At 40.2% G+C, this 144,179-nt stretch overlaps 2 protein-coding genes across 7 annotated transcripts in view; one reads left to right on the plus strand and one right to left on the minus strand.

The window, feature by feature from the left end:
* The first annotated feature begins 1,492 nt into the window (after positions 1-1,492).
* On the plus strand, positions 1,493-116,795 carry ocrl (OCRL inositol polyphosphate-5-phosphatase). Of its 5 annotated transcripts, none has more exons than XM_072595077.1 (24): positions 1,493-1,636; positions 9,015-9,095; positions 29,184-29,275; positions 33,858-33,896; positions 38,471-38,578; positions 40,786-40,905; positions 47,610-47,718; positions 51,836-51,997; positions 56,055-56,156; positions 57,184-57,298; positions 58,040-58,156; positions 58,680-58,867; positions 65,087-65,198; positions 66,206-66,315; positions 69,284-69,419; positions 79,288-79,398; positions 82,490-82,655; positions 86,481-86,716; positions 88,712-88,735; positions 91,775-91,894; positions 93,114-93,198; positions 98,604-98,731; positions 102,918-103,029; positions 112,598-116,795. In XM_072595077.1, exons 1-24 carry the CDS (start codon positions 1,596-1,598, stop codon positions 112,720-112,722), a joined length of 2,739 nt encoding a protein of 912 aa, XP_072451178.1. In that variant the 5' UTR covers positions 1,493-1,595; the 3' UTR covers positions 112,723-116,795. The 5 variants fall into 5 exon arrangements, with proteins under 5 accessions (XP_072451178.1, XP_072451179.1, XP_072451181.1 ...); XM_072595080.1 differs by lacking the exons at positions 1,493-1,636; positions 9,015-9,095 and adding exons at positions 2,113-2,375; positions 3,300-3,459; XM_072595078.1 differs by lacking the exon at positions 88,712-88,735.
* Positions 116,796-141,648: 24,853 nt separating this feature from the next.
* The window catches only part of LOC140495873 (protein eva-1 homolog C), a 16,999-nt gene continuing 14,468 nt past the window's right edge, over positions 141,649-144,179 (minus strand). Inside the window, exons 7-8 of one of the 2 annotated variants that reach the window (XM_072595083.1) lie at positions 143,425-143,517; positions 141,649-142,101 (exon numbers count right to left, since the gene is read on the minus strand). In XM_072595083.1, the coding sequence (XP_072451184.1) occupies positions 141,728-142,101; positions 143,425-143,517 (467 nt within the window). In that variant the 3' untranslated portion in view covers positions 141,649-141,727. The remainder of the gene's footprint in view (positions 142,102-143,424; positions 143,518-144,179) is intronic. The other variant, XM_072595084.1, reaches the window with a different exon arrangement.

The following is a 144,179-nucleotide window of genomic DNA, read 5'->3' on the forward strand; positions in this document are numbered from 1 at the left end:
CTTTTAAGTCATATTGTCAAGATAACTTATACTCTAACCTCACAACTTTAATGCATTGCCTGAGCTGAAATGTCACTTTTTCTTATAAAACCTTAAGTCATCTCAAGAACGTGACGTAAAAGAAGTTCTGGGATTTACATATTAATAAATCGAAACCTGCAACCCATTCTAAAAGATGAAAGACTTAACAGCAATCTAAGTTTGTTCAATATATTATTTCAGTTGCATGACACTGTTGTAATCTTTTGCAATAAATTCAGATAGCTGGAGTTGTGGACAGTGAGGAGGGCTGTTGTCGGCTGCAGAGGGACTTAGATATGATGCAGAGCTGGGCTGAGGAGTGGCAGATGGAGTTCAACCCTGCCAAGTGTGAAGTTGTCCATTTTGGAAGAACAAATAAGAATGCGGAATACAGGGTTAATGGTAGGGTTCTTGGTCAGGTGGAGGAACAGAGGGATCTTGGGGTCTATGTACATAGATCTTTGAAGGTTGCCACTCAGGTGGATAGAGTTTGTAAGAAGGCCTATGGAGTATTATCGTTCATTAGCAGAGGGATTGAATTCAAGAGTCGTGAGGTGATGTTGCAGCTGTACAGGACTTTGGTTAGGCCACATTTGGAGTACTGTGTGCAGTTCTGGTCGCCTCACTTTAGGAAAGATGTGGAAGCTTTGGAGAGGGTGCAGAGAAGATTTACCAGGATGTTGCCTGGAATGGAGAGTAGGTCGTACGAGGATAGGTTGAGAGTTCTCGGCCTTTTCTCGTTGGAACGGCGAAGGATGAGGGGTGACTTGATAGAGGTTTATAAGATGATCAGAGGAATAGATAGAGTAGACAGTCAGAAACTTTTTCCCCGGGTACAACAGAGTGTTACAAGGGGACATAAATTTAAGGTGAAGGGTGGAAGGTATAGGGGAGATGTCAGGGGTGGGTTCTTCACCCAGAGAGTGGTGGGGGCATGGAATACGCTGCCCGTGGGAGTGGTAGAGTCAGATTCATTGGCGACCTTTAAGCGGCATTTAGATAGGTACATGGATGGGTGCTTAATCTAGGATAGAAGTTCGCCACAACATCGTGGGCCGAAGGGCCTGTTCTGTGCTGTATTGTTCTATGTTCTATGTTCTATTATGGTCCTACAATACAGCTACCTGATGAAGAACACGGCTCTGAAAATAAACCTGTTGGACAATAACCTTGTGTCGTGTGATTTTTAATGTTCTCCACCCCAATCCAACACCGGCACCTTCACATCAATGTTCGAGATGCCCTCATTAGAAAAAAATGCTATGAGAATTAGAAAAGCATTATATTTTGCAGCGTTCTTAAATACACTTTGTCGCTTATTTTGAGAGTTAGTAAAATATGCCACAATTAGACTGAGGTGTGCAAGCTCTGGTGTACTCCAGGAGTGCATCAGCACGTGAAGGAAGGCAGCGCCGCACGCTCGAGGACGGAAGGTGGCGCCGCTCTTGGCCTGCCCAGTGGGAGGATCGAACTCGTTGGCGTTGGCTGACTGAAGCGATGTCGCTGAGGTGAAGGCAACCGAGCTCTCGTCGGGAGTGCGCGGCGGCTCGGTGAGCTCCGCTTCGGGAGGCTTTATGGAGAAACCGGCACCGAGAGGACGGGGCAAGCCCGTGATAATATCCTTTCGAGATGGGGCGGGTGTGGGGATGGAGATTTAGGGGCGGGTTGTAACACAGGGCCGGGATCCTGGCAACCGAGAAACATGACAGAAACAAGCTGCGGCCCGGGCCCGGGCTCGGGCCGGATCAAAGAGCTGGGGCAGTCCTGGGCCCGGCCAGAATCCTCCCAGGAGCGGCCACACTCCGGTCCAATACACTCCTTCCATCGCTGCACCCTACCCCGTGATATGTTAGCCCTGTGGTTGTTGATCAGTGAAGCTTTGGTGTGTTTTTCTTTAATTTGTTTTGGAGAATTTATCCTGAACGTTTTGTTAGTTGCTAGAAAAGCTTTACTCGCAGAGTTTGCGGGAAAGGTTTGTTTTGTTGCTGAGTTGGTGCTCTGCAATCCGCCCTTTATATGGCTTTTGCCCCGCAGTACTGATGCGTGAGATCATTAGTTTGGGATAAAGATACTTCGTTGTCGTTTGTAAACTTGTATATTAAACAGAATTGGCTAATTCAAAGTTCTCCAGTTTTGTATTGATGTAATATTGACAATATGCATAGATCAGTTAAGAATCGATGTATGGTGTTAGCCCCCCGCAAAGTTTTGGACGATTCCGATGGCAAGCCCCTAAGAGGATCAAGCTGAATGGTGATGGATCATTGTACATTGAGGCGCATCGCAACTGAACCTCATCCCACCTCCAACTGGTGCCAGCGTATTTGGTTGGAATCGTAACATACCAAACGAGAGTAGGATTCCTGTTGTTTCCCTTCTCAGTTGTTTTACGTGTTGTGAACGTTACTGCAGCAATAATTGCCCAGAGGGCAATTAAAATTCCCTCCTGTAGCTGTGGCTCTGGAGGCACATGTAGGCCAGACTATGTAAACATAGTTTCCTTCCCTTGTGGACATTAATGAAGCACATAGGTTTTTCCAGCAATCAGCAATGGTTTTGTGGTCATCATTAGACTCTTAATTCCAGGTTTTTATTGAATTCCAGGTCCCCAGAACATTACTTGTGTCTCTAGATTAATGCCCTGGCAATAATACCACAAGGCATTCACCTCCCTTAAGTAGAATTGTTTAAAATGTTCGTCAGTTTCAGGGTGTTGAAGTCAGTTATACTTTTAATTACTACTCAGGTTAGATCATCTAACTAAGCATGCACAGACCTCCTTTATAGCGTAACATAATCTCCCATTGTGCGTTTGATCGCTTATTACAAAAATAGGTGGTGATAATGTTCTGATGCAAATACCAAATTGGACTATGAATTTATGCATTTGTTTGCATAAGTTCAGAGTATTCAAGACTAAAGTTTCCAACATCGTTATTCCAATATTATGATTGCTATATTTACCATATTCAAAGCAGGCCATTTGAAAGAAAGAACTTTGTTTATGGTTTTCCATATCTCAGGTAAGGCAAGGAATTATGGAAAGCCCTTCATAGTAACCTCAGTTGGTGCAAGAATTGAACCCATGTTTTTAGTGTTCTGTTTTGCAAATCAGTTGTTCAGCCAACTGGGCTAACTAAGTTGAGTAGTTTTTTTAAAAAGACCCCAGTGGTTCAGTTTCTCATCAGGCATAAGTCATCTTTATGCAACATGATTGAGTTAGAAAACCACATCAATAAACCTTCTGTTTGTACATCATTGATTCTGAAATTTTTCAGGTGTTCTCTATTTTGACATGGTGGAAGTATAGTAAAGGCTATCGAAACTGATCTCTTGGATCAGAAGTGTAAACTGCAACAATAGAGCAAGGAAATTGAAGGAAAGAATTTTTGGAATATGTTCCTGAGTTATTCAGATTGCTAAAGGATACATGGCCAGGTAAGGTGGATTGTTAATGATTTTGAAGTCATAAATTTGACTGTTTGGTTCAGTTTTCACTTTGGAAGAGAATTTAGAACAGTTTATATTTAGGTGTGTAATGTATGATTTGATGAATATCTAGAATGTGTCACCTGTGGAAAGTGCAAAGGAACAAGAAATTTAGGATAGTAGATGTGGAGAAAGAGGGTTAGGAACATCTATGTGGTCTTTTGAGCCTTGGTTTACTCAGATGGTCTCCAATTCTTTTTCCCAGATCTCGTTTGTAACAGTTTTATTTTTCTATACAATTCCATATGTCCTTCATAACATGTTGTAATCACTGTCAGGCATCTATTCAATTTTTTTGTAATTTCCGTAATGTTTATTCATATTTCTACATAAGTCAAACCATTTTTGATTAAAATTCACTGCACTTAATACTTGGTAAATCTTCTGCTTCTAACAGTAGCGTTAATATTTTGCAAGTAGAGTGGGTGTTAGAGTTGAGGTATCTTCTTTGTAATGTACATAAACATAGAACTTTACAGCGAAATACAGGCCCTTTGGCCCTCGATGGTTTCACAAGGCAGCGCAACAATCTCAAGCCCATCTAAACTACACTATTCCATTCTCATCCATATTCCTATCCAACAACCATTTAAATGCCCTTAATGTCAGTGAGTCTACTACAGTTGCAGGCAGTGCGTTCCACGCCCCTACTGCTCTGAGTAAAGAAACCACCTCTGACATCTGTCCTATATCTATCACCCCTCCATGTCCCCTCGTGCTAGCCATCACCATTCAAGGAAAAAGGCTCTCGCTGTTCACCTAATCTAACTTTCTGATTATCTTATATTTCTCAATTAAGTCACCTCTCAACCTTCTCTCATGTAATGAAAACAGCTTCAAGTTCCTCAATCTTTCCTTGCAAGACCTTCCCTCCATACCAGGCAACCTTCTAGTCTGAACCCTTTCCAATGCTTCCACATCCTTCTTATAATGCAGTGACCAGAACTGAATGCAATACTCAAGTGCAGCCACACAAGCGTTTTGTACAGCTGCAGCATGACCTCATGGTTCTGAAACTTGATCCCTCTACTAATAAAAGCTAGCACACCGTATGCCTTCTTATCAGCCTTATCAACCTGGAGAAAGTGAGGACTGCAGATACTGGAGATCAGAGTCGAGAGTGTGGTGCTGGAAAAGCACAGCCGGTCAGGCAGCATCTGAGGAGCAGGAGAATCGACATTTCTGGCATAAGCCCTTCATCAGGAATGAGGCTTGTTAGTTGGGGCAGGGTCCCAATATATCACCACCAGAGATTTATTTCCCTCTCCACCCCTTTCAGCATTCTGAAAAGATCATTCCCTCCATGACTCCCTCGTCAGGTCCACACACCCCACCGACCCACACCTCACTCGTGGCACCTTTCCCTGCCACTGCAGAAAGTACAAAACCTGTGCCCAGACCACTCCCCTCAGCTCCCTCCAAGGCCCCAAGGGATCCTTGCACCTCTCCCAATGTCATCTACTGCATCCGTTACACCAGGTGTGGTCTCCTCTACATCGGGGAGACAGGACGCCTTCTTGCGGATCGTTTCAGAGAACATCTCTGGGACACCCACACCCACCAACCACACCACCCTGTGGCTGAACACTTCAACGCCCCTTCCCCCTCCCACTCCATCATGGGCATGCAGATCCTGGGCCTCCTTCACCGTCAAACCATTACCACCCGACGCCTGGAGGAACGCCTCATATTCCGCCTTGGGACCCTGCAACCACACGGGATAAATGTGGGTTTCAACAGCTTCCCCCCCGCCATACATTATCCCAGTCCCGAGCCTCCAACTTGGCACCGCCCTCCGGACCCATCCATCACTGCCCCCTCTGACCTATCACCCTCTCCCTCACCTCCATACCTATCACTTTCCAGCTACCTCCCCCACACCCCAACCCCCTCACCCTCCCATTTATCTCTCAGCTCCGACCCACAAGCCTCATTTGTGATGAAAGGCTTATGCCGAAAATATCAATTCTCCTGCTTCACCGATGCTGCCTGACCGACTGTGCTTTTCCAGCACCACACTCTCGAGCCTTATCAACCTGGTGACAGCTTGAGTGATCTATGTACGTGGACACTGAGATCTGTCTATCATCTACACTACCAAGAATCTTGCCATTCGCCCAGTACTTTGCATTCCTGTTACTCCTTCCAAAGTGAATCACCTCACACTTTTCTGCATTAAATTCTATTTGCCACCTCTCAGCCCAGCTCTGCAGCTTATCTATGTCCCTCTGTATCGTACAACATTCTTCGTAACTATCCACAACTCTACTGACCTTAGAGTCATCCACAAGTTTACTAACCCATCCTTCTATGCCCTCATCAAGGTCGTTTATAAAAATGACAAATAGCAGTGGACCCAAAACAGATCTTTGCAGTACACCACTAGTAACTGAACTCCAGGATGAACATTTCCCATCAACCACCACCCTCTGTTGTCTTTTCAGTTAACCAATTTCTGATCCAAACTACTAAATAGCCCTCAATCCCATGCCTATGTATTTTGTGCAGTAGCCTCCCATGGGGAGCCTTGTCAAACGCCTTACTGAAATCTATATACACCACGCCAACTGCTTTACCCTCATCACCTGATTGGTCACCTTCTCAAAGAACTCAATAAAGTTTGAGAGACACGACCCACCCTTCACAAAACCATGTTGACTATCCCTAATCACCTTGTCCCTATCAAGATAATTATAAATCCTATATCTTATAATCTTTTCCAACACTTTACCCACAACTAAAGTAAGGCTGACTGGTCTATAATTACCAGGGTTGTCTCTACTCCCCTTCTTGAACAAGGGAACAACATTTGTTATCCTCCAGTCTTCTGGTACTATTCCTGTAGACAATGACAACATAAAGATCAAAGCCAAATGCTCAGCAATCTCCTCCCTTGCTTCCCAGAAAATCCTAGGATAAATCCCATCCAACCCAAGGGATTTATCTATTTTCACACTTCTCATAATTTCTAACACCTCCTCCTTGTGAACCTCAAGTCCACCTAGTCTACTAACCTTTTTCTCCGTATTCTCCTCAACAGCATTGTCTTTTTCCAGTGTGAATACTGACGCAAAATATTCATTTAGTGCTTCCCCTATCTCCTCTGATTCCACACACAACTTTCCACTAATGTCCTTGATTGGTCCTAATCTTACTTTGGTCATTCTTTTATCCCCACTATATCTATAGAAATCTTTAGGGTTTTCCTTGATCCTATCTGGGGAATGTCCCTTCCTGGCTTGTCTTAGCTCTCTCTTTAGGTCTTTTCTGGTTACCTTGTAACTCTCAATCGCCCCAACTGAGCCTTCACATCTCATCCTAACGTAAGCCGCCACCTTTCTCTTGCAGAGCGATTCAACTTCCTTAGTAAACCACAGCTACTGCACTCAACAACTTCTACCCTGTCTGACAAGTCCATATTTATCAAGGATGCACAGTAGCTGTTCCTTGCATAAATTCCAAATTTCAATTGCACCCATGCTCTGCAGTTTCCTTCCCCATTCTATGCATCCTAAACCTTGTCTAATCACGTTGTAATTATCTTTCCCCCAGTTGTAGCTCTTGCCCTCCAGTGTATACCTATCCCTTTCTATCATGAAAGTAACCATAACGGAATTATGATCACTATCACTAAAGTGCTCACCTACCTCCAAATCTAACACCTGGCTGGGTTCATTACCCAGTACCAAATTTAATGTGGCCTTGCCCCTTGTTGACCTGTCTACATACTGTGTCAGAAAATCCTCCTGCACACAGTGGACAAAAACTGATTCACTTAAAGTACTTGAACTATAGTTTTCCCCGTCAATATTTGCGAAGTTGAAGTCCCCCATAACTATCCTGTCACCCTCGCTCCAATCAAGAATCATCTTTGCTATCCATTCCTCTACATCTCTGGAACTATTTGGTACGTTTGAACACATACATCATGTTCTATAATATACTGAGTTAAAATCAGGGAACTCCTTTCTGATCAGCACTGTAGATGTTTCTTTGAGTGGTCCAAGAAGGCAGCTCAGTACCACATCAAGGGCAATAAGGGATAAGCAATAAATGTGAGCCTAGTCAGTGATGTCTGTATCCGACAAATGTACTATAAAAGGCCATTGTGCAATGATGTAAATTGTGACCCTGTTTACTGGCCTGTGCAGATGTGGTTCAGTGATTATGCTTTCCCATCTTAAGTGAGAATGACCCACGTTGAAACCTCAATGCTGGGCAGAGTGCATACTCTTAAGTTGGCAATATTGTATAATACTCAATGATTACTGTATTCTTAAGTTTTTGTCTTTCTGGTGCAAAATTAAACTGAAGCTCGTTTTGCCTCAGTTGAGCAAAAAACAATCTCTTGGCATAATTCAGAAGAAATTGCTGATGTTGATCTGAGCATTATTCATCCCCACACTAGTTTCACCAAAAATTGAGTAGTTGATCATTTATTCAATTACTGTTCGTGCAATTGAGAGAGAGGAACAGATTTAAAAGTACAAAAATATCTCATTGGTTGAACTTTTATTCCCTTCAAAATATTCAGTGAAGAAAGATATGACATGCCTTTCATTTGTTTGTTGCAATATTGTAATTTTGTAAAATTTAGATTTTGGAATTTTACAGGCAATTTTATGATATTCCATATTCATCATTATGCTTGTGGACAACCTAACTAAATGATACTTCGCATCCCTTGCCACCTGTAACATTCTCAGCTGATAGTTAGGGAATTGTTGTGCTGTCATTATTATATTTACCAGTGGGAGGAAGCAACTGGCACAAACTGAAGAAAGCTTGGTGAAAAATATTTAAATATGTATTTTGAGAAACTAAATTGACAAATAGAAATGCGTACATTTTATTCAGTATGAATTGTAATCAGATTGCTTTAAAAATCTTGAATTTGTATTAAAAGCAAATGGTATCTTTGGTTAATAATCTTTTCATTGAAAACAAAATTCACGGCATTACGGTTTGTAAGTTTAATATTGTGTTCTTCAGTACAGTGAAGGACTTGTTAATACTTAATTGTGCATCTTTTCTGAGACATAGTTTTGAGCTTTGCAATCATTACAGAATGAAGGGAAACATCAAGTTATTTCAACATCAAGATAGGTAATAATGCATTTTGCAAATGTTCTGTAAACTGTTTGCATCTAGCTTACACATATCCAGTTGGCGCAACCAGTGATAGTTTTCTGGAAAAAAATAGGTAAAATCCTGGGTTTTAATTCAGGTTGAGGTGGTGAAAATGTTTTAGTCAAGATAATAAAAGACTAATTAATTAAGATCGATAAAATTGAGTGACTTTTCTCAGTTATTCAGTGGAATAATGCATGATGCATTTGATACTATGCATCCAACTTCAAATCTAATTTTTGTACATCTGTATTTGCTGAAAGGTGAAATTTGAATGTAGATATTCCTAAAGAATGATGATAATTACTACTTTGATTACATGTTTACTTATGTCCTCGTTGAACTGAGATATATGGTTCCTTAATAATTTGAAAAGCTGTCAATGGTTCTGAGCTGAAAGATGGGCTGAAAGTACCCAGAGTTTTATATCTCATTGAAAACAAAGGTGAATATGAGTAAGTATGTACATGCTTTGTATTTGTTGTGATTTATTCAAGTTGATCTGCTATTCGATAGAATATGTCAGAAGTTTACCTCTTGTTTAGATATGACTGTCTAAATGCACATATATGAGTCTTTTTGATATGCTTGTGTGATCTATTGATTAGAAGCCTGGATTTGAATCTCTTTACCACCAAACAGTCCTATGTGTAAGAAACATCTGACAGCAAGAGACTCTGTATAAGTGAACACCAATTCCATGCTCCTTTTCAGATAAATCAGAGTCTACTTGTTTTGACATTGCCAAGATGTTTGTAAGGTACTGTGCAAGTGAATGTCCTTGCTTTGCAGTCAATGCACACCAACTTAAAGAAAAGATGTTGAAGTTATGGAATTGTCTACCCCCAGAGTACCAGGCATGTTTGATCAATGGATAAATTGCTGAATTGTTAGACAGCAAGGGAATTGAGTTACATGGGTATAGGGTGCAGTAGTGCACATCATGAGCTTAAATAAATATAGCATTGGTTTAAAAATATAAATGGAAATTATTGAATGATAGATCAGACAGAGACAATTATGACCTTCTCCTGCTCTAATTTGTGTTATGTTATCAAATTCATGTTTTCTGAGATGTGTATCTCTAGAAATTCCATGTTGTTTTGTGTTGCTGCCTCTAAACAACTTTATTCCGGATACTGAACCCTGCTATATGCTGTCTGCAAGCTTATTGTTCCCCTGCACAGTCTATAACTCTTCTATCACCTAGCCCCCACCCCAGCACCCCTCCCCAACCTATTGCCACATTCAGAATGCATTTTGGCAGGTTTTTGTTTTCCTCCAGACTGAGTCTCTGCCAATTATGTTGTAATTGGAAACTGAAGGCAGCTTCTGCTTTTTTTTTAAAATGCAAAATGATGCAAATATTAGGCAAAATACATGAGAGCCACTTCTGACTGTTAGAAATAGTAAAATCCTCTACTGCCAGTCTTTCTTTTATCTCGCCATAATAGAGCATAATAGTTTTTGGATTATTGCAACTTAATTCTCTAATGTTTGTTATAGGTTTGGTAAAGAGAAAGATGATCAGCCAGAGTTGTTAGTTGTGAGATTTGTTATTTTGAGGATCATAGTTTGAAATCTATTTCCATTTATACATTTAGACCAGTGCTTTTTTAAAAACTCTAAATGAGCTTTGTGGTTCCAGGGTATATTTCCCCTTTGATTTTGTGCAATGTTCAACTCTATTAATGTTATTTTTATCCAGAAGCAAAAATCTGTCCCTGCCCATCTAACCTGTATGTAATTCTAGTTCCACCCCAGAATAGGTAGTGTTTAAATCTCAAGTCCACAGTGGTCTAGCCGCTCAGTTGTATAAGTCAAATACCAGTCTAAGATGACAAATCACCACCTCTTTTGTAACCATGGGCGAGAACTAAGGGTCAGATCTGAAAGTGGCACTCAAATCCAAGAAGGAATTAAATGTAATCTTGTGTTAAACTGGTCCTGACTACATCCTTTCTTGATAGTAAAACAATCCATTCCACGAAATCTACCAACTTGCATGACTAGCATTGCACATTGCACATTGCATACTGTCTTTTTACTGGCTGTAATGAAATTGTTACTGTTTATCTTTTAAATGATGAAAAGGCAATTGTAGTCAGTTGCAATATTATGTGCATCATTTTTAGATTGCAAACTATTGGAATGATTTTTGTTAATATTGTCAGAGTATTTAGATTACAATTATTCTGTGGACTGAGAATGCCACTCTTCCTGCTGACTGCATCAGACTCTTGTGATATGTGCTGAAATGCGGATAAGGAAGAAGACAAGATTGCTTGCTATATAATAGTGAAAATATGTTTCATTTATTGAATTCCATTAACAGTAATTTATATAGAAACCTTCATGAAACAATATGTTCCAAACCTTGGATAAAGGAGTTCTTGGAAATGTTGAGACAGTGGTAGAGAAGTTAAGGGAGGTGACCGAAGTAAACTTGAATTACATTTTGAAGAATTTGGAAGAAGAGGAGAGAGATACGGTGATGAGATCCAAAAAGAGTTCTGGAATATAAAGATTTTGCATCTGAAGAATCTTAGACATTGGCCAAAAAAAACACAACAAATGAGACACGAAAGGATGCATACATGGGGTTGGGAAGCCCATTCCTGACTTTCATCTTTTAAAGGCATGTGATTGTATTTGAGTGATCGGGCTTTAGGTTAGAAATCCATGGGGTCTCACAACAAAGGTTCAAATCCTGCTGACTACACTTCTCACCCACTGCGAAGAGGAAGCGGTGGTGTAGTGATAATGTCACTGGGCTAGTCATCCAGAGCCCCAGATCAATGGGTTCACATCCCATCACTTTACCCAACTTGAATGTTACATAGTATTGAGAAAGTTGATGAAGTGATCTCTTCATTTTAGATATGAATTGTGTACAGTTAATATTTTAAGTTAGTTGATAAGTTCTAATGTGAACACAGTGGTCAGGAGAACATAGGAACAGTAGGCTATTTGGAACTTTGGGCCTGCTCTGCCATTCAGTTAAATCGTATCTTATTTGTACCCATGCTGTTTAGCGTGCTTTTGTTCTCTGTCCCTTGATTCCCTTGCCCAACAAAAGTCTGTTAATAATCTTAAATCTCAATTGCCCTACATTCATAGTTTTTTTGAAAGAGCAAGTTCAAACTTCCATTGTGCTCTCTATCCCAGTTCCTCCTACCAGAGGGAATAGCTTATCCCAACCATATTGAGTCAAATCATCATTTTAAACACCTCAACATTTCTATCATCTAAACCCCAAGAAATACAAAACATGTTTATGAAACCTGTTCTTTAAATTCTTTACTCTGATTTCTATCTACATTAGAAGTTATTATGCCAAAAACTGAACATATAAACCAGGTGGGTTCTCCTGAAGACTAAACACAACTGAAACATCATTTCTGTACTTCTGAATTAGTGTTTCCCATCCTGAATATGAGTATGATTGGCATACCATGTCTCTGAACTAGAAGCTTAGCAGCCTCAACTAATGATCCAAATATGTGATCCTGTCACAGTAGCTGGGGGATTCAGTCAATTAAGTAAAATTTAAAATAGGAGATTAGATTCAGTAATGTTCACCATGGTTGCTGGGTTATCTTAGAAATCTATCTGTTCACTAATGTTCGTTAAGAAAGGAACTCTGTCATCTTTGTTAGGTAGGAAAACCAGATGTCCCATTCAGCAACCACCTAGGTTTGGAATACAGGTTGTCCTAGTATATCACGCGTTTCATTAACGCACATTCGCTATGATGCGATTGACAAGTTGGCGACACTGCTTCTAAAGTGCAAATTTTTAAAATGTATATTTGCTGTAATGCGGTTACATTGTCAATACTTAAAATACCGTATTTAAAGCGCAATTTTTCTATGATGCGGGGTTGCAAAGAACACAACCGTCACATTATAGAAGAACTACTTGTATTAAAAAACCATTTCCAGGTCATTTGTTCCTTTATAATTCCAAGAACTTCGAGAGACTTGTACGAAAATTGGAATTGGAGAAAAAGCCTGATACTATCATATCTGTTCCACTGCCCTCACCAGATGGCCTGGCCTGAAGGTGGTAACGCACTCATATTTATAGTCAGTCATGTAGTGGTCCTGGTATTTAACTTGCAAGTAGTGACTCCAGAAACCAATTGGTTTCATGGCGTCAGGTCAAACATAGGTAAAGAAGCTGCCTCCTCATTACAACCTGGTATGCTTCCTTTGCTGGTGAATTAATACTTCTCTGTATTTAATACCTTTGAAGCAACATATAACAAGGGCTCAGAATGAATTCTGGATAAGGACTTCAAGCTTATCACCAAGAGTAGCTGAATAGCATTACTGATTTAAATATATAAAAGTATATAAATGTTCTGCCATATTCTGTCATGAATGGTGGTGAGCAGTTAAACAACTAATGGAAAGCAGCAATGTAACTAAATAAAAAAATACTTGATACCACCTATAAGGAAGCGAGTGCAAAAGATTGAAACATTTGCAACTAGTTTCTACTAAAAATGTGGAGGTTATGTGTTACTGCCTCCTCCTGAGCTCCCACAACCTCAGAATCTAGTAGTCAAAGTATTTTGATTCTCTCCATGCAATATCAGAAACAGCTGGATACATGAAAGGCAAATGGGGTCTTGACAATAGTCTGGCTACAGTGCTGAACACCTGTGCTACAGAGCCAGCTGCACCTGTAACCAAGCTATTCCAGTACAATTACCAAAGCACCAACCAAAGAAGTGGAAGGTTTTTTCCAGGTATTCCCTGTCTTTTTAAGGCAAGGCAAATAAAATCCAGTCAATTTGCACACCGTCAGTCCATTTCAATTGGTAACAGTACCAAGTATTTGCTCATTAATCTGATAATCAGTGCTTAGTTTGTTCTTACAGCCTTTAAACAAATATAGATTAAAGAGCTGATTTGTGGAAGTAACTGCCCTTGACATCAAGACAGCATGTGACTGACTGTGCCATCAAAGGGCACGTGTAAAATTTAGTTCATTAAGAAAACTATTCCTTAGTTGCCATCATACTTGACTCAAAGAAGGATGGCAATGGTTTATGGAGGACAATTATTTGCACACCAAGACATCACTGAAGGAATTCCCGCAGGGACTTTCCTCAGTCCAACCATTCTCATCTGCCTTGAGGTTTGAAGTGAGAATGTTCACCATTGAATATAATGTTTTCCTACTTCCCTTTGTGATGAGAATATTGTTGGCTAGGCCAGTATTATTGCCCATCCTTAAATGCACTTGAGCAGATGTCAGTGAGTTGCTTTCTGTATAGTCTAGAAAAAGAGGCTAGATTCAGTCATGTTGACCACAGTCGCTGGGTTGTCTTAGAAATCCCCGCGCTGGCCTATTACCTGCCCTCAACCTCTTCATTTCCAAACTACCGCCGGGACGTTAACCGCCTCAACCTGTCGACCCCCTTCCCCCACTCCAATCTCTCACCCTCACAATGCGCAGCCCTCCAATCCCTCTGCTCTAATCCCAACCTCACCATTAAGCCAGCCGATAAAGGGGGCACAGTGGTAGTCTGGCGCACTGACCTCTACACCGCTGAAGCCAAACGCCAACTCAAGGACACCTCTTCCTACTGCTCCCTCGACCGTGACCCCACCTCCCATCACCAAACCATCATCTCCCAGACCATACAGAACCTCATCACCTCAGGAGATCTCCCACCCACAGCTTCCAACCTCATAGTCCGGGAACCCCACACTGCCCGGTTCTACCTCCTTCCCAAGATCCACAAGCCTGACCACCCTGGCCGACCCATTGTCTCAGCATGCTCCTGCCCCACTGAACTCATCTCTACCTACCTTGACACTGTCCTACCCCCCTAGTCCAGGAACTCCCCACATACGTTCGAGACACCATCCACACCCTCCACCTCCTCCAAGACTTCCGTTTCCCCGGCCCCCAACGCCTCATCTTCACCGTGGATATCCAATCCCTCTACACCTCCATCCGCCATGACCAGGGCCTCCAAGCCCTCCGTTTTTACCTCTCCAGACGTCCCCAACAGTACCCTTCCACTGACACTCTCATTCGTTTGGCCGAACTGGTCCTCACCCTAAACAATTTCTCCTTTGAATCCTCCCACTTCCTCCAGACCAAAGGCGTAGCCATGGGCACACGTATGGGCCCCAGCTATGCCTGTCTCTTTGTTGGCTATGTAGAACAGTTGATCTTCCGTAATTACACCGGCACCACTCCCCACCTCTTCCTCCGCTACATTGATGACTGCATTGGCGCCACCTCGTGCTCCCGCGAGGAGGTTGAGCAATTCATCAACTTCACCAACACATTCCACCCTGACCTTAAATTTACCTGGACCATCTCTGACACCTCGCTCCCCTTCCTGGACCTCTCCATCTCCATTAGTGACGACCGACTTGACACTGACATTTTTTACAAACCCACCGACTCCCATAGCTACCTGGATTACACCTCTTCCCACCCTATCTCTTGCAAAAATGCCATCCCGTATTCCCAATTTCTCCACCTTTGTCGTATCTGCTCTCAGGAGGACCAGTTCCACCATAGAACACACCAGATGGCCTCCTTCTTTAGAGACCGCAATTTCCCTTCCCACGTGGTTAAAGATGCCTTCCAACGCATCTCGTCCACATCCCGCACCTCCGCCCTCAGACCCCACCCCTCCAACCGTAACAAGGTCAGAACGCCCCTGGTGCTCACCTTCCACCCTACAAACCTTCGCATAAACCAAATCATCTGCCGACATTTCCTCCACCTCCAAAAAGATCCCACCACCAGGGATATATTTCCCTCCCCACCCCTTTCCGCCTTCCGCAAAGACCGTTCCCTCCGTGACTACCTGGTCAGGTCCACACACCCCTACAACCCACCCTCCCATTCTGGCACTTTCCCCTGCCACCGCAGGAACTGTAAAACCTGTGCCCACACCTCCTCCCTCACCTCTATGCAAGGCCCTAAAGGAGCCTTCCACATCCATCAAAGTTTCACCTGCACATCCACTAATATCATTTATTGTATCCGTTGCTCCCGATGTGGTCTCCTCTACATTGGGGAGACTGGGCGCCTCCTAGCAGAGCGCTTTAGGGAACATCTCCGAGACACCCGCACCAATCAACCAAACCACCCCGTGGCCCAACATTTCAACTCCCCCTCCCACTCTGCCGAGGACATGGAGGTCCTGAGCCTCCTTCACCGCCGCTCCCTCACCACCAGACGCCTGGAGGAAGAACGCCTCATCTTCCGCCTCGGAACACTTCAACCTCAGGGTATCAATGTGGACTTCAACAGCTTCCTCATTTCCCCTTCCCCCACTTCATCCTAGTTTCAAACTTCCAGCTCAGCACTGTCTCCTTGACTTGTCCGACCTGCCTATCTTCTTTTCCACCTATCCACTCCACCCTCTCCTCCTTGACCTTCATCTCCTCCCCCACTCACCCATTGTACTGTATGCTACTCTCTCCCCACCCCCACCCTCCTCTAGCTTATCTCTCCACGCTTGAGGCTCACTGCCTTTATTCCTGATGAAGGGCTTTTGCCCGAAATGTCGATTTCGCTGCTCGTTGGATGTTGCCTGAAGTGTTGTGCTCTTCCAGCACCACTAATCCAGTATTTGGTTTTCAGCATCTGCAGTCATTGTTTTTACCTTGTCTTAGAAATCTGCCTATTCACTCATTTTCTATATGCTAGCTATAAGGTTATAGCACGTTCAGCTGACTTTCGTGTAGTTACTTGATTTTCTTGACACACTGCAACGTACATCAAAAATATCTGCTTTAAGTGTTGCAAAAAAGATCAAAAAGCTGTGTGAGATTTGGAATTGGTTGAGTGTTTGTTGACTTATTGAGTTACGAAGTACCACATTGTGCATTTGTTGAGGTGGAGAACAGTTTAGGTAAACTGTATAGTCTACATAAATTAGCATATTATTTACTTAAAGTTCCAGCTAAGCTGCGACAAATTGAAATACACCACACATTACGAACAATGTTCAGAACTTCGAGTCTCTGGACTCTATTAATGCTGTTTTCTCTTCACAGATGATTGTCAGACCTATTGAGCTTCTCCAGCAAATTCTGCTTTTTTTGTTATCTATTTTTGCTTAATCTGTTTCCTGTTAGCAAGATAATATCCATTCATACCAACAGGTTACTTTCTGTAGCATGAGCTTTTATTTTACACAGTAATGTTTGTTGTGGCACCTTTATCAAATGCCTTCTGGAAATCTAAGCATAGTACGTCCACTGGTTCCCTTTCTCTTTCACAAAAGCATGTTCAGTTTGTCTGCCATTTTCTTATTTTTTCCTTAGAATGAGTTTCTGGGAAGTAATATAGGACAGGCAGTCATTTTCAAAACTTTTGGATTTTAATATGAACAGGTGACAAGATTTTCTGTGTTTCTAGCATAATAGGAGTGTAGTTTTTCCACATTTTTATTTTTCTCAATTCTGTTTTTTGTTGTTTATGTTCTGTCCAATCTTTTGACCTGCAGTCTGTGTTTTCACAATTATTTGCAATTTAATTATCAATGGATATTGGGTCTGCTGCTTAAACTTTTTCTTTCTCTTTGAAATGTAATTGTTCTGTGTATTCTGAAATATCTGCCACTGCATCTCTATTATCTTATTCCTTAACTACATACAATTATATATGAAATAGGAGTAGAAACACATCTTTTAATCCTTCAAGCCTTTTCTATCATTCAATAAGATCATGGTTGATCTGTTTGTGTTTTCACTTCCACCTTCCTCTCTTCAACCTCCATTTATTTCTCTAAATGTTATATAAACGCAATCAGGTGAAAGTGGAAAAAGTGTCAAAAACACACAGTTAATGGTGTTTTATTTCAATATGTGCTGCATTCAGAACAACAATGAAGTCATGGCACAAATAGAGATCTGATCTTGTGTCCAGTGTGGAGACACAGTTACAAGGAGATCAAAGCTTGTATGTGACTATTGGAAAGTACAGGAAGGATGGTGAGGAGCTGGACATTAATCTGAGTAATAGAGGATGTGTTGGTTGTCATCTTGCAAAGTTCTGTAGCTTCTTAAACAGTTCTGGCAGATTGGGGGGGTAATAAACGTATCCTCATTGTTTCAAATGAGGAGGAAGAAAACCAGGAATTACAGTCTGGTTAGCTAACAGAGCCTAGAGATGTACTCCACTCCTAGCTGGGAGTCTAGATATTTTCTAATCAAACTATTCAGATATTATTACACACCTCTGCAGCAAGTGGAACTTGAACCCAGGCCTCCTGGTTCAGAAGTACAGTCATGGAATGTTTAATAAAGAATGTGACATCAGCACACATTGAAACTGCCAATGGCATTGCACACAGCATGGATTAGGTAAAAAAGGAAATTATTTGACAAACCAGTTGGAGTTTTTTTGAGGAAATAACTAGTAGAATGGACGAAGAAATACCAGTGGATGTGGTGTATTTTGACTTGTGATAAAGTCCCACATTAGACGTTATTGTGTAAAATCAAAGCTTATGAGATTGGTGGTAATAAACAAATGGATTAAGAATTTGTTAGCAGACATGAAACCCATTATTCTTACTGTTATCTTTGAAGATGGAGCTTAAAAATGTGTTGCTGGAAAAGCGCAGCAGATCAGGCAGCATCAAAGAAGGAGAATCGACGTTTCGGGCCTTAGCCCTTCTGCAGGAATGATTCCTGAAGAAGGACTTAAGCCAAAACGTCGATTCTCCTTCTCCTTTGATGCTGCCTGATCTGCTGCGCTTTTCCAACAACACATTTTTAAGCTCTGATCTCCAGCATCTGCAGTTCTCACTTTCTCCTACTATCTTTTGAAGTTGAAAGTGTTGACAATTGGAGTACTGCAGGGATCAGCATTTGTGCCCAGCTATTCAGAATACCTATCAATGAGTTGGATGGTGGAATTGAGTAATATTTCAAAGTTTGCTGACAACACCAAACCTAAGTAGCAATGACAATAGTGAGGAGGACATAACAACTTCAGGATAATTTTAGACAAGTCAAATGAGTGGGCAAAAAAATTGTAGATGCAATAACGAAATGGACAAATGTGCATTCTCTACATTGGAGGAAAAAACCAGAATGGCAAAATATTATTTAGATAGTGGGAAATTGGAAAATGTTGATCTACAAAGGAATTTTGGTGTCCCTGTGCATCAGTTGTCAGAAGCAAGCATGCAGGGACAGCAACCACGGTATGTTGGCCTTCAGAATTTGTACAGTGCTTTGGTCAGATCACACCTGAAGCAATTACTTGCAGTTTTGGTCGCTTTGCCTTGTTAACAATATATTTGCTAATGAATGTTCACAAAATTAATTCCTCCAATTATGGGTTGGTTGTACAATGAGAAAGTGGGTAGGCTAGTCCTGTATTTATTGAAGTTTAGAAGCATGAGAGAATCTCTCAAAATTCTGACAGGCTGGTCAGACTGGATGGACGGAAGATGTTTCTCTCTGGCTAGGGGATCTAGAACAAGGGATCGTGGTCTCAGGATTGGATTGAGATAAGGCACTTCTTTACTTGGGATGGTGAACCCATGGGGTTTTCTTCCAATAAACTTTGGAAGCAAAATCACTGACTATTTTAGATTAGATTCCCTACAGCGTGGAAACAGGCCCTTTGGCCCAACAAGTCCACACTGGCCCTCCAAAGAGTAACCCACCCAGACTCATTTCCCTACATTTACCCCTGACTAATGCACCTAACACTGTGGGCAGTTTAGCATGGCCAGTTCTCCTGACTTGCACATCTTTTGGAATGTGGGAGGAAACTGGAGCATGTGGAGGTAACCCACGCAGTCACAGGGAGAATGTGCAAACTCCACACACTTACCCAAGGCCGGAATCAAACCTGGATCCCTGGCTCTGTAAAGCAGCAGTGCTAACCACTGAGCCACTGTGTCGCCCGAAAGAAATGGATATCCAGAAGTTAAATGCCTCACTGATAATGAGGAGGGTGCAGGACTATGATGGTAAGTTTGAGAATCAGCCATGGCATTGTTGAATGGCAGAGTGGAATCGATGGTCTGAATTGGCGATTCCTGATCCTATTTTCTATGTACAATACAAAGGATAGCAACTCATTAGCCACTTTTTGTGCTGTAACTGCGTACTAATGTTTTGGGATTCCCGTACTAGCATACCTAGATCTCTGTGCATGTTCAGATTTCTGCAGTCATTTTAGAGACATGGAGATGTACAGCATGGAAACAGACCCTTTGGGCCAACCTGCCCATACCGACCAGATATCCCAACCCAATCTACTCCCAGCTGCCAGCACCCGGTCCACATCCCTCCATTTATGACTGAGATTGAAAAGAGTATCTTGTTTCTCAAGATAAATTATTTGCGTTCCTTCCCTGAAACTGATTTATTTGCGTTTTAGAAGTTATTTTGATGTATTACAGCAGATTTTTTGATATTTTGTTGCAAATAGCCTTGTTCTTCCTTGTATAAAGCCTTTCTTCTGTCTTAAGTTTAGATATTAAAGGAATTTTCTAACCTTTCCCACAAAAAAAATCCTGAAGAGAATGATTTTAAATGTAGCACTGGCACCACCCCCCACCTTTTCCTCTGCTACATCGATGACTGTATCAGCGCTGCCTTGTGCTCCCATGAGGAGGTTGAACAGTTCATCCACTTTACCAACACCTTCCACCCCGACCTCAAATTTACCTGGACCTTCTCAGACTCCTCCCTCCCCTTCCTAGACCTTTCCATTTCTATCTCAGGCGACCGAATCAACACGGACATTTGCTATAAAGTGACCGACTCCCACAGCTACCTAGACTATACCTCCTCCCACCCTGCCCCCTGTAAAAACGCCATCCCATATTCCCAATTCCTTCGTCTCCGCCGCATCTGCTCCCAGGAGGACCAGTTCCAATACCATACAACCCAGATGGCCTCCTTCAAAGACCGTAATTTCCCCCCAGACGTGATTGATCGATGCCCTCCACCACATCTCCTCCATTTGCCGCTCCTCTGCCCTTGAGCCCCGCTCCTCTAATCGCCACCAGGACAGAACCCCACTGGTCCTCACGTACCACCCCACCAACCTCCATATACATCATATCATCTGTCGTCATTTCTGCCACCTCCAAACGGATCCCAGGGACATATTTCCCTCCCCTCCCCTCCCCATATCAGCCTTCCGAAAAGACCACTCCCTCCGTGACTCCCTCATCAGGTCCACACACCCCACCAACCCAACCTCCACTCCCGGCACCTACCCCTGCAACCGCAAGAAATGCAAAACGTGCGCCCACACCTCCCCCCTTACTTCCCTCCAAGACCCCAAGGGATCCTTCCATATCCACCACAAATTCACCTGCACCTCCACACATCATTTATTGCATCCGCTGCACCCGATATGGCCTCCTCTATATTGGGGAGACAGGCCGCCTACTTGCGGAACGTTTCAGAGAACACCTCTGGGACACCCGGACCAACCAACCCAACCACCCCTTGGCTCAACACTTCAACTCCCCCTCCCACTCCACCAAGGACATGCAGGTCCTTGGACTCCTCCATCGTCAGACCATGGCAACACGACGATTGGAGGAAGAGCGCCTCATCTTCTGCCTGGGAATCCTCCAACCACAAGGGATGAACTCAGATTTCTCCAGTTTCCTCATTTCCCCTCCCCCCACCTTGTTTCAGTCAAATCCCTCGAACTCAGCACCGCCTTCCTAACCTGCAATCTTCTTCCTGACCTCTCCACCCCCACCCCACTCCGGCCTATCACCCTCACCTTGACCTCCCTCCACTTATCGCATTCCCAACGCCCCTCCCCCAAGTCCCTCCTCCCTATCTTTTATCTTAACCTGCTGGACACACTTTCCTCATTCCTGAAGAAGGGCTTATGCCTGAAACGTCGATTCTCCTGTTCCTTGGATGCTGCCTGACCTGCTGTGCTTTTCCAGCAACACATTTTCAACAATATCCATGACTGGACAAGGAGAAATTTCCTCCAATTAAATGTTGGCAATAAAAAAGTGATTGGTTTTTTTTAGCCCATCGCAACTTCTGCTGCACACTCCCAACTCGAATCCTCTCGGCAGCAATTGTCTGAATCTAAACTGGACTCTCCGCAAGCATTTTTAAATATTTGACCCTGAGTTGAATTTCCTACCACATAGTTGCGCTAGTACTTTCTATTACATCATGCTTCAAATTCAAACTAATTGCTTCTTTAAATTGTTCCTCACCACCTTCCTCATTCCTGAAGAAGGGCTCATGCCCGAAACGTTAATTCTCCTGCTCCTTGGATGCTGCTGACCTGCAGCGCTTTTCCAGCAACACATTTTCAGCTAGCAATATCTTAGGTCAATATAAGCTCTAAAGTCCTCAGTATCCAGAGCACAAAATGACCTCCTTCAGTATGAAAAAATAAAATTCATCCCAAGTAACATTATTCATTCAATTGTTACTTATTCTATTTTACGTTGACAATAATAATTTTCTAACAATTTTTAATGGCTGATATTTTGTAAACTTTTTTTTGTAAACTCTACAATGCTTCTCATTTATGCTTGAATATTGTAGTTCGGTAGCAGCACCGGGTAAATGACAAATCGTTTCTTTTTTTCTCTCTCTGTCTCTGTCTGTCTCTCTCTCTCTCCCTCTCTCTCCCCCCCTCTGTCCCCCCCCCCACCCCGTCCCACCCCCACCCCCCCTGTCCCTCCCGTCTTTTCCTCTCTCTTTTGTATGTTTCTTTCTCCACGGGACCTTGAACTTTAAGGTCCCATAATCTAATGTCATTTGATATGCGTTTCCTGCTGTGCTTGGCACACTATAGTTCCAGAGTAGGCGGGGACAAAACAATTCTCTTGTTATAGCACACTTCAGTGTATTCCCAGATGAAATTTGCATTTCGGGCTCCAGACTCAAAATTTTTAAGTCTGCCTTTTGAGGGAGACCTGCTGCAAACATTCCCAACAGTAATCAACTAATGTCCTAGGTAAGGTTAGTGGTTTTTTTTCTAGTCACAGATTTTACTTTTGAGTTCTGTATTACAAGTTTAGCAAAGGACAAAAATTGAGGAATTTCTTAGTTCTGTCATTTTTGTCCTTTTTAATGTTCATATTGAAAATGTGTACACATCTATTTCTGCTTAATTGTTCATTATTAGACATTACCAGTTGAAAGAATTCTCTTTAGATTTATTCCAACTTAACCAATTTGTCACTCTGTCAAAGGGCAGACTTAGTTGAAAGTTACTGATACTGTACACAATTGATCCCTTGAAATATTAATTTTTTTTGGATGCAATGTACCTCGCAAAAATTAGTTGCAGGCTTTTCGTTATGTGGTCAGATTGAAAATGGTGAACAGTTGTTAAAATTCTTAATTATTCAAATATATTTGTGCAGTATGAAAAGAGGGGTGCACATTGAATGTGCAGGGGTGCAGCATGAATTCCTAACTGTCCGCCTCAGCTTATTAAACTTCAGCCGTACCATGCTGTTTAAATTTGTTTTCTTTTTTTTGAGTTTGAGTTTGGTTTCTTGCATCCCTTTCCAGATAAATAAAGACATAAACTTTGACTTCAGAGTTCAGGAAGTCAGTGTTATATATAGTCAAAGGAATCTTATTTTAGATGGGTGGCAGATTCCAACATTAACTGAGATCTGACGTGAGATAAATGCAAGGTGCTGCATTTTGGAAAAGCAAATCTTAGCAGGACTTATTCACTTAATGGTAAAGTCCTAGGGAGTGTTGCTGAACAAAGAGACCTTGGAGTGCAGGTTCATAGCTCCTTGAAAGTGGAGTCGCAGGTAGATAGGATAGTGAAGAAGGTGTTTGGTATGCTTTCCTTTATTGGTCAGAGTATTGAGTACAGGAGTTGGGAGGTCACGTTGGGGCTGTACAGGACATTGGTTGGCCACTGTTGAAATATTGCGTGCAATTCTGGTCTCCTTCCTATCAGAGAGATTTGTGAAAATTGAAAGGGTTCAGAAAAGATTTACAAGGATGTTGCCAGGGTTGGGGGATTTGAGCTATCGGGAGAGGTTGAATAGACTGGGGCTGTTTTCCCAGGAGCATCGGAGGCAGAGGGGTGACCTTCGAGGTTTACAAAATTTATGAAGGGCATGGATAGGATAAATAGACAAAATCTTTTCCCTGGAGTGGGGGAGCCCAGAACTAGAAGGCATAGGTTTAGGGTCAGAGGGGAAAGATATAAAAGAGACCCAAGAGGCAACTTTTTCATGCAGAGGGTGGTATGTATATGGAATGAGCTGCCAGAGGATGTGGTGGAGGCTGGAACAATTGCAACATTTAAGAGGCATTTGGATGGGTATATGAATAGGAAGGGTTTGGAGGGAAATGGGCCGGGTGCTGGCAGGTGGGACTAGATTAGGTTAGGATATCTGGTTGGCATGGACGAGTTGGACTGAAGGGTCTGTTTCCGTGCTGTACATCTCTATGACTCTAAGTGGTCTAATGCTCTTTGTAACTTGCGTGAAATTAGTCAAAAAAAAATTTTAATGTCCTATTTTGGCCATACATTTTTGTCTTGACTCCTTACATTAAAGAGATTGAAAAGAATGTGGATGGTATACAAAAGTTATTTCAAAGCCATTTTTCTTTAAATACATTGTAATTTGTTTTTGTTATGATTTGGAGATGCCGGTGTTGGACTGGGGTGTACAAAGTTAAAAATCACTGATGAAGGAGCAGTGCTCTGAAAGCTAGTGCTTCCAATTAAACCTGTTGGACTATAACCTGGTGTTGTGTGATTTTTAACTTTATTTTGTGTTGATATTCAATTTGGTTGGCTTGGTATGTTTCAAGTACAGACAGCTGACTTTGTGGAAGCAGATTTGATTTTGAATTCAATTGTCCTAAGAATTTGAGGAAGACATAAGTCAGGCCTGTAGCAAAGATGGGTCTGTGAGTCATTATTGATTTGACAGACAGCTCTGTGACTTTGTTATGGGTTAACCTATGGCCTGCATTTAACAACTTTTAAGATAAATGTGTGGTTTTAAGATTGCTTTATTTCTTATGAATCTATTCAATAATACTGGAGAAACTCAGCAGGTTTGATACTATCATCAGAGAAAGGAGTCATATTGGACAAACAGTAACTGTTTCTTACTCTCCACAGATGTTGGCAGACTTGTTGAGTTTCTCTAGCCCTTCATTTTCAAATCTCCAGCATCCATGATATTTTGGTTTTATTATGAAGAAGTAAAGGAGCCAGGTTATAAGGAATTGTTTTATGTTTGGTGGTGAGGAATACTATTTTTTAGGTTGGCATGATGACTCAGTGGTGAACACTGCATTTCTCTCAGTAACAGGGACCCAGGTTTGATTCTAGCGTTGGGCGACTGTCAGTGTGGAGTTGGCACTTTCTCTCCGTGTCCACGTTTACTGCGGGTGCTCTGATTTCCTCCCACAGTCCAAAGATGTGTAGGTTAGGTGAGTTGGCCATGCTAAATTGTGCTGTAGTGTCCAGGGATGTGCAGGCTAGATGGATTAGCCATGGAGAATGCAGGATTAACAGGATAGGGTAGGAGGATGGGTTTTGAGGGTTGATGTAGAAACTGGGCTCCCACATTGTGGGGATTCTGTGAAATCTGTGGAGAGCCTTGCAATAACTAATCTAGTTGCATGCTTGTCGCCTGTTGTGATGTATCACATTAGTTTTGTATCCCTTTGTGCCTCTGCCTGTTCAATAATGCTCCACGCACCTCTATTCCACTGCTTCCAGCATTGTCTAATTATCTGTAAATAATAGGTGTCACACTAGAGTCAGTGGTAGCACTTTAACCTCTTATTTCCAGCCATGAACGAGAAACTTGATTGCGTAATCTAGATTGGCTCTGCATTTTATTAATGAGAATTGCCTTATTAGAGGTGCTTTCTTTTGAATAATATCTTAAACTGAAAGCCAATGTGCTGTTTCTGGGTAAGTAAAATATTCATTTATTAGTAATGCCAAAGGATTGAACAAAACTTCCAGATCATTTGAATTGATATTCATTTACAAAACCACCACTCCATGGTCAGAAAACCTGTCCATGGCTGGGCCATTACTAAAGTTCATTTGAATTCCTTAATTGTACTGAAATTAATTTCATCATTTAAGCTTTTTGTTTGTAAAGTTAGCAATGTGGAGTCCACTGTATAAAGTACCATATGACTGATTCTATGATACCAATTTGTTTTTTGATAACCGGATATAGGAAGTAAATACTCATTTAAAACTATATGGTTATTGAAAAGCATAAAATTGAAAAGAAACCGCTGGTAATGATAGTTGGCCACTAATGGTAGTTGACTATGGAATAGGTCACCTAAAGCAAATTGTTGAAGGCCTGGAAGGTAAATAATTTCAAATTATACATGTAATGGGTAGAGTCAAAAGATGCCTATGAATGTTTTACAGAAGTTACATCAACGAGTGTGTTTCTTGAGTTCCTTCTCATTCATTGTGAGCATTTCAAACTGCTCCATGTGGAATTAATTACTTCACTTTGTAGTCATCAGACCTTTGTAACAAGAATACATATGCCAGGTTTCATGATTTTTGCCTCTTCATGTGACTCAGTTTGCTAATCCTGGATCTGCATACCTTTGGCACAGAGGGCAGGAATTGCCCTGAAGAATAAAGAAAATTTTCAGCCTAGGAACAGGCCCTTCTGCCCTCCAAGCCTGAGCTGATCCAAATCTACTGTCTAAACCTGTCGCCCAATTCCTAATCATTTGTATCCCTCTGCTCCCCACCTACTCATGCATCTGTCCAGCTTTCTGCTACTCCACCAATCTTCATGTCATCTGAAAACTTACTGATCAAACCAACAATGCCCTCTTCTAGATGATTTATGTATATGACAAACAACAGTGGCCCCAGTACAGATCCATGTAGAACACCACTGGCCACTTTTCTCCATTTCGAGAAACTCCCGTCAACTAATACTCTCTGTCTCCTGTTGCTCAACCAGTTCTTTATCCACCGAGCTAGAACACCCTGCACACCATGTGACTTCATTTTCTCTATTAATTTACCATGGGGAACCTTATCAAATGCCTTACTATATGGCATCTGCAGTCCTTCCTTCATCTATCAACTTGGTCACTTCCTCGAAGAACTCTTAAGTTGGTAAGGCACGATCTACCCCGCACAAAACCATGTTTCCTATCACTGATCAGCCCATTCTTTTCCAAATATAAAGAGATTTTATCCCTCAGTACCTTCTCTAGCAATTTTCCCACCACTGATGTTAGGCTCACTAGTCTGTAGTTACCTGGAATATCCCTACTACCATTCTTGTGGAGGGGAACAATATGAGCAACCCTCCAGTCCTTCGGCACCTCACCTGTGTTTAAGGATGCTACAAAGATATCTGTCAGGGCCCCAGCTCTTTCCTCTCTTGCCTCCCTCAGCAACCTGGGATAGATCTCATCCGGTCCTGGGGATTTGTCCACCTTAATAACCTCTAGCCTTCTTGTTGACTTAACTAGAGAATGTGGTATGATATTTCAAGCTTATCTGTGCTGCCATTCCTTTTGTTTTTATTGTTTCACTACTGCATTTTTTAAAAATGCGGTAACTTTCTGCCCGCTTTGCAGCTTTTGAGTCTCCAGATTATCCTTAAAGTATTTTCTCTGTCCTTGTTGAGATTGAGCTCCACCCTTAAATTGTGAAAACTTGATCTGCTTTGGATTTGCTTTGAGTATTTTAACATGCAAAGTACAATGTCAGTACAACGAGATAAGCTGTCCACTATTTCAGATAACAAATTAATGATTACTTAATCAGATTCTTGTGTTCAGCTTGAGCCCACAGATTAAGGGAAATACTAATTGTATAATAGCAAATACATGGTTGACTAGTGGAAGCTAAAGTTTACACACTTTTCAAGAAGTTTCACTACTTGCATGTTTTATTGAAGTCTCTAGTTCCGCAAAGCTGTGCCGTGGTTTCATACCTCACTTCTACCAAAGAAAGCCCAAGGTGCGTTTTGTTGGGGGGACATCTTCCCCTTATATCCCTACAAAAGCAGTCTTCTATGGATTTTGGAGATCAGAAGTAATAACCAATAAAATGTTGGAAATAAACAGCAGGTCTGACAGTATCCCTGCAGAGAGAAACAGAGGATGGAATTTAATGGTCTTGGAACATGTTGCAGGTATTTTAATCCAACTAGCTACATGAAGTTCTGGTCAGTATTTAAAGCAGCTTTGGTTATACCAATGGGGAGACTGACTCAACTGAAAATCCTGAAGACATTTCTGACAAAACAAAGTACTTATGTACATTTTAGTCAACTTGAGCCCATTCTGTTGTATGCTAACTACATCACATCACACCGGATATTTATTCATTTGCCAATTTAAAATGCGTAGCCACGTTCTTGACCAATCTCAACTTGTGCATGTATACATGTCAGTGGTATGCAGGTAGCATCTGTTATCTCGAGGTTACAGCATGTGTTCTTGAGCTTTGACCCTCCCCAACACCCTTATCTTATGCCAAAGTCCTTTTCAGTCATAATATTCTCCTTTTGTCCTTTGTCCTTGTTTAACTGTCTGGTACTTTTCCACTATTTCATTGTTAATCCTTTAACACTACCTATACACTGGTCTTATTCCCTCTTCAGAACTGGGCTGATCCACTGACTGCAAAGATGGTGGCAACTCTATTACAACCATCCCAGGATTCCCCCAGATCTGATTTTAATGTAATCACACACCTATCTGGTTGGCAATCGGATCTGTGATGTCTTCTGAGCAGATCTAGTCTTTGAGAGCTACAATCTAAATCAGAGTTGGCAGCTCTCCAGTAAAGGCAGCTAAGTGGAGTCCTGTAGGAAAATTAGGTGAGGTAGGATCACTGGGGTCAAGAAAGGAGTTTAAAATGTGTGCAGATGCTCTTCCCATGTGAGGAAACCCACATTACTGGTGGGGTCTTGATGCTTTTTGGAGTTTAACAGCCAGCATTCCCCCTTGACATGAACCATCCCCTACTTCTACTCAAGTACATCAATGATGGGGTGAGGTTCTTTTTTCAGAGTCACTTAAAAGCCTCAATTGGCCTTCAGGCAGGAAGTCCATTCTCAACCCTGTTAATTGGGCTAGACGGGAAGGCAACAAGTCCTCCTTGTGATTCCTGATCCATTATGATGTCCCCACCCTCTACCTATCCTTCTCAAACCACCTTGCAGGAATTTTGCATTATATTTTGTTAAGTGAAGCAAATGTCACAGGCCTGAAACATTAGCTTTCTTTGACTCTCCACGTGTTGCTAGATCTACTGAGTTTCTCTATTATAGAATCCCTACAGTGAGAAAGCAGGCCATTCGGCCCATCAAATCCACACCGACTCTCCAAAGAGCATCTCACCCAGACCTGCCCATCCCTGTAACCCTGCATTTCCCATTGCTAACCCATCTAGCTTGGACACTGTATCCTTTGTTGATATTTATAACAGTTTCCTGTTTTGCACTTTAGTATTGAAGCTTTGACAAACTTGTTGCAGTTATTCAGCAATAAAGTTGATAGAGGTGGTTTGTTTTCTTATTTCAGATTGTTCATCTCTGCAACTTCAGAAGCTAATGTTGGAACTATCGCATGTCAAACAGTGATCCCCATTAATAACCAGTTTCACATTATACAAGGTACAAGGAGCAGCAGCTCCAACAATTTTGAATCTGGGATAATGCCCGACTTTAATAGTTATAATGGGAAATGGATGTGCATTTTTAATCACTTTAATCTTACTCTTCTTTCTGTAACTATTTTCTTATCCAGTAATACAATTGTTTTCTCATAAAACCAGTTTGAATGTGAGTTAATTAGATAGTTTAATGATTTGATGTTAGTATTGTGATGAGGTGTACTGCAGTATGATGTATTTTAGGATCTGCAGTTCTTGTATGGTTTGAGCTATAGATTGGAACAAATGCTGAGCATAAGTTAATTCTTCAATACAAGAAAAAGGGAGGAAAATACAAAGATAAAACTCTCAGGCTCAATTGCATTTTGAGCATCAATGGCATGATTCTGGCAGTAGCCCAAGTGAAGTTTACTTTTGTGTATGCGGCAGAATTGTGCATGTGTTGATGGAATCCTTACCCAATCTTGGCTAATCATCGAAGGGTTAGTGGCAAGGTACTGGCATGCATAGAGGATTGGCTGACTGGTAGAAGGCAAAGTGTAGGGATAAAGGAGTCTTTTTCAAGATGGTTGCCAATGGCTACTGAAGTCCTGTTGAGACCAAAACTATTTATGTTATACTTTAATGATCTGGACGAAGTAACTGAGCACCCTCGTTGCTAAGGGTGCAGATGACATAGTGTTGAGGGAGCATAGAGGCTGCAGAATGACCTAAGCTAGGAGAGTGGGCAAAGTGATGATAGACAGAATACAATATGGGAAAGAGTGTGAGGTTATGCAATTTGGGAGGAAAATTAGAAGTGTAGAATGTTTTCTAAACTGGGTGAGGCTTCAGAAATCTCAAGCACAAAAAGGATTTGGAGTCCTAGTTCAGGTTCCTCTTAAGGTTAGCATGAGGTTTAGTTGGTTATGAAGGTAAATGCAATGTTAGTATTCGTTTCAAAATGGCTAGAAGGCATGAGCAAAGATTTACTGCTGAGGCTGTATGAGGCACTGGTTAGACTATGTTTAGAATATTTTGGGTCCACTGTCTAAGGATTGCTGGCATTGGAGGAGATTCTGTTTTGGGCCCCGTATCTGAGGAAAGATGTGTTGGTCCAGGCGAGATTTACAAGAATGATCCTGGGGGTGAAGGGGCTGATAGATAAATGGGAGGGGGTGGGCTTGGGGGAAAGGTAGCTGAGAATGTGATAGGTAGATGGAGGTGAGGGAGGAGGATAGAGCGTAAAAATGGGAGAGCTGATGGACAGATCAGGAGGGTGGTGCTGAGTTGGAGGCGTGGGACTGGGATAATGTGGGGAGAGGGGAAAATGAGGAAACTGTTGAAATCCACTTTTATCCCGTGGAGTCCCAAGATGGAATATGAGGCGTACTTCCTCCAGGTGTTGGGTGGTAAGGGTTTGACGATGGAGCCTCACGAGGGAGTCTAGGAGGGAATAGTCTCTCTCTGGAATGCTGATAGGGATGGGGACAAAAATATATCTCGGTGGGATCCATTTGTAGATGGCGGAGGATGATGCGATGTATGTGGAAAGTGAGGACTGGGGTGGGGGGGGGGTGGGGTGGATTCTGTCCTTGTTGCTTTGGGTGGGGGCAGGATCAAGGACTGTGGTGCGGCAAGTGGAGGAGATGTACTGGAGGGCATCGCCAACCACGTGCGAAGGAAAATTGCGATCTTGGAAGCAGGACGCCATCTGGGATTTTCTAAGGAGGAATTGGTCATCCTAAGGTGGAACAGATGCGGTGGAGGCGGAAGAATTGAGAATATGGGATGGCGGTTTTACAGGAGGTAGAGTCAGAGGAGGTGTAGTCTAGCTAGCTGTGGGAGTCTGTGGCTGACTGGGGAGTTATGGAGGAAAGCAGGTCGGGATGGGGTGCCTGACGAGAGAGTCGTGTCAAGGGAGACGAAGGAGTTCAGACTCCCACCGCTACGTAGACTACATCTCCTTGCACGCTAACTCCTGTAAAAACGCCATCCTTTATTCCCAATTCCTCCACCTCCACCACATCTATTCCCAGGATGACCAATTCCACATTAGAAAATCCCAGATGGCCTCCAAGATCGTAATTTCCCTTCCCACGTTGTCGACGATGCCCTCAAGCGCATCTCTTCTACTTTGCGCGCTACCGTCTTGAACCCCACCCCTCCCAATGCAACAAGGACAGAAGCCCCCAGTCCTCAACTTCCACCCCACCAATCTTCGCACACATTGCATCATCCTCCGCCACATACATGCAGACCCCACCACTGGAGATATATTTCCCTCCCCACCCCTGTGAGCATTCCGGAGAGGCCATTCCCTCTGCCAATCCCTTGTCAGGTCCACGCCTTTCCCCCACCAGCCCACACTTCTCTCCCAGCCATCGCAAACCGTGCGTCCACACCACTCCCCTCAACTCTGTCCAATGCTCTAAAGGATCCTTCCACGTCCGACTGAACTTTTCCTTTACCTCCAATGTCATCTACTTTATCCGTTGCACCCGATGTGGTCCTCTCTACATCGGGGAGACAGGACGCCACCTTGCAGACTGCTACACCTGCACCAACCAACCCCACCACCCTGTGGCTGAACACTTCAACTCCCCTTCCCGCTCTGTCAAGGACATGCAGATTCTGGGCCGCCTCCATCGCCAAAACCTTACCACCCGACACCTTTTCCAGCACCACACTCTCAACCCTGAATTTTGTTTTCAGGTTGGACTTTACTGAAGGAGATTTTGGATAACTGGCTCATTTCCACTCAACTTGGAGGGGGTGGGGTTGTTTCTAAGGACTGTGGATTTAAGAACTTTACTGGTTAACTTTTTTTTCCATGTGAGAGGATGCTGCAGATTCTATCTGCTGCATGGACTAGTAATTTTTGTTGTTATAATCATTGTTTGTCATGTGTCAATAACTTGCTTAAGTACTGGCTGTATGATTCTTATGAATGAATTGGTAGTGCCTTCCTCATCCCCCATCTAGATCATTATCATGGAATGATAAAAGGAGGGAATGTGATATTAAAGAATTAATTTGCTCCACTGACCTGCAAGAAGTTGAATGCCCTGGGGTTAGGGCGGTGTGTCTTTGTCTTTATAGGTGGAATGTGGGCGATTTATGTGGCCGTTCAGGGATGATTGGCAAGAAGTCAATAAGAATGTTACAGTTGGAATTTGACGACTCCCCTATAGTTAGAAAAAACGATTTTCAAAGATTTGACCATTAAGGGATGATTTGCATTGCATTGTCTCTGGAGGTGCGGTGGTCAATGCATTGTATCTTGAGTGGCATGTGACTGGGGGGGGGGGGTTGTGGGTGGAATGGCTGGGGGTTGTCTTATAGACATTACTAATTGTGATGTAAAGATTTTATATAAAGGAAGGACTGTTTCCTTTGTTCAGGGAGATTTTTTGCCATTACCCTGTAAACTCTGTGATGTGTTTGTTATAGGTTGCTCCAAAGAGAAACCCCTGGACACGACTCACAAGCTTGGTGAAGAGTGTTCAGGGTTTCTCCAACGCTTGTATTGTACTGTGATTAATAAAATTTGATGGTTGTTCACAGAAGTTGGCATTTGCAGTTGCATCAAGTGGTGTGAGGAACTCGAGGAAAAAAATAATTCAACAGAGGAGGGTCTCATTGAAACTTACAGAATACTGAAAGGCCTAGTTGGAGTGGATGTAGATAAGATGTTTTTATTAGTAAGAGCGATGGAGATCGGAAGGCACCACCTTGGATTGAAGAGATAACTTTTTTAGAACTGAGGTGTGGAAGAATTTCTTCAGCCACAGGGTGTTTAGTCTGTGGAACTCATTGCCACTGAGACTGTGAAGGCCAAGTCATTGAGTGTATTTAAGGCATGTTCCAGTTAAAGCCAAGTTTGCTTTAATTGCAAACCTGGAATTCAAAGCAAAGTTTTTGGTACCCAATAGAAAAGTTGAAGCCAGTCATCCATCCAAGCATACAAAGTCATGGCATCCTCTTCATCCCAAAGTTCAAATCTAATGCTATTTACTTTCAGCGCCACTGACTTTCACCTGTATTGCTGCTACCTCCCCTTTTTTGTTATTATTGGCATCCTTCGCATCGGTTTCTCCAAACAGCATATGAGTAGACTAATATCTTCTGAATAGAAATCCCTGTCCCACCTTGGCCATGCACACCAATGTACGCAGTCACCTTCAGCATTTTGAAAGTTTGTTTAACTTTCTCTTAACAATCGACCTGTCAACAACAATAGTTATTAACATCTATTAATTTCTAATTCTCCCTCCAACACAATGAAAGCAAGACCTGATTTTAAACTCAACACTCTCTCCATGTGAATCCCTCCTGTACTAATCTTGCCACCTTCTCCAATCTTTCTTTCTTTTCCACACTTCAATCCTGCAATTCTGATCTTTAATGTATCACCCTCACTACACCATGCCATGGTAGTGAAAGCGTGATCGGCCTTGGTCCCACTCTCTGGAAGTCTCTTCTGAAACACATAACGATATTAACATTCTATATTTGAATGATGAGTGAACCTTCAGCCATGTCTTATTCAATTTACTGTCAGATACTTTACAATAATGTAGGAATTTTTTGTTTGCTTTCAGAGGCTGAGGAAGCTCTTTTAATTGATGACCCATTTACACGTGAGTACTTCCATTATTTTAATGTAAAGGTGGAGCAATGAAGTTCTGTTTGTCTGCAGTGGCCAATCAGTTTTTTTCTAACAAATATGCTTTCTAAATAGAACTGTTCATCCTCGTGTACACCAGTTGTTTGTTCAATCTTGATTCTGGCAAATACCATTTTTTTTTTGCAGTCTATCTCTAATCAGGTCAGTTAAACCTTCCCATCCCCAAGAAAGACATTGCATGTGATTTCCTGTTTCTCTTGGGGGGAGAACTACTAAGGACAGCAGAATGCAGAATAGCTTGGTTATTTTGTTTCCACTCCAGGTTTTGTTTTAGGTTTTTAGCATCCTATTTGTTTAAATCTAATCCATCACATTAGAATATTCTCTCCTATTGTTGGACTTTGAAGTATTGATTTTAAATATGAGAATTAGTGCAAGGAAGATGATCTATCATATGTTTCCAGCTCGCACTTTAAATGCTAAATTCTTGTCCAAGTCAAACTTGGCAACCTTGAATTATTAGTGAAAACAAAGTGAAATAAACCACACTGCTGAAATAAATTTAAATTAGTCAGAACAAGCCTACCATCCTTCTATCTTTCTTGAAACTCTAGTGTTGATTGTTCCTCTTTAACTTTTGGAGAAGGAGTAGAACTTCAGTTTAGGAAAAATTGCTTATTCGCACTCTGTTTCGCTTCTGCTTTAGTCAAGCTTATCTCTTCAGTCAGCTTTGCTCCATTGGAAACGATGAATATAGCATTATTTTCGATTTCAGCTTCTGGTGTGATGCTACTCAACTGCACAGGTGAATTTATCTGCAGTCTTAATAACTTCCTTTTAGACCAGCCAAAGGATGTTCTTATGAGTTCTTTCTATCCATCTAGGTAGCAATTCTCAAAAAAAAAAGCTCCTCCAAGTAAGCAGATGTCCTAATGATTAATTTAGCTTCCTTGTATTTTAAACTTTTAAGGGACAATACACCACCTACTGCAGTCCTTTCTCTACAAGTGCTGATGGTATCTAATGATACTTATCCCCTGGATGTTTTTAATGATAAGCTGTGCTCAACTAAATAATGGAATTTTCTCCATTAGTCAGTCAGCATCTATCCAATTTAGTTGATATGGTTGTATCCACTAATCCACTGTTGGGATATTTTTACTGCCGCCTTGTCTTTGAAAACAATTTTCTGCCCAGCTGGTTGATATATTGCTAGTGTCAGCTTGGCTCACTTTCAAATTTTGAATGTTACGAGAAGCTGAGCACCAATCTAAAATGACAGTCCAAGTGCTGTGTTGTTAGAAGTGCTATTATTTCAGATGAGCCTTTTCAACCAAGATCTTCATCTACCTATTCAGCTAATTCATAGGACAAGTTGTAAAGGGAAATTCCTCTGCACCCCCCCCCCCCCCCCCACCCTCCTGAATAACATCTTTCCCTCATTAACATTTGAAGAGAAAAGATTTACTGATCATTTGCCTTATTACTGCCTGCAAAGTAGGTTGTGTGTTTGTCTACAGCAAAATGTCTGCACTTGGTATTGAGCAATTTAAGAAGCTTTGAGAGGGGCAATGTTGGAAAGGTGGTAGGGAGAGAGATTAAAAACTGACTCTTTCATCCTGCTTCTAGCTGTCGAAGCCATATTGTGATGTCTTCTCAAAACAGATAATTATCTCTCTGCCCTTTTTGATTGGCCAATTGAGTTAAAGCAGGAGATGTTATTACAGCTAAAGAGTACACTAAGGAAATGAACTTTTTATTAATTTAGATAGTAAATATTTTTAATACAATGGGAAAAGCTGGCCAGATCGCTACTAACATGTGGGAGTCGGTGGATGCAGTTGCAAGCTACAGTGAACAACAATGGTGACTGCTGAAGCAAATTCAGCTCAGAGTTGATGAGCGGGAGTCCAAACTGTGGGCATTGCCACACCTCATGGAGACAGTGGGAGAAACTAACTGAATATCCTGTTTCAGGATACAGTCACTTGCCTTGAATTAATTTGGCGTATAGTTAGGATCAGGAGAGTGTGTGACTAATTGTGGCAAGCATTGGAATCCTGAATTTAGTTTTGGAAGTGCCTCAGCCAGTGCCCTTGTCCAATAGGTACAAGGTTCTTTCACCTGGTGTGGCGCATGGTAGAATTTCAAATTCGGTTTGAGGGAGAGCAGCTTGGGTTTCAAATGAGTGTCCTCAACTTAAATAAGAGCAGTTCCAGAGGTATGAAAACAAAGTTGCCTAAAGAGGCTAAGGAAATAGACTAAGGGGAAGCTCCGTAGATGGTTAGTGGCTGACATTTAAGTAATATTTCATAACATTCAGTAAAAATGTATTCCAATCAAAAGGAAAGACTCATTGAGCAAGATGAGTTACAAAGATGGTGAAGCAGAATGGTAAAAGCTAGTGGTAGGCCAGGAAATTGGGACTTATTTCACAAACCAGTGGCAGAAACTGCTTGAAAATTAAGGGAAAAAATTGATTATGATTGATTGTAAACAAACTGAGGCAAGTGTGAGGCCATTTGAGGATTTGACTTGGAATTGAAAGTGGGAGAAATGACATCTTATCAACCAATATTTTGCATCAGCCTTCGTGGTGTAGGAGACTGTAAACCTCCAAAAGATATCAGATAAACAATTTGCAAATTGGAGGTCTTGAAACGCTCTTGGCATGAGGAACAAAGTATTTGACAAATTATCAGACTGAAAGCAGATAATTTGGCAAGACCCGATGGCCTGCATCCAGACACTTTGACGAAGGTGGCTGCATGATAGTGAAACAACTGTTGTTGAGGGCAAAAGTGATAGTCCCATTTAATAAAGAAGAAATGCCAGGGCACATAGGAAATCTAAACACAAAAGGGGAATCATGTTCGACACATTTGCTGGAGTTCTTTTGAGGATATAAGGAGTAAAGTTGATAAAAAGAAACAAGTTGGTATTACTTACTTTGATTTCCAAATGGCAGTGAATAGGGGGGCACATAAAAGGGTATTGCGCAAGATCTGAGTTTGCATTAGGGTTAATGTATTAGCATTGAATGGGGATTGGTTAACATCCAGAATCTGGTATAATGGGTCTTTTTCAGGTTGGAAAGATCTAGCAAATGGAGTGCCGTAAGAATCAAGCCTAGAGCTTTAATTATTTAACATCTATATTAATGACTTAGCTGAGGAGGCAGAGTGTAATGTATTCACATTTACTAATGATACAAAAATAGATGGGAGAGCATATTGTGTGGCAGCACATCTACAAGAAGATTTAGTTGGTTGAGTGCATGAATAAATAAAAACATGATGGATGGAATTTAATGGAGGGAAGAGTGTGGTCATGAGTGTTGGTAGGAAAAATCAAAAGGTAACAGTTATTTAAATGGTGAGACTACAAAAAAAAGTGCATTGCAGCAGAAATGAATGTTCCTGTGCAGATTGCAGCATGTAATTAAAAAGGCAAATGGAATTTTGGCTTTTATTGCTAGGGGGTTGGGGTTCAAAAGCAAGGTGGTCTTACAACTGTTTAGGGTATTGGTGAGGCCCACACCTGTGGGCCCGTGTTTCAGAAAGAATGTCAGGGCATTGGAGGCAGTTCAAAAGAGATTTATTAAGCTGATTCCTAGGATGAAGGGGTTGTCTTATCGAAAATGGCTAAACAGGCTAGATCTATATTCATTCGAGCTCAGAAGAATGAGGAGTGATTATATTTAAACATACACGATATTTAGAGGGTTTGATAGGGATTGAAATTATTCCTACTAGTGGGAGAATCTTGAACTGGGGATGCAGTTCAAAATAAGGGGGCATTCATTTAAAACCATGATGCAATGGAATTTTTTTTCTCTCTGAGGGCAGTTGAAGCCTGGAATTTTCTACCCTAGAGTGTTGTGGAGGGTGGATCATTGAAAGTATTTAAAGAGCAGGCAATATCAGAAGTCACGTGACACCAGCCTATAGTCCAACAAATTTATTTGAAATTGCAAACTTTAGGAGCTTTGCTCCTTCGTGTGGAAGTGGTGAAGGGGCAATGTTCAAAAAGCTTGTGATTTCAAATAAACCTGTTGGACTATAACCTGGTGTCATCTAACTTCTGATCTTGCCTGCCAGAGTCCAGCACAGGCACCTCCATGTCATGGCTACTAAAGAGAAGGTAGGTAGATTTGAAATATCTGTCAGTTGAGGGCTATAAGGAGACAGCATGAAAGGAGTTCAGGCCTGGGGCAGATCATCCATGATCTTAAAGAATGGTGGGGTAGGCTTAAAGGGAAAATGCCCAACTCCTCCTGTTTCTTATTTTCTAAGGATTTGGAAGATGTTAAATAAATGTAAATGCATCTTTTTGGTCTCACTACTGGGGAAAGCGAATTCAACTGCTTTTTTTTCAAGCTACATCAGGCGGGATTAAAGTAACCAGCTATATTGTGCTTTGCTATGCCCAAAACCTCTGCTGCTGTTTTACTGCCAGTGCTGTCAAAATATAGTTTGTTACCTTTTGAGCTCAGTTTCTCAGATACTGTCCTTACTGGCCTTTCAAAATGTTCTCCTTACTAAAGTGACAGCACTTCCTGTGATTCATTGTTTGTGTCTTTTTTAGGCTTATGTCGGATCCGTATACAAGGGGGCCAAACAAACTACCTCTTTGAGCTGCCAGATGATGAATACTGTCTCACTTTCCTCACTGAAGTGAAAAGGATCCAACAAGGTAAACAAGCTGCTTGAAATGTAAAATTGAACAGGGCAAACATGAAACCTAACTTGTTTTCTCCAATCAATGAATGACTTGAAAAATGACGTTAGTTGAAGAGATTATTCAAAAATTTGTCATAGATTCAATTTCACAATCATTTGAGCACCTTCATGATACTTACAACTGATTTTTGTTAAGTTTTAAGACGGTCACAAAATATATGATGATATCTTTCTGTAATAGTTACATCACAGGATATCGCCAAAGTCATGGTACAATGTACTTAGTTGAGACACTGAATGGGTTTAAATTGATAAAGAGAAAATATGAGGGGGTGGCTTAGGCATACGTCAAGTTGATAAGTCACCAAAACCCCAGATGAAATGTATTTCAGGTGATTGTGGGGAAGTAAGCAACAAAATTGTTTTGGCTTTGGCCACACTCTTTCAGTTGTCCTCAGATGCATCATGTTACCATAGGACTGGAGAATTGTAAGTGTTACACCCTTGCTCAAAAAAAAATGCAAAAAACAGCCCTGTAACCACAGGTCATTTATTTTATCTATAGTAATGGGAAAGCTTTCAGAAATGATAATTCAAGACAAAGGTGTCAGTCACTTAGACAAATATGAATTAACTAAGGGAAGACTGCACAAATTTGTTGAAAACAAATTGTGCTTACTCAAGTCAGTTGAATTATTTTGTTGATGCAGCAGCAGAATGATTTGATGAGGGTAATGTGGTTGATGTGGTGTACCCAGACCTCTGAAAGGCTGTTGATAAAGAGGTCCATAATAGGCTTGCCAGTGAAGTTTATGCTCATGGAATAAAGGGAAATTTGGCAGCATGGGTTAAAAATTGGCTGAGTGATAAGAAACTAAAAAAAAAGAATGGTTATTTTTCACTCGAGTGGAAGGTACGTAGTGGGATTCCTCAGGAATCCATATTTAGGATTAGTGCTTTTCGTTTTGTATATTAATATCCTGGACTTGAGTCTCCAAAGCACAATTTCAAATTTGCAGATGAGGCAAAGCATGGTAGTATTGTGAACTGTGAGGATAGTGATAGACATCAAAGGACAGGAAAATTTGTTTGAATATGTAGACGTATGGCAGAGGAAAGTTAATGCAGAGAAATGTGGAGTGACTCATTTTGGTACAAAGGTTGAAGAAAGACCAGAGAAAAGGTAAAATCCTAAGGTAGGAACAGAGAGATGTAGAAGTATATATGCACAAATTTAAGAGAGCAGGGCAGATTGAGAAAGTTCTTATCAAGGTATGCAGCCACTTTGACTTTATTAATGGAGAAACACAACACAAAAAACAAGAAAATTACTGGTTTTTTTTAACCAAACATAAGTTTGGCTTCAACTGGAATATTGTGTACAGTTCTTGGCACATGCTTTAGGAAGGTTGTGAAGGCTTCAGAGAGCATGCATGAAGTATTTACAACAATGATTTCAGTGCTGAAAGACTTCAGCCACGTGACTGGATTGAAGAAGCTGGGTGTAATCTTCTTTAGAGAAGATTTAATCAAAGTGTTCAAAACCAAGGTGGGTGCAGTCAGAGTTGGTAGAAAGTATTCACTTTGGCAGAAGAATCAAGAACCAGAGAACTCCAATGTTGGTTGAGGAGAAACTTTTATACAGCAAATGGTTAGGATTTGGAATGTGCTGTCTGAGTGTGTGTTGGAGGAAGATTCAATCATGGAGTTCACAAGGAAATTGAACAAGCATTCAAAAGTGTTGTGGTTTGCAAGGCTACGCAGAAGGGCAAGAAAGTGGTCCTAGCTTAATTGTTCTTGCCAAGAGTTAGCCTTACAGTGATAGGTTGGACGACTGCCTTCTTTGCTGCAACTATTCTGATTTTGAGTTGGTAATTTTCAGGTTTGTAAAACTGTTGCGACTCCTTTAAAATACATTTCTTTTCTCGTGACTGAATCTTGATCTCAAAACTCAAATTGTGAAAAATTGTTTGCTGCAGAAAAGTATTATTTAAGCCATACTGTAAATATTTAGAGTTTCTGTGATCTTTGTAAAATCAAATAGCTCACAATTTGGCTATTAAGGTAAAGAATTTTATTTTTAAGTAATATATAGTCTTCATCTCAAGAAATCACGCTAGGACGTTTCCTCATGTTTTTCACAGGATATCCGCAGCAGTTGGTCATGTTATTTCTAATTGTAGAAATTGCATAACTTTTTTTTTCTTCCTTTTCAACAAGCTTTAACTAAAAGCATTGGAGCTGAAAAGGTAATAAAGGATCCATTTGGATTGGAATCAGCAAGTTGGCCCCAAATGTTGGATCCATTGCATGGCAAACCAAGTGGAGCGGTTAACTCAGGTAATTGGTCTAAGTTATCATTCAGCAAACATTTTGAGAATTAATTGGCAGAAGTTGGATTTGCTTCTGGTTGGAGCCTGAATTTATTTGCTCAAATAAATAAGAATAATTTTAAAAGTTGTAATATTTCTGAATAGTTGTATGATTTCAGTTGACCTTGATTTGCTGTAGCTGTGCTACAAAGACGAGAATTAACAGAAAACAGAATTTCATGCTTCAGCGAAATGTGCATGTATGCATTGTTTTTCAACAATTTTTAAAGTATAAGTTTTGAAAACAGAACAATAGTGAACATGTACAACAAATACGTGTGTTTCATTCCTGAAGCATGTGACCAATCCGATGGAGTTATACTTGAATAGAGTACATTAGAAACAGAGCACTTGTCAGAAGGCAAGGAAAATCATATTTTCGTATGACAACATTCACAGACTCAAAAGGAATGAGTAACCTTGGCTTGAATTGATAAGAGCAATAGTAGGTGAGAAAGAGTTTTTAAAAACGACCATTTAAGAACGATTATGGAAGCCTTAGAATATATCTGACTTTAAACTCAGATTGAAATGGCCTCGATTTTAATTCTAAGATTGAGTGAATTAAAACCTTGTCTCATGTTTCTCATCCTGACCCAAATTGAGCCATTATTTTCGCTGATCTTTTACTTTAAAGGTGCAGTTTGTCCCACTATCTCGGAATATATTTCTCTAGTCATCGTCTTTGGGTTCAAACCGTTAAATCCTTAAAAATTCTAGTGAGATGGTTACATATGACCTGTGTTATGATTGCAACCAATGTTATTACTCAACAAGTTGGATTTCTAACTGAAATATGACTTAGTAGGTTTTTTTATTTAACAAAATAGTCTTTCACTGAAACATAAGCATGTATTGCTGCAAGTCTGTTTTTAACAATAAAACAATTGGCCTAACAGCAAGGAACAACGATATATTTTCAAGTCAGGATAGCAGTGGTGTTCCCATGTATATCCTGCTTTCAGTTCCAGTTTTTGAGAATTTAGTGACCTTTTCCTTGATTAGTCACACAACTGAGCTTAGACTTTCTTAGCTTTAAGCTAAAATACTTGCACTGAGGTAGCCTATTTCCTACTTTTCCTGAGCAGATTTTTAAAAAAGACATCCAGCACCAATATCTAATGGAAGCATATAATGTTCCCATAGCATTTACTACAAATTTCTGATTTGACACCACAAACAGATTGGGTCATTGTCACAGTTCTGTTTGTGAAATCTTGTTGTGTACCAATTTGTTGCTACATTTCCTACATTATGACACTGACTACAGTCAAAAATATTTCATCGACTCAGTGCATTGGGATCATTTTTCTTTTGCAAGTATCAGCATTACTTCTTGTTCTCGGAGAAAGTGTTTGACACAAGTAACTTCAACCAGGATCCCTATGAACTGAAATACAAAAGCTTTCCAAGCTATGTCTTTTGCCCTAAACAATGAAAAATAGATAATTTCTTGTCCTTCTAAACAGAAAGCAAGCTAGTGTGCTGCTCAGTGTTTACTTTGTTGGCTTGTAAAACAAATGCAAATGCAAAGTAAAGCAAATGCAAATGAATTCCTGGGACTCTCCTTGTTTTTATCATTTATTTTTGTTTTCTCCTCCATCCTGATTGTAAAAAAGCAGTCATGACTCCAGAAATACTAAATGACACACAGACCAAAACCTGCATGCCACTAGTTCAAAATAAAACCTGTAAATGATATTAAAATATCTACAAATTACATAGCTTACATCAGGCTTACCTGTCAGTGAAACAGATATTAACTTGAACTTACTGGCTGTTTTTATCACTGTATGCTTCTGATTTAACTTCTACAGTGAAAGAAATGCATCAGATCAACCACACTTAACCAGTCCATCACATTGCCAACTTGTTGCTGATGTGTATCATGAAATTTGGAAAGTAGTACACAAAATATGCAAACAAATAAAGCATGAAGTATTTCAGTATCGAGGAAGATTTGGAGAGGCTTGTGTAGGACATGGTATTAGATAAATCACACTGAACATGTTCTTATACTATCAAAGGCATTGCTTTCTAATTACAAAATAATTGCTCTTTGTAATTTTTATTCTGAAGTAGATAAAATTATATGGCTAGATGTTCGATTTGGGTGTTACAATTAAAGTGAGTTTTATAGAGATTCAAATTAGAATGTGCTGTTTATGTGTAACCTTTCAAGCTTAATGTACTGTGTATATTTAGAGCACACTTGAGGCAGTAATATGTATTTGTGAAATTTGAAGGGATGGAAATAGTCAAAAGGAGGTGTCTAAATTGAATTGCAAATTATGCTAATATTTGCAAAAGAAAAATGATCCCAATGCACTGAGTTGATGAAATACTTTTGACTTTAGTCAGTGTCATAATGTAGGAAATGTAGCTACAAATTGGTACACAACAAGGTTTCACAAACCGAATTGTGACACTGACCCAATCTCTGTTTGTGGTATTCAATCAGAAATATGTACAATAAATGTTATGGGATAAATGATATGCTTCATCATACATTGGTGCTGGATGTTTTTTAAATCAATGTACCAAGAACTATGGAGTACTTTCCACATTATAATGCAAGTTACTGAAGTTAGCAACTAATATGTTTTAAATGTGCACTCCAATCAACTGCAATGCATTCATTTGCTGTATGGTGAGGAATAATTAAGTATTCAAATGACATTCCTGGTCATCAAAAGAATTTATTGTATTTAGTCAGCTTGCCATAGAGCAGTACTAACTTTAATTTTGAGGCAGTATACAAAATTTAAAGCAGAAAGAAAATGGAGAAGAGGGAGGGGGATATTTATGCTTTTGAAAGAGCTAATTACAACATGTAATCCATGCTTGAAAGGCAGGGAAACTGTTAAGATTGCAATATTTTTAATTAGTCATTATTTAAATAACATACCCCGGACATCCATCTAATGAGTCTAATTTTAAAAAAATATTTATACAAGATTTCAGAACATCCTGGGAATGATTCTAGGATTATAAAATCCTGGAGAATTACAGGTCAGAAAGACACCCTTTAGTCCATCATGACTGCACCGGTTGCCATACATCCACCTACTCTAATCTGATTTCCTAGCACTTGGCCTGTGGCTTTGTATGCTATGTCATTTCAGGCAATCATAAAGTGTTACAAATAGCTTCTGACTTCTCACAAAGTAAGTTCCAGATATCCACCACTCTAGGCCAAAAAAATGTCCTAAATTCCCCCCTCAACCTCTTGCCCCTTTACCTTAAAACAATTGTCATTGTCATTCACAATTTTGTACATGTAAACAGAGGTCCCCCCTCAGCCTTCTCTATTCTTAAAGAAAACACACTAGACCATCTAGTTCCTCTTTCAAGCTGAAGTGATGACCCTATGCAATCGTGTTACAGTTCAGACCTCCCTCAAGTCTTACACAGCTCCACCATAACCTGGCGACTTTTGTATTCAGTGCCTTGACTAATAAAGGCAAGAATTCCATGCACTGCCTTCACCACCTTATCTCCTTTCACTGTTCCATTCAGGGATTTATAGATATGTAGACCATGATCCCATGGATTCTCAGTACTAAGCACCTACCATTCATTCTTTACTCCCTTACCTTGTTTGTCCTGTGAATGTGCGTCACCTCATGCTTATCGAGATTAAGTTCCATGTGTCACTTTTCTGCATATCTTTTCAGCCCGTCTATATCATCCTGTAGTCTAAGGCACTCCTTGCTACTTACCACGCACCAATTTTTGTCCATCCGTGAACTTACTGATCATAATTCTTACATTTATGTCAAGGTCATAAATATACACTACAAACAGTAAATAACCCAGTGCCAAGCCCTGCAGTATGCCATTGGACACAAGCTTCCAGTCACTAAAACAAGTTTCAGTCGGTGCACTCTGCCTCTTGCCACTAATTTATTTTGGATTACCCTGGATTCTTTGGGCTTTTAACTTTGTATCCGGTCTCTCATGTGCCACCTTATCAGAAGCCTCACTGAATCCATGTAGGCTACAAGCACTGCACTACTTTGATCCACATATCTCGTCAGCACCTCAAAGAAAATCTAAGTTTATTCAACACCATTTCTCCTGACAAACCATGCTGACTATCTTTGTTTAATCCCTGTCTCTCCAAGTAGAGATTAATTTCCATTCCTCAGAATTTTTTCCAATAGTTTCCCTACCACTGATTTTATGTTCACAGCCTGTAGTACCCTTTATTCTTAACCACCCTTCTTGAAAATGAGTACCATATTAATTGCCTTCCTTACCTCTGATACTACTTCCGTGGCCAAAGGTGATTTGACAATTAATGTCAGAATCCCCACAATCGCCTCTGAGGTATGGACAGCATGAGGAAAAGTTGATCTGGAGTATTATGCAGTTTTGATCTACCTAACTTCGAAAGTATATACTTGTTATGAAAGGAATGCAACAAATATTCACCAGCCTGATTCCTGCAATGCTGGGATCGTCTGAGGAGAGATTTAGAAGGATGGGCCTCTATTCTTTAACCATCAGAAGGATGATTGGAAGTTGAGAAATGCAAAATTATTGCAGGGTTTGATGGAATAGGTGCAAGAAGAATGCTTCCCCGGCAGAAGATGGGACTTGGAACCAGGAGATAAAGTCTGAGAATAGGGAGGGCTGGGATGTTTGGAATTTGAGATAAAGAGGAATTTCTTCACTTAGAGGTTAGCGAATTATTGGAATCTTCCATCCCAGAGGGCTGAAGAGGCTGTCGTTTTAATTGATTAAATTTGTAAATATTAAAGCTATCGAGGGATATGGGGTAGTACAGGAAGAGGATATAGAGGTAGGTGGTCAGCCATGTCTACTGTATTTGAGTGGCAGAGCTGGTTTGAAGGGTCGAATAGCATACTCATAGAGTCAGAGTCATCCCATTTGATAGCATTTGGCCCATATCCCTCTAAACCCTTCCTTTTCATACATCCACCCAGATGCCTTTTAAATATTGTAATTGTACCTACCTCCACCACTTCATCTGGCAGCTCATTTCATATATGCACCACCCTTTGCATGAAAAGGTTTCCCCTCAGGTCCTTTTTTAAATCTTTCTCCTCTCGCCTTAAACCTATGCTCTCTAGTTTTAGAATGCCCCAACCTAGAAAAAAGACCTTGGTTATTCACCCTGCGCTCCTAGTTCCTATATTCCTATCCAAAAGTGAAAACATTGGCTCATCACTCATCTTTTTTTATTTACCCATGGATTGAGTGTGTAGCTGGCTGGGCCAGCATTTATTGCCCATTCCTAGTTGCCCTTGAAGGTAACAATGAACTACTGTCATGAACCACTGCAGTCTATAGGCTGTAGGTGAACCCACAATGACATTCACCAGGGAACTGCAGGATTTTGATCCCATGGCTATATATTTCCAAGTCAGAGTGATGAGTGTCTTGGAGGGGACTTTACAGGTGATGGTGTAACTACTGCCCTGTCCTTCTAAATGGAAATAGTCATGGATTTGGAAGGTGCTGTCTAAGGAACTTTGGTGAATTTCTGTAATGCATCTTGTTGATGTTATACACTTTGGTATTGAGTGTTGATGGTTAAGCGAGTAGATGCTTGTGGATGTTATACCAGTCAAATGGATGCTTTGTCCTGGATGGTGCTAAGTTTCTAGAGTATTGTTGGGGCTATGTCTAGGAAGTAGGGTATAACCCATTATATTCTTGACTGTGTACTGTAGGTAGTGGAAAGGTTTTGAAGCTTCAACAAGCTCAGTTACTTACTGCAGGATTCTTAGTCTCTGACATCTTGAAGCTACTATATTATAAATGGTGAGTCCAGTTGAGTGTTTGGTCAGGATACTGAGGATAACTTGCATGCCCTTCAAAATTATACCATGAGCTCTTTCAAGTCCACTCAGTAGGTCACCAAGGTATCAATATAATAGCCAATGGAAAGATAGCACTGTTTCAGTGCTGCACTGGAGTGTCAGCTTTAATGTTTGTGCTTGACCCTTAGAATGGCTTTTGAACCCATAATCTCTCGCCTTGTGAGAGTACTACCAATGGAACCAATGCAATCCCAATGTGAGGATTCTTGGTTTCAGGCAAAAGTTAAATCAGAAGCTCAAGGTTGAGTCTGCACCCTCAAGATGATGTCTACCCCTGTACAGTTTTAACAGCTGAATTGAAAGATGTGATGTTTGAGGTGGCTGTGAAGAAGGCATTCCATGGTGCGACCTCCATATGTCAGAATTGTAGCTTTCTGGAAAGATGTTGAGGTACGTTGGAGGTTTTGATACAGTTTGTCATGAGCCTGATACCAGAAAGAGTATAGTCTTTTGCAATACAATGAAAGTATGTTATGATGCTGCATGCATTCCCTTTGTTTCACTTGGAGTCTATTAACTTTCCCACTCTGTTTTGACCACCACCTTGCATCCACTTCCTGCGAACATCAGACAGGATTAAATTAACAACCTGCATCTGACCGGCCTGTCAATCTGGCTAGATTCTGTGGAGGAATATAAAGCAAAGCAAAATTCTAATGAGGTCCGGCACTGGTTTAGTAGAGCTCTATATTTCCAGATTTCCTGATGGTAGGCTTGCACTGCTTCAGTATTGTTGTATCTGATTGTGCAATTCAGATTGGATTATATATTTTTAAAAATCTTTAAAGTTGGTTCACTTAGCAATTTGCTTCTCTGTTAGAATTTAGGTTTGACGATGATTTCAGTGATATTCTAAATCTGGAGAAGAAAAACCAACAGAACCAAACTGGAAGCAATTTTACAGCTGTGGCAGTGCCTCCTCGGATAGAGTGAGTAACAGATTTAACTATACTGGTCCACTGTATTGAGTTAGCTGGGACTACAGCTGGCTACTAAAATTTGCCTCATTGCCCATGGATGAGGGTGGACAAAGGACATGAGCCAGGATTTGTAACATCATATCACTTTTCAGTGTTCCCAGGAATGATAAGAAAACATGTACAGGTTTAAATTTAAAAATTTCTTTTCCTTTTGAATAGGAAAATCAAGCAGGATTTCCTTCCTTCCTTTCCTCCCTAATTTGTTGACTACTTGCTGAGATACAGTTCCACCAGTGCTGATTTCCTGCATGTACCTTGATTTGGTGGCTGGTATTCATGTAAGACTTGACAATGAATATCAGCACACCTTTTAGCAGCAAGGATCAAACAACACATTAAATATGTATGTTTTAGAACATAGAACAATACCGCACAGAACAGGCCTTTCAGCCCTCCATGTTGCGCCGACCTGTGAACTAATCTAAGCCCATCCCCCTACTCCACCCCATCATCATTCATGTGCTTATCCAAGGATTGTTTAAATCTCCCTAATATGGCTGAGTTAACTACATTGGCAGGCAGTGCATTGTACCCCTTTACTACTCTCTGAGTAAAGAACCTGCCTCTGACATTTGTCTTAAATCTATCACCCCTCAATTTGTAGCTATGCCCCCTTGTACAAGCTGACGTCATCATCCTAGAAAAAGATTTTCACTGTCTACCCTATCTAATCCTCTGATCATCTTGTATGTCTCTATCAAATCCCCTCTTTGCCACCTTCTTTCCAATGAGAACAGACCCAAGTGTCTCAGCCTTTCCTCATAAGACCTTCCCTCCAGACCAGGCAACATCCTGGTAAATCTCCTCTGCACCTTTTCCAATGCTTCCACATCCTTCCTGTAATGGGATAACCAGAACTATACTGAAAATATGTTGCTGGAAAAGCGCAGCAGGTCAGGCAGCATCCAAGGAGCAGGAGAATCGATGTTTCGGGCATGAGCCCTTCTTCAGGAACCTAACCAGAACTGTACACAATATTCCAAGTACGGCTGCACTAGCGTTTTACATTGTTGCAGCATGACATTATGGCTCCTGAACGCAATCCCTCTACCAATAAAACCTAACTTCTTAACAGCACTATCCACCTGGATGGCAACTTTCAGAGATCTATGTACATGGACTCCAAGATCACTCTGCATATCCACACTACCAAGAATATTTCCATTCACCCAGTATTCTGCCTTCCTGTTATTCTTCCCAAAGTGAATCACCTCACATTTAGCTGCATTGAACTCCATTTGCCACCTCTCAGCCCAATTCTGCAGTTTATCCAAGTCCCCCTGCAACCTGCAACATTCTTCCACACTGTCCACTACTCCACTGACTTTAGTGTCATCTGCAAATTTACTAACCCATCCACCTATGCCTGCGTCTAACTAATTTATAAAAATGATAAACAGCAGTGGCCCCAAAACTGATCCTTGTGACACACCATTAGTAACCAAACTCCAGGCTGACTATTTTCCATCAACCACCACTCACTGCCTTCTTACAGAAAGCCAGTTTCTAATCCAAACTGCTAAATCACCCTCAATCCCACGCCTCTATTTTCTTCAAAGCCTACCATGTCAAAGGCCTTACTGAAGTCCATATACACCACGTCAACTGCCCTACCCTTATTCACATGCTTGGTCACCTCCTCAAAAAACTCAATGAGGTTTGTGAGACATGACCTGCCCTTGATGAAACCATGTTAACTATATGCAATCAAATTATGGCTTGCTAGATGATTATAAATCCTATCTCTCATAATCTTTTCCAAAACTTTCCTGCAAACTTTCACTGGTCTATAATTACCTGAGTCATCTCTACTGCCCTTCTTGAACGAGGGCACAACATTTGCAATCCTCCAGTCCTGTGGTACTAAACCTGTAGATAATGATGACTCGAAGATCATTTCTGGAATGCATGTTTCAGGTTCCAGGGTTTAGATTTTTCATTTAAGAACAGGAAAGGTAGTAAAAGAGGGGGGGTGTAGCCTTATTAGTCAAGGACAGTAAAATGGTGGCTGAAAGAATGTTTGACAAGGACTCGTCTACTGAGGTAGTGTGGGCTGAGGTTAGAAACAGGAGAGGAGAGGTCACACTGCTGGGAGTTTTGTAGGCTCCACAGAGTTCCAGGGATGTGGAGGAAAGCATCGGAAAACGATTCTGGGTAGGAGTGAAAGGAACAGGGTGGTTGTTATCGGGGCCTTTAACTTCCCCAACCTTGACTGGAGATGTTATAACTCTAGTACGTAGTGTGGATCAGTTTTTGGCCAATGTGTGCAGGAGGGCTTCCTGATACAGTATGTCGAAGGGCTGACGAGAAGGGAGGCCACACTGGATCTGATGCTTGGTCATGAACCATGCCAGGTGTTTGATTTCGTGCTAGGTGAGCACTTTGGAGAGAGTGACCATTCGGTTACGTTAATCTAGCGATGGAAATGGGTAGGTACATGCCACAGGCCAAAAGTTATCGATGAGGGAAGGGCAATTATAATGCAATTAGGCAAGACTTAGGATGCATAGAATAGAGTAGCGAAATGCAGGGGATGAGGACAGTCGAAATGTGGAGCTGGTTGAAGGAACAGATATTGCGTGTCCTTGATAGGTATGTCCCTGTCAGGCAGGGAACCGTGGTTTGCTACAGAAATTGCATCTCTTGTTAAGCGGAAGAAGGACGCTTATGTGACGTTGAGACAAGATGGTTCAGATGACGTGATGGAGAGTTACAGATTAACTTGGAAGTATTTAAAGAGAGAGTTAAGAAGAGCAAAGAGAGGACATGAGCAGTCTTTAGCAGGTAGAATAAAGGAGAACCCTAAAGCTTTCTATAAGTGTGTGAGGAATAAAAGGTTGACTAGGATAGGAATAGAGCCAAAGTCAGAAGTAGGAAGTTGTGTGTGGACCCTGTGGAGATCGGAGAGGTCCTAAATATTTCTCATTAGTTTTCACTCTGGAAAAGGAGAATATTGTAGAGGAGAAGAAAGAAATACGAGATGTTAAACTAGAAAGGATCGAGGTTAGTAAGGAAGAGGTTTTATCAATTCTGGAAGGAGTAAAAGCAAACTAGTTCCCTGGGCTGGATGGGATTTATCCGAGGATTCTTTGGGAAGCTAGGGAGATGGTGTTGGAGCCTTTGGCTTTGATCTTTGAGTCCTTTTTCCAGAAGGGATTACCAGATAACCAGGATTGGAAATCTGGACAGTTTTCCTACTTCCTATAACAGGACACCATAGCAAATTGTAGGATGTTCTCTGCCAGCTGGATAGATCTGGTCAAATGCAGATTTGCTTTATTTTGTAAGACTTCACCTTGTGTTGTGAACCACTGATGAGTCATAATCTGCCATTTTTGATTGGATAGTGAAAAGTAAGTGATTCCTAAAAGCAATTAGTTATCTTTTATGCATTGCTTCAATCATGAATCTAAAGCAAAGTGCTGCGAACCTGCTCTCATAATTCAAGAGTTTCAAAAAATGAGATTTGCAACTTCTGGGGTGACGAGCTTTGATGCAACAATGGCAGTGAGGAGCTAGCATTTGAGTTTTGACCGCTATAAGACCCCTTTTAAATGTTCTGTTTTTTCCTTCGGTAGGCATAGCTTAATCATCTGCTCTCTGGGACCTAATTGCTGCTACAAGCACAGCCTTTTAAGAGGTGGGTCTTAGCTTTTTTCAGGGAAAACCCAGCAGTGTAAACTACCCTGCTGAGCAGCCCTCTCAACCACCTTGCCTCCAGTCTTGATTCTGGAGTCACTCAAAGTCTGAGGTTTTAGCATGGGGGCTTGTTGTGAAAGGTTTCAGAAGCACTGTTACAATTAACTTTTTCATGTCCAGGTAAAAGCTAAAGACATCGGCAACTGAGAAACTTTTAATCTGTGTGTACTGGTTTTAAGTTTTGAGTAGAATGACCACACAGATGGGTTTTCCATTATTGTTTTTGCTGTTTACCTGTAGTTGGCACTAGCTGTTCCTCACATAGCAAGCTCTTTTAAGGGTTTGTATTCCTCTCTTTCTAATTCCTTTTCACATTCACTTTAAAGCAACAATTGGAAACTTAATTATGTATGTATGTGCTTTATAGGCCAAGTACTGAGAAGGATATACCACGAAATGGGCAACCGAGAGTATCCAATACCATGAGAAAGCTGTTTGAGCCAAGTAATCAGTCTGTTGCCAGAGAAGGCCTGATTAAGCATTACCTTGCACGGCGGGAGAGAGAGTATGTCAACATTCAGAATTTTAGGTCAGTATTTTCTTCCATCTCAATATGTTATAATAATATCTAATATAGATTGATTATTCATTTAATCTTTATAACATTTAGCATAGAGAATTCATTTTTTTCTAATTCTGGGGATGTTTTATTCTGAGAGCTTAATCACACTTGTTTCATAGTTTGAGAAGGGCAAAATCATAATCAAGTCTGAAGTTCAACTATCTAACAAATCTGAAGGGCTATCTCCATCCTGACAAGCTTCTAAGAAAGATTTTTTTTGTCTCTTTTCATCCATCTCTTCACAGTTTTCATTTCATAAAGTTACTGTTTGGTTGCAAATGATTCAAACGCCCCCTTTTGGTGGCACAAAGAAAGTAGCCATGTAAAAAAAGGAGCTGATGTCATTCAGAAGTGACAAAACCATTTTATAAAAAAGCTGAGAGAATGTGATTTGAAAAAACATTGGAAGCTGACCATTTTTACTGACCCAAGGATATTGTTACCAATTTATATGGGTAGCATTAAGGCAATTAATTCCTGAAAACGCTAGGATGTTTTATAGCACCAAAGTTCAGTAGCAAAGCAACAGAGATTTAATAAGATGATTATTGAATTAGATAATTAAACTTAAACACTCAGCAAAGAAGAAAAATAATCTGACATCAAAAGGAAGCAAAGTAGATGGCTGAGGGGAACCCCCCCCCCCCCCCCCCCCCCCGCCCCCCGCCCCCACCACCACCACAGTGCTGCCTCCCATGGTTTGGACTGAATGTGAAGAGCTAGAGGGAGCAGGAAAGAAAGTAGTCAAGCAGTAAGGCAATTGGAAAGGTGTGGTAATCAATGCACTGACATCACTGTGTGGAATGTGGTGACATAACGGCATATGTGCAGCCACATTTTGAATCCTGCTGTGGCAGCTGACATAACCAGTACTCTCTGCACATAGGAAGGGAGCAGGCAACAGTTTTATCAGCTAGATAGGCATTCGACTATTTAGTCCATTTTCTTTTCAGTTTCCGGACTTTGTCCTTCGAGAATTGTGTGGAGTAATGGAAAGATTTCCAGGCCAATTAACACTTTCTAATATTCCTTTTTGAATGTTATAGTTTTTAAAAGTTCATAGATTTTGCGACACAAAAACTTTGTGACTAGATTCCATATTTTAACCAAATATAATCTGTTACTATTGATGTCCAATAAATTTTCTGTATCGTTTCCCAAAATGGATACTCAGAACTGAATATATTATCTCCAACTACAAACTCATCATACAAAGTAATCCCCTGTGGATTTTAGATGTCTGAAATAAAAATAGAAAATGCTGGAATTACTCAGGTTAGGCAGCATCCATAGAAAAATCTATTTAACATTTGGGGTCAATAACCTTTCATCGGAACTAGAGCAAGTTAGAAATATAATGCGTATTAGCGAGTAAAGGTTGGGTAGATTTAAAGAAAAGAGAAACGGGGAGTCCATGGGTAGTGTTGTCACTGGACCAGCAACCCACCGACGTTCTGGGCTTCAGGTTTGAATCCCATCATGGTGGATGATGGCATTTGGATTAAAAATAAATTTAAAAATCATCTGGAATTACAAACTAACAATGTCCTTTTAGGCAAGGAACACTGCTTGTCATTACTTGGTTTGGCCTACATGTGACTTCTGATCCAAAGCAATAAAGTTGACACTAATTTGTCCTGAGAAATGGCCACAGCAAGCCATTCAGTTTTATCAAACTGACTGGAAGTCTCAAAAGAAGAATGAAACTGTATAGACCATTTAACAGTGACCTACAGATAGGAAATGCCACTGGCAAACACAGCCCTGTTGACCTTGCAATATCTTCCTTACTGATTTCTGGAGTCTTGTGCCAAAATTGAGAATATTAGTCAGACTAGTCAAACAGCATCATGTAATCATACTTAACATAACATACCTTACAGACAACATCCCAGACAATATCAACACCATCTCTGTATGTCCTTTCCTATCAGTGCTTGACAGTCAACAGAGAATTGCCTTCAGAGTCCTCACTGTTTTCTGTGGATCTCGTGATGTTTCATGGTATTGGATCAAATGTGAAAAATCACACAACACCAGGTTATAGTCCAACAGGTTTAATTGGAAGCACTAGCTTTCGGAGCGCCACTCCTTCATCAGGTGGCTGTGGAGGACACAATTGATTAAATTGTTAAAAACCCACATGCACACATATACATATACGTTTGTGGGGTGAATTTGTACTTGCAGAGTTACATTGTACTTTGCTCAAAAACTGCATGAATCCATGTAAGACTCTGTTAACACTTTTTAGATTAGAATCAGTCTAAACATTATGGCACGGTCAACACGGGGGTTGGGGGGGGAAGATGGGCAGCAGTTTAAAAGAGATGTACGTGGCAAGTTTTGTGATGGTGAGTGCTTGGAACGCACTGCCAAAGGATGTGGTAGACGCAGATACGATAGCAGCATTCAAGAAACAACTGGATGAATACATGAATAGGAAGGGAATACTGGGATATGGATCCTCCTAAGTGAAGACAACTTTAGTATGGAAGGGCAAAATGTATCGGAGCAGATTTGGAGGGCCAAAGGGCCTGTTCCTTTGCTGTGCTGTTCTTTGTTCTCAACCTCCTTACTCATGCTCAGTTTGGGTTCTGCCAAGGATCCTTGACCTCATTACAACCTTTGTTCAAGCATGGACATGAACTGAACCTCAGAAGTGAGTGCCCTTCACATCAAAGCCACATTTGACTGAGTGTAGCATTAAAGGTTCTTTACAAAACTGAAGTCAGTTTTTCCCAGCAGGGAGTACCACTGAATAAATGTAATAATGAGCACACAGGAAGATGGTTGTGGTGTGATCTCCGCTCCAGGACATCTCTGCATGAATTCCTTAAACTAGTCTCACAGGCACAACCATCTTTTACTGGTTCATCGATAAACCTTCCTCCCTCGTAAGGTCAGAACTTGGACAACTTGAATTTGAACATTTTGGAGTTTGTGTCAAAATTGGGGAATTTGTCCCACAGACTAGTTAAGGAATAGCTTGTCAGTTGCATTCTTGGAATTATGCCTTAGCAGGCAATGTCACAGACACCACTGTCACCATTTGTTGCTGAGAAATCAGAAGACTGTGTTCATTGGGTATCCATTCTTTTTGAATACACTGTATCGGTGATTTTCCTCTGCACTGTGTAGAGCAGATTATTCAAAAAGAATGGGTACCCAATGAACACAGTCCACCGATTTCTTAGCAACAAACCCAAACAAGCAGACAAAACACATCCAGAAACCCTAGCCACTCTCCCCTACATCAAAGACATCTTGGAAATAACTGCCTGATGACTCAGACCCCTTGGCATCATAGCCCACAAACCCACCAACACGTTAAAACACGGCTAATGAACTTGAAAGACCCTATACAAACAACAAGTAAAACTAATATCATCTACGAAATACCTTGTAAGAACTGTAACAAACACTAGATTGGACAGACCGGCAGAAAACTAGCCACCAGGATACATGAACATCAACTAGCCACAAAAAGACATGAACCACTCGCACTAGTATCCTTACATACGGATGAGGAAGGACACCACTTCAACTAGGACAACACATCCATTCTAGGAAAAGCCAAGCAGAGACATGCATGAGAATTCCTAGAAGCATGGCATTCTAACTGGAACTCTATCAACAGACACATTGACTTGGATCCCATTTACCATCCCCTGAGAAAAGGAACAGGAAATGACACCACCTGGAAACCCAAGGAAACCCAAACATATAAATAGAAAGCGGGCTACACCACCAGTGCTTCATTCAGACACTCGTTGAAGATGTTACCTAGTATGGTGACAAAACATCTGAAAACGGACCTTCCAGCTCAGCGAGCAAACCTACATCCAGAACCTCAGCCCTGAGCTACAAATCTTCTCAAAACTTGCTAATGTCTATTTTATCTTCATGGTTACATCATATGATTAGAGTTGGTATACTTTTTTAAAATCAAATACTCATTTTACCTTTGTAAAGGTCAATCTTAAATTACAAATGAGAATTCCATTTATGATTCTGTCTCCAGGTTTTTTATTGGCACCTGGAATGTGAATGGACAATCTCCTGATACTAGTTTGGATCCATGGCTTCGTGCTGACCCTCACCCACCTGATGTGTATTGTCTAGGGTAAGAGACATTATTAAATTGTCATAAATAGTTTGTTTTATTGTTTCATGGGATCTGACCATTTTTGCACGTCCTTAATAATTCTGCAGAATGAGCTGCCATCTTAATCTGCTGTGGTCAAGTGGCAATATTAGAAAGGATTTTTGGATTTTGGTGTAGCAAGTGGAGGAAAGGCGATGTAGGTCAAGTTCATTCACAGGTGGGAGCGGACAGTTTTGGGGGTGGACGGGAGGGTTAGGGTGGGAGCGGGCAGGGTTGGCAGGGGGCGGATGGGAGGACGGGGTGGGAACAGACAGGTTTGGGGGTGAACAGGGTGAAGTGAGAGTGGGCAGGTTTGGGGTTGGATGGGAGGGCAGGGTGGGAGCAGGCAGTGTTGGCGGGTGGGGTTAAGGGGGATGGGAGGGCGGGGTTGGGGCAGACGGGACTGGGGGCAGGCTGGGAGTAGATGGGAGTCGGGTTCTCGCATGCAGTGTGCTTTTGCCTAAACAGGGAGCAGACTTCACAGAAAACTGAGCCCCAGAGGAAATCAATTAACCGAATAATCAATTATTTGAACGAAATAGTGCCCATCCATCTCATTCGGATAATCGAGATTACTCTGTATATATATTGCATGCTGCTTCTGCTGTTTTGCATGCATGCAGCAAAGAAAATGGGATTAGAATAGAATGATGCTTGATTACTGGTGTCGATATGATGGACTGAAGGCGCCCTTTCATGTTGTAAAGCTTGGAGTCCGATTTATGGTGGTAATGCAGGAGAGAGCATCCTAAATGTGAAGTTTAGTCTTGGTCTTCATGAGGCCTGTGCAATGGTCATTCTTCCCAATACTGTTGTGAAAAGATGCAACTACGGAGGCTGAGGTCAAGTAGAGCACCAATTTATTTTTATAATTCTTGAGTTACTTGTATATGTTGAAAATCATTTGAGCTGTATGCTACCTTACCTTTCAGGGTTTATTTTGTTCTTAGATGCAATCTTGCTCGAGATGTTGACTTCAATCACAAATTCTTTTACTTGATTTAAGTTTTCAGGAGTTGGATCTGAGTACAGAAGCTTTCTTTTACTTTGAATCTTCCAAGGAACAAGAATGGCTGAGTGCTGTAGAAAGAAGTTTGCACCAAAAATCCAAATATTACAAAGTAAGTTAGTGTCTGCAAATTGCACAAAATTAGTTGAGTGTCTAAATAGTTGAGATTGATTCAAATAAATTGTTTCTTTTAAAGGACTTTCTTTTAATATGGCACAACTTTTCTGTGGTTCTGTTACAAAGATCAGGCTGGGGGGGGTGGGGTGTGGTGGGGGAGATATCACCTTCCCATATTGGTGTCATTTTCCGTTGATAGTTTTTCATTAGCATATTTCTTGATATGCCAAAATTATTTTGGAATACTCGGTATTGTGGGGAGAGGTCAATGGTATGCACAGGTAAATCTTTTTAACGGAAGAATGTTGTCTGAAGACAGCACTCACAGAAAGCTGAAATAGAGAAAATACATGTGTCCAGTTGAGTAGAATGCCATTACTGTATCACACAGGGAGTGTTGAATCATCTGGTAAATGTGATGCTAAATAAGGCTCTGTTTACATCAGAAATTCACTGAGTGGACAGAGTTAAAGTTCAAAGAAATTTGTTCTTTAATTTTCCAGGCAAGTACCACCAGGTGCATGAGGTTTGAAAGCAGAGGATTTGCTAATTCTCACAGTTTTGTTGTTAATGACAATGGTGGACATAAGAAAAGGATAATTAAAAAAAAATGTGGCTCCAATTTCCCACTTCCAAAACTGAGACTGCAAGATGTACTGTTTCTCCATATGTGTACATTTCCTGTCATTCATAACATTTTGTATCTCACTTATTTTTCCCCTTTACCATGTTTTAGATTAAATTGATTCGTTTAGTTGGAATGATGATGATCATATTTGTTAAAAAGGAGCATGAGAAGTACATAAGAGATGTGGAAGCAGAGACAGTAGGAACAGGAATCATGGGAAAGATGGTAAGAACAAAATTATTGAGCTCGCTGAAGAATACTATTTTTCTTTTTACAGATACTGAATTTCCAGTTTTTTGTTTACTACAATTCAGTGGTTGCTGGAAATATTTACCACCTTTCATATTAGTATAAAGCATGAGACAAAATAATTTTACATCATCATTTTAAGGTCTTTAATTATAAAAGAAAACCATATGTTTAAGATTGTTGGGACACTGCCATTAATAAATGACGAATCCAAAGATTTTCTGACAAATCTAGGCCTAGGAAAGAATTATACCTAACTTTGGCTTATGACAAATTGCATCAATTATAATTGATCTAGTGTTTACTATTGTGCGATCAGAATATTCATAATACTTCAAATTATTTTTGTGCTACCTGTCTGTTTTTAAAAGAAAACTACCAAGTGCTTATGTTAAAATATAACATCAGATCTACTTTCTCGATAAAATATACAGGTTTTTGTCAGAAATGAACCAGAATTCCAAAAGACTAAGTAACGTGCATGTGTTCCTGTTCTCAGGGTAATAAAGGTGGAGTGGCAGTGCGGTTTGTCTTTCACAACACAAGTTTCTGCATAGTGAACTCTCACCTAGCTGCTCACGTGGAAGACTTTGAGAGACGAAATCAGGATTACAAAGATATCTGTGCACGCATGATTTTCCAAGTAGCTCAGCAGAATCAACCATCTATAAGCATTAGTAAACATGAGTGAGTATGAAAACGTGCTTAAGAAATAACTGCTCATGGGGTCAGAATTGAACAACTGATCCTCAGCCCCATGTTTGTGTAAGCACAGTCATTATTTTGAGAGTGTACATATATTGAGCTTAACAAAGTGAGGATGTTTGCAATGATTAGTAAGATTCTATTGCAGTTAGAGCACCAGTTTCTGAACCTAGTGTTCAGAGTCAAGAATAATACAAGAATATGTTTGAATGCAGTACATGGATGACAGGTGAAGTTGTGAGACTAGTGAAGAGGAAAAAGGATGCGTACATAAGGTCGAGGCGACTGAAGTCAGACAAAGCTTTGGAAGAATATTGGGAATGTACGACCAATCTGAAACGAGGAATTAAGAGGTCTAATTGGGGGAATTTGTTATCCTTAGTGAGCAGGGTTAAGGAAAACCCCAAAACCTTTTAAATAATGAGCAAGAGGGTAACTAGGGAAAGGGTTGGCCCACTCAAACCCAAAGGAAGAAAGATATGTGTGGAGTCAGAACATGGGTGAGATTCTTAATGAGTACTTTGCATCGATATTCACCGAATGCACCGACATGGTGCATATTGAGGTTAGGGATAGATGTTTGATTTCTCAAGGTCAATGAGACTGGTACAGTTGAGAACAGAAGTGAGTCAAACAGTCAGGGCAAGCAGGGACAAGGTAGGACTAATAAATTAAACTGCATTTATTTCAATGTAAGGGGCCTAACAGGGAAGGCAGATGAACTCAGGGCATGGCCAGGAACATGGGACTGGGATATCATAGCAATTACAGAAACATGGATCAGGGATGGACAGGGCTGGCAGCTTAATGTTCCAGGATACAAATGCTACAGGAAGGATAGAAAGGGAGGCAAGAGAGGAGGAGGAGTGGCATTTTTGATAAGGGATAGCATTATAGCTGTGCTGAAGGAGGATATTCCCGGAAATACATCCAGGGAAGTTATTTGGGTGGAACTGAGAAATAAGAAATAAGATGATCACCTTATTGGGATTGTATTATAGACCCCCTAATAGTCAGAGGGAAATTGAGAAACAAACTTGTAAGGAGATCTCAGCTATCTATAAGAATAATAGGGTGGTTATGGTAGGGGATTTTAACTTTGCAAACATAGACTGGGACTGCCATAGTGTTAAGGGTTTAGATGGAGAGGAATTTGTTAAGTGCGTACAAGACAATTTTCTGATTCAGTATGTGGCTGTACCTACTAGAGAAGGTGCAAAACTTGACCTACTATTGGGAAGTAAGGCAGGGCAGGTGACTGAGGTGTCAGCAGGGGAGCATTTTGGGGCCTGCGACCATAATTCCATAAGATTTAAAATAATGATGGAAAAGGATAGACCAGATGTAAAAGTTGAAGTTCTAAATTGGAGAAAGGCCAGTTTTGACGGTATTAGGCAAGAACTTTCGAAAGCTGACTGGGGGCAGATGTTCGCAGGTAAAGGGATGGCTGGAAAATGGGAAGACTTCAGAAATGGGATAATGAGAATCCAGAGAACATATATTCCTGTGAGAGTGAAAGGAAAGGCTGGTAGGAATAGGGAATGCTGGATGACTAAAGAAATTGAGGGTTTGGTTAAGAAAAAGGAGGAATCATATGTAAGGTATAGACAGGATAGATCGAGTGAATCTTTAGAAGAGTATACTTAAGAGGGAAATCAGGAGGGCAAAAAAGGGGACATGAGATAGCTTTGGCAAATAGAATTAAGGAGAATCCAAAGAGTTTTTACAAATATATTAAGGACAAAAGGATAACTAGGGAGAGAATAGGGCTCCTGAAAGATCAGCAAGGTGGCCTCTGTGTGGAGCTGCAGAAAATGGGGGAGATACGAAATGAGTTTTGCATCAGTATTTACTGTGGAAAAGGATTTGGAAGATATACACTGTAGGGAAATAGATGGTGACATCTTACAAAATGCCCATATTACAGAGGAGGAAGTGCTGGATGTCTTGAAACGGTTAAAGGTGGATAAATCCCCAGGGCCTGATCAGGTGTACCCTAGAACTCTGTGGGAAGCTAGAGAAGTGATTGCTGGGCCTCTTGCTGAGATATTTGTATCATCGATAGTCACAGGTGAGGCACCAGAAGACTGGAGGTTGGCAAATGTGGTGTCAATTTTTCTAAGAACGGTGGTAAAGACAAGCTAGGGAACTAGAGACCAGTGAGCGTGATGTCGGTGGTGGGCAAGTTGATGGAGGGAATCCTGAGGGACAGGATGTACATGTATTTGGAAAGGCAAGGACTGATTCGGGATAGTCAACATGGTTTTGTGTGTTGGAAATCATGTCTCTCAAACTTGATTGAGTTTTTTGAGGAGGTAACAAAGAGGACTGATGAGGGTAGAGTGGTGGATGTGATCTATATGGACTTCAGTAAGGCGTTCGACAAGGTTCCCCATGGGAGACTGATTAGCAAGGTTAGATCTCATGCAATACAGGGAGAACTAGCCATTTGGATACAGCACTGGCTCAAAGGTAGAAGACAGGGTGGTGGTGGAGGGTTGTTTTTCAGACTGGAGACCTGTGACCAGTGGAGTGCCACAAGGATCAGTGCTGGGTCCTCTCATTTACATAAATGATTTGGATGCGAGCATAAGAGGTGCAGTTAGTAAGTTGGCAGAAGACACCAAAATTGTACGTGTAGTGGACAGCGAAGAGGGTTACCTCAGATTACAACAGGATCTTGACCAGATGGGCCAATGGGCTGAGAAGTGGCAGATGGAATTTAATTCAGAGATAAATGCAAGATGCTGCATTTTGGGAAAGCAAATCTTAGCAGGAATTATACACTTAATTGTAAGGTCCTAGGGAGTGTTGCTGAACAAAGAGACCTTGGAGTGCTGGTTCATAGCTCCTTGAAAGTGGAGTCGCAAGTAGATAGGATAGTGAAGAAGGCGTTTCCTTTATTGGTCAGAGTATTGAGTACAGGAGTTGGGAGGTCATGTTGCGGCTGTACAGGACATTGGTTAGGCCACTGTTGGAATATTGTGTGCAGTTCTGATCTCCTTCCTATCGGAAAGATGCTGTGAAAGTTGAAAGGGTTCAGAAAAGATTTACAAGAATGTTGCGAGGGTTGGAAGATTTGAGCTATAGGGAGAGGCTGAACAGGCTGGGGCTATTTTCTCTGGAGTGAGGGAGCCTGAGGGGTGACCTTTTTGAGGTTTACAAAATTGAGGGGTATGGATAGGGTAAATAGGCAAAGTCTTTTCCCTGGGATCGGGGATTCCAGAACTAAAGGTCATAGGTTTAGGGTGAGAGGGGAAAGATATAAAAGAGACCTACGGGGCAACTTTTTCACGCAGAGGGTGATACGTGTATGGAATGAGCTGCCAGAGGATGTGGTGGAGGCTGGTACAATTGCAACATTTATGAGGCATTTGGATGGGTATATGAATAGGAAGGGTTTGGGGGGATATGGGCCAGCTGCTGGCAGGTGGGAGTAGATTGGGTTGGGATATCTGGTCGGCATGGACAGGTTGGACCGAAGGGTCTGTTTCCACGTTGTACATCTCTTTGACTTTGGGTAAGGTCCCAGGGAACTGGAGAATTGCTAATGTCCCCTTTTTTTAAAAAGATAGCAGATATAATCTAGGGTAATTACAGCCCTGTGAGCCTGACGTCATTGGTAGGAAGGCTACTGGAGACGATACTGAGGAATAGGGCATCTATCCATTTGGAAGAAAATGGGCTTATCTGTGATAGGCAGCATAGTTTTATGCAGGGAAAGTCATGTCTTACAAACTTAATAGAATTCTTTTGAAGAGGTGACAAAGTTGATTATTGAGGGAAGGAATGTAGATGTCATATACGTGGAATTCAGTAAGGCATTTGATAAGGTTCCCCTTGGTAGTCTGATGAGGAAGATGAAGTCGCATGGGGTCCAGGATGTTCTAGCTAGATGGATAGAGAACTGGTTGGGCAACAGGAGACAGTAGAAGTGGAAGGGAGCTTCTCAAAATGGAGACCTATTATCAATGGTGTTCCACAGGGATCTGTGCTGGGACCACTTGTTTGTGATATACATAAATGATTTGGATGCAAATGTAGGTTGCCTCATTAGCAAGTTTGCAGATAGTGAAGGAGACTATCAGAGAATACAGTAGAATATAGATAGATTGGAGAGTTGGGCGAAGAAATGGCAGATGGAGTTCAATCCAGACAAATGCGAGGTGATGTATTTTGGAAGATCCATTTCAAGACTGAACTGTACAGTAGATGGAAAAGTCCTAGGGAACATTGATGTACAGAGAGACCTGGGTGTTCAGGTCCATTGTTCCCTGGAGGTGGCAACGCAGGTCAGTAGAGTGGTCAAGAAAGCATACAGCATGCTTTCCTTCGTCAGATGGGGCATTGAGTACAAAAGTTGGCAGGTCATGTTACAGTTATATAAGACTTTGGTTCAGCCACATTTGGAATACTGTGTACAATTCTGGTCGCCACATTACCAAAAGGATGTGGATGCTTTGGAGAGGGTGCAGACGAGGTTCACCAGGATGTTGCCTGGTGTGGAGGGTGCTAGCTATGAGGAGAGGTTGAGTAGATTATTTTCTTTGGAAAGAAGAAGGTTGAGGGTGGGACCTGATTTGAGGCCGACAAAATCATGAGAGGTGTAGACAGGGTGGATAGCAAGAACCTTTTTTCCCCAGAGTGGAGGATTCAATTACTAGGGGTCACGAGTTCAGAGTGAGAGGGGAAACGTTTAAGGGACACGTGTGGAAGGTTCTTCACGCACAGGGTGGTGGGTGCCTGGAATGCGTTGCCAGTGGAGGTGGTAGGAGCAGGAATGATAGCGTCATTTAAGATGTAACTAGACAGATACATGAATGGGCAGGGAGCAAAGGGATACAGATCCTTAGAAAATAGGCGGCAGATTTACATGCAGGCTCTGGATGACCACAGGCTTGGAGGGCCAAATGGCCTGTTGCTGTGCTGTAATGTTCTTGTTCTTTGTACAGCTCTTCCTTTCTCCCAATATTGGGTGTCATTAAACAAAAAGTTTTCTCTTGGCTCACTGTGTGTCTTGCACTAGTCTCTCTGATTTTGCTGAATAGTACGATATTTCCTGTTGTAGTTCATCTTGGTTTACTGGAATAAGAATGTCAAAACAAATGCTATTTAGGACTCTTACAAATAGAATACAAGGGATTTTACTTTTATCATTTTAAATTTGAACCCAAACTGTAAAGGTGAAATTCACGAAAACATCTGTGCCCTCTAATCTTTTATTTGAAACTAGGCAATTTGGCTGGCACTTGGAAAAGTGATACTGTATCGCAATTCTGGCAACTTGCAGTATAGTTTTTATTTGCACTTAATCCAACAAGCCAACTTCCATAAGTAAATTTGGACTTACTGTGAACTTACTGGATTTAACAAATCATCTGGCAAATGAACAATAAACACTTAGTATTTCGGTGTGCGCTTCTGATAATATACAAAATATAATCAAAAAATATAACTCTGCAATTTCTGTTGTAAAATAGTGCAAATTATTTTTCGTGCATTTTCTAAAATCATGACAGTAGAGGTCGGTTGAAAGCAGGTAGTTAGGTCCTCAGCCATTTGGCCAAGTATTTAATGCAGAAAAAAGGGGAAAAAATACTCCAAACGTTAGAAATGTAGAACTGTTTGTTGTAATAGTCATTGGCTAGTGTGAACTGCAAATGTAAACCAAGTAATTCGAGTTCCATAGGTCAAGTTGAAAAGCAGCAATATTTTGCTATCTGGAAAAATTGTGCTCTTAGCTATTTCTCGTAACTTACTTTGCACTGTATTGTACAGTTTCTATATAAACACTGTGTTCCTTTGAAGACAGGTATAAAATTACTTTGTGCAGTTAAACAAAAATTTTACATAGGCCTCCACTAACATCACTTAGATACCTTCTGTCAAAGTGCCCAAAGATTAAGGTCAGTCTTAACAAGTTTTATATACTCCTCAATTTATTATACTGTTCCACTAGTTTAAAAAGAAATTTCAAAGATGTTTTAATTGAATTTAACATGTGCTGTGCTGTAGATGTCAAAAGTTTCAATGTATCCAATTGATTTCTATCCTAATATATGTTTGCTCTTTGCAATTTCATAATTTGCAAGGTTCTCCAGGAATATATCCCCAACAAAAAGCTGGACTTTGCTGTAATGCATTTCCTCCACTTTTTTCAAATTTTCTAACCTTTCTCATTACACCTCTTTCTTGTCACAGTGTTGTTATTTGGCTCGGGGATCTGAATTACAGACTCTGTCTCCCAGATGCCAGTGAAGTGAAGGCATTGATAGAAAAGCAAGATTTGAAGAAACTTTTGGAATATGACCAAGTAGGGAAAGTTAAATCTTGCTGATTCTATACTATCTTTGCTCAGCTCCTGAGAATTGTGAAAATAGTGCCATAAATAGCTTCTGTATAATCACTAGAACTGTAATTATAAGTATTTGAAAATGTGCCAATTTTGTTTCGTACTGCTAACTTGTTTATATTGTTTTACTTAAATGCCAAACATTATGTTTTGCGACTAATAATTAATATAATAGATTGGCTTGACTATATCCAAGCTATACCTGCAACTTATTTTTATTTTTAAACTCCATTTGTGGAGTATAGGGATGTGGTTGTCACTGGCTAGGCCAACCTTTACTGACCATCCCTAATTGCCCTTGAGAAGGTGGTGGTCAGTAATTAGGGATGGCTAATAAAGGCTGGCCGGTGAGGACCCTTCTTGTAAAAGAACAGAAATGCAGAATTTTGAAAGATGAACAGCTATTGTTTTATGTGGGATCAGCATGGGAAAAATGTGTGAATGTGCCTCGTAACTTATATTGTTTCATGTGAAAAATACCTAATGTTAACTTTTTGTTTATTGCTATGCTTCTTGAGTTTTTAGTACATGTGCTTAATTTTATTGTGCGTTTAGTTATGAGAACACTTATGAGCTGGTCTATTTTAAGTCAAATTATAGAATGTGAAGTGTAGGGGAGCATTAAGATTGCCAGTGTACTGTGAGTATTTTGTAGAGGACATTGCTTGTTGACATTGACCAATTGTATATTTTTGGAAATTGTGATTTTACTTGTTCCCTTGAATATCTAAAAAGCTGTAGCAGTTCTTAAAGCATGTCCTGTTAGTAATATGCATCAGGTTACAGTGTATCTTTACTGCTTTGTAGTTTGTGGTACTGTTGATGTGCATTTGTATGTTTTTACATAAAAATCATTTGGCAGTTTGATATCCAATTCCATCAGTGTACCTGCACTTTAGCTTGGATTAAGAGCATAATTTGATTAAATTTATTTAATCATTACTTATGACACTTTTTGTATTTTTTAGTTAAATATCCAACGCAAAACTAAGAAAGCATTTGCAGACTTCAATGAGGGAGAAATTCATTTCAGACCAACTTATAAGTATGACACTAAATCTGATCGATGGGACTCCAGGTAAGTAGTCGTGACAGATTTGTTGTTCAAGTTGTTAACAATGGTATCTTAGAAAATATCTTGTGAACAGGTTGTTTAAGTTTTTGTCATCATTTGTAGATTTGCTGATGGAACCGATGAAACATCGTAACAAACTGTTTCTATTTTGGGTACAGTTCAGGAAATTGTATACAATATCAGTTTTAATTGTCTTGCTCGAGCCTCCTTTTTAATTTTATTTGCGGATTGCAGAAAAAAAAAGAAAATCTTCTGTGAACCAGTATAACCTTGCAATATTTTAGAATACCCACTTAAATTTTTCGTTGAATTTTCCTTGAAATACTTCAGTAGTAGTCTAATCCACTGACAGAGTAATCCAATTTTAATTAATTGGGAGATGAAATGAAAATAGTTACAAATCCTTTTACTGGATGTAGGTTTGCTGGCTGAGCTGGAAGGTTAGTTTTCAGATGTTTAGTTACCATACTAGGTAACATCATCAGTGAGCCTCCAGATGAAGCACTGGTGGCATGGCCCATTTTCTGTTGATGTGTTTCGGTTTCCTTGGGTTGGTGACATCATTTCCTGTAGGGATGTTATTTCCTGTTATTTTCCTTGGGGGTGGGTGGTAAATGGGATCCAAGGCAGTGTTTGTTGATAGATTTCATTTTATGATCCTGGCTTAGCATCACCTGATTGCTGTTATCTGATTTTATTTTAGCTTTTCTACTTTTCAACCTTGACTGTATTGTGAACCCTGAATGTTTTCCCTTTACTTGCCTCAATTGGGGGGAAAAAAGAACATTTTAAGATAAAAACAAAAGATTGCAGATATTGAAAATCTGAAATCAAATCCAAAATTGCTGAAAATAATTGATTTTGTAACACCTATATGGCAAGGGAGAAACAGTTGGGCCAATGGGCTGAGAAGTGGCAGATGGAGTTTAATTTGGATAAATGCAAGGTGTTGTATTTTAAGACAAACCAGGACAGGACTTAAACAATTAATGGTAAGGCCCTGGTGCGTATTGATGAACAGAGAGTGGTGTAAGGGTACAGGTACATAGTTCCTTGAAAGTGCTGTCACAGGTGGACAAGGTGGGGAAGAAGGCATTTGGCACGCTTGTCTTTATTGGTCAGAGCTTTGAGTATTGGAGTTGAGACGTCATGTTGAGGTTTCACAGGATGTTGGTGAGGCCACTTTTGGAGTACTGCGTACAGTTCTGGTCACTCTGCTTTAAGAATTATACTATTAAATTGGAATGGGTGGAGAAAAGGCTTAAAAGAATGTTACCAGGACTGGAGGGTTTGAGTAATAGGGAGAGGTGGGATAAGCTGTTTTTTTTCATGGAGCATAGGAGATTGAGAGGTGACCTCATAAAGGTTTACAAAGTCGTAAGGGGAATAGTAAAGGCCTTTTCCCTAGGGTAGGGAAATTCAAAACTAGAGGGCATAGGTTTAAGGTCAGGGAAAGATCCTGAGGCAAAGCTTTTTCACACAGAGGGTGGTGTGTATATGGAATGAACTGCTAGAGGAAGTGGTCGATGCAGATACTTGGACACTAAAAAGGTATTTGGACAGGTACATGAATTAGAAAGATTTAGAGGGATATGGACCAAAACATAGGCAAATGAGACTAGTTTCAGTTTGGGAAACCTGATTGGCATAGAGGAGTTGGACTGGAAGGTCTGTTTCTGTGCTGTTTGACTCAATGACTCAAATATGAATTGAAAACCCCACCAGCCTTCATGTTCAATGGATCATTCTCTGCCATTTCCCAACTTCTCAATTAACTCAACATCTTGTCCTTTGTCAGGGCACGTTATTAGGTAAAGTAGGAGATGTACACATGCACTGTTGCGTCCTCTCTCCTCAACATCCACCATACACTCTGCAAGTGGAGCAGTGCTTTACTTTACACAGCTTTCAATTTGAGATACAATATTCACTGCCCACAATGCAATCTTTTTAACATTTCTTGGAACAAATCCAGATTTGGTGATCACTTTGGTATGTTGCATTCAGTCAAGCGTGACCCTGAGCTTTTAGCTGCTTGCCATCTTAATTCACCACTTTACTAATTTGCATTTTTGTCCTTGGCCTGCTGTTGTGTTCCAGTGAAGTTCAGTGCAAGCCTAAGGAGCCGCACCTCCTCTTCCTATTTACCATTTTACAACCTTGTTGACTCAATACTGATATTTAACAATTTGATCCATGACTTCTGTCCCCCATTTTGTTTGTTTTTACCATGTGCTGGTCTGTTTAGTTTATATTTTCAGATCAATACATTAGCTATCATCCACACTCACTCCGGACAAAGGTTTTAGTCACTTCAACCATTAATGTTTGCTTTTTGTGCCATGACGTCTTCATTACTTAAACTCTTCTGCCTTGTACCCTATTCCAGTCCTTCCAATTTGTTCTCTCTCTACCCTCTTTTACCCATCCTCCACCCCATTCAAAGGCATGAAACCCATCATATTTCTATCTTGAATTCTAAAGAAGGATCTTAAGTAACTCAAAACATAACTGTTTTGCTCTCCATGATCAAATATATGCTGCTAGCTAATTAATGGCAATTACAGCCATTCCGCTGTTTTGGTATTTCACTTTTACCTCTCTTGAAGAATAAGAAAAATTGGCTAACACATTTGTCTGAGAATGCAAGTTGTAGGGTTATCCTAATTTCCTTTGTAGGGTATGCTTGCTGGGCATCGCAGGAAAATTGGCACTCTTGTGGTTACTGCTCTCCTGTAGCCTCCTAATTCTTTTCAGACATTTACCCACTCCCACAGCTTGTCTCCAAATGAGAAGTCTTTGTTTGATACGAGCAACTCCAGTAAACTGTGAAATAGGCCTGTGTCTGGAACAATTTCTCTAGGTTCGGATACTTTTGCCAACTAGAAATATTTCCTGTTTGTTTATACTATATAATATACCTCAAGGTTTATTGTATTGAAGTAACAAGCTGATTGTTTCTCCATGGCAGCGGCAAGTGCCGTGTCCCAGCATGGTGTGATCGTGTGCTCTGGAGAGGTGAAAGTGTTCATCAGAGAAGTTATCGAAGTCACATGGAGCTTCGAACCAGTGATCACAAACCTGTCAGTTCACTCTTGGATATTGGGGTACGTATTGTATGTATTTTTATTTTTCACCAAATGGAATAAAAATCACAGAAAATCTTGCCCACCGCTACTGGTGTCAACTCGGCCCAGAACAAAGCTAGTCAAATCTGTGATGCATAGAAACATAGAAAATAGAAGTTGAAGTTGGCTGTTTGGCCTTTTTGAGCCTGCTCTCTATCAATCAATATGGTCATGCAACTCAGTACCATGTTCCCACTTTCTCCCCATGCTCTTTGATCTCTTTCGCCCTAAGAAATATTTCTAACTCGTTATTGAAAATATTCAGTGTTTTGACCTCAGTCCCTTTCTGTGATGGATAATTCCACAAGCGCTCTACTCTCTGGGTGAAGAAATGTCTCCTCTCCATTCTAAATGGTCTGTCCCATGTCATTTAAATAGTGACATCTTGGCTGGACTCCTCGGTCATCAGGAACACCCTTTCTGTGTTTGCTCTGTCTAGAGCTTTTAGAATTTTTAGGTTTTTAACTTGATCTTTCCTCATTCTTCTAAACTTCAGTGAATATAGTCTTAACCAATTCAGTCTCTTCCTGCATTGATTCCTAGGATGACAGGGCCAGTCTGTTAAACTTTTTTTGTATCCTTTCCATAGCCAGAATATCCATCGTCCATTAAGGAGACCAAAACAGCGCACAATATCCAGGTGTTGTCTTAACACGGTCCTATACAGTTATAAAAAGACATCCCTGCTCCTGCTGGAGAAAGTGAGGACTGCAGGTGCTGGAGATCAGAGTCAAGAGTATCGTGCTGGAAAAACACAACAGGTCAGGCAGCATCTGAGGAGCAGGAGAATCGACTTTTTGGGCATAAGCCTTTCCTGATGAAGGCTTATGCTCAAAACGGCAATTCTCCTGCTCCTCGGATGCTGCCTGACCTGCTGTGCTTTTTCAGCACCACACTGTTAATCCCTGCTCCTGCAGTTGTATCCTCTTGCTATGAAGGACAACATATCATTTGCCTTCTTCACCGACGGCACTTGCACACTTACATTAAGCAACTGGTGTACGAGGACATCCAGGTCTTGTTGTACTTCCTTCCTCAGTCTATCACCATTCAGATAATTGCATTCCTGTTTTTGCTACCAAATGCTACCACATTTATCCATATTATATTGCATGTGCTTTGCATTCGTCCAAATCACACTGAAGGATGTCTATATCCTCTGCCAACCAGTTCTTTGTCTGTGTCAGTATACTATCCCCAGTCCAATGTGCTTTAATTTTAAATGCTAATTTTGCCTTGGCAAAAGCCTTCTGAAAGTCCAAGTAAACCGTCTCTGCCAGCTCTCCTTATCAACTCTATTCCCGTAGAATACACAAGCATGATTTCCCTTTCGTTAATCCATGCTGATTTTGTCCAGTCCTGCTACTGTTTTCCTTGTTCTCTGCTATTAAATTTTTTACAATGGATTCTAGCATTTTCCCTACCACTGACGCCAGGCTAACCGATCTATAATTTCCTGTTTTCTCTCTACCTTTTCTAAATCGTAGAGTGACACGAGGGTAGGGGATATATCAGTAGAGACACACAGACATCTAAAGAGATGTTTCAGAATAAGTATATTCCTACCACAGTAAAATCTCGGCTATCTAGTGCCCCATTACCCAGTATTCTCTTGCAGACTGCAACTGAGAGGAGAAGGTTTCATTACTCTAGGAACTAATCATACATTCTGCAGGTGAAGAAGTTATTTACTTATTGTACTTTCAGTTTATGATTCAATTACTCTATCATTTGTTCAAACCCTCACATCCCCCCTCACAGAGAAAGCCAGTGTTTTCTCACTCTCTCCATGAACTCTCCCTGCACAATAATAATTCTGAAGTTTAGAGCCTGATCCAACAAGGAGTCTGCTTAATTCTATCTTACTCGCACTTGCATTTCCCTTGTGGCAATCACAGATGTGACTGAGCTTTTATTTTTAAGATTAGGTTACTTACAGTGTGGAAACAGGCCCTTTGGTCCAAAAGTCCACACCGACCCGCCGAAGCGCACCCACCCAGACCCATTCCCCTATGTTTACCCCTGCATCTAACACTAGGTGGAATTTAGCATGGCCAATTCACCTAACCTGCACATTTTTGGATTGTGGGAGGAAACCGGAGCACCCAGAGGAAACCCACGCAGACACAGGGAGAATGTGCAAACTCCACACAGTCACCTGAGGCGGGAATTGAACCCAGGTCTCTGGCGCTGTGAGGCAGCAGTGCTAACCACTGTGCCACCGTGAGCTGCAGGGGAGTCCTGAATTTGTCTCTCCTGCTACATTAGGAAGTGGCTGTTCAGTTCCTACTATAGTACCCTTTGGGTCTTCATTTGGTTATCACATCTCCAACACTATCTGTCTGTATATTTGAGATGATGTGGAGGTGCAAGTGTTAGACTCGAGTGGACAAAGTCAGAAGTCACACGACACCAGGTTATAGTCCCAACAAGTCTATTTGAAATCATAAGCTTTCGAAGCACTGCTCCTTCGTTGGATGCAGTGAAGAGAAGTACACAGACACACAATTTCTAAGCAGAGTGATCAAAAGATCATACAAAGGATATCTCTGTGACGGTGCAGAATGTTCTCAAAGGGGAGAGGGATTAGCAGGAGGTCATTGTACGCATTGGACCTAATGATATAGGAAGGGTAAAGTATGAGATTCTGAAGGGAGAAGAGAGAAAGTTAGGCAGGAATTTTAAAAGGAGGTCCTCGAGGGTAATAATATCTGGATTACTTCTGGTGCTACAAGCTAGTGAGGGTAGGAAAGAGGATAGAGCAGATGAATGCATGGCTGAGGAGCTGGTGCAGGGGAAACGGTTTCACGTTTTTAGATCATTGGAATCTCTTTTGGGCTAGAAATGGCCTGTTCGAGAAGGACGGATTGCACCTGAATTGGAAGGGGACTAATATACTGGAAAGGAGATTTGCTAGAGCTGCTCAGGAGGATTTAAACTAGTGGCGGGGGAGACTCAGAGAAATTGTGAGAACAGAGATCAATCTGAGACGAGTACAGTTGGGAAAAGGAACAAGTCAAACGAGCAGGCAGGAACAAAGCAAAGAACAAGGTAGGACTGATAAATAAAACTGCATTTATTTCAATACAAGAGGCCTAACATGGAAGGCAGACAAACTCAGGGTATGGTTAGGAATATGGGACTGGGATATCATAGCAATTACAGAAATATGGCTCAGGGACGGGCAGGGCTGGCAGCGTAATGTTCCAGGATACAAATGCTACAGGAAGGATAGAAATGGGGACAAGAGAGAAGGGAGAGTAGCATTTTTAATAAGGGATAATATTACTACTGTACTTATGGAGGATATTCCTGGGAATACATCCAAGGAAGTTATTTGATGCGAACTGAGAAATAGGAAAGGGATGATCTCCTTATTGGGATTGTATTATAGACCCCCTGATAGTCAGCAGGAAATTGAGAAACAAATTTGTAAGGAGATTTCCATTATCTGCAAGAATAATAGGGTGGTTATGTAGGGGATTTTAACTTGCCAGAGATAGACTGGTTCTGCCATAGTGTTAAGGGTTTAGATGGAGAGGAATTTGCTAAGTGTGTACAAGACAGTTTTCTGATTCAGTATGTGGATGTACCTACTAGAGAAGATGCAAAACTTGACCTACTTTTGGGAAATAAGGCAGGGCAGGTGACTGAGGTGTCAGTGGAGGAGCAATTTGGGGCCAGCAACTATAATTCCATTAGTTTTAAAATAGTGATAGAAAAGGATAGATCAATCTAAAAGTTCAAATTCTAAATTGGAGGAAGGCCAATTTTGATGGTATTAGGCAAGAACTTTCAACAGTTGATTGGGGACAGATCTTTGCAGGTAAAGAGACAGTTGGGAAAATGGGAAGCAGTCAAAAATGAGCTCACAAGAGTCCAGAGACAGTATATTCCTGTTACGGTGAAAGGAAAGGCTGGGAGATGTAGGGAGTGCTAGGTGATTAGAGAAATGGAGATTTTGGTTAAGGGAAAGAAGGAAGCATATCTCAGGTATAAACAGCAGAGATCAAGCAAATCCTTAAAAGAGTATAAAGGCAGTAGGAGTGAACCTAAGAGGGAAATCAGGAGAGCAAACAGGGGACATGAAATAGCTTTGGCACATAGAGTTAAGGAGAATCCAAAGGAATTTTATATTAAGGACAAAAGAGTAACGAGAGAGAGAATATGACCCCTCAAAGATCAGCAAGGCAGCCTATGTGTGGTACCATAGGAGATGGGAGAGATATTAAACAAATATTTTGCATCATTGTTTACTTCTGAGAAGGACATGGAAGACATAGAATATGGGGAAATAAATGGTGAAATAATGAAAAATGTCCATATTACAGAGGAGGTGGTGCTGGATATGTTAAAACACAAAAGTAGATAAATCCTCAGGACCTGATCTGATGTACCATAGGACTATGTGGGAAGCTAGGGAAGTGATTGCTGGGCCCTTTGCTGAGATATTTGTATCATTGATAGTCACACGTGAGTTTGGCTGACATGGTTGCCACTATTTAAGAAAGGTGGTAAGGAAAAGCCAGGAAACTGTTGACTGGTGAGCCTGACATTGATGGTGGGCATGTTTTTGGAGGGAGTGCTGAGGGACAGGAATTAAGTGTATTTGGAAAGGCAAGGACTGATTAGGGATAGTCAGCATGGCTTTGTGTATGGGAAATCATGTCTCAAATTTTATTGAGTTTTTTCAAGAAGTAACAAAGCGGATTGATGAGGGCAGAGTGGTAGACATGATTTATATGGACTTCAGTGAGGCATTCGAGAAGGTTCTTCATGGGAGACTGGTTAGCAAGGTTAGATCTCATGGAATACAGGGAGAACTAGCCATTTGGAAACAGAACTCGCTTGAAGGTAGAAGACAGAAGGTGGTGGTGGAGGGTTACCTTTCAGACTGGAGGCCTGTGACCAGTGGCGTGCCACAAGGATCAGTGCTAGGTCCACTGCTTTTCATCATCCATATAAATGATTTGGTTGTGAGCATAAGAGGCATAGTTTGCCGATGACATCAAAATTGGAGGTGTAGTGGACAGCGAAGAAGATTACCTCAGATTACAACAAGATCTTGATTAGATGGAACAATGGGCTGAGGAGTGGCAGATGAAATTTAGTTTAGATAAATGGGAGATAGATGCTGCATTTCGGAGAGGTGAATCAGAGCAGGACTTATACATTTAATGGTAAGGTCCTGGGGAGTGTTGCTGAACAAAGAGACCTTGGAGTGCTGGTTCATAGTCCCTTGAAAGTGGCAGGTAGATAGGATAGTGAAGAAGGCATTTGATATGCTTTCCTTTATTGGTCAGAGCATTGGGTATAAGTTGGTTCAAATATTGTGTGCAGTTCTGGTCTCCCTCCTGTGGGAAGGATTTTGTGAAACTTGAAAGGGTTCAGAAAAGATTTACGAGGATGTTGTCAGGGTTGGAGTATTTGAGTTACAGGGAGAGGCTGAATAGGCTGGGGCTGTTTTCCCTGGAGTATCAGAGACTGAGCCTTATAGTGGTTGATAAAATCATGAGGGGCATGGATAGGGTATATAGACAAAGTCTTTTCCCTGGGGTGGAGGAGTCCAGAATGAGTAGGCGTATGTTTAATGTGAGAGGGGAATAATTTAAAAGGGACCTAAGGGGCAACTTTTTCATGCAGAGGTAAGTGTATGAAATCTGCGACCAGAGGGAGCAGGGGAGGCTGGCACAATTACAACATTTAAAAGGCATCTGGATGGGTATATGAATAGAAGGGTGTAGTAGGATGTGGGCAAAGTGGTGGCAAATGGGACTAGATTATTTTCGGATATCTGGGCGGCATGGATGAGTTGGACCAAAGGTCTTTTTCCGTTCTGTACATCCCTATGACTTTGTGACTCGAAACGGTGTGAGTGGAAAGTCGACAGGCTAAATAACAAGTCTCTGCAGGTGGTTACTCATACCGTCTGACATTTTTGATCACCTGCAGAGTCTTGTTATTTAGCCTGTCGACACTTCACTCACACAGTTTGTACGATCCTTTGCTCTGTGTGTCTATAAATTCTGTCTGTGTGCTTCTCTTCACTTCATCTGATGAAGAAGCACTGCTTTGGAAGCTTGTGATTTCAAGTAAATGTGTTGAACTATATCCTGATGTCATGTGACTTCTGACCTCATCTATTTGAGAATTTCCCTGAACCCCCTCTAAAGTTGGCAAGGCAGTTTCTGCTTGCCAAACTTTGGGCTCAACAAACAAAGGTATGCCTGCTTCTCATTTACATTTTCCTGCCTTGTTTTGAGAACTTTGCGTCTCAGTTTACCTCTGAGCAAAAAGACTATGCTAGCTACACTTTGACTCTTTCAAACTCTGCTGTTCTTGTTCCAGCACCTTTTCTGGTTCCTGAACCTGGGGTCTATCAGTTTCAGGTACTTGTGGGGTGTCAGCACCATTTCTACTGTCTTTTGGATTGTTACAAGCAGGGCTTTTAGAGTATCAATTTCCCCAGCTTGGTTTCTGTTGGGTTGGGCTGGTACCCATTCTGTCACCAGTCTTTTTGCGACGCCGTTGCTCATTGGCTGGTGAGTTTTGGCTGCTTTACATCTCATAACACTACCCAGTAATGGATAGTGGGAGGCTGTTAATGAGCTGTTTGTTTTAATGAAGGAGTTTCCACCTCCCTGGTCAAATCAGTTGAATACATCATAAGAAATGGATACAGAAATCATGCTGGCAATACAGAACTGACATGGGGTCTCTGAGCTCAAAACATTAAATCTGTTACCTCTCTGCCGATGCTGCCACTCGCTGTGTTCCTCCAACACTCTGCTTTTTGCTCAGATTTCTAGCATCTGCAGTTCTGTGTTTATTTTGGGAAATGAATAATTATTACCTCTGTAGGCGCAATGTATGTCGAAATGTCTCTTCTAGTATTGAGACAGACTTGGAAATGGAGAATCTGCATTCTCTTTGTTTTGATGCTTTTTAACATGTGCACATGATGACAGTTGTGAAATTCCACAATGGTGATCTAGTTAGCTATATCTTTCTGCAGTCCAATGCTAAGAAATTTCCTGTGCTTAACCAACTTGTATGTAATAAGAGCTGCAACAAGTATTTTAAAAGTCTCGCATGTCAATTTTTTAAAATGTGTGGAGCGTACCACATGGGCATCCCTTTTAATTCTTGAATGAGTTGTTATTTCAGAATTTTCCAATGAAAAATATCTGTTCAGTTCATCTACCATTTGTTTATGGTTTGTCACTAATTCCTAATATTAATTACTAATAGTCGTTTTCTATAGGACTAATATTTGCTTTAAACTTTTTCCTAAATATCTGAAGGAACATTTTTTTTCTAGCTGTTTTTAAGCTGATTTTTCTCTTATTTTAATTTTCTCTCCTTATTAACCTAATAGTCATTCTTGCTTTTTGTATATTCTGTGCAATTTCCTTACCTACTATCTGTCTTTGCATGATTGTATTTTTGAGTTGAAACTGTTTGACTTTTTTTAGTTAACAAAGGATGCGGGTCCTTCAGAAGTTTTTTACTTGTTGGAATATGGCTATTCAATGCTTTCTGAAATATACCCCCTTAAGTGTTTGACATTGCCCCTTGACTGATCCATCCCTTAACTTAAATTCCTTCTGTTATTATAGACCCACCTCCCTTTAACAAAATGTAAAATCCAAGAAACAATATTGGCTTTGCCTGATGATTTTGAACATAACTTCTTTAATAATTGCTTCTAGCATCTTCCCTTTGACAGATGTAGTTTCATGCGTTCTGTATTTTTTTTTAATTAAGGGAGTTGTATTTGCTATGTTTAAATCTAATAGATCCTTGCCCAAATCAAAAGTGTTTAGAAAGTTAAAACCAATACACCAATAAAGGAAAGTATTCGAAATGCCTTCTTCATTATCCTGCTAAAAACAATGACTGCAGATGCTGGAAACCAGATCCCTCATCTCTATCCAAGGCCGTAAAGGAGCCTTCCACATCCATCAAAGTTTTACCTGCACATCCACTAATATCATTTATTTTATCCGTTGCTCCCGATGCAGTCTCCTCTACATTGGGTAGACTGGGCGCCTCCTAGCAGAGAGCTTTAGGGAACATCTCCGGGACACCCACACCAATCAACCACACCGCCCCGTGGCCCAACATTTCAACTCCCCCTCCCACTCTGCCGAGGACATGGAGGTCCTGGGCCTCCTTCACCGCCGCTCCCTCACCACTAGACACCTGGAGGAAGAACGCCTCATCTTCCACCTCGGAACACTTCAACCCCAGGGCATCAATGTGGACTTCAACAGTTTCCTCATTTCCCCTTCCCCCACCTCACCCTAGTTCCAAACTTCCAGCTCAGCACTGTCCCCATGACTTGTCCGGACTTGTCCTACCTGCCTATCTCCTTTTCCGCCTATCTCCTTTTCCGCCTATCTCCTTTTCCGCCTATCCACTCCACCCTCTCCTCCCTGACCTATCACCTTCATCCCCTCCCCCACTCACCTATTGTACTCTAAGCTATTTTCTCCCCACCCCCACCCTCCTCTAGCTTATCTCTCCAGGCTCTCTGCTTTTTTTCCTGATGAAGGGCTTTTGCCCGAAACGTCGATTTCGCTGCTCCTTGGATGCTGCATGAACTGCTGTGCTCTTCCAGCACCACTAATCCAGAATTCCTCACTATCCTATCTACCTGAGACTCCACTTTCAATGAATTATGAACCTGCATTCCAAGGTCTCTTTGTTCAGCAATAATCTCCAGGACTTTACCATTAATTGTATAAGTCCTGTCCTGATTTGCCTTTACAAAATGCAGCACCTCGCATTGATCTCGATTAAACTGCATCTGCCACTCCTCTGCCCATTGGCCATCTGACCAAGATCCCATTGTACTCCGAGGTAACCTTCTTCGCTGTCCACTGCACCTCCAATTTTGGTGTCATCTGCAAACTTACTAACTATACCTCCAATATTCGCATCCAAATCTTTATATCTTGAATATTTCTTTTAACCACAGTAGTTCGATCTGTCCTTGGAATTTTTCTTATTTTTGGAATGTATCTATTCTATGTATTATGAAATATCTCTTTGAATGTCTGCTTCAAGGAATGCCTATCCTTTAACCTCATATGCCAATTCATTTTAGCCAGCTCTGCTTTCATTCCCTCATCATCACCCTTATTTAAGTTTTGAAGCACATTTCTCTTCAAGTTGAATGTAAAAAAAATATATTATATATGCTGCTACTTTGGGGTGCCTTTGCTATGGAATCTTTAATCCTATCTTGTTGCACAATACCATGTCTAGTACAGCATTGCTAATTGGAACATGTTATTCTAAGAAACTCGCCCAAAAATATTACCCAGACCGCAGTGTCCCACCAACCAATACCCATTTCCCTACACCTATCTCATTTCTAAAGGGTTTTAGTTATGAGGAGAAGTTGTCTAAACTTGGATTTTTATACTGGATGGGCGGAGGTTGACATGCGATCTGATAAGAGTTCTACAAAATTATGAGAGGCATAGATAGGGTGGATGATGTGGGGAAACGTTTTCACACAGAGGGTGGTGGGTGGTACTGGAATGCACTGCTAGTGAAGCCGAAGGAAGCAGGCACATTAGCAACGTTTAAGACATATCTTGTTAGGCTAATGGATGGGAGACGAACAGAGAGACATAAACCGCACACGAGCAATAAGTATTGGATCAAAATAACAGTTAGGAATTGGCAAAGGCTTTGTGGCTGAAATGCCTGTGCTGTAATGTATACAAGTGTTTTAAAATGTTATAAATACAGAAAGCAAGTAGAATATATCTAGTTCTTAAAAAAAAATATATCCACAAGAAGTGCCAGGTTAACCTCTTCCATTCTGCTCTAGGTGAAAATTGTAGATGAGCAGAGATACAAGAAGGTGTTTGAAGATATTGTTCGAGTGATGGATCGGATGGAGAATGATTTCTTACCTTCTTTATGCCTTAGCAGAAGAGATGTAAGTGCGTAGCTGCAAATCTTGTAGGAGCATTAGCAGCTCTTTCTACAATGTTGCTAATGTTTGTAGTAAGTTTCTAAATGCATGTGACCCATAAAAACGTCTTCTTTTATTTTATCTATATGGTTTATAAATTGACTTTGCCGGTGTTGCTGCCTGGCATTATCAGACTTGCTCCTGGACCTATTAAAAGCCACTATTTGATTTAAAAATAAAAGGATTCTTGTTATTCTGTCATGCAGAATTCTAAAGTGGTAAAATTAAAGAAAAATTTTGAACTACTAACATCAATCAGCATCTGTGGAAAACCAGTTAACAGTTCTGGTCAATGAATTTTCATCAGCTTGGATTGAGGAAGCAAAAGTGCAGGGATTGCATTTTTTTTGCACTTGCATGGCAAGGTGCCTTTGAAAATGAAGGTGTTGCTTATTATAGGTCGCTCTGTTATAACGTGACACTTGTGTTCCTGTGCAACCTCGCACTATAGAAAATCTCACAATGGAAAACAACTATAGAAAATTATGCTGTAGAAGATCAATAATAGAAAATCGCTGTAGCCATTCAGTAGAAAGTTTGTGTTATCCAAAAATGTCCAGAATTCCTCAATCATGTTTTAGCTAATTCACACTGAACGACCTGTATAATACAGACCTTGTGTTAGGTTATTCTTCCCACACTTTCAATTGCCGAAAATCTAATAAGTTTCTGACTTTTCCCAGTTCTGTTTAAGGAAGATCAACCTAAAGTATCTACCCCGTTTTTCATTTCATACATAATGCCTATCCTACTAAGTATTTCCAGCCTTTTCTGTTTATTTCATTTTTCCAGCATCCAAAGTATTCTACTTCAGAACAAAGCAATCCTTTTTTATAGAATTACTTTATTTCCATTCGTACATTGTACCACCAGTTGTGGTCTAATTACTGATATCACTCAGATTGTCTCACAGTATCTGCACATAATATAGAGAACCATGCAAATGAGAGAAGCTGCAAAGCATCTATACATTTTAACACCCTTTATAAACTGAGGCTGGAACATTGAATTGGGTTTAGCATTCAAATTGTCCTGTCATTTAGGAAATGAAATTTCTGTTCTTTGGCCAGTGTTTCTGGGATACAAAATTATCCAGAGCTTTGTACTCTGTACATAAATATTTTGTCTTGAACTCTTAAGTTTTCCTCCTCCTATTCATTTTTGATTATTCTTTGGTGTTTTTTATTCTGTCTAATCCTCTGAACTGCCACCTGTCTTTGCATGATTATATACCTCTTCTTTATGTTTGATACTGTCTTGAACATTTTTCATGATGATTATAGATGGTAGATCCATCCTTGAAATTTTTCTTATTCTTTGGAATGTAATTATCCCATGTATTCTAAAATATCCCTTTGAATGTCTACATTTGTATGAAGCTTATCCTTAATGTTCAGCATTTTGAATTGTATCATAGAGAATGTCCTTTAAGAATCAGTGAAATTCTAACACCCATCTCATACAGGAAGTCACTTTTTATGTAGATTTGAGAATGAGTATAGCAGTACAAGCCATACCAGAGCTGTTAAGAAACAGCTTCCCTAAGAGATATTTAACGAACCAGATTGACTTTTACAACAATTATCTTGGTCACTGTTTCATTAGTTTTCATTTCAGATTTGTTTCACTATTTGCCATGATAGGTTTTGAACTCGTTTCCCCAGAATATTTGAGTTTGGGGTTCTGGATTACTAAGCTAGTGACATTACTACTATGCTGTCACTTCCTCAACAATGTTCAGCATCATTCATGATTGCATGGATGCTGTGGCAGTCCATCATCTCGGTGTTCAGCAAGACCTGGACAACATCAGGCTTAGGCTGTTTAGTAGCAAGTAACATTCACACCACCGAAGTGTCAGATATTGACCATGTCAAACAAAACTGAATCTAATCACCATCTCTTGATGTTCATAAGCATTACCAGGGCTGAATTTCCCCATTATTAGCACCATTGTAGTTACCATTGACCACCTGAATTCAAACCAGCCATATAGATACTGTGGCTACGTGGGAGGTCAGAGGCCAAACATTCTGTAGTGAATGACACACCTCTTGTCTCGCCAGTGACTATCCATCACCTGCAAGTCCCAAATCAGGAGTATAATGTAATACTTTGCAATTGCCGAGGTGAATGCACCTCCAACAGCACTGAAGGCACTCAATGCCATCCATGATGTAGCAACCAGGGCCAGCTTCTCTACATTCAATTCTAGTTCAGAAATTTTTTCAATAAAGTATGAAGAGTTTGAGGATTGTCAAAGTCAATCAGCTTAGCATCAACAAACTTTACATTGTGAAAGACAGAATCAATCTGCATCTCTGTGCTCAATGCAACAATGTTCTGTTGCTCCTTACAACTTAATGTGTCAGTCACTAGCATTAGCCAGACTAATTCTTAAATGGTGAATTTGGTATTATCTTGTGGAATAGATAAATTTTCATATTCCATGTAGGAGATGGCCATGCTTTGCAGGCTGTTAATCTGGTTAAACCTTTGAGCTTTATGGAAGTGGCAATGTTAACCGATACAGGTCAGTTATTTCAGAATCTTGAGAGGATGAGGCATAATTGTAATGTCACTGGTTAGTATTCTGTAGGCCTAGACTTTGCTTTAGGGATATGGATTCAAATTCTGCTATAGCAGCTGTTGGAATTTAAATTCAGTTAATAAATGTAATGTAAAGCTAGTTTTAATAATTAAAATAATTAACTATTTTAAACAAACACAGTTGTTCACCAGCGATCTCCTTAGGGGGAGAAATAAATCTATCACATTTACCTAGCCTACATGTGATTCTAGACCCACAGCATTGTGGATGATACTTAACTGTCTTCTGAAATGGATTATGAAGCCACTCAATTTGAGAGCAATTAGGAATAGGCAACAAATGTTTGCCTTTCCAGCAATGCCCACATCCTATGAAAGAATAAAGTAGCCTGTAACTCTATTTTTAAAATTGCATGAGTAATGTTTGCATTGTTTTTGAAATAAATGGAATAAAAGAATCAATAAGACACTCCTGTTTTTCTTTATTTTACTTTCTTAATTCCAGTTTACCTTTGAGGATGTTAAGTTCCGACAGCTGAAAAGGGAAAAGTTTCAGATAACCAATGATGGGCAGGTGCCATGTCATTTCTCCTTCATTCCTAAACTAAATGACAGTCATTACAGCAAACAATGGCTGCGAGCAGAACCTTGTGAAGGCTACCTCGAGCCGAGTAAGTAAGAATATTTTTAAAGTGTAGTAGTTCAATGATATGGTGCTATCACAGGTTCTAGTAGCCCATGTTTTATTTGAACCTAGAAATAGTTTTACATTTAGTCCTTAAGGCTAAATCATAGGTATCGTTTAGAGTTCCCAGTTTCAGTCTAACCGTTTTTTTCACTAAGTCTTAATCATAACATTTGTATCACAGCATAGAAGACTTCAGGACCCCGTGTTTCTGTAGGTTCCTTTGAAAGTGTTCTCTAATTTCAGTCTCACTTCTGTGTTCTTTTTTGTAACCCTGCATTTTTTTCTTCTGCTTTAATATTTTAATGTTAACCTTTGGAGAAAAACGGAAATCGCCAAGTTGTATGTGTTGCCAATTGACAGCTTTTTCACTTCCAGCACCATTAACACCCCAATGGTACTGTTGAGAAATAGAAGAGGGTCTTGGAGATGAATAAACCATCAAGTATTATACTTAAATCTCCAATATTTCTTCCGATTGTGGACTGCTGGTTACGCACTTAAATTTTACAGTGACTTGTAGAATTATGGTTATAATGAATTCATGTTCTTTTCAGCCTATGACTTTTCCTCCTTCGTTAATAGTTCTTTAGTCTCCATGAAGACATGAAGGTATGCAAGACCTGGCACACGCATTAGTGACAGATTTTGAGTTGATCTTTTAAATTTCTGCACTTTAGTAATGCTACATAAATATAAGTTGTAATGTTAATTAGAAGTAAAATTCATAAGTTAAAATCTAGTTATCCTCTGTGTTTCCTTTTTATGATCCCTAACAGACCAGGACAGTACTCCAAATTACCTTTTTAGAAAAGATTGCCACTCTGTATCTATTTGTATGTCAATGTTAAGATTAAGAGCTGCTTCACAGTGGCCAGGAACCTGGGAAGACACTCCAAGTTTTTCAAGGATTTTCCATAGTGGTCCTCTACTCAGTATTGAATGCCTTGGTGATAGCTATGAAAGTGATATTCACGCCTTTGCTTTGCTCATGACTGTTCTATGTGATTATCCCAATTTTTTTCCAGATGTTTCCCCTGCCACAAAAGTTAAGATGGCTGGTCTGTAATTGTTCAACTCAGCCTTAAAAACTTCTTTTGAATAAGGGTGTGAAGTCTGCAATTCTCCAGTCCTCTGGCATCACACCTGAGTCTAAGCAAGACTAAACATCGTGGCCAATGCCTCAATGTCCAGATTCAATTTCTTTGGTATCTTTGGATGCATCTTGTCAGGCCTTGGTACCTTCTCGACTGTGAGCACATGCAGTCTAACCAGGACCCCCTGCTTGTTAATTTTGAGCCCTTCTAGTGACTGACATTCCTTCTATGTCACTACGACCTTTGTTAGCATCTCTGTCCTTTGTAAAGACAGATGCAAAGCATTCATTTAATACATTAGTCAATAATCTGCCCTTTTGCTACTCCACCTCCACTTTCTATAGTCAGCCCAACTGTCAACTGTATTTTCTACCTTTCTTAAGCACACTTTCTTTCCCTTCTATCTACTATCTCCTTTTAAGTCCAAGGTGTTCTGCATTTGATTGTCCATATCTTTTCCCTTTCATGTATCTTGACTTTGCTCAAACCTTTACTCTTTTCTTGCCCCATCAAAATCAGCTCTTACTGATTAATTACTGTTATTCTGGATCATTCATTGTTCTTGTCCACCATCATCCTAAATCTATGATGTGATCACTGTGACCAAAAACCATTCCCTTAGTAATTTGATCTACCTGGCCCATCTCATTTCCAAAAAGGTCAAGTACTGTCCTTTCTCCTTACCTGGACATATACTGTTATAGAGAATTCTCTTGAACACACTATAGAAACTCTTGCCCCTTTCTGCCCTTTGTATTCCCATTATTCTTGTCTACATTCAGATAACTGAAGTTCCCAATTGTGGCTACTCTATAACATTTGCACAACTCTGATTTCTTTGCAAGTTTGTTCCTCTGCAACCTTCCCACCAGTTAGTGTCTTATAAACCAAACCAAACTATGCACTTTCACCATTTTGATCTCTACGAGCTAAATTGTTTTTGTACTTGAGCCCTCTGAGTATTCTCTTTCTCCAGTATTGCAATGCTGTAATCAACTAATGTAATCATCCCTTCTCCTCTTCTTCCTTGCAGTGTAATTTAGAATGCTTAATTGCTTCCTTATTTCAATTCCACCCAATAACTTATACTCAGCTCTAATCTTCAAGTGTCAAAGTGCTAACTGTTTCTCCCAGTATTTTGTGCACCTTGATGTTCATCTGACATTCTCAACAGTTCCCACAATCCCACCAATTTCGTCTAAACACTTAACAGCAATTGCAAATCTCAAGGAACTTGGTCATGGCTGTGCTCAGAAGCAAGCCATAAGGTGAAAAGGTTTTTGTTTTTTTTAAAAAATCACCACATTTCCCTCGTTGCCTTATTTTCTCAACTCACCAAATTCCCAGCATTCCTGTGTATAATCACATTGAGATGTTATGTTAACATGTTTTGAAACTAAAAAATTAGTTGAGCCCCAGTTACAGCAAAACAAACAGTTGAAACTATTTCCTTAATTAACTAACGACAGCTGTTCTGCAGCAAATACTTTGTGTACCTCTATTTAGGCTCCTTACCTCTAAATTGAAGTAGTAGCTTTCAGTTAAATGCTAAATGTTAATAATTTGCAAAACATATAATTTTGCTTGTATATAAAGTTACCTCAACTCATGAAAGTTCTGGTACTTTGTTTAATCTGTGCTCTGTAACAAAGTCGCACTGAGATGCTATATTTCTATTTGAAACTAAAGAATTAGCTGAGCCACAGTTGCCAGAATAAGTTCATACTAGTTTCCTTATTTAAGTAACTACTGCTGTTTCACAACACAGTTTATGATTCCTGATAAGGCCTCTAGTTCTCAATTTAAATAGTTGCAGATAAATCTTAATTGTTTGCATTAATTATAAAAATCTTTTAGGGAAAGTGAAGATTCCATTAACTCACCAAATTCCCAGCATCTGAGATCTGAAGTACAAATTTGCTTGTATAATAAAGGATCATTTAGTTTTCTTGTATAGGAGACATATGGCAAACAAAATGTTGAGCTCTTCAGATCTAGCAACTTGTGTCATAAGAATTTATATAAAAAGGTAGGGCCACAAATTAAATGCATCAGAAATGATGATGGAATGAATACACAAAAGCTGCAACGGACTGAAGACACCATCAAAATTTCTGGCAAGAGTTTACCCCAAACTAGCATTTAATTGAAACTAGTATTCAAGCAAATACATTTTGTATCTGTGAAGCCCAAGAACCCATGCATTCCCAATGGCTATGGAGGAAACCAGTGAACTGCCATGTGAATGTTGATAACCTAGAATTATTCGGGTGACAATAGAAAGTGCAAACATGGGGCAGTTGTAGGATCAACTGTGTATGACAATGTGCAATATTCTGTACTTGTAGTTGCATTGTGTGCAGTAACAGAAGGCCCTCAAGTTTCCTTACCAAATGCAGTGCTCACCCAATAGGTGACCTAAACTGTAGCGGTAAGGGAACACTATCAAATATAAAAAGATCCAATTTACAGTGGATCAGTGATAATATGGATTAAATAAAAACCTTAATCTACATGCATGCATTTCTGTTTTTCAAATGAGCTCAATCGTCTTTTCTAATTTCTCAGTCCATAGTTTTTCAACTACTTATGTCAATTGTCAAGCCCTTAGCAGCTTTATTTTGAAAGTACTACATCAATGCAAATTGCTGTGACTTCATCTAAACATTTTTTTTTTAAGTAACGTTTGAGTGCTTCTGAATGCTCTATTTCAGATGAATCGGTGGATATATCACTTGAAGTTTATGTTAGTAAGGATACTGTGACATTATTAAACTCAGCTGAGGATAAGATTGAGGACATCTTGGTTTTGCATCTGGATCGGGGAAAAGATTACTTCCTTACTATTGGTGGTAACTACCTGCCAAGCTGCTTTGGTACATCACTTGAATCACTGTGTCGAATGAAGAAGCCAATAAGAGAAGTGCCCATCACCAAGCTTATAGACCTGGTAAGAAATTGAATTCATGTTAAAAGAGCTACAAGATTAATATTTTATAAAATTTTGGACAGTGCCCTTTGCAAGTCCTTTTTTCCCCACAATACTCTCACCGCACCCTCCAATTTAAACAGAGACGAAAATTAAATTTTGTTTCCAGAGAATCATGCAGCATGGAACAAGGTCTTCTTGCTCATTGTGCCCATTTTCATGCTCTGTTTCTGTAGTCCTGCTTTTCCTTTTTCCCTTCAATCAACAATGATAACTAAACTTTTTTTAAAATGTCGAGTCTTTGTTATCATAGAGAAATGTTGCTGATGGCAGCGTACTCTCATTGCGTCACTGTGGCTTTATCTATTGAAAAATTTAAATTCTTAAGATGTCATTTTCCTTAAAGTAACGGGATGTTTCCATCAGCAACAGCACCAAATGGCTGGGCTGTTGGTTGTTGTGAACAAATCATGATTGAACTTCAGTTCTGGTTGAGGAATTGGTGGTTTTTGTCCATTTGGTTACCTAACAATAAAAATTTGTGTATCTATAGAGATTAGGGAACCACAATGAAAATATACTTGGAGGATGCTGTAGAAAATGTAAACATTTATTATGTTGGTTGTTCTGAAAATAGTAAGACTGCAAGTTGAAAATATCATTTGCGCTAATTATGCTTTGTGCTTTTGTGTGTTGTGTGCCTAACAGCAGGGGGGTCAGTAGTGGAGATTACAATTATGGAGAAACGTATTTGAGAGCAAGAAAATGGTGTTTATGTGGAAAAGATGTTTAGTTGGCACTTTTTATTTATATTGTTTATTCTGTGAGTAAAAGATGCATCTCCCATAAACATGTGTACTATGATTGTGCCACTATTGTTCCTCAGCACTTTTTCTTTCTGCTGAGTACACCTGCAACCATTACAGTAACAGTCATCTCAGTTTGTCAATTGCCAATTGTTGAATTATCATAGCAATGATTTTTTTTAACTCTGATTCAAGTCTTTATTTGGTTTAAACTCTGGCTTTTCACGTCTGAATTCAAATCTAGCCAGACGAATAGAATTGAATGTCTTTTGCATCTACTTGTAAAGGCGCTGTATGAGAATCACTTTGGGAAGTATTGACCTGCAGCACAAAACTTTCTAAAATGGTAAGGCCACTCTCACTGGTGTGAGAAAATGGGAAATGTTACACTCCTATAATAGGGAATGAACCTCTGAGACTAGGGTGAGGGTATATTGTAAAAAGATTTCTGCTGATTTTTGTGTTGTTTACCTGATTTGAATTTGCTTGCTTTTAATTGAAGGATGTTCCATTTTCTGGTGTTCATTGTTATCATCTAGTAAGCTCTGGTATAGATGCGTGAGACCTAAGTGGAACTAGGGGCCTAGTAATGGTTGTATGTAATTGAGGGCTAATGGGATAAGAGCTGGCAATATAGGTATGGGAGCATGTAACCAGTGTGTTGGCATTTGTAGTGTTTGAGCTAGAAATAAAACTCATGACTAGAACAGTTTGAGTGAACTGTCTATAACCAACATTTTAAACTTTGCAGTTTAACATTTATTCCCCTCACTATGATTAGTTTTTTAAAAATAGTCAAAGATATTTTGGACAAATTTAGAGTCATTTAAATGTTGAATGGTGGGAAATGTTACATCAAGGCAATTAGGAGTGCTCTTTGAAATTAAAGTTAAATTATGATTTTTGGAACTGAATAAAGAGAATTTTATCTTGACTCATCTTGTCCTCCACCTGACTTGGCTCTTTTTTTCACTCCATTTTCAATTTCAAAATTCTCTCATTTCGTAATTGTTATGTTGTACTCCAGTTCATTTCTGAAATAAGGTTTTTTTTAAAAGTTTTCCATTTTGACAATTTTAAACAACACTCCAAGGGAATGGAGTAATTATTGCTGCATTTATCTCAGTTCTGTAATCTGTGCATATGATCTTTTGGAGAAAGCTTTCTCTGGCTGATACCTTTTTTCTTTCTATTTCTTCTGCCTGTTCAGGATGATGACAGCATTTTACATAAGGTAATGGTACATTTGGAAGTCTTAGACTTTTACTGGTTGACCACATCTAATACCTTTTAAACATTTCTGAAATTTCTAAAGCCATCAGGTTTGAAGCCAATATTTTTGGCGTTTTTCAACAAGATAATTTTGTTCAATCAGAAACGCCAATGAAGGAATTACACCTTTTCTGTTGGTTTAACTAAAGTCACTGTAACCTTTTCGGACTGTGACACTGCTCTCTCATTAGGAAGAGATTGGTGGTTGTTTAATCTGAGGGACGTCATATCTAAGGCGAGGACAGAGATTGATTAGGAGGGAACTTTGAGAACCTCAGCCGGTACAGAACTTGTACTGCATTATTGGCATCACCGTGCATCACAAACCAGCTATCCATCAACTAAGCTAACTGGCTGCTTAGTAACCACTGAATAATCATATCAGTAACATAGGAATAGGCCAATCAATCCCTTGTGCCATTTAATAGCTGATCTCTGGCCTAAGTATATATACTTCCCTCTGGTCCATATCCCTAAATGACATGCTGTAAAGAGACTGGAGGTTTTCTCCTGCTGTTTAGTGGCTGCGTGGGTATTCATATCTCAATGACGTAACCATTCATCCCTAAACCTACTGAGTATCTGTTAACAGGCTATTTGATTTTGGAGGACGCCTCACACTGGTCAAGTCGTATTCTTAATCTATATATGCACAGGAATCACTGAGAAGTAACTGATACCTTTCCCCCCACTCCACCATAGCCCATTGGACATTGAGCCAATTGTGATGTCCCAACTCATGATCTGGCTGAAATCAGCTAACTGACACAAACTTGTAATCTTGGATATTAAAACAGGGAGTCTTTAACCCAGACCATGACTTTAATTTAAAATTAAAAGGGGTACTACTAAAACCTGTCAGAATATATTTCTGGAGAATTTCTAGTGAATACACAATCTACCAGTGCTTACTGAATGACCCACAGGTGCGTAATGGGCCAGATAGAATGTAACAATACATTCCATATGATTTTGTAAAATATAGCATTGACATCTTCAGAATTTCGAGGGAGGTTGAGTAAGTTATCAGCTAACATCTTCATGGTTTGATTTTGCTACCTACACTACTAGAACTAATTCATTGTCTGAAATATCCATGTGTGCTTGAACCAAATGATCTGTTAGTGTTCATAGAGGCGTTTTTACTCCTGGGATTCTTTGTGCACAATTGCAAAACTCTGTCAAAAAATATATACATACACTCCACCAAGTGTAGAAATTTGCAGAATTTTACATGATGCACTGAATAATTTGTTTTAATCATAATAAAAATCAATGACGTGAAATGGATGACCATTTGACCTATTTAAATCACTGCCTGCTCACCATGGAGCAATGCAATTAGTTCCATTCTCTTGCTGTAACCCATAACCCTCACTCTCCCTTCTGCCAAAAAGCAGCACTTTCAATATTAAATTCTGATTGCCCTTTGTCACCTGTTTTTGTTGCATTCGATTTGTGCCATTCTTCCAGGCTTGATACCAGTGGCAAATTTTGAAATTTTATTCTGCATTCCAATATCCAGTTCATTTATAAATTGCAAACAAAAAAAGGCTGTTTCAGTGCTAAATCTTGTGTATCTTGCCATAATTTAGCTCTATTTGAATTCTGACTTAAAGGCAACACCAGCAGTTGCGTGAAGTAGCAACAGATAGTTATGCTGTAAGGAATATTGAACCGGGGGTTGAAAAACTTGCTTGCGTATCTGTGGCTTTAATGCTATCGAAAATACTGGACAAAAATCAAGTTTCAGTACAAGGAAATGAGATCTATTGGTTCTCTTGGGTAAAAGCAGTAGCATTGATTTGTTGATAAGCAATATTTTAATTGAATGTTTTGCTTATTTGGCAAAAATATGCTACCTTCCCTACCCTTTTATCCTGACATTTTCCTTTTGCTATTGCAATTTCTCTTCTTTAAAATACCAGCTTTTCCATTTATCATTATTCAGATTATTTCTGCCAGTTTCCAAAAAGTACATGCTTCTTTTCCTGCTCTACATCTCTATTAAGACCCCTACCTCAATGAATTTACATACAGGAAATGTATTGATATAAAACCCAGAAAAATGCATACTTTTCAACCATGTAAATATCTTTTTTAACTAATTTCCCAATAATACATTGATTTATTTTACTATGAATTTTACATATTTGAGTAAAATCCAAAATAATTCTACTACTTTTCCTAAATTACAAGCTGAAAATTGAATAAGCTTTAATCAATTTTATCTCCATAAGACATACTGTGCAAAGATGCTGTGAAATCTGGAACGTTGTTAATTTCATGATGTCGTGCCTGATTTTATGTAATTAGCCAAACGAAAGATAACTGAATCATGCATTCCTGCCACTAACAGTTTGAGCCCGCACCTTTTTTCTAGCAGTTCTTTCCCTGGGTAGGTTTTGTGACTCTTTTTGTTAGCACTCCTGCATTTATTTCCTTCCTACAACTCCATTTGAAGCCTTGACCTTTGAGTAATCACCCAGCTATTCATAATGCAAATCTGTGCATTGTTCATAAAACATTACTGATAGGACCAAAAAAAAGTTGCTGCAAAATCATAGTCACTGCAGTATGTTTTCATATGGTGCGAAGGAATGAAATGTTTTTTCCATTCATTCATGTATTTTAAAAAAGTGAGAATTTTTGTCAGTGGTCAGGTCATAGTCCTTTACTGATATTAGAGGACTAACATGATTTCTGAATACAGTATTCAATCACAGAACACTGTTATCACGTAGAATTCTGTGTGAATTTTTCTGGGGCGGAAATTAAATTTATGTGCTTGATTTCTAAAATTAATAATTAGTTGAGCTTCATGATGAACAATATTAGAGTTAGAAATAATGATTAAAAATACAGAAAAGAACTGTTGTACATTTTAATTATACATAGCTTAGTTCCTGCTCTGGATTTGAATGAGCAGAAACTGCACAGTAAGTGATTTGTCTCTTTTACAGCAAGTGACCCTGAATTATTTAAATATTCTGTTTAATAGGAGAAATCTCGTTTAGAACTTGTCTCCGTGGATAATGCAGGAACTGACAATAGACCTCTGCAGATTCCAAAAGAAATTTGGTTGTTGGTGGATCATCTCTTTAAAAATGCAAGTCGACAGGTACATGCAGTTAATTTTCATTATCTTCTGCCTATAAGCTATCATTCATGTGACTCATGCATCATTTGTCAAAAGAAAGCATTTTGCAGATGAGGCATATGATTACAGACAAAGTCTTATGATTTTGTAGTTGATTATTTGTAATCCAGTAAAACTAGTTAATTACATCCTGATTCTTGTTAATGAAACAAGTTCTGTCTGAGCAATTATAATTTTGCAAAAATAAGGATAATGCTGTAGCATTTTAACATAGTGGAATAAGTTTCTCTACCTACGACAGCTGTGGCACTGAGTTTTCACAATCCATAGTCATTTTCTGTTAAATGTTTTTCATTATCACCCTGCCTTGCCTGAAGATGTTGACCATTGCTGGGGTATGATTCAATATTCTGGCTATTCATAATGTAAGGGTCTAAAGCAGTAGTGCAAAGACCACAAAAATCATCACTATGAAGCCTGGCCTTCTCAATTTGCACACCTTCAGGACTCACGATAAATAAGGAAACAGTAAGGAGCAGCAAGGTGGCTCAGTGGTTAGCACTTCTGCCTCACAGCGCCAGGGACCCATGTTTGATAGCAGCCTCGGGCAACCGTCTGTGTGTGGGGTTTGCATATTCTTGCTGTGTGTCTGCATGGGTTTCCTCTGGGTGATCAGGTTTCCTCCCACAGTGTAGGTTAAGCAAATTGGCCATACTAAATTGCCCATAGTGTCCAGGGATGTGCAGGTCAGGTGGATTAGCTATGGTAAATGCAAGGTTATTGGGGTGGGTCTGTGTGGGATGCTCTTCAGAGAGTTGCTATGGACTCAATGGGCCAAATGGCTTCCACACTTTAGGGATTTTATGAAACTAACAGAAATGCAAGCTAATTCTTTTCAACCCCCTCATTCTCCATACAGTTCTCTCCTTTCATAACAAGTACCTGCAACCTTCAAACCATATGCTTCATGCCTCAATATGCTCACTGAAGCCTTTTTAAGCATGGTTTATTTATTATCTGTTGATAATTGTAGGTAGCCTACAGCAATGAGACGTGAAGTCTGGACCGAAAATTTGAATTGCACAGCTCCTTTTTTTTTTGCATTTCTCAAAATAAATTCTCTCACTTATTCACCATTGTACATGAAACAAAGTAGGAAAATTAGAACTGTGAATTTTCATCAGTGCAAAAGATTCAAAAACCTAGAAGGGATTTTATTAACCTTTCGCTGTCTTGACAGGAGGATTTGTTCCAGACACCTGGTACACAGGAAGAACTTCAACAGATTTTTGACTGCTTGGACATGAGCATTCCACAAACTATTCGTATCCTTTACAGTGCAACAAGGAGCGAGTATCAAGTTGTATTTAATTTCATGGAATGTAGGTAATGCAAGCAAGGTAGCATTTGTTTCTCATCCCTAATTTAAGGTGTCACTTTGAAGGTGTCGCTGAGCTGTCTTTTTCAGCTGTTGCTATCCATCGGATGTAGGAATTCCCACGCACCTACTAGGGAAGAGTTTCCAATGACAATGAAGAAACAACAGTTTAATTCCAAGTCACGATGTTGAGTTGGTGGGGAGGTGCAAATGGTACATCTGCTTTTGTTCCAAGATGTTGGAGATTTAGAAAGTATTGTCAAAAGAGACTTCATTAGTTAGATATCGTAGCTGGTATGCATTGCTGCCATTGCGTGTTGTTGGGAGAGGGAGTAAATGTGAAAGGTGATAGATGGCATGTTAGTCAAATTGACTGCTTTGTCCTGGATGATGTTCAGCATTTAAGTGCTTTTGGAACCCCATGCAGGCCAGTGAAGAGTATAAGTAATGCTCCTAACTTTACCATATAGATGATGGACAGGTTATTGGCAGTCAGGAGGTGAATTGCTAATTTCAGTATTCTTATTCTCAGGTCTACTCTTGAAGACACTGATCAGTGCAATTTATTGACAGTAGTAGCACAAATTTTGATAATGAAGGATTCAGTTATAGTAATGCTGTTGAATGCAATATGGAGGTGGCTGGATTCTATTATTGGAGATGATAATTTCCTTACACTGTGTAGTTAAACTATTACTTTCTGCTGATCAGCTTGAGCCTGAATGTTGTCCAGTCTTGCTACATATTGTTGACACAAACTACTTCAGTGTGTGAGGTGTCCCAAATAGTGTGTACATTCTGCAATCTTCGGCAAGAATCCCTATTTCTGATGGAAGGAAGGTCATTGCTGCAGGAGCTCCTGAACAGCTTATCAATGTTCTGACTCTGAGGTGAATAACCACTAACAAATACACCTATATCTTTCATACTTGGTTTGTCTGCAACCAGCAGAGGATTGCCAAATAGAACAGAAATTACTGGAGAAATTCAGGTCAGAGAGCATCTGTTGGGAGAAATAGTTTCGAGTCCAATACGAATGTCCCTAGGAAGTGGAGCTTGGCCCGATTCCCATTGAAATTAATTTTATCAGTGCTCCTTAAGGGCACATTTGATTAAAACTGCTTTAATGCTAAGACCAGTCAAACTGTGGAACTATGTTTTTTAATGAAATGACCATGTTGATTTTAGGTTTTTTTTTCTTGAACATAGGACCAAGAGTAGGCTATTCAGTCCTTTGCCTGTTTCACATTCAGTGAGATCATGGCTGATCTGTAGCCTAATTCCATATACCTGCCTTTGGCCCATATCCCATAATACCTTTGCTGAACAAAAGATTAACAACAAATTTGGCATCCACTGCTGTTTACGGAAGAGAGTTCCAAACCTTTGCCATCCACTGTGCAGAAATACTTCCTAACATATCTCTTGAACAGTCTGGCCCTAACTCTTGGATGTTACCCTTTAGTCCTAAGATCCCAAACCAGTGGAAGTAGTTTATTTTATCTACCCTGTCTTTTCCTGTTAATATTTAAGGACTTCAGTCAGATTGCCCCTTAACCTTATACATTCTGGAGAAAACTGGCCTAATTTGTATAATGTCTCCTCATAAGTTCATTGCTGAAGTCCAGATATCATTTTTGTAAACCTACACTGTACTCCCTCTAAGGTCAGATAATCCTTCCTAAAACGTGATGTCGAGATCTCAGTACTCCAAGTCCGGTCTAACTAAGGTTTTTTACAATAACAGCATAATTTTGCAATCTTGTACTCCAGTCCTCTAGCTATAAAAGGTCAGCATTCCCTTAGCTTTCTTGATTTTGTTTCTGCATCTGATCATGACATTTTAAAGACCAATGCAGGTCTCCTCCTCCTCCTCCTCCTCCTCCTCCTCCTCCTCCTCGTCTTCCTCCTCCTCCTCGTCTTCCTCCTCCTCCTCGTCTTCCTCCTCCTCCTCGTCTTCCTCCTCCTCCTCGTCTTCCTCCTCCTCCTCGTCTTCCTCCTCCTCCTCGTCTTCCTCCTCCTCCTCGTCTTCCTCGTCTTCCTCCTCTTCCTCGTCTTCCTCCTCTTCCTCCTCTTCCTCGTCTTCCTCCTCTTCCTCGTCTTCCTCCTCTTCCTCGTCTTCCTCCTCTTCCTCGTCTTCCTCTCCCCCCATGCAACATCTCTTCAGACATCCATTGTATGTAAGAGACCCTCTAATGTAGTGGATCACAGTACATAACGAGGGAGATGCATGGACTTGAGTGGGCCTAGCGCGGAATCATGTTCAGGGTGAGAAAGAATTTGGGTTACGGTGAGGGGGGGGGAGGAATTGTGCACTGATAAGGCAGTCGTAGTCCAGATTCTCAGCTGCTATGTTGGAGGCGAGTTTGGGCCTCCAAGACCTTGCAGCTGCATTGGTGAGGTGGGTGCGAAATGGACTCATGGCAGCAGTGAAGTGGTGTTTGGGCCAGTGCGGTACCCAGAAGTATTGGTGGCATCAACATTGGCAGGGTCCAGTTAGGACTCTCAGTGGTGAGATGGCGCCAACAAGTGGCGACTTCAGTTCCAAACTGTGACGACGTAGGGACTCTTACCTTACCACCATGCTCATGGCAGAACACTTAATAAGAAGGATAGTAAAGTTGAACGCTTCTTCTTTATGCTTCTGCCTTTATATTCTGTTTTGGTTTATTTTTCCGTGTTTTTAAGATGGTGCCGGAGAGTGGATATTTCTGACAATAAATAAATCAATTCAGTCAAACAAATCAAATGATCATTATATATTAATGAGTTTGTTTATATTGCATTCAAGGGAAGCTATCTTTTTAAAATGTTAATGTTTGTTTAAGTGCTTATTAAAATTTATGAAATTGATAATGTAAATGACTACTGCAATTTAATAACTTCTTTAAAGTTATTGGAAATACTTTGTTTCACTTGCTTACTCTCTGAAGAACACCTCTCAATCCAGAGTAGCAGCTGCTGCTTTTCAGGTAATCTACGAGTACCCTATGGAGCAATTTTTGGGTAATTTGCCACAGATTTGAATAGAGAAAGAACTGCTCCCTCCCCAGCTTGGCTTAAGGAATATAACAATGTTATTTGAGAAAGGGCATAAATCGTGCTTTAGGAACTGTTCACTTTCCTCCATAGCAGGAAAATCCTGACAAGTATTCTTTGAATTGGCTATTACTTGCAGCTGAGGAAATTGTACCAGATACACAGTGTAGTTTACATCTTCTAGAGGAACCTCTGACATTATCTTTGCTGCTAAGTGACTCCAGTGAACATAACAAGAACAACACATGGAATTCTTTGTTGCATTCATCACATTAATGAAAGCATTTTAGTCAGCAAATCACGAGGCTGTGTGGAAGAAATCTCATTACGTTCCTGCAACTGCTTCATGATCATTACTGTCTTGACTGGGAAATCTTTCAAAATGCAGGCTGGTTAAGCAAGACTGTATAATGGCCCCCATACTACTTACAATCAACCAGACAGTGTTGTTCATCTCCTCAAAGATCAACCACCCTCTTAGTGAGTATTAAATACCACCCAAATGGAAAACTTCAACCTCAGCCCACCTCAGTGGCACAGTTAAACTGACTACTTTAGATCTACTTAATTTGAAAAATGTGGGTGACTACAATGTCATTGCTGTACTGCACCAGATTTGCACCACACTTGATCTTTTCAATTCTGACCAAAGGAGACTTAGCCTGACCTTGAATGTAGCTAATGTAAAATTTGTATAACACTAGATATAGTCAGCCAAAAATCCCACATATGCTGAAGGATGGACTCTGAAATATGTTGAACACTTCCCATTTCCTGGCAGCCATTTCTCTCAAAAGGACACCATTTAATGACCAGGTGGGGAATACTGGGTCAACTGAGACAGTTCTGCCTCTGAACATTGACAGAAAGCATTTGTCAGCAAAGACCCTACAAATCATCAAATGTTCTGGTACGTAGGAAAGTTGTTATCACCACACTCCTGTCCTGCAGTGAGACCTGGACTGTGTATCATTGACACGTAAGAGCACTGAGGAAACACCATATTCTCTGGAGAATTACCGAAAAAATGCTCTCATCCCTCTTGAAGCCAGCTCTTCAAGCATCTAGGCAAAACCCCTTCAAAATCAACTACAGTGGAGTGGGCACTGTTTCCAGATGGTTGAAAAACTTCGCTGTCCTGTTTTTTTAACACTCAAATGTCAGTGCTCTGGTGAAAGACATGGGAAACATTTCAAATCTGATCTGAAATCTAGTAGCGTTGGTATTGATAACTTGGAGGAACTTGCTACACAGTTGTTCAAAAGTCAAACTTGTCCATCAAGTTGCATCATATTTCAACTTCAAACACCTTTAGCGATGAGAATGAAATGAGAAGAAAAGCAAAGAAAGGAAATCCTGCATTCTAGATCCTACCTCGAAGGTCGTCTTGTTCCATGTGCCCACAGATCTGCAGATCAAGAATCAGTCTATCAATCACGTGAGCCATGGCAGGAATTCAGGAACTTGAGTCGCTAACATCTTGAAGCGAGGAACAACCAACAATGATAGTTACCTGCCCTCCCCTGCCATTTTAGGCTGAAGAAGAAAAATAAATCACTAGAATATCTTGTGTAAAGGAAGTAACAAATGAGAGGCTTTGTATATTAACCAGAATTATGCATAGAAAGATCAGGGCTGTTCTCTATGGTATTGCAATATGTACTGAGTAGAAATTGTGTATGTCTGTGGTGTAACCTCAAGTGTTTATAGAACAACCAGAAAGCAGAGTTAGATTGGAAAGATTGATCTAAATTTCTAACTATTCTTTGGTATTAAAAGCACATGAGTTTTGAGTAGACAAGTAATGTGTTCATAATGCCAACAGAAGACATGGTTTCACTGCTGTAATCTCATTGCCCCAGCATTGTCCATCTTAATTGCATTTTATCTAAACACATCCAAGTTGCTTTCATGCATTGGTAGTAATTAGTTGTTTGCAGTATTTTAGAGAACAGGAGTTCTATCCATATCTTGCTTACAATTAGACTTTGGTGTAGCAAATCAGAGCAGGGTTAGTGACGAGGGGAGGGCAAGACTCCAACAGAGGGTGCAACAATGGTTTCAGTAAAATCTGTCATGAAAAGTGCTGACCAAATTTGATGAAAGGTTGCTGGATATTGTGTTCAGTGAAGGACAATTTTAGGAATTTAATTTTTCATTCTAGTCAAACTTTTAATCCCTTCATGAATAACAATGTAAGTTTTGTTGCAATTCCACATATTTCCCTTGAATGTTTTATACTAGCCCTAATTTATGTCTGCCATTAAATACTTGACCAGTCAATTGTTTATTTTTCCTGATTTCACATGCCAGCTGGCAGTAATCATTCAGTAGCTGAAGCTTTGCTCATCTTCCTTGAAGCACTTCCAGAGCCTGTGATATGTTATGAGCTGCATGTTCGATGTCTAGAAGCCTCATTTGATAATCGTAGCTGTAGACAGGTAAGAGTTAAAGTTCCACGATTGTTGTGTGACTATTATGATACTGTATAAAATGAGGCTCACAGCATAAATTAGCATACCTTGTATTCTGTATGGTGTGTATAATATAAATAAAAAACCATAAAAAGGAACAAGAGTAGACCATTCCGCCAATCGGTAGGATCTGACTACCACTCATCCACTTTCCTCATTTTCTGTGTAACTCTTGATTTCCCCTACCCATCATGAACCTATGTATCTCAGACATAAATATATGCAAGGACTCTGTCCCCACAGCTGTCTATGGCAAAGACTTCCAAAGATATCCAGTCCTTCTAAAAGAAGAAATTCCTCCTTATTTCAGTCTTCAATTGATGCCCTTTATTCTGAGACTGTGCCCTCTAACTCTAGACTCTCCCATGAGGGGAAACATTCTCTCGGCATTTACACTGTCAAGCCCTTAAGAATCCTACATGCAATTAACACAGCTACCTTAATTGTAGCCGTTTACATTTAAATAGGTCCTTTACCTCAATTTAGATGGGTCCTTACCTCATTGTAACCCAGGTGATTTGCAACTGCATAGTTTGTAATAAACTTGCATCAGTAGAGATTTTATGCAGAAAGAACATGGAATTAAGTTTATAAAAAGAAAATTTTGATCAATTCAATAGTAAATAACCAGCTCTAACTTGGACCCTAACACCCAATTCAAAAGGTATCTGAAGTGGCAGGTTTCCCTGGCTACAAGATTTTATCTATCCAGATCACTGAACCATCTGAACATAGATGCCACATCATCAAAGATTTAAGTTTTATCAGCAAGATTGCAATTCTTGTCAGTATTGAGAAATCTCAATTAGAACCAAATCACCAAGATTTTCAGATGGTTCCAGACTGGAGAATATTCTTACTACCATTAGAGTGACTTGTTCAAGACCATGCAATGTAAAATTCTAAGAAACTATTATTTATGGATTTTATATCTCACATAGCATATGGGCCAGCATGCGTCCACAGGATGTGGGCCTTCATTTGTATTCTGTTCCTGGATGTTGAGAATACGTTAAATACATTCCACTTGTAAACTACATCTTGAATGATGGCATGCTCCTCTCTCATAGAGTAAGGCACACAGATTAAGGGAGATTAGCTCCACATTGTGTAAACTGACAAGCCTGAATTGTATAACAAATTTTATTGAAGCGAATTCTCAGAAGTAAGTGAAGCATATAAGTGAAACCTTGTTTTACAAATATATGAAGATGGCAAGAAAAGCCCAGCTGGTTCAGCCAGCCTGATCCATATTACAACGGCTAGACAATCATGGCTGAACAGTTTCCCAGCCGTGCAACCATATAATCTCCCAGGAGAGCAAAATGAAAGCAAATAAAGGATCACTACATGAAAGTAGATAAAGGAAAGGAAACCAGTCCAGGGAAATCATATGAATCCAGTATTACCTGTAAAAAAAAAACTTCCATATACAGTATTGTGATTTCTGCCCTGTCAGGAATTGATTTAACTTGCTCTGAAACAGTACCAAGAGTCTGTTTCATCATAGCAGTGAAAACGTATTCTGATGGCTCAAAATTCTCTGCAATAAGAAAAAATGCATAACATCCAGCCATTCCAACTTCTACATAAATTAAACTCATAATCCCCTAGTCCTACCCATCTGTCAAACAGGAACAAAATAACCATTGGTACTGAATCCAACCATTTAGTTTAGACTTCTCTGTGGATTAAATAATCTGAGATCTTGAACATATCTGCATAATTCAGGATTTTTAAATTAGGAATCGATTTTGTAGCCCAAGTCTAGTCTTTTTAAAAACCACTACATTGCCCACTTAGTGGGAGTGGAATTAAAACAGGGCATAATATGCAAGGTGTGATTTGACCACTGAAACATACAATGTCAAAATAGGCTCCTTTGATTTCTGCTGAACAGTTCTATTGATAAAACCCTACCTTTGTCAGCTTTAGGTACAATTTCACCACATCTGTGATGTTCCTTCTGCAATCTGTGCACAGTAGCACAATATTTCTTTTTCTTGAATTCGTTCAGTATTGACCCCAGCAAATGACACTTGCATGTTGTGCTGTCTTAACCAACATGCCTGGCACTGCATTTATAAAAACTTAACCTTATTTTTTAATGTAAGATCCAGTCACCCAGCACAAGTAGATCCTTTTGGATTTGATTACTTTTCTGGAATCTTAACCCTTTCTCAATGTTGTTGTCATCTGCAAATGTATCTGCCATACTCTTGACTCTCCCTTGTGTATCTCTAAAGAAGACTGATTCCACTGGTGACATATCTCCAAGCTGAAATGCATCTGCTAACCACAGCTTTTTGATCATGGGAGTCTGAGCAATTCCTAATCCAGAGTTTTAACTTTCTACTGATGCTACAAAATTTAATCTTGTGAAGTAACCTTGCCAAAAGCTTTCTGCTAGAAAGTGTCAGTGGGATTTCCCTCCTCCACAGTGCCAGGTTTCCTCTCAGAATTTTCTTGTATTAAGGATGACCTTTGTTTTTTGGATTTCATGTTGTGAACTTCTAATGGCACTTTCCTTTTTCAATCATCATTTAGTCTGTGAGCTAAGGAAAGATTATTCCTGATTCGCATTGATGTCATGCAGACATTATGCTTGTATTGCTAAGATCACCTTGTTGGATTGTAGCTTTTCATGATAAGTAACTAACTGAGCTTGCAGAAACACCAAAAACCCAGATTCCCATTTGACAAAAAGTTTTTTTTCAAGAGGAACACATTACTAGCCTGGCTTCTTCAACTGATGTAGAGGAGCTGGTGTTGGACTGGGTGGACAAAGTTAACAATCACACAACACCACCTTTATCAGATGAAGGAGCAGCACACCAAAAGATAGTGCTTCCAAATGAACCTGTTGGACTATAACCTGGTGTTGTGAGATTTTTAACTTTGTCCTTCAACAGAATCACTGTAAGCACATACACTTAGGCCTCATTATGCACATCTCTTACACTATTTCGTATTCACCTTTCGTCTCCTATTCTTGCCAACTCCTGTTGAATCCTCTTTGGTCATCTCAATAGAACATAAGAACGAGTTGCAAGAGTAGGTCGTCCGACCCTTTGAGCCTGCTCCACCACTCAATAAGATCAGGGCTAATCTTTTCTTGGATTCAGCTCCACTTACCTGTGTTTTCACCATATCCCTTAATTCCTTTATTTTTCAAAGAAGTATCTACCTTAGCTTTAAAACCAATTACTGAAGTAGTGTCAACTACTTCCCTGGGCAAGGAATTCCATAGATTAACAACCCACTGGGTGAAGACGTTCCTTCTCAGTTCAGTTCTAAACCTGCTTCCTCTAATCTTGAGGCCATGCCCTCTTGTCCTTGTCTCTCCTCCCAGTGGAAACAGCCTATCTATTTCTATTTTATCAATTTCCTTCATAAGATCCCGCCCCCACAATTCTTCTGAATTCCAATGAATATAATCCCAATCTACTCAGCCTTTCCTCATAAACCACCCCCCCCCCCCCACCCCTTAACTCCAGAATCAAGCTAGAGAACTTTCAATAACTTCTAAATCCACACATTTGTCTCCAAAACCTTCCCGTGGTTAAACTGCACCTACCTCACCAAATCTATGCCCCATCCTGCATCTTCTGTGAATTATCCTTTACTATTGGTAACAGAACCTTTTGGCCATCTTGTCCCCAATCATGTTATTTGTTCTCTTAAATACCCCATCCTCCCCTTCAAAATCTTCCTTATGACACCTTTGTCCACTTACTCTTGCTCACAGAATAATAAAATTGTGTGTAGTAGAACAGCATTCTGACATCAAATTGTAGAGTACTTTAGGACTACTTATCCTATTAAAGATGTCACAGAGTTGCTTATTATCTAAACAGTATGCAAAGGTATATTAGTCCTGTACCGATTCACATTTAGGATAAATTTATTTATAACCCAGATTCCTATAAATATGATTTATTTGGTAATAATTGGAGAGTACAGTATTATTTAACAGCATTTTATTCACTATGGAATGAAAATGGTATTTCAAGTTTATTAAACTCTGTCCCATTATTCTAGGTTTTAGTGTTTTGCACTATGCCATGCCACATTGGATATTTAGTATTGTTTTATAGTATTGATGATTTTGAGCCTATTTACATTATCATAATTATTTGCTCCTTTTCTCCAGTTAATATCTCAGTTGCCCCGCAGTCACAGAAATGTGTTCAAGTACTTGATGGCATTTCTGCGGGAATTGTTGAAGCATCGTGAAGAAAATAAGCTTGATGCTAGGATGTTAGGTAAGAAAAGATGAAACGCGTTATCTGCCTGTTGATGGCACAGGTCAAATATCATGCAGCATTACTTAACTGATTTGTTTAAACTCCTTTTTACCTGTAGGTCCCACGAGTATCATTCTCAACAGCAATTTGGTTCTCAGTCTCTGAGTGAGATGGCTGTTATATTGAATTGAGTTGTTTACTTAGGTATTGTTATCACTCAATAAGATTTAAACAAGACTGAAAATGTTTATGTTCCAGAAAAAGATTTATGCAACTTCCTTTCATGCGTTTCAGCTATAATTACACTTCATTAATTCAAAACAGCTATTACACCAATTTGAGATAAGACCATAAAATGTAGGAATAGAAATTAAGCCATTCAGCCAATCGAGTCTGATCTGTCATTCAGTCATGGCTGTTGGGTTTTTCAACCTCAATCTCCTGCTTTCTCCCCATAACCCTTGATCTCCTTTACAATCAAGAAGCCAATCTCCGTCTTTAGTATACTCAATGATCTGGCCTCCACAGACTTCTGTGGCAGTGAATTCCATAGATTCACTACTCTGTGACTGAAGAAGTTTCTCCTTATCTCTGTTCGAAAAGGTCTTTCCTTTACTCTAAGGCTGTGCACTCAGGTCCTAGTCTCTCCTACTAATGGAAACATCTTCCCAACAAACACTTCATCCAAGCCATTTAATATTCTGTATGTTTCAATGAAATCACCCCTTATTCTTTTAAATTCCATGGAGTGTAGACCCAGAGGCCTCAAACGTCCCTCATATGTTAAGCTGTTCATTTCTGGGACCGTTTCGAGAATCCCCTCTGAACACGCTCCAGGGCCAATACATCCTTCCTGAGATATGCGGCCCAAAATGTGGCCTGACCAGAGCCTTATAGAGCCTCAGAAATACCTCCCTGCTTTTATATTCAGATCCACTCAAAATAACTGCCATCATTGCATTTACCTCAATCTGCAAGTTTACCTTGAGAATTCTGGCCTAGAACTTCCAAGCCTCTTTGCACTTCAGACTTCTGAATTTTCTCTCCATTTAGAAAATATAGTCAATGTCTCTACTCTTCCTACCAAGGTGCATGACCTCACACTTTCCCACATTGTACTCTATCTGCCACTTCTTTGCCCACTCTCCTAACGTGTCCAAATCCTTCTGCAGCCTCCGCTTCTCCTCAATGCTACCTGTCCTTCAACTTATCTTTGTATCATCTGAAAGCTTAGCCAGAATGCCCTCAGTTCCTTCATTTAGACTGTTAATGTATAAAGTGAAAAGTTGTGATCCAACACTGAGCCTTGCAGACCATCACTTGTCACCGGCTGCCACCCTGAGAAGGACCCTTTTATCCCCAGTCTCTACTTTCTGCCGGACGCCAAGTTTCTATCCATGCTAGCACCTTGCCTCTAACACCATGAACCCTATCTTACTCAGTAGCCTCCTGTGAGGTACCTTGTCACAGGCCTTTTTGAAGTCCAGCTCGAAAATATCCAAGTAGATGACTCTAGTTTAATCTGCTTGTTACTTCCTTAAAGAATTCTAGCAGATTTGTCAAACATGGCCTCCTCTTGATGAAACCACGCTGACTCTGCCCTAGTTTACCATAGACTTCCAAGTATTCAAAAATCTCATCCTTCACAATGCATTCCAGGATTTTACCCACGACCGAGGTTAGGCTAATCGGTGTATAATTTTCTGTCTTACTCCCTTTTTTTAAACAGTGGTGTTATGTTAGCAATTTTCCAGTCCTCTGGGACCCTCTTTGATTCTAGTGATTCCTGAAAGATTACCACTAATCTCTCCACTATCTCTTCAGCTACCTCCCTTAGGACTCTGGGGTTTTGTCCATCTGGTCCAGGTGATTCATCCACCTCAGGCCATTCAGTTTTTCTAGCATCTTCTCCTTGGTGATGCTCACTATACTCTGCTGTGCCCACTCACTCTCATGAATTTTTGGGAAATAACTCGTGTCTTCCACTGTGAAGACTGACACAAAATAATTATTCAGTTCCTCAGCAATTTCTTTGTTCCCCACTACTATCTCTTCTGTGTCATTTTCCAGGGCCCAATGTCCACTTTGCCTCTCTTTTCCCTTTTATATATTGAAATAAACTGTGACAGTCTTTCTTTATAATACTACTTGGTGCTACGATCTAGTGAGGGCAGGAATAGGAGGATGGAGCAGATGAATGCATGGCTGAGGAGCTGGTGTACGGGAGAAGGATTTACGTTTTTGGATCATTGGAAGCTGTTTTGGGGTAGAAGAGACCTGTACAAGAAGGACGGTTTGCATCTAAATTGGAAGGGGACTAATATACTGATAGGGAAATTTGCTAGAGCTCCTCAGGAGGATTTAAACTAGTAAGGTTGGGGGGGTACCCAGGGAGATAGTGAGGAAAGATTTCAATTTGAGACTGGTATAGATGAGAACAAAGACGGATCAAACAGTCAGGGCAGGCAGGGACAAAGCAGAAAACCAGGTAGGGCTGGTAAGTTAAACTGCATTTATTTCAATGCAAGCGGCCTAATAGGGAAGGCAGCGGACCTCAGGGCATGGTTAAGAACATGGAAATGGGGTATCATAGCAATTACAGAAATGTGGCTCAGGGAGGACAGGACTGGCAGCTTAATGTTGCAGGATACAAAAGCTACAGAAAGGATAGAAAGGGAGGCAAGAGAGGAGGGAAGTGGCATTTTTGATAAGGGATAGCATTACAGCTGTGCTGAGGGAGGATATTCCCAGAAATACATCCAGGGAAGTTATTTGGGTGGAACTGAGAAATAGGTTAGGGATGATCACCTTATTGGGTGTGTATTATCGACTCCCCTAATAGTCAGAGGGAAATTGAGAAAAAAAGTTTTAAGAAGATCTCAGTTATCTGTAAGAATAATAGGGTGGTTATGGTAGGGGATTTAAATTTTCCAAACATAGACTGGGGCTGCCATAGTGATAAGGGTTTAGACAGAGAGGAATTTGTTAAGTGTGTAGAAGAAAATTTTTTGATTTCAGTATGTGGATGTACCTACTACAGAAGGTGCAAAACTTGACCTACTATTGGGAAATAAGGCAGGACAGGTGACTGAGGTGTCAGTGGAGGAGCACTTTGGGGCCAGCAACCATAATTCTATTAGTTCTAAAATAGTGATGGAAAAGGATAGACCAGATCTAAAAGTTGAAGTTCTAAATTGGAGAAAGGCCAATTTTGACAGTATTAGGCAAGAACTTTCAGAAGCTGATTGGGCGTAGATGTTTGCACGTGAAGGGACGACTGGAAAATGGGAAGCCTTCAGAAATGAGATAACGAGAATCCAGAGAACGTATATTCCTGTCAGGGTGAAAGGAAAGACTGGTAAGTATAGGAAATGCTGGATGACTAAAGAAATTGAGGGTTTGATTAAGAAAAAGGGAGCCTATGTCAGGTATAGACAGGGTAGATCGAGTGAATCCTTAGAAGAGTATAAACACAGTAGGAGTATACTTGAGAGAAATCAAGAGGGCACAAAGAAGACATGAGGTAGCTGTGGCAAATAGAGTTAAGGAGAATCCAAAGGGTTTTTACAAATATATAAAAGACAAAAGGGTAACTAGGGAGAGAATAGGGCCCCTCAAAGATCAGCAAGGCAGCCTTTGTGTGGAACCGCAGGAGATGGGGCAGATACTAAATGAATGTTTTACATCAGTATTTACTGTGGAAAAGGACATGGAAGAAATAGAATGTAGGAAAATAGATGGTGGCATCTTGAAAAATGTCCATATTACAGAGGAGGAAGTGCTGGATGTCTTGAAATGCATTGAAGTTTGACAAATCCCCAGGACCTCATCAGGTGTACCCTGGAACTCTGGGAGAAGCTAGAGAAGTGATTGCTGGGCATTTTACTGAGATATTTGTATCATCGATAGTCACAAGTGAGGTGCTGGAAGACTGGAGGTTTGCTAACGTGGTGCCACTATTTTAAGAAAGGTGGTAAGGACAAGCTAGGGAACTATAGACCAGTGAGCCTGATATCAGTGGTGGGCAAGTTGTTGGAGGGAATCCTGAGGGACAGGAGGTACATGTATTTGGAAAGGCAAGGACATGGCTTTTTGCATGGGAAATAATATTTCACAAACTTGATTGAGATTTTTGAAGAAGTAACAAGAAGGGTTGATGAGGGCAGAGCAGTAGATGTTATTTATATGGACTTTAGTAAGGCGTTTGACAAGGTTCCCCATGGGAGACTGGTTAGCAAGATTAGATGTCATGGAATACAGGGAGAACTCGCCATTTGGAAACAGGACTGACTTAAAGGTAGAAGACAGAGGGTGGTGATGGAGGGTTGTTTTCTAGACTGGTAGCCTGTGACCAGTGGAGTGCCATAAGGATCAGTGCTGGGTCCACTACTTTTCATCATCTATATAAATTACTTGGATGTGAGCATAAGAGGTATAGTTGGTAAGTTTGCAGATGACACCAAAATTGGAGGTGTAGTGGACAGCGAAGAAGGTCACCTTAGATTACAACAGGATCTTGACCAGATGGGCCAATGGGCTGAGAAGTGGCAGATGGAGTTTAATCTAGATAAATGCAAGGTGCTGCATTTTTGGATATTAAATCTTAGCAGGACTTATACACTTAATGGTAAGGTCCTGGGGAGTGTTGCTGAGAAAAGAGACCTTGGAGTGCAGGTTCATAGCTCCTTGAAAGTGGAGTCACAGGTAGATAGGATAGTGAAGAAGGTGTTTGGTATGCTTTCTTTTATTGTTCAGAGTATTGAGTACAGGAGTTGGGAGGTCATGTTGTGGCTGTACAGGACATTGGTTCGGCAACTGTTCGAATATTGCATGCAATTCTGGTTTCCTTCCTATCGAAAAGATGTTGTGAAACTTGAAAAGGTTCAGAAAAGATTTACAAGGATGTTGCCAGGGTTGGAGGATTTGAGCTATAGGGAGAGGTTAAAACGGCTAGGGCTGTTTTCTCTGGAGTGTTGGAGGCTGAGGGGTGACCTTATGCAATCATAAGGAGCATGGGTAGAATAAATAGACAAAGTCTTTTCCCTGGGGTAGGGGAGTCCAGAACTAGAGGGCGTAGGTTTAGGGTGAGAGGGGAAAGATATAAAAGACACCAAAGACCTACTTTTTCAAGCAGAGGGTGGTTCGTGTATGGAATGAGCTGCCAGAGGAAGTGGTGGAGGCTGGTACAATTACAACATTTAAGAGACATTTGGATGGGTATATGAATAGGAAGGGTTTGGAGGGATATGGGCCAGGTGCTGGCAGGTGGGACTAGATTGGGTTGGGATATCTGGTCGGCATGAACGGTTGGACTGAAGGGTCTGTTTCTGTGCTGTACATCCCTATGATTCTGCTGGCTAGTTTACCCTCCTGTTTAATCTTGTCACTCCTTAGTTCTTTTTTTGTTGCCCTCTGTTGATTTTTGTAAGCTTCCAAATCCTCTAGTTTCCAACTGTTCTTCACTAGTTTATATGCTTTCTCTTTTGCTTTTGCTTTTGCTTTTGCTTTTATGCTATCCCTAACATCCCTCGTCAGCCATGGTTGCCTCATCCTCCCTGTGCCATGCTTCTTTTTCCTCAGGATGAAAGTTTGCTGTGTCTCCTGAATTACTTCCAGAAACTCCTGCCATTGCTGTTCAACTGTCTTTCCTCCTAGGCTCCTCTCTGTCAATTCTACCCAGCCTTTCCCTCATGCCTCTGTAGTTGCCTTTATTCAGCTGAAATACTGTTACCTCTGGTTTTATCTTCTCTCTCTCTCAAATTGCTGAGTAAACTTGATCATATTATGATCACTGCTTTCTGAGGGTTCTCTTACTTTAAGCTCCTTCATCAAGTCTGTCTCATTGTACAACACTAAATCCAGTATTGCCTGTTCCCTCATGGACTCCGTCAGAAGCTGCTCCATAAAGCCATCTCGCAGACATTCCACAAATTCCTTTTCTTCTGAACCACTACCAACCTGATTTTCTCAATCCCCCATGATCACTGTAACTTTGCCTTTCCTACACATCTTTTCTATCTCCTAGTGTATCTTGCGCCCCACCTTCTGATTAATCTTTTGGAGGCCTATCCATGACTCCAACTATGGTTTGTTTTTACCTTTGCAATTCCTCAATTTTACACACACAGATTTTACACCATCTGACCCTACGTGGTTTCTTACTATTGATTTAATTTCATTTCTTACTAATAAAGCGATCCCACCCCCTTTGCCCACCTGCCTTTCTTTTCAATAGGATGTATATCCTTGAATATTCAGCTCCCAATCCTGATCCTCTTGCAGCCACATCTGTGGTACCCACCACGTTATACCTCACAATTTTGACCTGCACCACAAACCCATTTACTTTATTCCTTATATTGTGTGCACAGAACCTGGAAATGCTTCTTTAGGCTTGTCCTGTAATTAACTTTGCCTTGTTGATTTAAAACAGCTTTGTTAATCTATATTATGTCATAATATGGAAACTTGAGACATGGTTTTAATTTTCACAGTAATGGAAAGCAGGCAAGGTTTTATAATGGGTGACCAGTGTGTTTTCTGACAACACCTGTTAAAATCTGATCTCCAAGATAGCGCCTTGAACGGGAGGAACTGTTGTACTGTTTTATTTTAAAAATAAAATTAGTTGCTACTATGATGACACTCTTACCTCCAGGGCGATGAGGTTTAAGACTTCAGTTCCCACTCGAGGAATTGTCCACATAATTCTGCTTGCCACTTCACTGTACTGCTGGCAGATGCAATAGTAAACAGAAGTCCCATTTGTCTGTTGAGGTGGATGCAAAGAGCATATTGTGGAACTTTCTTTTTCGCAGTCAGGAATTTCTCCTTAAATCTTGGCTTGTTTATTGCTCAACCAACATTATTAAAATGAATTAACTAGTAGTACAAATTTTTCTCTGCTGCAGATCTCTTATAGGTGGACTTGTGTATCTTATGATTACATATAATCTTAAGTATATGTTGAGTTACAGAACCAAATATGTCAATAAACTGATTTTTATTTTCATTTCCTGCAAACTACTAATGGACAATCTAACCATTACAATCAGAAATTTAAATTAAGAACATGTTTATTTGGAAGCACTAGCTTTCAGAATGCTGCTCCTTCATCAGGTGGTTGTAGAGTATTAGATCCCATACTGGTACAACAGTGCCTCCAGTTCAAGGCATTACCCTGGAGACTAGATTTGGCAGAATACAGGCTTTAACACACTGGTCACTCATTATAAGATTGTGCCTGCTTTCTGTTAGTCAAAGTTAAAGTTAAAATCATGTCTCCAGTTTCCATATTATGACATTACAAAGATTAGCAAAGCTGTTTTAAATCAACAATGCAAAGTTAATTACAGAACTAGCCTAATGAAGCACTTTCAAGCTCTGTACTCCATATAGATCTTACACTCCACAGCCACCTGATGAAGGAGCAGCTGTCCGAAAACTAGTGCTTCCAAATAAACCTGTTGGCCTATAACCTGATGTTGTGTGATTTTCGAACTCTATATTGTGATAGTTGACTAAAGGGAATTTTTCTGATCAGCATTCTTCTAAATCTAGCCAGCCATGTACTTGTGAACCAGATTTTCTCTTTCCAAATACTGCTGTTTTACCAGATATCAGATTTTCCATGGCCACGTCTTCCTAAGACCAAAATTTGATTTCTGACTCTCCTACAAAATTTAACTAGTTGAACTGCCCGACAAACTAGCCACTCGTTTTTGAGTGGATATAACCAATGAAAATCGTACTGCAAATAAAATCAGTGCCTTTGTAGCAATATAACTGCTATCCAGAAGTATTGTTTTTAAGGAAATTTATTTATGGGATGTGGACATTCCTGGGTAAGCCAGCATTTATTGCTCATCCCTATTTACCATTTAATTGGAGTGGTTTGCTCAGAATATTTAGAGAAATAACTTTGTTTTTTGAAAAAGTGTTGTGGGATCTATTGCATTCACCTGAGAGAGCAGATGGGGTTTTGATTTAATATCTCATTCAAACATTAGCACCTTAAACACTATAGAGATCTCTCTGTATTTTAGCCTGCCAAGCCTGTGCCACTTCTTAATCTTTATTTAGACCGCTATTTATAGTCCACACAGTTTCTATCCCTCTTTTACCTCTCGTTCATGTACCTATCAAGATATGCCTTAAATGTTGCTAAAGTGCCTGCTTCCACCATCTCCACTGGCAATGTTCCAGGCACCCACCATACTCTGTGTGAAAAATGTTCTTCATGCTTCTCCTCTAAACTTGCCCCCTCTCACCTTGAGCCTGTGCTTTCTTGTAGATGGCCTATCCACATTATCTGTGTGTCTCATAATTTTGTAGACCTCTATCAAATGGCGCTGCAGCCTCTGTCTTTCCAGTGAAAACAATCCAAGTGTATCCAACCTCTCCTCAGACTTAAAACCCTCCAAACCAAGCAACATCCTGGCAAACCTTCTCTGCACCCCCTCCAAATCATCCATATCCTTCTTGTGGCGACCAAAACTGTGCACAATATTCCAAATGTGGACTAACTAAAGTTTTTTTACAGCTACTGTCATTCAAGCCCCTTAATGTGTCACTGACTTCAGCTTTTAAACTCTGGTGCACCTTCAAATAATTTTACTTATCTTCAGTCTGGCTTTATATCAAAACTTAAATCAAATCAAGCTTAAGTAAAAATTCTCTTTGGAGCAAATGCTCAAATGTTCCAAAAAAGCTGATCGATCATATTGCCACGTGTACATAGAACACAGTGCTACCTGCCTTGAAGTATAATTTGTTAATTCTGAATGATGTTGGGTATTGTTTATTTACTTTTTAATATGATTAGTTTCACTTGATTAAAAACAAAATGCTGAGAGTTAAGCTGGTCAGGTAGCATCTCTAGAGAGAAGCAGTTAACAGTTTAGGTCACCTTGTATTAATCTTGAAATGTTAACTATTTCCCCACAGTTGTTCTCTGAATTGAATATTTCCAATAATGTCTCTATTTTGAGCATCACATCATTTTGCTTTTGTTGTTAGTGATTTCGCTCAGTGTTTTTCTGTTTGTATTATGTTGGTAAACTGAATGTAAGGATATGTCTATATTTCCATCCTTCTTTCTCAAAGGCACTAGTTCAGATGTGAAGGATGATTGCCAGCAACTCTAAACTGTTGCAAAAGGGTTTCCGGATCCTGGAGCCATCTTGCAAATAGGCCACAGAGATCCATATTACTGAGTACAAATAGCAGTGTGGATGAAACTAAAACAAACTAAACTACATTAGACAATACACTTGAATAAGAGTGAAAGCATATGGGCATTAACACATGAAGATAAGATTTGACTAATATATCTAAGATCCAAGCCAGGTATATGTGTGATTACCATGTTTCACAATATTTAGCATAATGTCAAAGTGTTAGTTCGATGTCAAAACTTGAAGGCAGATCTTGACTTCAACTCTTTCAGTGGCATCAACCACACAGTAAAAGAGAACCAAACCCCAGCAGTGGTTATTGTCCTCTGAAATGCAGGTAAAAAGTTCAGGCCAATTGAAGAAAACCATATTAAAAGATATTATATAATTTATTTTTCTGTAATCAACAGCTACCCTCTTTGCAAGTCTTCTTTTGAGACCACCACCAAATTTAATTGGGAGGCAAACCCAGAATGATCGCCAACGTGCTGTGGATTTCATCTATGGCTTCCTGACCAGTGGAGATGATGACTAAATGCTAGGCAAACATATCAGCACACCTTCACTGCACTGTGACAGTAGCTGCATCTGTTAAAGTTGTGATTGAATGATACAGGTGATGAGAACTATTTTTTCAGTGCATTTCAATATTGACCAGAGTGAAATAAGACAGCTGCTTAATCTTTTTCTCATTAAGTAGCTAAGAATGCTTGTCACACTGTGGCCCAGTATAACCATACACGTTTTCAGCAGTTGCATTACTCTTGTCAATCTGAACTTTCATCCAACTATTATATCTTTTTCTAGTAATGTGTTTAAAAATCTATATTTACTGCCAAGTTAGTTCAGGTTAAGAGTGGGAATCTTTTATGTAATTGAAAGTGACTGAAGGGTGTTGTCTCTGGTGAAACAGGGAATATGCCTCAATCACAGTACATGAAACCTGTATATGCTTCCACCATTGAAATGCAGTACTCAGTCATAATTGTAGCAGTACATAGAAAATAGTCTGAAATGCAGTACTCAGTCATAATTGTAGCAGTACATAGAAAATAGTCTGAAACAGCCTCAAATGAGTACAAACAGTAAATTAATGCATTGAGTAATAATGCTTCGATCCTCACAATTGTGCTGGTTCTTGTGTCGACTTAAAAACAGAATGCTACATTGTGTCTTGAGTAAAAGTACTTTGCATAAGAGATTATTCTAAGCTTTTAGCCTATACACCCAAATAAAGATGACCACATGGAAGCAGATTATTGGGAAGACAGAAAGAATGCTTTAATTTTCAGGGATAGAATTTCTTTAATATAAATCATAATATTTGTTCTTTGAAATATGACTAATGCATAAAGTTTTTTAAATTTCCAGAATTCTTGATGCCCTTAAGCATAATTAGACCAGCAAATATGCAACTTGTCAGCAGAGTTCATGCAGAGCTTCTGTAAAAGCTTAGCAAAATTATATTGAAGAAATGGATGTAGCAATGGTTACTTGTTTTTTTCGTATTGATTGAATATTACATTTGTGATATACAAATTATATATGCTTTACCTGTGAGGTAATAATACAGCTTTGTTTTCTAATTTCTGCATGAAGAAGTCAAAGACTATCCTGTCATGTAAAAGCAAAGGGCAGTCGTGTCATGTAATATTAGATTCCAAACCAATTTTAGACCATCCAATTCCAGGTCCAGTGTACAGGGAATTCAAATTTAGATCACCCTGAGGGAGTGGCTGAGTTTTGCCTGTTGTAAGCTGAAGTGCTGCAGCTCATCATCCAGAATCACATTTCCTGTTTGCCAATCAGTAATATTGCAGTGCCATAAACTATTCCTGCCACTTAAACAGAGAAAAAATGTATAAATGTTAGCTCAATCTTTTTATTCAATTGGAATAATTTTAAGTTGAAACCATGTATCATTCAATCACTAGTAAAAAGCCATGTGTTAATCAGTTAAACTGATGTATTGTTGCCAGATCCTAGTCATGGGGACGCGAGTGTGTACATATATTTAAAAATCTATGTCATAAAATTTATGTGTTACCCAGAGTACTTTCAATACAATGTATACTCCTAAGTAAGGTGCAAATATATTTTTTTCCAAAATCAACCAACACCTACTTTTGATGAGATGTTTGTAAATGTCTGTAGAGATGCCTTGTTTCAAACTCCACATTCCGTTATGAACACCTTTGCTGAGAATATCAACACTAAACCTTTCTGCTCGATTTCAGTTGTTTAATGTTTTCTCTTCTAAATGCATTGCCTAAGTGATATGAAGAATGTAATACTTATGTATAATTAAATTATTTTTTAGTACAGATTGGCTTGAATCTAAGAGTTGAAAGATATCAGTTAATTAGTCCCGATTGCACATCAGTTGAAATGAAATATAATCAGGCAGCTCGATTTTTGAAGTCACTGATAGCTAGAGAAGCAGAGGTGTTAATGTAAAACTATGGACTGGTATTTTTGCTAATCTAACCAGGGCAAATTGAGATAACTGACTTCAATCAAAACCAGAAACTAATTGAAAGCCCTTTAAATTCCTCTCCTTCAGTGTACTGCACTACTGAAGTGTCTTCGTCTGTTGTTTAAAGGTTTTATCATCTTTGTTTTTATCACTGTAGTGCCAGGTGTAAGTCAACAGACTTGATAAACTAATTGAGAGGCCTAATTCAAAAGACCAGTTACCAGAAGTATTCAATGTCATTGGTATGGTGGCAGGTATTTAGATGCCAAACTGTGATTTGCAATTGTTGTAATACACTACAATGTATATTTCAATATTTAAATTCTTTCATTATCTTAGTTGAACTTTCCAATTAAAATCAGTTTAAATTTGTGTCCACATTATTTGTCTTTTATTAATATATAGTTCTGACTTCTCTTGTTTGGACTTTTTGAGTTATCAGGAAGTTTATTTTCATAATTGACATCCTCAATCTCTTAAGGTAGCTTAACGTTTGAGATAAATGAGGAATGCAACACATCATTTTGATAGCAAACATTTATAAAGTTGTTTTGCTGTGCTATCTTAGAATGCAGCCTGATCATTGTTAATTATGCAAATAATTAATTTAACTAATGACATGGTATAGCTAATTCCGATAATGCATTTTTAAAAATGAAACACAAAGTAGTGTGAAGTAATTGTTACATTCCAGCATATCAAAATACAAGCTGTTAATCTTTTGAGGTGGAGAATTGAATTGTTCATTCTGTGGTATTCCAGGGTGACATTACAACTATTGCTTGTTAGTTGTTTGATAAAGACAGTCCTTGTTCACTCTTCATACTGTTTGCTTTGAGTAACAAAAGAAGGCATGTGTTCAGTTCTGATATTCAGTACAAGGAAAATCTTTGAAATTGTGTATAAGATCAGATCTTTGAAACTACTTGTTAAAATTTAAATTATTTGTCTTTAATACTGACCCTTCTGGAAGCAATGTTGTATATGGTACTTTAATGTATGTATTTTCCCTTTTATGGTACTATACATTTGTAATGTCAGTGGGTCGCCAATCCATGGTCTTACATGTATTATAGTACTGTTTTTTTTGAGCAGTATGTATATTTGTTTTCCATTATTTAGGCTATAAATATGCAGCTACTTTGAAATCCTTTTTGATTAAAAGTAAAAACAGCACTCCATATTGAAAGTGCATTTGAGTGTGAAGTTCAGAAATTTGAGAGATCCTATCATAAAGGAAGGTTATTTCAGCTGCGCATTCAAACAAACAACCATAACAACTTTCAAGACGCTCTGATTCTTAGAAATTAATCCTGTAAACATATTAGTTTATTTTAACATTATTTTATAAAAATGTAGATAATATTGTGCTTCGGATTTAGGAAGCAACCTTTTTAAAGAGTTTTCTAACAAGTCATTCTTAAGGTGTCTGAAATGTCTGTAAAGTAGGTGCTGTCTGTCTGCTCGGGTCACAGGTTGGATAAAATAGGGTGGTGTCTTCTGTGGATGGAAGTGATGTATTTTGAACTTGATATCTTTATTTATTGACCAAAAACCTAGTGGCCTCAACCAGTTTTATGTTTAAAATTTATGTCACTTATATATTGTTCATAGTATCTTGCATGTTATACTCAGAAGGTTGCTTAAATCTATAACACAGATTAGTTGGAGACTAAAATAATCACAATGGCTATGTTTTTGGGTAGCATTTGGTTAACTTTATCTGCTTGCTGCAACATTTGCCTTGCTCATGTTTTTCTCCTCCGTTCTTTCAGTTCATCTAGAACCATACCTTTGTGACCAAAAGAGTATAATTGCAGGCCTATACAAATGTCAGCATTTTGAAACGAAGGTGCTTGTCCTACTGTCAGAGCATTCCCCCCATCCCCTCATTCTTGCAATAGAGACATTGCTCAGCTTAGAACTTGAGCAGGGTGGAGGGTTAAATGTACATATCACTTGATGCTGAAATTTACAGTTCAAATGCTGAGCATTGCTGTACTAGTGTTGTTCAGAGTTTTTTTTTGTTCCAAGTTGTACTGTAGGCACTGCTCAATCTACTTTTTATTGTAAATGCAATGTCCTTGTTATTGATCAACTGCATGATGTTTAATAAAATCCACTGTTTCAAATTTGTTTTAAAACTTTACTGAAATATTATGTACTGTCCCATTGCATCTCATTGAACTGCTCCTGCTTTGTCATCACATTCGTGCTCTGCATGCTAATATTCTGGAATCCACATCATAGAAGGGACACGATGGCACTGGAGAGGGTGTAGAGGAGATTTTCCAGGATGGTACCTGGGCAGGGGAGTTTCAGTTACGAAGGGAAATTCAACAGACTGGTTTGTTTCCTTGGAGAAGAGGAGATTTAGAGGAGGCATGATTGAGATAAATAAACTTGAGGGCAGAGAATAGACTGGACGAAACCTTTTTGTTGGCCTTTGATGGAGGTATCAGTGGCCAAGGGCATAGGTCTCTGGGTCTGTACTGGATAAGTTTAGAAGGATGAGGATGGATCTCCTTGAAACTTGCAGAAAACTGAGACCTGGATAAAATGGACATGGAGAAGATGTTTCCTCTATTAGGAGAGACTGCCTCAGAGTGAAAGGACTACCCTTTTAAAATTGAGGGTAGTGGAGAAGCCTTCTGCAGAAGGCTATGAAGGCCAAGTTAGTGAGGGTATTTAAGGCAGGTTCTTTATTAATAAGGAGATCAAAGAAGAATGGGAAAAGGCAAGATTTAGGGTTGAGAAATATATATGCCACATGGCAGAACAGACATGATGAGCCAAATGGCCCAATTCTGCTATATCTTATGGTCTTGTGCATTGCTGTGCCTACTACATTACAACAGTGACTACACTTCAGCAAATATTTGTAAAGCTCATTGAGGCATTCAAAAATTGTGACAAGTGTTATAAATTCTTAGTGCCAAAATCAACTTGCAGTGAATAAACAGTAAAGGTTTTTAAAAAAAACAATTTTGCTCGGATGGGAGATTGAAATCGCATTGTTCACATTGTTCACTGAAACTTCCACAAAGATCACAGGTCATACTACCTTACAATCTTGTCAAGAAAGAGAAAAGATGTTCAAGAATTTTTTGCACAAATTGATACTATTTACTTGCCAAATTTCCTTCCCCCGAAAACAAGATCCAAGGTGGCAGTACATGGGATAAACTTGAAAAATGGATACAGATGTATGCTAACTCAAGTGCTTCCATTGTCAAATTGCATATTCCAATCAATGCTCTGACTTAAAGCCACCCAGCTAAGCACAAAAACTTTGAACAGTCCTGATGGAGTTTATTCACTTAAAAGACTCATCAATTATTCAGGCTAGCTCCTGGAATGTTCCTTATGGATGCTGATCCAGTTCAGGTAGCACAGTGGTGAACACTGCTGCCTCACCACACCAGGTTTTATTCTAATCCTGGGCAACTGTGTGTGGAGTTTGCACCGTGTCTGCATAGGTTCTCAAGTGTTCAGTTACCTCCCACAGTCCAAAAGATGTACAGGCAAGGTGGATTGACCATGGTACATAACCCTGTTGTGTCTAAAGGATGTGCAGGCTTATGGATCAACCATGGTAAATGTGTAGCTATGGAGATGTAATGGCTGGGTGTTGGTAGGATGCTTTTTGGAGGGTCAGTGCAAACTCAATGGGTGATATGGCCTCTATCTGTATTATAGGAATTTAATGTGTTTGTTTTGGATATTTCCTGTATTTGGCTGAAGTTTAAAATCTTGCACAGAGAGTTGTTGCATCTGGACATGGATAATCTTAGCAAGGTTTCTTCCAGGGATTAATCATCACTTGGGGATAGTATAGAGCCAAGCATAGCAGAACCCAGAAGTAGGAGTGGGGAGAGAGATTCTCTGGTATGAGTCTATATCCTTCGATAGTCTTGAGATACCAATTCACTTTCTTTAACTTCGATAACGACTAGTGCATGAAATGTCATCATAAAGGGGGTGTTGGCTGGTTTCAGTAAACTTCTGCATCCACCACACTGGGAAAGAACCACATTGCCTGCAGGTGTCAAGCTAATGAGTTTGCATTTGATTTATTGTTGTCACATACCACAGTGAAACATGTTACTTTGTTCTACTACCCTGATGCACTTTGCATGTTTTATGAACTGCCTGTATAGTATGCAGAGTGCAGAAGACAGTGCTACAGCACAGAGAAGCTTCAGCACGTGAGATTAACATTTAAGGGGTCAATTGTGGCTCTTGTGCATAGGGCTTCTTCCAGTTTATACTAGTAATACTTGGCACACACAATATTGTATCTTAGTTGCATTAAAAACTCTTACTTCTGAAACCTGGAGTGATTCAAGCGTATGATTTTCCTTCTAAATGACTTAGTTTGTAAGGTTAATGACTAATGATTCAAAATTGTTACCTCAAAGCCATGAATTCCCTATTGTGCAACTAACAATAAATAATATTACAATCAATTTCGTAATATTTTGGAAGTAAGATTCTTTCTGTAATTATGGAATATTTAGCAGGAGGTGTAGTTTGCAAAACACGAACCATGATTGAATAGCAGAACAAACTCAATGGGCTGAATGGCGTAATTCTGCTATGTCTTATGATCATCCTACCAGCTCTATTGCAGAGGAAAGCATACAATAAATGTTACCGAACAGTGATAATGATCTTTTTAGAAAATCCATGCTTTTCATACAGAATGATAAAAGGCAATTATTGAAAGTTTAAAGAGAGGGTAAAAGAAAAAGATGCACTCCGATCCTAAAAACGTCTATTTTCAATATGTGAAGTACTATTTTCTGCTCAGTTACGTGAAATCTATCAAAATGGCTGCAGATATGCTCAAGAAGTTCATGAATAACTGGAAGAAAGTAACTGATAGCAGCATGCTATCTAATTGATAACTTTTTGTGCTTAAAATTGTTTTTTAAAAAGGCCCTGAGAGATCGTAAATATGTCATAGATAATTCCTTCTATATGTGCCTCTAGAGTTACATGAAGTCAACCTGGAATTAATTTACACAAATGTATATTTATGTAGGACTTTGAGCAAGAATTATACATTAATTCCAAGTTTGAAATAAAGATGTTCTATCGCATTATCATTCAGACTGTTCATACAGATTTTTAAAACTTCAATTTGATGACCAGAATTGCTCAAAACTATACTTATGTTCCACATTGCAATAGTATTGTGAATCCTGGCCTATCATTATAGTTTCTTAATGAAAGAGTTACTAGGATATCCTTCTGAATTTTTTTGTTTTTTTATGCTGATGCTACATGAATAAGTGTTGGGATGGTAGCATCTGAGTATCCATGGGCAATGAGACTGTCTAAGGCTGCCACAACTGTATGGAATGTACTGCAGCTAAATGGTTTTGAGCAAGATGGCCTTTCTGCTGTTACAAGATAGAAACACTAAAAAAATAAGGAAATGGAATTTAGTGTATCAATTATACCAGAGTGCAGTCACATACCAGGGGCAATATCTGTTTAATGGCATAGTGGGCTTGAGTGGAAAATGTTTGTGTCCAATGTACTTATTGTAGGTGAAGTGTAGGTGCTATGTGGCAGTTTAGTAAGCTCTGTTTCTATCTGACAGCTATTGAGTAACTAAGAAAAAAGGGATATTTTATCCAGAATTACTGATGAAGCTCTGGAGTAAGACTGTTCAAGGGGAAGAAACACCACAATATTCAAGAAGCTTGATGCAGTCAAGAACAAAGTTGTTTGCTTGACTGTCAATTTCATCGATCACCTCGCTCACTTCCACCAATAATGAATTGTGGCTCCCGTGAGCGACTTATGCGAATGCAGTGCAGTAACTCCCCAAGGCTTACTTGACAGCACCTTTCAAGTCTGCAACTTCTATTACCCAGAAGAAGAGTAATAGACATGTGAAAAAAACACCTTCTTGGTTCCTGAGAGTTATACACTCTCCAGACTTGGAAATACATAACCTCTTCCTTAATTTCAGCTGCACAAAAGTTCTGGCACTTTATGACTAACAGTATTGCGATGTACCTTTACAGTATGCACTTCAGTAGAAAGTGAGGACTGCAGATGCTGGAGATCTTGATGAAGGGCTTCTGCCTGAAATATCGATTCTCCTGCTCCTTGAATACGACCTGACCTGCTGTGCTTTTCCAGCATCGCATTCTCGACCCTGTATGTACTTTAGTCATTCAGGGAAACTAGATTACAGAAAGGTTCGCTGGCAACTAGGAATGAATAATAAATGCCTTTTGGTACATTCTGTCCATATAGATGGATAATTCTGCTGAAAATGACACCTTTGCATGAATGGTAGTGGTTGTAATTGCTCTGATTCAGTACTAGGTGCAAAGCACTGCAGGATAGTTATCACCCACAGTTATTTCAATCTTCATTCTAGAAAGGTCTTGGAAATATGCATGTTTTGTAAATGTTCACCAAAACAAAACTTGAGAATTTTCGAAAAAGGCACTTTAGTAGTTCAGGTAACTCTGCTAATAAGTCAAACATACAGCATATCCTTTCAATTCCTCACTGATCATAGTTCATCTTTAAACAAAAGGGAAGATGAGCAAAGGAAATGTGCAACAATGCAGCAGTTGATGAAATACATGCACCTGGGAGTCTGTATACTTAACATAATGAGCACAATTGTAATTGTACTTTCTGACTGATTAACAAAAATAACAAGTTTTTTTTGCTGAGGAAATAATTTGCAGCATCTCAGTTCTGTGATGGATAGAAGGATTGTATTGTCTATATAAAGAGATTTAAATGCATTTAGAGCCCAGCAAAGAAGGACTAAAAAAAATGAATGCAAGCTAGTGAGAAACATTAAAGGTAGTCCAAAAGTTGCTTTACGTACGTGAAAAGGAATAGATTCCCAAAAACAGATGTGTGTCCATTCGAGATAAAAACAAGTGCATTTATAATGGAAAATAGGAAAAGTGAAAAAAAATTAAGTAATTGCTTTGTGTATGTCTCACAGAGGAAGGTAGAGAAAATCTTCTTGTAAAGTTATTCTTCAGCTGCTACATAATTAAGAAATGTAGTTAATTATTTGTAAGTAATTTTAAGATGATTGATAAGAAGCAGTAGTTTAAAATGATGCATTAGTCAAGTAAACAGGAAATATATGCAGTCCATGACAGATGAGGTTAGTTCACTGTTAGCAGAGGACAGTTGGAACAGTGTGTGTTGATCTCAATAGCTTGGAAGACAGAATCCCACAGTCTAACCATCAGAAAGCTCTTCCCTTAGAATTCCTCCATGCGTGCAGAACTAGAGAGCATAGGTTTAGAGTTTGAGCAGAAAAAATTTAAGAGATCTTAAGGGCAACGTTTTCATGCAGAGTATGCTGTGTATATGGAATGAGTTGCCACAGGAAGTGATGGAGGCTTGTACAATTGCAACATTTAAAAGGTATCTGGATGCGTATATGAATTGGAAGGGTTTGGGGTATATGGGCCAAGTACTGGCAAATGACACTAGGTTTGGGATATATGGTCAGTATGGATGAGTTGGACTGAAGGGTCTGTTTCCATGCTGTCCATCCCTATGACTCTATGATATCTTCCCTCAAGAGAAAGCAACTGTTCGATGCTGCCACCTCCCCCAATCCCACCTGCAAACATATAATCAAGCCCATGTGACCTCTGCCAAAGTAACTTAACTGGTCCCATCAACTGCTCATTCACCATAAGCACACAAATATTTTGACTACCAACTGACATTCAACATCATTGACGAATAGTCATTGGAGGAAGGCCAGTGGCAAGCAGTGGCAAATCCTTCTCATTGCAATTCTATGGTGACAGGTTGAGCAAGCAGCTAGCTTCCAGGCTGCTGACACGATCTTCCTTGGTTAACCATCCAGATGATTTCATCCCTGTTGTTTCTCCTATGTTCCCCCGCTTTTGAAAACAACTGGTGTGTTTGCCTCTGCAGGACTGTTTTCTTGTACTGAAACAGCAATGCTTATGCTGTCTTCCAGAACAAAACCATAGGACATAGGTACAGAATTTTGTCCATTTATCCCATCAAGTCTGCTCTGCCATTCAATCATGGCTGATAAATTTCTCATTCCCATTCTCTTGCTATCTCCCAGTAACCCATGATCCCCTCACTACTCAAGAACATACCTATCTCAATCTTAAATATACACAATGACCTGGCCTCCATGGCCTTCTGTGGCGAGGAATCCCAGAGATTCACCACTCTCTGGCTGAAGAGGTTTCTCCTTATCTCTGTTCCAAATGGTCTTCCCTTTACTCGAAGATAGTCTCTCCTACCAATGGAAACATCTTCCCCACATCTACTATGTCCAGGCCATTCAGTGTTCTGTATGTTTCAATTACATCCCCCTCATCCTTCTAAACTCCATCGATTATAGACCCAGAGTCCTCAAATATTCCTCAAATGTAAAGCTTTTCATTCTTGGGATCATCCTCGTGAATCTCTGAACACACTCCAGGGCCACTACATCCTTCCTGAGATATGGGGTTTAAAACTGTGCACAATACTCCAAATGTGGTCTGACTAGAACCTCAGAAGTACCTCTTGCTTTTATATTCAAGTCCTCTCAAAATTAATGCCATCATTGCATTTGCCTTCCTAACTAATGATTCAACCTGCAAGTTTATTTTGAGAGAATCCTAGACTAGACGTCCCAAGTCCCTTTGCACTTCAGACTTATGAATTTTCTCCCCATTTAGAAAATAGTCCATACCTCGATTCTTCCTACCCAGTGCATGACCTCACACTTTCCCACATTGTACTTCATCTGCCACTTCTTTGACTCTCCTAACCTGTTCAAATCCTTCTGCAGCCTCCCCTTCTCCTCAATGCTACTTGTCCCTCTACCTATCTTTGTATCATCTGCAAACTTAGCCAGAATGCACTCAGTTCCTTCATCTAGATCATTAAGGTATAAAGTGAAACATTATGTTCCCAACATTGAGCCTTGCAGAACACCACTTGTCACTGGCTGTCATCCTGAGAAGATCCCTTTTATCCCCACTCTCTGCTTTCTGCCAGAATGCCAAGGTTCTATCCATGATAGCACCTTGCGTCAAACACTATAGACCCTTATCTTACTCAAGTAAAAACAAGGGCTGCGCTGGGAGTTTGGAGCTGGGGTGAGGTGGGGGAAGGTGAAATGAGGAAACTGGTGAAGTTCACATTGATGCCCTGGGGTTGAAGTGTTCTAAGGCGGAAGATGAGGCGTTCTTCCTCCAGACATCGGATGGTGAGGGAACAGCAGTGAAGGATGCCCAGGACCTCCATGTCTTCAGCTGAGTGGGAGGGGGAGTTGAAATGTTGGGACACAGGGCAGTGTGGTTGATTGGTGCAGGTGTCCTAGAGATGTTCCCTAAAGTGGTCTGTTAGGAGGCGTCCAGTCTCCCCAATGTAAAGGAGACTGCTTCGGGAGCAACAGATACAATAAATGATATTGGTGGATGTGCAGGTAAAACATTGATGGAGGTGGAAGGCTCCTTTTGAGGCCTTGGATGGAGGTGAGTGAGGAGGTGTGGGCGCAGATTTTGCAATTCCTGCGGTGGCAGGGAAAGGTGCCAGGATGGGAGGGTGGGTTGTAGGGGGGTGTGGACCTGACCAAGTAGTCACGGAGGGAATAGTCTTTGTGGAAGATGGAAAGAGGTGGGGAGGGAAATATATCCCTGGTGGTGAGGTCCATTTGGAGGTGGCAGAAATGTCAGCGGATGATTTGGTTGATGCGAAGGTTGGTAGGGTGGAAGGTGAGCACCGGGGGGTTTTGTCCTTGTTGCGGTTGGAGGGGTGGGGTCTGAGGGCGGAGGTGCGGGATGTGGACGAGATGCATTGGAGGGCACCTTTAACCACGTGGGAAGGGAAATTGCGGTCTGTAAAGAAGGAGGCCATCTGGTGTGTTCTATGGTGGACCTGGTCCTCCTGGGAGCAGATACGGCGGAGGCAGAGGAATTGGGAATACAGGATGCATTTTTGCAGGAGGTAGGGTGGGAAGAGGTGTAATCCAGGTAGCTGTGGGAGTTGGTGGGTTTGTAAAAAATGTCGGTTCAAGTTGGTCATCATTAATGAAGATGGAGAAGTCCAGGAAGGGGAGGGAGGTGTCAGAGATGGTCCAGGTAAATCTAAGGTCAGGGCGGAATGTGTTGGTGAAGTTGATGAATTGCTCAACCTCCTCGCGGGAGCACGAGGTGGCGTCAATGCAGTCATCAATGTAGCGGAGGAAGAGGTGGGGAGTGGTGCTGGTGTAATTACGGAAGATCGACTGTTCTACGTAGCCAACAAAGAGACAGGCATAGCTGGGGCCCATACGGGTGCCCATGGCTACCCCTTTGGTCTGGAGGAAGTGGGAGGATTTGAAGGAGAAATTGTTGAGGGTGAGGACCAGTTCAGCCAAACAAATGAGAGTGTCAGTGGAAGGATACTGTTGGGGACGTCAGGAGAGGAAGAAACGGAGGGCTTGGAGGGCCTGGTCATGGCGGATGTAGAGGGATTGGATATCCATGGTGAAGATGAGGCATTGGGGGCCGGGGAAACGGAAGTCTTGGAGGAGGTGGAGGGCATGGATGGTGTCTCGAACGTATGTGGGGAGTTCCTGGACAGAGATAGGACAGTGTCGAGGTAGGTAGAGATGAGTTTAGTGGGGCAGGAGCATGCTGAGACAATGGGTCGGCCAGGGTGGTCAGGCTTGTGGAACTTGGGAAGGAGGTAGAACCGGGCAGTGTGGGGTTCCCGGACTATGAGGTTGGAAGCTGTGGGTGGGAGATCTCCTGAGGTGATGAGGTTCTGTATGGTCTGGGAGATGATAGTTTGGTGATGGGGGTGGAGTTATGGTCGAGGGGACAGTAGGAGGAGGTGTCTTCGAGTTGGCGTCTGGCTTCAGTGGTTTTAGAGGTCAGTTTGCCAGACTACCACTGCGCCCCCTTTGACCGCTGGCTTGATGGTGAGTTCGGGATTGGAGCAGAGGGAGTAGAGGGCTGCGCATTGTGAAGGTGAGAGGTTGGAGTGGGGGAGGGGGATAGACAGGTTGAGGTGGTTAATGTCCCGGTGGCAGTTGGAAATGAAAAGGTTGAGAGTGGGTAATAGGTTGGCACAGGGTGACCAGGTAGATGGAGTGTGTTGGAGGCAAGCAAGGGATCCTCAAAAGCTGGGCAGGAGTCCTGATTGTAATGTGACATTGTAATGTATAATGTAAAGCCTCCTAGCAGAGCGCTTTAGGGAATATCTCTGGGACACCCGCACCAATCAACCACACCACCCTATGGCCCAACATTTCAACTCCCCCTCCCACTCAGCTGAAGACATGGAGGTCCTGGGCCTCCTTCACTGCCTTTCCCCCACCATCCGATGTCTGGAGGAAGAACGCCTCATCTTCCGCCTCGGAACACTTCAACCCCAGGGCATCAATGTGGACTTCACCAGTTTCCTCATTTCCCCTTCCCCCACCTCACCCCAGCTCCAAACTTCCAGCTCAGCACTGTCCCCATGACTTGTCCTACCTGCCCATCTTCCTTTCCACCTATCCACTCCACCCTCCTCCCTGACCTATCACCTTCATCCTCACCCCCATTCACCGATTGTACTCTATGCTACTTTCTCCCTACCCCCACCCTCCTCTCATTTATCTCTCCACCCTGCAGGCTCTCTGCCTCTATTCCTGATGATGGGCTTTTGCCTAAATCGTCGATTTTCCTGCTCCTCGAATGCTGCCTGGACTGCTGTGCTTTTCCAGCACCACTCTAATCTTATCTTATTCAGTAACCTCCTGTGTGGTATCTTGCCAAAGGCCTTCTTGAAGTCCAGGTACATTCCATCCATTGATTGTCCTTGATCTAACCTGCTCGTCACTTCCTCAAAGACTTCCAACAGGTTTGTCAGGCGCCTTCCCTTGATGAAACCAGGCTGACTTTGTCCTATTTTACCATACAATTCCAAGTATTCAGAAATTTCATCCTTCACATTGGATTCCTGGATCTTACCCATGACCAAGGTTAGGCTAACTGGTCTGTAATTTTCAATCTTTTGCCTTTCTCCCTTTTTAAATCGGGGTATTAGGTTAACGATTTTCCGGTTCTCTGGGACCCTCCCTGATTTTAGCAATTCCTGAAAGATCACCACTAACACCTTCACTATCTCTTTAGCTATCTCCCTCAGAACTCCCTTAGTCCGTCTGGTCCAGGTGACCAATCCGTCTTGACTCCTCCATCACCAGACCATAGCAACACGACGGCTGAAGGAAGAGTGCCTCATCTTCCGCCTAGGAACCCTCCTTCCACAAGGGATGAACTCAGATTTCTCCAGTTTCCTCATTTCCCCTCCCCCCACCTTGTCTCAGTCCCAACTCCAGAGCCTAGCACCACCTTGCAATCTTCTTCCTGACCTGCAATCTTCTTCCTGACCTCTCCGCCCCCCCCACCCCCACTCCAGCCTATTGCCCTCACCTTATCACCCTCACCTTAACCTCCTTCCACCTATCGCATTCCCAACGCCCCTCCCCCAAGTCCCTCCTCCCTACCTTTTATCTTAGCCTACTTGGCACACTTTCCTCATTCCTGAAGAAGGGCTCATGCCCGAAACGTCGATTCTCCTGCTCCTTGGATGCTGCCTGACCTGCTGCGCTTTTCCAGCAACACATTTTCAGCTTATCCGTCTTGACGCCAGTTTATCACCTTCTCCTTGTTGGTGGTCACTTTACTCAGCTCTGCACTCTCGTTCTTGAATTTTTGGGATATAACTCATGTCTTCTATTGTGAAGACTGATGCAAAGTAATTATTCAGTTTCTCAGCTATTTCCTTGTTCATCACTACTACCTCACCAGCGTTATTTTCCAGTGATACCCAATGTCCATTTTTGCCTCTCCTTTGCCCTTTATATATCTAAAGAAGCTTTGACAATCTTCCCCCTCCTTATTTCTTTTTCTGTTTCCTTCTGTTGGTCTTTGTAAGCTTTGGAATCGTTTGTTTTTTTCACTGCCCTTTGCCGCATTATATGCTTTCCATTTTGCTTTTACTATCCCTGACTTCCCTAGTCAGCCATGGTTGCCTCATCCTCCCTGTACCATGCTTCTTTTTCCTCAGGATGAATCTCTACTGTGTCTCCTGTATTACTCCCAGAAATTCCTGCCATTGCTGTTCCACTGTCTTTCCTGCTCGGCTTCTCTCCCAATCAATTCTACCCAGCTCCTCCCTCATGCGCTTGTAGTTGCCTTTATTCAGCTGTGACATTATTACCTCTGATTCTGCCTTCTCCCTCTCAAATTGCAAAGTAAAGTCAACCATTTTATGATCACTGCCTCCTAAGGGTTCCTTCACCTTAAGCTTCCTTATCAATTCTGCTTCATGGCACAACACTAAATCCAGCATTGCCTGTTCCCTAGTGGGCTCCACAACAAGCTGCCCCAAAAAGCCATCTCATAGACATTCCACAAATTCTTTTTCTTGCAATCCACTACCAACATGATTTTCCCAGCCCACTTGCAAATTGAAATCCATCATGATTATTATAACTTTGTCTTTCCTACATACCTTTTCTATCTCCTGGTCTATCTTGTGCCCCAGCTCCTGACCACTATTTACAGACCTGTACACAACTTCAAATATGTTTTTTTCACCTTTGCAGGCCCTCAATTCTTAATAGATTCTACACCATTTGACCCTACTTCGTTTCTTACTATTGATTTAATTTCATTTCTTGCTAATAAGGCTGTCCCACTCCCTCTGCCCACCTGCCTATCTTTTTGATTGTGGTATTGAAGACTTCTACACATGTTTACTATAACTAATGATTATGTACAGATATTACATTCCTCAGATACAGAAGTGTCTGGGCTAATATTAAGCTTTTTCACTTACAACAGGGAAGCATATTTGCAGTAGCATGTCATGTTTCACATCATCCAAGGTAAGTTGGAGTATGTGATATTTATGATACAGTGATACCAAATGCATGTCTTTCTTAAACATACTGACTGTGAAACATTACACAACATAACCTATACTCAAAAGTTAAAAATTATTCTAAACAGATAGACATGGATTTTACACACTCTTTTGCAAACAGATAAAACACAGTTTCCAAGACTAACATTTCAAACTTAAGTATAAGTTTTCCAGTTGATCATCTGGTGATCATTATCCATGTGGAGTGATATGTGTTGTTATCTGCACTTTTTTACAACTCTGTTATCTTACTATTGGTTGCTGTGCCTCACATTACCATACAATTGTCATTATTATTGGCGTATTCCCTAAATCTTTTTATACCTTATTTGGTGTACCATGCAATGATTGACCGAGGTTCTATTCCTTTGCAATATAGCACTATGGTCAGTAATGATTTCATTTAATTTGGACTAGTTGCTTGCATCCATATCCTAGTATTTGGGTTTCTCAAACACATTCTGCCTAGTGTGCAGCTTTGGTAATTGTTTACCTGCTTGCCCACCCTGTATCTCTCCATTCTCCTGTGTCTTTGAAGAAGAATGCCTCAGAATTGTTAAACAATTACATTGTTGGGTTCAGTTGTTCATACTTGCCTTGCAAGCATAAGCTGTCCTAGGGAGAGTAATCACTTCCCCATTGGTGTTGCAGGAAAATGTAGCAATGCAATGCAAAATTTCTATTGACACTCTTATGTTCATTAATTTGATAGCGTGTACCATTCTTTCTGCTACGTCCTTTGAACATGGATAGTGGTTGATGATTTGGTCACTCCCCACTTAATATAAATGTCTTAATATGATTTGATACTGTAATGCAATCATTGTCAGACACTATCTGATCCAGGATATCAAATAAACTGGTAATAGCTTTCATTACATCAGCAACAATTGTGCTGCTAAGAATTCAAACAATGGAAAATTTAGAGAAGTAATCAGTCACAAGGTTGTAATCTTCCCTATGAACTGGCAATAAGTCTGTTGGCACATTCATCCAAGGAATGGAACATTGTGTAGGTGTGGAAGCTTCTTCCACTGCTGGGATTGATGTGTTTATCAGGCCTCACATGCATTCATGAATTACTGAACATTCTGATTATCCATGGCACATTCACAGACTCACATTCTTGCTGTATTGTGTGATTAATACCCTGGCATCCCTTGTGTAGCATTCACATAAGTGCAATGCATTTAGTATTAGGATTTGTTTGCCCTTAAAAATGATTTAGTATTGAAAAGATTTTTTTTTAAATTTTCTCTATTTTGTGGAAATTTAAGGAGATATTTCAGAATATGTAGTCCTTATTATAATGAAAATTTTCAAGAGAATGACTCAACATTCATGGTATGACTAAAGAAATTAAGAAAAGCATCGTACTTAAAGAAAGTGTATAAAATTGGACAAAGGTGAGTGGCAAACCAGGTGATTTGTCATAATATAAAGAATGGCAGCAAATGATGGAAGGGGTAATCAGGAGGACGAAATTAGATCATGAAAGGATGCTGGTTAGAAATGTACAATTAGTTAGCAAAGATTCTGGCAAGTATCTAAAAAGAAAAGTGTAAATAAATTGAATGTTGGTCCTCTAGAGACCTAAAATCGACATTAATGCAAGAGAATGGCCAAGGAAATGAACAAATAACTTAATTCAGTCTTCACTAGACAAGACAATCAAAATCCCAGATATAGCAGTTATCAAGAGGTGGAAGGAAGAAAGGAACTTGAGGAAATTGCAATTGTCAGGAATGCAGCATAAGCAATCTGATGGAACTGGGGGTTGATAATCTCCCAGGTTCTGATGGACTTCATCCTAAAGAGATAGCGGATGATACAGTATTGCATCAGTTCTCGAAAATGCTTTAGATTCTAGGAAAGTTGCACCAGACTGGAAAGTAGCAAATATGCCCCCTCTATTCATAAAAAGGAGGTGGCAGAAGACAAACTATTGGCCAGTTAATTTGATGTCTGACATGGGAAAGATGTTAGATAATTAATCATCAAGGAGGTTAAAGCTGGCCATTTAGAAAATTCACAAGGTAATCAGGAAGAGCGCAGTTTTGTGAAAGGGAAATCCAATTTAACCAGTTTATTAAAGTTCTTTTAAGGAGTAGCGTGTACTACAGATAATGGGGTAGTAAATTAAAATTGTACTTGGGTTTCCAGAAAGCATTTGACAAGGTGCCAAATAAGAGGTTATTGCACAATATGCATATGGTGTAGGGGTAGCACACTAACATGGGTAGATAATTAGCTGGCAGAAAAGTGTGTGCATATTTAGGTCCTGTCTATTGGCAAATTTTGAGGAGTGGGGTTTCACAATGGCCTGCTTTATCAATAGATGAAGGAAGAAAACATATGGTAATTAAATTTGCAGATGGCACAAAGAGGTACAAAAGTATGTTGTGTGAAAAACATAACGAGGTAGCATCTCAACGTAGACAGGTTGAACATATCAGCAAAATTCTGGCCAATTGAGTATAATGTGGGAAAATGTGAAATTGTTTTTTGTATTCTTCCTGCCAAAGTGAATGGTGTATTATAAAAACATGGAATGACTGTAGAATTTGAGGTGCAGAGGGAGCCAGGAGTTCTAGTCCGTGCATCACAAAGTTTGGTATGTAGGTACAGCAAGTAATTAAGAAAGCTATGGAATGTTAGTCTTTATTATGAGATCAAATTAAAAATCACACAACACCAGGTTATAGTCCAACAGGTCAACATAAATGGAATGAAGTTATGCATCAGGTATTCAGGATGTTCTTGAGACTACATCTCGAAAAAAGTGTACCGTTTGGTTTCCTTATTTATGGAAGGATGTAAATGTGTTGGAAGCAGTTCAAAGAAGGTTTAACAGGTTGATACAAACACAACATGCTGGAGAAACTCAGCAGGAGTGGCAGCAACTGTGGAGAGAGTAACAGAGAAGAAAATTTCTGAAAATGAATCATGTCAGACTCAACACACCAATTCTGTTTCCCACTCTACAGATGCTGCCACACCTGCTGAGTTTCTCCAGCATTCTCTGTGTTTGTTTCAGATTTCCAGCATCTGCAGTATTTTATTTTTGCTTACTAGATTGATATCTGGAATGAGTAGGTTGTCTTATGAGAATAAATTGGACAAACTGGGCTTGTTTTCATTGGAAGTTAGAGGAAAGGGAGGTGCTCTGATTGAAATGCATAAGATAGTGTGTTATTTAGATAATGTAGATGTCGAAAAGTTTCTTGTGAGTCATTCCAAAACTAGAGGGCACTGTTTAAAATTAGGAGCTACCCTTAAAAACACAGATGAGGCAGATGTTTTCTTTAAAGTTTCTGTGACTTTGGAACTTTTGGCCTCAATATTTTTAAGGCAGAAGTAAATTTTTGTGAGGCAATCATATTAAAGGTTTTTAGGAGTAGGTCAGAATATGGAATTCAGTACACAGAGATCAGCCAAAATCTTATTGATTGGCAGAGTTGATTTGAAAGGGTAAATAGCCTACTTAGAGTCATAGAGATGTACAGTATGCAAACAGACCCTTCGGTCCAACCCGTCCATGCCAACCAGATATCCTAACCCAATCTAGTCTCACCTGTCAGCATCCAGCCCATATCCCTCCAAACCTTTCCTTTACATATACCCATTCAGATGCCTTTTAAATGTTGCAAGTATACTAGTCTCCCTTCCTTCCTTTGGCAGCTCATTCCATACATGTACCACCCACTACATGAAAACGTTGCCCCTTAGGTCTCTTTTATATCATTGCCCTCTCACTCTAAACATATGCCCTCTAGTTCTAGACTGCCACACCCCAGGGAAAAGACTTTGTCTATTTATCCTATCCATGCCCCTCATAGTGTCCTTGATAAGTATGTACCTGTCAGGCAGGGAGGAAAGGGTCGTGTGAGGGAGCCGTGGTTTAATAAGGAATTGGAATCCCTTGTTAAAGGGAAGAGGGCGGCCTGTGTAAAGATGAGGCGTGAAAGTTCAAGTGGCGCGATTGAGAGTTATAAGGTAGCCAGGAAGGATCTGAAGAGAGAGCTAAGAGCAGCAAGGAGGTGACATGAAAAGTCCTTAGTTGGTAGGATTAGGGAAAACCGAAAGGCTTTCTATAGGTATGTCAGGAATAAAAGAATGACTAGGGTAGGAATAGGTCCAGTCAAGGGTAGTAGTGGGAAGTTGCGTGTGGAGGCTGAGGAGATTGGGGAGACACTGAATGAATACTTTTCGTCAGTATTCACTCAGGAACAGGACATTGTTGCCGATGTGAATACTGAGTCACAATTAATTAGAATGGACGGCTTTGAGGTATGTAGGGAAGAGGTGTTGGAAATTCTGGAAAGGGTGAAAATAGATAAGTCCCCTGGGCCTGATGGCATTTATCCTAGGATTCTCTGGGAAGCAAGGGAGGAGATTGCAGAGCCATTGGCCTTGATTTTTATGTCCTCGTTGTCTACAAGAATAGTGCCAGAAGACTGGAGGATAGCAAATGTGGTCCCCTTGTTCAAGAAGGGGAGTAGGGATAACCCTAGTAACTATAGGCCGATGAGCCTCACTTCTGTTGTGGGCAAAGTCTTAGAGAGAATTGTAAGGGATAGGATTTATGAACATCTGGATAGGCATAATGTGATCAAGGATAGTCAGCATGGTTTTGTGAAGGGCAGATCGTGCTTCACAAACCTTATTGAATTCTTTGAGAAGGTGACTAAGGAGGTGGACGAGGGTAAAGCGGTAGATGTGATGTATATGGATTTTAGTAAGGCGTTCGATAAGGTTCCCCATGGTAGGCTACTGCAAAAAATACAGAGGTATGGCATTGAGGGTGAGTTGGAGGTTTGGATTAGGAATTGGCTGGCTGGAAGAAGACAGAGGGTAGTAGTTGATGGTAAAGGTTCATCTTGAAGTGCTGCTACTAGTGGTGTTCCTCAAGGATCTGTTTTGGGACCATTGCTGTTTGTCATTTTTATAAATGACCTGGAGGAGGGGCTAGAAGGTTGAGTGAGCAAGTTTGCGGATGATACGAAAGTCGGTGGAGTTGTTGGCAGTGAGGAAGGATGTGGCAGGTTACAGCGGGAGATAGATAAACTGCAGAGCTGGGCAGAAAGGTGGCAAATGGAGTTCAATGTGAGTAAGTGTGAGGTGATTCACTTTGGTATGAGTAACAAAAAGATGGGGTACTGGGCTAATGGTCGGATACTTGGTAGTGTGGATGAGCAGAGGGATCTTGGTGTCCATGTACACAGATCTCTGAAAGTTGCCACCCAGGTAAATAGTGCGGTGAAGAAGGCATATGGCGTACTGACTTTTATTGGTAGAGGAATTGAGTTCCGGAGTCCTGAGGTCATGTTGCAGTTGTATAAGACTCTGGTGTGGCCGCATCTGGAGTATTGTGTGCAGTTTTGGTCACCATACTATAGGAAGGATGTGGAGGTATGGTAGGAAGATCCTATGAGGAAAGGCTGAGGCACTTGGGGCTGTTTTCATTGGAGAAAAGAAGGTTTAGGGGTGACTTGATAGAGGTGTACAAGATGATTAGGGGTTTAGATAGGGTTGACCATGAAAACCTTTTTCCACGTATGGAGTCAGCTATTACGAGGGGGCATAACTTTAAATTAAGGGGTGGTAGGTATAGGACAGATGTTAGGGGTAGATTCTTTACTCAGCAAGTCGTGAGTTCATGGAATGCCCTGCCAGTAGCAGTGGTGGACTCTCCCTCTTTATGGGCATTTAAACGGGCATTGGATAGGCATATGGAGGATTGTGGACTAGTGTAGGTTAGGTGGGCTTGGATCGGCGCAACATCGAGGGCCAAAGGACCTGTATTGCGCTGTATTTTTTTCTATGTTTCTAAACCTCTATAAGCTCACCCCTCAGCCTCCAATGCTCCAAGGAAAACAGCCCCAGCCTATTCAACCTCCCCATACAGCTCAAACCCTCCAACCCTGGCAACATCTTTGTCAATCTTTTCTGAACCCTTTCAGGTTTCACAACATCCTTCCGATAGGAAGGAGACCAGAATTGCACGCAATATTCCAAAAGTGACTGAAACAATGTCCTGTACAGCTGCAACATGACCTCCCAACTCCTATACTCAATACTCTGACCAATAAAAGAAAGCATACCAAACGCCTCCTTCACTATCCTATCTATCTACGACTCCACCTTCAAGGAGCTATGAACCTGCATTCCAAGGTCTCTTTGTTCAGCAACACTCCCTAGGATCTTACTGTTAAGTGTATAAGTCCTGCTAAAATTTAATTTATCTAAATTAAACTCGCATTTATCTAAATTAAACTCCATCTGCCACTCCTCAGCCCATTGGCCCATCTGATCAAGATCCCATCGTAATCTGAGGTAACCTTCTTTGCTGTCCACTACACCTCCCAATTTTGGTGTCATCTGCAAACTCACTAATTATACCTCTTATGCTCACATCCAAATCATTTATATGAATGATGAAAAGTAGTAGACCCAGCACTGATCCTTGTTGCACTCCACAGGTCACAAGCCTCCAGTCTGAAAAACAACCCTCCACCACCCTCTGCCTTCTACCTTTGAACCAGTTCTGTATCCAAATGGCTAGTTCTTCCAGTATTCTGTGAGATCTAAGTTTGTGAACCAGTCTTCCAAGGGGAACCTTGTTGAATGCCTTACTGAACTCCCTATAGATCACGTCTGCCACTCTGCCCTCATCAATCCTCTTTGTTACTTCTTCAAAAAACTCAATCAAATTTGTGGGACCTGATTTCCCATGCACAAAACCATGTTGACTATCCCTAATCAGTCCTTGCCTTTCCAAATACATGTACATCCTGTCCCTCAGGATTCCCTCCAACAACATGCCCACCACTGACATTGGGCTCACTGGTCTATAGTTCTCTGACTTGTCCAAAACCTCAATTTCTATAGTCATCCAGCATTCCCTACACCTCCCAGCCTTTCCTTTCATCCTAACAGGAATATACTGTCTCTAGACTCTTGTTATCTCATTGCTGAAGGCTTCCCATTTTCCAGCCGTCCCCTTACCTGCAAACAACTGTGCCCAATCAGCTTCTGAAAGTTCTTGCCTACTACCATCAAAGTTATCCTTCCTCCAACTTAGAACTTCAACTTTTAGACTTGATCTTCCTTTTGCATCACTATTTTAAAACAAATAGAATTATGGTCGCTGGCACAAAAGTGCTCCCCCACTGACACTTCAGACACATGCCCTGCCTTATTTCCCAAGAGTAGGTCAAGTTTTGCACCTTCTCTCCTAGGTACATCCACATCATGAATTAGAAAATTTTCTTGTACACGCTTAACAAATTCCTCTCCATCTAAATCCTTAACACGGTGGCTGTCCCAGTCTGTTTGGAAAGTTAAAATCCCCTACCATAACCACCCTATTATTCTTACAGATAACTGAAATCTTCTTACAAATTTGTTTCTCAATTTCCCGCTGACAATTATGGGGTCTATAATACAATCCCAATAAGGTGATCATTCCTTTCTTATTTTTAGTTTCACCCAAATAACTTCCCTGGATGTACTTCTGAAAATAACCTCCACCAGTACAACCATGATGCTACCCCTTATCAAAAATGCCTCCCCCCCCACCTCCCCCACCTCTTTTGCCTCCCTTTCTGTCCTTCCTGTAGCATTTGTATCCTGGAACATTAAGCTGCCAGTCCTGCCCATCCCTGAGCCATGTTTCTGTAATTGCTATAATATTGCAGTCCCATGTTCCTAACCATGCCCTGGGTTCATCTGCCTTCCCTGTTCTGCCTCTACTTCTGCTGCCAATTCATATGTATATATGTTTGTTTGTCTGTAACCTCTCTAAAGCCTTCTCATTTTTCCTAAAATGTGGTACATCAATGGACACAATATACCAGTGTATTATAACTTCCTTATTTTGTGCTCTATTTATAAAGCTAGGGATTCTATTTGTCTTTTTAACCACCTTTTCAATCAGCCATATCATGATGATTTGTGCCTATCTACTATCAGGTCTCTTTGCTCCTACCCACCACCTCCTCCCCCTTGAGATTTGCACATATAGTTTATATTGGCTCCCCCATTTTTCCTGCTAACACTTATCACTCTGTACTTCTCTGTTACACTTCACATGTAACTTTCCTATCTCTAGCCTCCTAACAGTTCATTATGCTTCATTATGTGTCATTTGCTAAATTTTGAAGTTGTACCTTGTACTGTACATACACAGTTAATTCAATTACCAATATTAATAAAAACAGTTATCCTAATGCTGCTCCTGCCGCATCACTATCTACTTTCTTCGAGTTTATAAAAAAATTGTTCATCACAACTCTATCACCTATCAGTCAGCTAATTTCATATCTTTGCTTATTCCATGGACTTCAAAACGCTTTGTGGAAATTTATGTCCACCACACCAACCGCATTGTGTCTGTTGTTTCACTTTGTCAGCAGCAAACTCAGTCAAGTTAAACACAGAAATCTAGCATCCAGATAACTTTATGTACCAGCTTCAGTATTGCATGTCTTTAACTTGAGCCTGTTTAAAAAAAATCGCAAGTTTCATAGTAATAATACAAAAAAGAGAAATTTTTTTTAGATTCCTTACAGCATGGAAACAGGCCGTTCGGCCCAACAAGTCCACACCGTCCCTCTGAAGAGTAACCCACCCAGACCCATTTCCCTCTGATTAAAGCAGCTAACACTATGGGCAATTTAGCATGGCCAATTCACCTGACTTGCACATCTTTGGAATGTGGGAGGAAACCCACGCAGACATGGGGAGAATGTGCAAACTCAATACAGACAGTCACCCAAGGCTGGAATTGAACCTGGGACCCTGGTGCTGTGAGGCAGCAGTGCTAACCACTGAGCCACCGTGGCTTCCCTTTTTATAACTTCTTTTTTAGATTACATTACAGTATGGAAATAGGCCCTTTGGCCCAACAAGTCCACACCGACCCGCCGAAGTGCGACCCACCCATACCCTTATATTTACCCCTTGCCTAACACTATGGGCAATTTAGCGTGGCCAATTCACCTTACCTGCACATCTTTGTGACTGTGGGAGGAAACCCACGCAGATACGGGGAGAACGTGCAAACTCCACAAAGTCAGTCGCCTGAGGCGGGAATTGAACCCGGGTCTCTGGCGCTATGAGGCAGCAGTGCTAACCACTGTGCCACCATGCCACCCTATGGCTATGTCCAAATATTTTCTGGGGTCGGCTAGCCCAAAGCCAGCCAGAACCCAAGCTCCATTCCACCAGGAGGAGCAAATATACTCATTCATTGATATATCTGGAAGCTTTTAACATTTAAGAAATTAGAACATTCATCTAAACTTTTCTTTTAAGAGGCAAAAATATGTTTATTTTAGCCAGGTTAACAACACAATTAAATTGGCAGGGAGGTGTTCTTCAGACAAATGCATGCATTTGCACATTACTTTCCAATTATATTTATTCAATCCATACTCAGAATAGCACCTTTAAACTGATTTATGCCAATAATTGTTTTATTGTCATAACAAAGATCACATGGTTTCAGCTATTATTTCCTGTTACATTGCACACTTTGCTAAAATAGATTACAACTTTGCTGAATAGATAAAATCTGGCATTTTTACAAACAGTCCGCTTAATTACAATCAAGAATTCCTTGTTTTAATGTTGGACATTTTGTTTTGCTGCGAAGGATTTTAAAGCTGCATAACACCACACAACCACACCTGCAGTGCTTCTCATTTTTCAGTCATTTAAAATTTTGCCCATTTGAAGAATGCAATATGTAAAATAGTAGCTTCTCGCACATTTGTGTAGTGTTACATGTATATGTTTGTTTTGTTATCAGGGATTGGATATTCAAATGTAAGAAGTGAAATGGAAGGCGTTATTCCTGTGAGAATATAACCTGAGTAACCTACGCATTTTAATTCAATTTATCGCACATTCCTCCCAATTTCAAATTTCTGGGTTCCTACCTTCCTTCTCACAAAGTTGGACCCCACTGACAAGCCAACTGTTTCTTCAGTGTCTGAGAATGAAGCTATAACGATTTACAAGAGAGGTGAATAGCAGGAAAGCTCAAGTTGATATTGGGATGCTATAGAGGTTTTAATTTTGGAAGAAACTTCCATGAACTCTAATTATTTTGAGTATGAGGATGGTGGAATGTGTTATATAATGTAGATAACCTGAAGTTTTTTATTCTTTGATGAGATATGGATGTTGATGACGAGGCCAGCATTTATTGCCCATCCTTAATTGCTCATCAAGTGAGTGGTTTACTTAATCATCTCAGAGGGCAGTTAAGAATCAATCAAACTTTTGCGGGACTGGAGCCACAGACAGGAAAAGATGGCAGATTTCCTTCCCTAAAGGACGTTAGTGAACTAGATGAGTTTTTAATGGCACTCTGCAATGATTTCAACATTACTGAAGGAAGCTTTGAATTCTAGATTTTATTAAATAAATTTAAATCCACCAGCTATTATGGTGGAATTTGAGTTCATGGCTCCAGAGAATGAGCCTGGGCTTCAGAATTACTAGCCCAGTGACACTGCCACTAAGCTGCTATCTCCCCTGACATTAGTCAAAGAAGTTGGTTTTAAGGAGCAACTTAAAAAAAAAGGAAGTCAGCTAGAGGCAGATGAGGTTTATGGAGGGAATTGGGACCAAGATGACTGAATGTACAGCCATCAATTGTGAATGAATTAACATTTGAGGCTGTTCAAGAGGTCAGAATTAAATAAATGCCACATTATTTCAGACAGTGATGGGCTAGATGAAGCCACAGGTGTAGCGAGAAGCAATTTCAAAATGAGGATTAAATTTTAACATTCAAGAAGTTGCTGAAACCAGAAACCAATATAGAGCAGCAAGCACAGGGGTGAGTTAGCATGTGGGCACCAGCTTTTTGGCTGAGCTTCGGTTATTGAATAATGGAAAATGGGAGTACGTCAAAGAGGATCCTAGAAAACCAACTCCAGAGGCAACAAAGGCATGACTGAAGGTTCCAGCAGTTGATGAGCTAAAACAGGGACGAGTTGAACCAATTTATGGGAGTAGATCTAGGCTGAGTGGATACCGATATATGGTGTGACATTTATCTTGGACATTGGTTTTTAAAGCTTGGTTCAACTTCAGACAGGTGTCAGGGAGTTTTTATGCTCCATTTTCTTTGAGCACATATTAATAACAGAATTACCGTGAATAGAATTAGAAGAAAATTTGCAATGGGGTAGACAGTTGGATTTGGGGGATTGTATAATATTACCTTTAAGGATACATCTCACCAGTGTTGACAATTCTCATGCAAGAGGAGCAAGGTGAGAAATAGAGGCAAGCATGTCAATTAATCTACATCTACATCGCAGAATACCAAAGGAGGTGGCCATGAAAATAGTGGATGCACTCAATGTCATCTTCCAAACTTCTGTACTTCTGGAACAGTTAAGGATGGTAAATCTAACTGTACTGTTTAAAAAAGGAGGGAGGGAGAAAAGCAGGGATTATATATCAGTTAGCCTATGTCAGTGTTGGAAAAAGTGCTGGAGTTAATTATACAGGATGTAAAGTCAGGACACTTTTCAAAAACAAAGTTCAAAGTATTACACAAAGTTAACATGAATTTATGAAATGGAAATAGCGATTGGCAATTGGTATTGTTAAGGACATGATTAGCAGAAGAGATTAAGGTGAATCAGTGGATATGGTGTATTTAGATTTTCAGTATGTTTTTAATAAAAACTTAAGATGTTATTGTGCAGAAGTACAGGACATGAGATCAGTGTTAACATACTGGCATTTATTGAAAATTGGTTAGCAGGCAAGAAGCTGTAGGGGAATAAATGGGTCATGTTCAGAGGATGGTGATACGTGGGGAACTGCAGGGTTCAGTTCTTGGGGCCCCAGCTATTCACAATATGTAATCAATGATTTAGATGAGGGAATTGAGTGTAAACATTTCAAATTTTGTAACAACAAATAAACTAGGTAGGAGTATGAGTGATGAAGAGGATGTAAGGAGACTTCAGTGCCATTTAGACACATTGAGTGGGCAAATAGATGGCAGATGCAGTATAACGTGGTTAACTGTAAATGTGTTGTGAACTGGTAGAGTAAATTGGAAGTACAAAATTATTTAAGTAGGGATAGATTTGGAAATGTTGACATTCAAAGGTAAATGAGTGTCTTTTTACTCTGGTCATTGAAAGCAGGCATGCAGATAAAATAAGAAGTAAGGAAGGCAAATAGTATGTTAACCTTCATTGCAAACAGATTTGAGTACAGGAGCAAGGAAGTCTTAAATATAGATTTAAGGATCTCGATGAGACTGCAATTACAGTATTGTGTGCAATTTTAGTCTCCTTACTTTCCATTGAAGGAGTGCAGGAATGTTCACTAGTCTCATTCCTGGCATGGCAGGTTTGTTGTTTGAGAAGTGATTGGGACTGTGTTCTGTGGAGTTTAGAAAAATGAGGGGTGATCACATTGAAATGTGTTAAAGTTCTGACAGACCTGGACAATCTGGCGTCCAGAATGAGGAATCAGTCTCAGGCTAACAGTAGCCTTTTTCAACTGAGATGAGGAGAATTTTCTTTGTTCAGTGGATAGTGTTCTAGTGGACAGGAGTGGAATTCTCTGCTGCAGAAGGCTGTAGTGACAAATATTTTGAACATAAATAAGATATTAAAGATATATTTCCAAAAACTAAATATGTAAAGGAGTATGGGGGTGGGGGGGGGGGGGGTGGTGGAGAGAGAGGGATTATGATATAGAGAGAGAGGATGAGCAACGATCGTGTTGTTTGGTGGAGTGGGCTCAGTGAACCAAATGGCCTATTGCTGCTCCTATTTTAGAAGGTTCTTTAACCACAGAATAAAGGATACAGCTTAAAGGAAAATAAGAAAATCATGAAAAAACATTCGAGTCAAGAAAGCAAAGGAAGTGATAAAACAGAAAAGGGTGACCCAGTGGTCAGTACTATGAAAGTTGTATCCTGGTTTCTATAATTTTTCTCGCACTATATTCAAATATTTGACTTCTTCAAATATCATCACTACTCAATCAAGTCTATTTCATAAAATTCTCAAACTTTAATCATCAAGTTTACATCATCTTTATCTTTCAGTATAATTCCTCCCAGCTCTTATATTCAGTTTGGATGCTGATTCAGGTTCTGAATTGCATAGGGACTGGATTCTTTATTCAGCCACATTTCCTCATCCCGTTGTTCTTTCTGTTCAACTCTGTCTACCATTACAGCTGCTACCTCAGGGCTGAAGATATTGTCTAAGGTCCTGTACTGTCTGGTCAACCGTCTAAATGAGACATCAGAGGAAGCATTGTCATCATCGTCATCTGAAATCTTGGTGTGTCCATTTTCACACTCCTGGTTGTCTTCTGGCTCTCTGAGGAGTTTCCTAAGATCATGTCTCACCAACATATGAAATCCAATAGCACAGAGGATGAATACTAAGCCAGAACAAACGCCTGACACAAAGTATAGAGCTGCCTTCTCTGGGAGACCTGAGTTGAAACAGATTTGGCAAAAATCAAATCTTGTTATGCAGACTGTAAACTAAGTTATCAGCCATCTAGCTTTTGAAATGCCTTTCTGAGAATTTCTGAAATGTATACCAGAGATCAATGAGAGAATTTTAACCACACCTCTGGGTGGTGTTTTAAAATGTTAAAAATCTTAAACATGGACCCAACCTGCCTGGACCTTGGGCGTCTTCAATTTAAGTTGAGGCAATCAGGAGACAACTAAACTGTTTCATGAGGCAGGTTGGTCATTTAATATTTAATAAGGGTGCATATATCTCATTTTACATCCATTTTAAATTTAAACTGGTCTTCTGGGTTTCTTGGACCTCAGGAAACCTGGCAATGGAATAGACACAACAATAGTTGGATCTGGGAGATTAGCATCTCTCCAGCACTGCTGGTGGGCCAGGAGAAATACCGGGACTTCTTCCTGACATACTAAGCTAACTTCCCGCAACCACTCTCTGCCTGATTATTCCCCAGCTCCCATTTCACACACTTCCACTAAATTCTAGTCTCAAATCTCTTTTCCCACCAGCCTTTCTTATCCCTTTCTTTCTCCACTCTATTCCCCAAATGTAGCCAGGTGCTGTAGACCTAAGACTCAGCAGCCAGCCAGCATCTCAAATTGACTAGCTGTGGCTGGGGAGCAAAGAGCAACTAAAATGTAACCTATAACTAAGGTCCTGCATTAAATATTTTTTAAAAATCTGAGAGAGGGTTCTTCTTCCAAGATCCTTGAATGTAAGATGAACACTCAACCCTTGCTTCCCTGTTAAAAATCAAGCCCAAAGGTCTGTAGATTTTCCTATATATAATGTAATGAGATTAGTTATTAATGTTTTCAATGAATTTACCTCCATGACAAACAGCAAGAGTCAAGCCAGAATCTCATCAACTGTCCCACTTTATCCTGTTCTTTCTTTACATTGAATTGGTCAAACATGCACTGGACAGGGTGCCCATTTAAACTGTAAATTTCTGCCATTATTGAGACACCTCTGAGTTGTTAGTGAGATCTTGGGATTGGAAATTCAAATAATAGATTGTCTCGGATCTATGAAGGAAAAAGGCACTTATTCCTTCAAGTTTAGTCAAGTTAGTTGGTTCAACTATTTTCATTTACATAACTGGGAAGACAATAGCTCAAAATATGAGTGAAAGTAAAAGGAAGGTTAGCAAGTGAGCTGATAATAACCAATCTCAAATCACTAACACTGTAAATTATATTATTATCAAATGTATTTAGTCTTCTTAATTTTAAAGCGTTGTTAGTCACATCAGCCGCACAAAGAAACATACCCCTAAGGTGGGCAAAAGTGGCCAGAGAACTGCTAACAATCACGACATCTTTGGCATAAAGCATAGATATTCTTGGGCCTTTATACCAACCACCTGTAGTAAATAAGTACAAACTATCTGAGAGTGTTTTCATAACTGACTATCTGTACTGTGCAGAATTTTGCTGAAAAAGGATTCTGTGGCAAATGGGTCTCAACCAATTCTAAGCTGAAAATGATAAAAATAATGTGCATGGATTTGGAATTATGCTCTGCAAATGTCAAGTATCACATTTGTACCCAGTGTAAAATGTGTTAAAATAATTGTTATCTTTTCTCTTTAAAATAACAGATGCATTGCTTATGCATATTGGATGTGCCCGACTGTTCACACAGAATAATTTTGAAGGCAAAAGTTTTATAGAATTGAGTCATCATTTCCAATTTCTGCAGTTTGTCAATATATATTTCCATTTGTTGTAGCAAACACATTTTCATAATTTCCTCAGGAGTTGCACATATATTTATATCAAGAATCTCTTTTTAATCTTTAATAGAATGTGGGCATCTCTGGAAAGGCCAGTATTTGTTGCTGATCTCTAATTGTCCTTGAATTGACTGACTTGCCGCATCATTCCAGAGGGCAGTTAGTCAATCACATGCAGACCAGGTTCAGTCAGGGTGACATAATTTCTTCCATAAAGGACATCAATGAACCAGGTGGGTTTCTACAACAACTGACAGTGGTCCCATTGTCATCATGACTGGGACAGGCTT

The sequence above is a fragment of the Chiloscyllium punctatum genome, chromosome 25 (assembly GCF_047496795.1).
Source record: "Chiloscyllium punctatum isolate Juve2018m chromosome 25, sChiPun1.3, whole genome shotgun sequence".
Lineage (NCBI taxonomy): Eukaryota > Metazoa > Chordata > Chondrichthyes > Orectolobiformes > Hemiscylliidae > Chiloscyllium > Chiloscyllium punctatum.

Coding starts and splice junctions, on each gene's coding strand:
- ocrl (XM_072595077.1), top strand. CDS start 1,596: ATGGAGAAACCGGCACCGAGAGGACGGGGCAAGCCCGTGAT. Junction 33,897..38,470: donor AATTGATGACCCATTTACAC/GTGAGTACTTCC, acceptor TGTCTTTTTTAG/GCTTATGTCGGATCCGTATA. Junction 66,316..69,283: donor TCTGATCGATGGGACTCCAG/GTAAGTAGTCGT, acceptor TCTCCATGGCAG/CGGCAAGTGCCGTGTCCCAG.